This window comes from Eretmochelys imbricata, chromosome 14 (assembly GCF_965152235.1).
Source record: "Eretmochelys imbricata isolate rEreImb1 chromosome 14, rEreImb1.hap1, whole genome shotgun sequence".
NCBI lineage: Eukaryota > Metazoa > Chordata > Testudines > Cheloniidae > Eretmochelys > Eretmochelys imbricata.
The window spans coordinates 21,759,316-21,903,494 of record NC_135585.1 but is presented as its reverse complement, the minus strand read 5'-3'; the positions used below and the strand labels follow the sequence as shown (position 1 = coordinate 21,903,494).

Genomic DNA, 144,179 nt, shown 5'->3' with positions numbered 1-144,179 from the left:
TTGATGTCACAGCGCTTCTGTTGTACTTAAATAAACCCAGCCCTATTTAGAGCGTCACTCTCCATTTCCTGTTTCCTTAGGATTAGCATAGGAATGTTTCTCAACAGCTGGAGTAACCTGCAGAAAACCAACACCCACATTTGGTGCCCGCAGAAGACAAAGATTCGGCCACTGGCTTAAAATTAACATTTTCCTTGATGGCGAGCTGCCAGAACAAGGAACAAAGAAGACTCTCTCTTGGGGGAGAGACAGGTCACGTCAGTATTCCAGGGCTATTACTGGAATGCCGCATTACCCCTGCCTGCTTTTAGGCAAGCTAATTTTTTTAATTTAGTGCCTGGATATCACAATTATAGGTCCTTTATAAATAAATAAGGAAGGCAGACAGACAGACCACAGTAGAGTCCTGGAGCTTCAAATTCCTCTTACCTTCTAAGATAGTATATTTTTTTTATCCAGGAACTCAGTGTTACTCAATGGAATTCATCCTGAAGAATAGGTAGGATATTTTAAGCTAAGATTTCAAAACCACATAAAGGATTTGGATGTCCAAATCCCATTCCTTGGGGGTCACTTAGGTGGCTTTGGAAATTTCCACCTCAGTAGTCCAGGGTTGCAGATTTCCTGATCTCAGAGTCAAACACTTACTGGTGAGGATGGATGAATTTATCTGGATAAAACACAGGTCAGAGCAAATTTGGACCACATCTCGGAGTGCAGAAAAGTTCAAGTCACATTTGTGTCAAATGTTTATAGTTGATATCTTGTTGCCAGAAAGAAAGGTACACTTTTTCTTTGCAAAATGGCCTCTATTCTTTGTATCCTGGTGTCAAGCTGTCAGAAGTCTAAGTGCTCTCACAGTAAAAATAATAACCAGGTCTTATATAGCACTTTTCATCAGTAGATCTCAAAGGTCCATATCCTCAGAAGTATTTAGGTTCCTAACTCCCATTGATTTCCAAGTGCTTTACGGAGACCAGTATCATTATCCCCATTTTACAGATGGGAAACTGAGGCCTAGGGAGGGACAGTGACTTACCCACGGTCGCCCAGCAGGCCAGTGGTAGAGCTGGGAACAGATCCCAGGTTTTTTGCATCACTGCCTCCCCTCCAAGTAGACTGCCAGGCCACAAAAATGAAAACCAGGTGAGGCCCTTTTGAAAACAAGGCCCAAAGTAGATTCAAATTGTATTCCCAGGTTCTGTGTGCCTTGGTTCAGAAGCAGATGCACCATACTACCACCTAAGAATGCACAGATTCCAACGCCAGAAAGGGCTGTTAGGATCTTATACCAGGTCCTCCTGCCTAGCACAGGCCAGAGAATTTCACCCCGCATTTCCTGCGTTGAGCCTAATAACTTGACCTAGAGGATGTATTTTAGAAATACATCCAGTCATATCCCTGACCTAATGCACCCCTCTCTCAGCTAGGGAGCATGGGAAATCTCACTAGAGGCTAAGCTACAGTGGCAAAGACCCCAGCCCAGGTCCTGTACTGAAGGGGCTCAGGTGAGCATCTGACACTTTAGACACTTTTCAAGTTCACTCATCACTGCAAAACCAATTTTTTGAAACACCGTGCAGTCAAGTTAACTGCTTTGCTTCCATGATTTCCAGGCAGCAAGTCATAGACAGTTGCTGGCTTTTGATCAGTACCAGTTTCAGCCAGGTGCTATGTCTTGCCTGATGCTGAACATCAAAACACACCTAAACCAAAAGCCCAGATCCAAACAGCCACAACCGGTGGAAAAATTTGATCTGATCTGCACGGCTTGGCCACCTCTCTGCTAATAATCAATCAGTCATCTGAATTCTCTGACAAGAATGCTCTCTCCATAAATGTGTTGTCGCTGTCCTCTTGTTTTCTCCGGTCTTACTTTCCCCCTCTATTCCTCCACCCAGCTAGGGGCGTGAAGTCAAAGGGAGTTCTCTGTATCCTGTGGAGGGAGAAGAGGGCCCTATCTGTTGTAATCCCTTGTCATGTTCTTCATCCAGATTGCTCTGTAAGAAGCTTGCGGGGGAGTGAGGCAGTGTGGTCTAGTGGCTAGGCACTGCACCCCGGGGGGGGGGGGGGGTAACAGAGCTAGGTTCTAGTCCTGGCTCTGTTATTTGTCTATCTGCTGCCTGTTGGGTAAGTCACTTAGCACTGTTCATCAGTAGATCCCAAAGTGCTTTAGGAAGAAGATCATTATCCTCATTTTCCAGATGCGGAAATTGAGGCACAGAGAGATGATGAGACTTGCACAAGGTCACCAGAGGAGCTGGGAATAAAACCCTGTTTTCCTGAGTCCCACACCAGTGCTATAGCCCCTAAGCAACACCCCCTCCCGTTGCACCATTTGTCTGTCTTGTCTATTTAGACTGCCTCTTACGATGCCCTTGTGCAGCTTCCAGGCAATAATAATTGTCCTTCTTTCCTTTTGTAACACACTGGACACACCAGTGTGTTACGAAAATAAAATGGTGATCAATAATACCCAGGAGCAGGTGTGGCCCTTTCACTGAGTGCCGCCATGTGGTGCTTAAAACCAAAATATTATTTATAGATATGGTGGTTTATTTGTCTCTGGCCAACTTCTTACTTATCTCCATTGCCTGACTTCCTGTGCCCATGCTCGTCCCAGTAATGTCATTAGGAGCTCCTGTTGGCAATGATAAGCTGTAACGCCATGGTGACAGTGAACCCACCACACAACTGAATTCATTACCGTGCCATGGCCATTCCGCTCATTTGTATAACACCCTCCCTGACCGTGCTGCTTTTCTGTGCCTTAGTCAAACCTTCTGAGCTACCCAAATCCACAGAAGACCCTGCAAGAACCTGCATTCTCATAAGGCTCCCAACACTTTCTGCCTCTAGCTGGGCTGAAAATAGCACAAGAGCAGCATTCCCTTGCTGAATGGTGGGATGGGCACTTCTTTCTGGAACTGGTATGTGTAGGGTGACCATATTTCCCTATGCGGAATATGGGACACCGGGTAAAATTACTCATATTCAAGTGAGATCAACAGCAATCAATCAGAACTATGCAGTACAAATGTTCAAATTAACATCAAGTTGACTGAGCCTCTGTTAAAAAGAAACATTGTGTAGTTGGATTTTTTTTATTTATCTTCTTATCTTTAAGCCTTTAGGGTTCACACAGTGAGGGGTGACACACACCCCTCCCCTCCCCCCTCACACACACAGGGAGAGATGACACACACATGCCTGTATACCTCTCTCACACAGGGGTGGTGACCGACCAACTGACCTGACCCTCCCTGCCCGGCACTCTCTGCCCTCCATGTCTGGCTTGGCCTCCAGGACAGACCCACCTCTCCTGGTACCTGGTTCTGTGTCTTCCCGAGACAACACATTGTGGGGGCATACAAGGTCACATGTCATTCCCCCCAAGATTTCTGCCAGGGTTCACACCAGAATGTGGCCAGCAGCAGCCTTTCGGCACTGTGCGTGAGGGAAGGGACGGGAGCTGCTTCCAGCCGTGGGGATAAATGAGGATAATGATCTTCTTCCTAAAGCACTTTGGGATCTACTGATGAACAGTGTTATGTAGGTGTTATTAAGTGACTTACCCAACAAGCAGCAGATAGATAAATAACAGAGCCAGGACTAGAACCTAGCTCTGTTGCCCCCCCCCCCCTCCATGGGGGTGCAGTGCCTAGCCACTAGACCGACAGCTAGAGCTTAGAGCTGAAGTGAGATATTTGCCAGATGCCCAAATTCCAGTGAATAACTCCCCATGCCAAGGAAGCTAGAATTCTAGAGTCAGTGTCTGGTTTTGTCGCTAAAGGCTCAGATGCCCTACTCTAACCATCCCTCTCATCTCTGGGGCGTTTCTTGGCAAGCAAAGGAAAAACCTATGAACCTATAGCTACTAATCACTAGTTGCCTTAGGAACGAATGAAATGCACACAGCCATTCTGGATTCTTGTGAGTAATAAGTCCATAGTCTAGTCCCAATCATCAGTTCCCTTCCTCATTGTACATCAGTTCACATACACAGTATCACCCTCCTGATGCATTGAAGAGCCCAAATCCCTCACTAGTTATGAACTTTCTGCATTTGGTTTCTTCTTGGCTCCCAGCAGAACAGAGGCATGAAAATGACATAGTTCCCCATGTATACAGTAGCACATATGCAGGTTATTATAGAATCATAGAATCATAGAATATCAGGGTTGGAAGGGACCTCAGGAGGTCATCTAGTCCAACCCCCTGCTCAAAGCAGGACCAATCCCCAATTAAATTATCCCAGCCAGGGCTTTGTCGAGCCTGACCTTAAAAACTTCTAAGGAAGGAGATTCTACCACCTCCCTAGGTAACACATTCCAGTGTTTCACCACCCTCCTAGTGAAAAAGTTTTTCCTAATATCCAACCTAAACCTCCCCCACTGCAACTTGAGACCATTACTCCTTGTTCTGTCTTCTTCTACCACTGAGAATAGTCTAGAACCATCCTCTCTGGAACCACCTCTCAGGTAGTTGAAAGCAGCTATCAAATCCCCCCTCATTCTTCTCTTCTGCAGACTAAACAATCCCAGTTCCCTCAGCCTCTCCTCATAAGTCATGTGTTCCAGACCCCTAATCATTTTTGTTGCCCTTCGCTGGACTCTCTCCAATTTATCCACATCCTTCTTGTGGTGTGGGGCCCAAAACTGGACACAGTACTCCAGATGAGGCCTTACCTATTATTAGAGACCATCTCATCATTTCTATCTCATGCTCAGCAGGGAGCATAAGATGGGCCATTACAGATTTGCTGGCATAGGGGAGTCGAGCGTTCGCCCCTTAAACCTGCTGGAAGTTCGTTGTTTGATCTAGTGTAGTGGACTCACAACTGGATGAACAGTGGTATTCTTGCGGCATCTTTCATTTAAGGTTTACAAACATGATTTAATGAAGCCAGCAAACGCCCATGTGCTGTAGAGAAGCAGCGTGGGGCAGTGTCTGGGGGGCGCTGGGCTGGAAGGAAGCAAACACGAGTTCTATTGTGGACACTGTCACTGACCTGCTATTAGAGAGATGAGCTGGGTAAGGTTATATCTTTTGTTGGGCCAACTTCTGTTGGTGCAAGAGACAAGTTTGCAAGCTACATAGAGCTCTGCTTCAGGTGTGGGAAAGGCCCTCAGTGAGTCATGGCTAAATGCAAGGTGAAGACAAGCCCTAAGTAACTTTATTAAGGTCACAGAGGACATATGAAGTAAAGCAAGGAATTGAACCATAGTTTGACAGAATTTCAGACTTGCACCCTCACCACTGGACCGTCATTCTCTCCAGCTGCGGACATGGGTGTGGCTGCTTTGTCATCTGGACCTTTGCACACTTAGAGTTGCCAAGCCATCTCTGTTTGGCCTGTGACCAAAGTTCCTTCCTGGATTCTAGGATTTAAGATGCTGTTCATTAAAAATCAGCTGGAAAAATCAGCCAGATTCATTGTAAAGACTTCAGGAAGCCTGCCAGCCTCCCTTCCAGCACACATGTTTCAGAGGGGCAGCCGTGTTAGTCTAAATCAGCAAAAACAATGAGGAGTCCTTGTGGCACCTTAGAGACCAACAAATTTATTTGGGCTTAAGCACGTCAGCCTCCCTGGACACTCAATAACAGACTTAAAAGTGGCCATTCTTCAACAAAAAAAACTTCAAAAACAGACTCCAACGAGAAACTGCAGAACTGGAATTAATTTGCAAACTGGACACCATCAAATTAGGCCTGAATAAAGACTGGGAGTGGATGGGTCACTACAAGAACTAAAAACTAATTTCCCCCTACTGTTACTCACACCTTCTTGTCAACTGTTTGAAATGAGCCACCCTGATTACCAGTACAAAAGTGATTTTTCGTCCTGTTGTTAATAGCCCACTTTAATTGAATTGTCTCGACTCCCCACTTGGTAAGGCAACTCCCATCTTTTCATGTACTGTTATATGTATCTTCCTACTGTATTTTCCACTCCATGCACCTAATGAAGTGGGTTTTAGCCCACGAAAGCTTATGCCCAAATAAATTTGTTAGTTTCTAACGTGCAACACGTACTCCTCGATGTTTCGACACACAGTTCATCTTAATTTGATTACATGGAAGGGCTGGGGAGCAGAACTGTAATTATAATCCATGCACAAATCTGCAGGCTGAGATGTACCTGGGAATGTCCCAGACAAACTGTCTGTGTGCCAGGCGGAAAGAGGAGAGTTAACCCATGAGAAAATGGCCAGGTGCCAGGAGGAAGATACCCCAAAACTAGTGGTTTTGAGGGCTTTTGTGAGTGGTTCTGGTAGTCTAGGGAGTGGGGAGAACTTCCTGCACAGGGGAGGTGGGGTAAGTCACGACTCCAATCTGGATCAATTCCCCCCTCTTTCACTGCTATCTGAACCCCTCCCTCATACTAGGAAAGCACACCCCAAACAATACTCCTGCTGCGTGCCGGCTCCTAATCTGACCATTGGACACTTTCCACAGAGAGAGGAAGTGATGAGGCCTTGGGACAGGATGAAAGTCATTCTCTTTGTTCTGAGGCAGGGATAAAGGAGAGCTGTATTTCCATGTCCTGTGACATTGAGTCTTCCTAGATGAGTGAGTATACTGCCACAATGCCCTGCCACACACTGCATATAAACACACCCTTGCCAAGAAGAGATCCCCCTTCAACCTGGATCTCCCACAGAAATGTACTTCCCCTGGGATGCCCAAAATTTCCTCTTTGGCAACTTGCCACGATCCCTTAAACTGTAACTAATTAGCCTAACCTAGATCATATTTCAGATGTCCTGCCTTTGTTACAAAAGGCAATGCAAAGAGAATACAGACCCTGGTCTCAATCCAATTCTATAGGTGGTACAGCTGTTCCCTCCCCTGCATCTCCATCATGGGTCACGTTTTGGCCATCCCGCCCTAGCAGATGCAAACAGACTAGCCCAGGTCAGGAGTGTAACACTGGTTTGTCTAAGGTTCCCTTTGGATTGCAGCCAGAGGAAATGACAACGCCTTAGATGAAGGGCTGCAGTTTCTTGGATCTCAGGGTTAATATTGTGTGATTACCTCTTGGAACCGCAAATATTTACCTCAGCACATATGGTGAGTCATCCCTGTGCCCTTGTGGTTTATGGCTAGGATACTCAAGCTTCATTAGAGTAACCAGGTGGGTCAGTCGGAGATGAGGCCACATCAGACCCTGAGTCAGGGGAAGATAATTAAGAAAGTGCCGAAATTTAAGTCTGAGAGAAAAGGTGAGCGGGGTGAGGTAATATCGCTTAATGGACCAACTTCTGTTGGAGAGAGAGATGAGTCTGTGAGCCATCCCATTCACTTTGCCTTCTCGCGGGTTTATCATTAAGCATGTTACCAGAGCTAGTTAGAAATTTTTCACTGAAACAGTTTTTCGACAAAAATGTCATTTTCATCTATATCAAAATATTTTTCATTTTGGAAAAAAGAAATTAAGTGTTTTAATAATGTCAAAACATTGCATTCTGAAAGTATTGAAACCAGATGTTTCAACATTACCAAAATTGTGGTTTTTTTCTATAACATTTTTTGTCAGAATTGACATATATTTTTTTGAAAAATATTTGTGATGTTTTTGGAATGGGACGTTTCAATTTTCCATTTTGAAACAACTTTTTGAAATGCCATGCATTGTTTTTTATATAAATTATTTTAAAAAGTTTTAAAAGGTCTCAATTGGAGAAAACTGTTTTGTTTTTGTTGAAATGGAATGTTTTGATCAAGGACATTTTTTTTCCAGAATTTTGTTTTGCAGGAAATTTCAGAATTTTTTGTTTTCAGTTGATTTCAGAGTGGGGCAAAAAAAGCTGAAAACTGTGGAATTTTCTGTAAGACCGAAATTCTGGTTCCCACCCAGCAATTTTAACTATGTACCTGTATCTATCCTTAATTTGGTCTGTATCCCAGAGCTAAGGCATGAAAAAGGAAATATTTACTAGTCATCCAAAGCAGGCAGAAAAGTTTAAATACTATATACAGAAGAATCCACTGTCTACTTATCCCCTGTGCTAGTTACATCAGTGAAGTCTGGTTTAACTTTGTACATTAGACTAGAGTAAATGTAATTTTACATACTCAATTTTCTTCTTTTAGGAAGAGATGTTTGACTCAAAAATGTGTCCATTGCAATAACCATGAGATATTCTTATCCTTTTCTCTTACTGTATATGAATTGCATTCCTGGAGCACCCCAAATGCCTACTGAAGCCAGTGAGACAAGAGTGCAGATTCAACTCCTGTGCCCTTGAAAATATAGAGGGTTTTTATCATTTTCATCCAGAATTGGTCTGAGAGCACATCTTGTGTCAGAGCCAAGTGTTCCTGCTTCCACGGTAACTTCTGTCAACACAACTGGGGGGTGGCCAGGAGTCAGACACACGTTTTTACTGTTTAATGAGCCCTGCGTAAACCTAATCAGGTGCTTGAATCACAAGACTAAATTCACAGCGGTGCTCTTGAGCAAGAAGTATTCACTGCTGGGTGAAATCACTCCCCCCCGGAGCTGGGGTGGGGGTCACAGATCAGAGCTCCACAGCTGCAACCCCTTGTTACCCCTTGCATGGTGTGGGAGGGTCACTGTATCCTCATACATGGAGATCACAGGGCCATATCCCTAACCTGCCCCCATTGCTGCCCTCTGTGCTGGCTTATTAATGAATCTGGGATCCAAGATTACAATATGGCTATGCACAAGTGTTCAAAAATCGTGTGTCAGACCCCAGAATAGACTCATAGACTTTAAGGCCAGAAGGGACCATCTTGATCATCTAGTCTGACCTCCTGCACGTTCAGGCCACAGAACCTCACCCACCCACTCCTGTTATAGACCCCCAACCTCTGGCTGAATTACTGAAGTCCTCCAATCATGGTTTAAAGACTTCAAGTTACAGAGAATCCACCATTTACTCTAGTTTAAACCTGCAAGTGACCAGTGCCCCACGCTGCGGAGGAAGGCAAAAATCAAAAATGAAAAACTGACAAGAAAAACACGAAAAGAAAAGGAGTGCTTGTGGCACCTTAGAGACTAACAAATTTATGCTGTAGCTCACGAAAGCTTATGCTCAAATAAATTTGTTAGTCTCTAAGGTGCCTCCTTTTCTTTTTGCGAATACAGACTAACACGGCTGCTACTCTGAAACCTAACAAAAACACAGGGTCTCTGCCCCTCTGACTTGGGGAAATATTGCTTCCCAACCCCAAATATGGTGATCCGTTAGACCATGAACATATCAGCAAATCCCACCAGCCAGACACCTGGGAAAGAATTCACTATAGTAATTCAGAGCCCTCCCCATCTAGCATGAGATCAGTTTAAAAATCATGACTTTTTTTTAAATACTTTTTTGACCTTGTAATTTACTTTCCAGTACTTGAGGCTGTAGGGGGTAGGGTGTGTGTGTGTGTGTGTGTGTGTCACATTTTCAAGCTTTTCTTTATAACTGTGAGGGCTAGAAATGTACTTTTTAAGGAAAGCTGCGCTTCTCATGCCATCACAGGACTCCAGGAGCAGGGACTTTCAGAAAAACCTCAAATATTGTGATGCTTGCAATAAAACTGCAAGAGCTGGCGACACTGGCAAATTGATCTTTCTTTCAGTCCACTCTGATGAAACAACGGCAGCAAGAATTTCATTCTTACGAAGTAAGGAGCTCCCTCAACCCAGGTGCTCAGAGGCACTAGGCACCTTGCAGGATCCATCGCTATGTCATTATTAAACCCCTGCCCTGCATGGGTTAAAGCATAGGAAAAACATCCAAAAATACTTAATACATTTCAATTGGTATTCTATTGTTATAAGTGAGATTAATATCAATTAACTTTTTTAATCGCAGTTAATTTTTTTTAGTTAATCATGTCAGTTAACTGCGATTAATCGACAGCCCTGCTAGAAATGCACTCTTAACAAATGAAAGCTGAGATTCTAGCCAAATTGCATGAATCGAGAAGCTGGGGATTTAAAAAAAGCATCAAATAGCATGAGAGTCATGATAAAATCACGAGAGTTGGCACCAGTTCTGTTACCTAAGGGTATGTCTTCACATCCAAAAATGACCTGCAAGCAGCAAGTCTCAGAGCCCTGGTCAACTGACTTGGGTTCCCACTGCAGGGCGAAAAATAGCTGTGTAGACATTCGGGCTCGGGCTGGAGCCTGCGCTCTCAAACTTGGCAAGGAGGAAGGGTCTTGGAGCCTGGGTGCCATCCTGAGTCCAAATGGCTACACTGCTATTTTTAGCCCCACAGCATGAGCCCAAGTCAGTTGCACGGAGCTCTGAGACTCACAGCTGTGGGGTTTCGTTCGTTTGTTTTTCTGGGCTGTGTAAATGTATCCTTAGACTCCCAATGGGTATATGGGTGCACTCTTGCAGAACAGACTGCAGGACTGGGGGCCAAGAGTATGACTTCCTGTTCCTTAGAAAACTCTGCAGAGAGTTGCCAATTACTTAGCAGAGTGGTTCTATCTGCCCCGCTGCAACAGCAAATATTAAATGCTTGTTAGAAGAAAAACGAGTTTCCCGCTTTTATAGCACAACTTCACAACTGGGACAATTTCTGTGGACAGGTGCGTTTGCACGATTTTGGCCTACCACCAGGCAAAACTCACTGTTTTGGGCCAAGTTTCACTTTATATTTTGGGGCTTACTCTAGCAAAACTCAAGGTGCACGTAGCAAAGCCGCACAAACCAAAGAGTGAAAAACAATTTTTTTTGCATTCAGCTTTGCAAAACCCTCAGGAGCTGAACTTCACGCTCTGGAAAGCAGGATCGATCCATGGGGGAAACGTTAAGATCAATCAAGCTGAAAACTTCAAACCACTCAGAGGTTTGTTTTAAAAGTTGGGCCAGATCCTGAGCTGTTTCTACGGTTCCCTTGCACTGCGGGAGTGGCATGTGAGGTCAGATCTGGCCCGTTGTCTGCCCTGGTTGTTTGCATACAGGTGAAAAATAAACAGCTCTTAATGACAAGAGAGGAAATGACACTCTTGCCTATCTACAACTTCAAACACTCAAAAAAGCATTAATGACTTGTGTGTATCAGCAAATACAGTCCAGCCAGGTAGATAAGTTCCATGCGTTGCAGCTACTGTTTTCTCCCATATAGGAGCACAAAGGCCTAATTTTCAGATATACTGTATAAACGATCCTTCCACAGTTGGTCAGAGGGATATTGCCAGGATCAAGCCAGAAAATGCTCTGGCTGTTAACCAGCACAGGAAATTCTTAAGCCAGCAAGAGCCATAAAACGCTCGCTCCATTATTTTCACAGCTAGCTGTCAAAACGTGCATTGGAAAAGCAGCTCCATGAAAATACCATGGTTTTGACTTTCTGGAGTAATCCCCAGGAGATGGGGTAATTTCACCTGCTGTTGCTTGCATTCAGACCACCCTGAAGGTATAATAAAAATCCCAAATGCAGAGTGCACATGCACAGGAAACAGGAACCGAAATGGTATAGTGCAATAAGGAAGCTATTGGGGTTGCTGTTACAATGCCAGGTGGTACCTCAGTGAGCCTGACACAACAATGAATAAATCCCTCATGATTTTCTTCTCAGTCTGAATCCAGGTTTTTGGTCATTGACGCAATGATACTGGATCTTATCAGTAATTTACCTGCTCCAATAGGCTCCGGAAACATATTTTCCCTGATACAGTATAACATAGTCAGTTGTGGTCCAGATAGGTATGCTCCCTGTTATGTTTTCCATACACCAAGAGCAAACAACTTCTTCAGGGAGAACCTGATTGACCTTTAGTTTAGTTTAGTTTAGTTTAGTTTAAGAGAATAACAAAACAAGAAAGAACAAAAATAATGGCTCTTTGAGACGGCATAAAGTGTATCTCTGCTTACTGTCTTCACCGGACCAAACTCAAAATGGCTGCTTCTCTCTGCTGACAGAGGCAATGTAAAGACTTGGTGCCAAGAAAGCAGAAGGAATAACATGTACATTGTGGAAAGGTGCCAAAAGCAGCACTTTAGCAAAGCGTAGGGGTGTTTGGATTTGCGGTTCTGGTTCAGATCTATGTCTAGATTAGACAAGAGCTTTGTTCACTCTCGTTAAAGTCAACAGATGTGTTGTCTGAGTAAGGACTGCACAGATTGACCCAGCAGAGCTGTAAGAACATTATAAACTGAAGCATATTATTACTATTATTTACTAATTGCCACAGTGCCTCTCACAGTGGCATCCAGGCTCCTGAAAAGCAGACATGAAGAAACCAAGGACCCAGCACTAGGTTTGTCTCATGCCTGTAGAATTCTGTGGTGCGTTTTTATAGACACATCACTTTGAATCCACATTTACTTTGCGCCAGCCTGACAGTCTCTTTTTAAGGCATCGTTGCCGATTGTTTCGAATTGCTCTATCCTCCCAGATGTTCCCACTGAAAACACGTAAGTGAAAAACCTTCTCTGGAGCTTTCTTGGCTGCATGTCCCCACCATCCCTCCCCTGGGACCTACAGATAACTGAACTAGTGACTCTGCACCAGGCCTCTTCCTTTCAAGGGTACTTTCCTTGTGTGTTTAAACAAATCAGCCAAATAACACGGTGGGTGGGTGGGACTCCACACCTGAGATATATTCCTCTGTTTCTCTCCTCTCTGTAAGTGGTAGGTATAAAGAGCTACAGTACCCTTATTTATATGACACAGCTATATTGCTTTCTAGTGTAACAGCCAACAAGCACTGCCGTTAAAACCACACTAGCAGTCACGGTCAGTGCTGTGCAAGGCTGCAGTATTCTTTGCATGGGTGAATCATTTGTGTTTGATTTTGGATTTGATGCCGCAAACCCTGTTACTCACACAAGTAGCCCTTACTCACATGAGCAGTCACAGGCTGCACAAATGAGTAAGGGTTTGCAGGATGGCTCTCTACGGCCCTGATTATACAAGCTGGGTGTGCCCCAGTGGAGGGGACCTATGACCGTCAGTGGGTCTCCATAATGACGCAAGGGTCTGAATGCAAGCCTGGAAGTTCACAGTGATCCATGCGAGGCCAGGGGCAGTGGCACAAAATCCGCTCCGATCCCTGGTGGGTCCCCAAGCTCTCTGGTCGTGCAGTGCCATTGGATCCTTAGGAACTGCAAGACTAGAAGGATGACAGTGTGCACAATCTAGTGTCTGTCCCCATCCTGGCTCTCTCAGTCTCCAGCCCTCTCTGCTTGCCCAGTTTACCAAGGAGTGGACTGGCATTACACATTGAGCCGAGCCCCCACCCCTTTCACTTGGGAAGGTGAGATCTGTGCAGAGTCTCCTCCATGTGTGAACCTGCGGGGGCAAGATCTTAGCCACTGTCATTATTTATTATCTCATAGTGCCCAGGTGTGCTAGGCCTTTCCCAGAAAACTGGACTTTGCCCCAGAGAGCTTGCAGCCTTTCTGGAGGGCTCCATGAGTCAGAAGATAAATCAGGTGCTATAAAGGGCAGCATTGTCTAGTGAGTAGGGCACTGCAGACTGCGTTCTGTTCTTGGCTGCGCCACTAACCTCCTGCTTCCCCTGTTTCTGCCTCTGTTTCCCCTCCCACACCTTGTCTGTCTAGTCTGTAATCTCTCCAGAGCAGAGACTGTCTCTTGCCATGCGTTTGCCCAGCAATGGGGCCCTCCTATCCTGGCTGGGGCCTCTACATGCTGCTGCTATTTAAATAATAGAAAATACCAATCAATCAGTCCAACTCTATGGCCCCTTCAGTGTTTGGGCCCTCTCCTGTGCCTGTCAACAAAGGTACTAATTGTAATGTGGAGATTTGTGCACTAGGTCACTACACAGCCTTTGTTGCAACTTCCGGTCACTACTGGATTTAGATGAGTAGCATGGAGGTTTTAGGGTTCAATTCCCTGGGCTGGTACTCTGGTGTTTCCAATTTCTACTCCTCTTCTCTGGAGCTAGATCTATTAGTGACTAGGTACTGTCGCTCCTGGCACCTCATGAAATCGCATCTCTAAACAAATAATGGGAAAATGCAAATATTCTTGGGTGTACCTCTCAGCTCTTATAATTTACTGGGAGACCTGAGATCTCTGCTGGGTCACATATGCTTAGGCTGACCAAATAGCAAGTGTCAGGACAGGAGGTGGGGGGAGGGGGATAATAGGTGCCTATGTGAGAAAAAGACGCAAAAATCGGGACTGTCCCTGTAAAATTGGAACATCTGGTCACCCTACACATGCTCCACTCTTTTTACCTTTCATAGGCTGAAATCAAAGATTCCTGTTGTCCCTGCAGAGCCAACACAGCTGAGGAAGCAGGAGCTGGAGTGTATTCTGGCTCAAGCACCATCAGCCCAATTGCCAGTTATATTCCCATTGCGCGGCCAAATTCTGCACCCAGTTACCCCTGCGTGTAGGGATAGCTGAGAGCAGAATTTGGCTTGCAGAATCGTTATCCCTGTGTGCATGAGTCAGGAAGAACCACGATGCTCAGATCTCAGGGTGAGTTTGCAGGGCTGGCGGTTGGAAAACTGAGCACATTTGCTGGAGTCGCTCAGAGGCAATAAGCATAAAGCGCCACAATGCCGTTTGCGTAAGCCGTGTCCAGAGTGCGCTGGGCGTTAGGCCCTCTCGGCTAGTGGTATCAGACATTTGGTTTCACGGGCTCCAAACATTGGCAAAGAAGAACCCTAATGCCCGTTACATGAGAAACCAATTTCAGTGGCTCCTAGTCCTATATTTGCCTCTGATTGCACAGAACCCAGCCCTGCACTCAAGGCACGTACTGTAGAGTACAGTTAGTTAACTTCTGATTAGGGAACAAGTCCCAGCTTGTGAACCCTGGGCTCAGCAGCAGGATCAATGCAGGCCTTCTGTGTAATGCTGTGAACAGAGACAATTAGAGCGCCTTGGCGAACACTGAGCTCAGCGGTTAAGGATACATCAACAAAACGTCGGCTGTGACATTTAACCGGCAGCCTGCCCATGCTGCCTAGAGCCCACACCCTTTACCTGGGCAGTTTGCATGGGGAATAGGAGTTGCAATGCTGGGGGAGTTTAGGGAGTGTGCAAGTCTTTGTTGCTGCACCCACATGCATAGGCTGTGTGCAGGGGTGGGGGCTCCATGGGGCTTAAGGATGGGGAAAGGAATCCTGCCCCAGAAGCTGCAGAGCAACAGCAGCTCCCCCATGCCTGCCTGAGCTTCCTCAGAGCTGCACAGGGTAGAAGTGGCTAGTGAATACAGAGAGAGGTGCACTGCTCCTCCCCCACCCTGTCCCCCAAAACCTCCCCCTCCCATGCTAGGATCCAGGGAGTGCTGTGTGTCCTCTATAGTGCTCAGGGGATGCAGACTGCCTGCCTGTGCTCCTGGCCCCTGGGCACTGGAAGGACACCAGTTGTTCTGAGAATCAGGCCTTCCACATGAACCAGGGTGGGCAAGGGGAGCCCCTGGCTGCTGTAGACTAAAGTAACTACTTGATCCTTCAGCCAGTAGCTAGGCACAAGTGTGTAGTTAGCACAAGTTGATAATTGCACTCCGGAGGATGATTTCTCCTATCCCTGGAGGAACTTCGGTTATCTCCTGCTTTGGTGTCATTATACGGCTTGTTACAATGGTGTATCAAGAAACCCCGGTCAGCTGAGTCTGGCTGAGGCCTGTACACAGAGGTCTCAGCCTTCCATCGAAACAGTGAACGAATGTTATGGTGCTCCGCCTCCATGTGCGGCCACACCTGGAAAGAGACAGGGCAGAGAGCACAGGTCCCTGCTGAGTGGCCGCAGAAAAGAGCAGTGGGGACCAGTGAAAGAGTCAGGGGATGCTGGGCAGGTTCCAGCACCCTGTGGTCTCTGATAGAATCCGGCGTGTGGTATATTAACACTGTCAAAGTGTCATGGGCCTGGCCCTTAAGGGAGTCAGCTGCCCAGCCTACCTGTGAAAGGCTCCACCGAAGGGAATAAGCCAACCAGGCCCACCTGGGGATTATGTAACTGCCTTGGTAGCTGGAAGGCAGTTAAGTAAGGAGCACCTGGGCCTAGTAAAAAGCTGAGGAGAGCTCAGCTGAGAGGGAGCTCTGGAGGAGAAAGGAAGTACCCGGGGAGGGGAGCTCTTAGGGACACTGAACTGAGCAAAAGCTCTCTGTGTGGGAAGTACAGAGGGAAAGGATTGCTGAGCTCGCTGGGCAACATGGAAGCCTCAGGCCTTACCCCAGATGACGCTGCTGCTAGAACCTAGAGACTTTTGTTGTGAACCCAGAGTCTTTACACCCTGGCCCAAGTGCCCCTTTCAGAAGGGTTTATTAAAGGTGATACGGTGCTATAAAGTAGAGTGTGTTGGCTTCTTCTTGACAGGGCTACTTAAATGACCTCATTGGTACCTCCTTAAGGAGGGGAAACTGAGACAGGGCCCCAGCTGAGCCACACTCAACTGCAAGGGGGTGCTTGGTAGGCAATAGTGCCCCTTCTAGGCTAGGCCAGGTTAATTGTTCACCTGGGTCAGCTATGGTTTCCACCCTCCCCACTGAACGGATTATTCCTGGTGGTAGCCAGAGTCACTTGCAGGGGCGAAGGTCCATTGTGACATGGTGCGTGTGTGTAAAAACGTATAGTTCATGCTCCACTGCTAGGCATCTGCAGAGCAGCATGTCCTTGTGCCGGAACTGGACCCAGGGTGAGGCATTTATGCCTGGCACTCTGGTTGATGTGTCTCTGGTATACTGTAGGCTGGGATTTGCAAGGGAACCTAAGGGAGTTTGGCACCCTCGTGTCATTGAATTGAAATGGGAGCTGGGCACAAAGCTTCTGTGAAAATCCCAGTCATAGGTTCAAACTCCAGCCAGCAGTTGGCCCTGAAAGCTCTTTTTGGAGGAGAAACCTGTTTGGTGTGGAGTGCTCAGAGCCAAAAGATACTATGTTGCCAAGCTACATGCTCAAAACACCTTCCTAAATTACTTTGGTCATCTTGCCAGTTTTTGTAGAAACTTTCATCTCTCCACGGAATGCCAGGACTAACAGTTCTCTGGAGACAGTTCAGCAGCCAATCAGAACACACCTTCCAGCTAAACTGTTTGAAATCAAAGACTTGTCACTTGCAAGGGAATAAAGCTGCTGATCCAGTTCTGTTTTTCATTTTTCTTTAACAGACACCATGTATTCTAGGAGGTTAAGTGGACCGCAATGTACTGAGGATAACTATTTCATGTAATATGAGATTAAGTTCCACACAAAATATTTCTGTGATGAAATCTTGATGATAGTGCTGAAGAGATGTGTCAGGCAGGGCAATTCTGGAGAGAAATGTTACAATCTTTTGGCTGATCACAGCTTGGATGTATGTATATATGATGAAGGGAACTAACAGTGACAGAAGAGAAGGAAGGTATTTTTAATTAGGGGATTGGATCTACTGCATTTGAGATCCAGTATTTAGATTTGAAAAATAAAATCAATATGCTTTACCAAATCTAATAAGAATAGAAATATTTTAAGTATTTAATTTAACTTTAAATGAAAATACTTTGGGCTTTAAAAAAAATGTAAACATCTGCTTGTAATCTTTACAACCCAAACAACAGCTGAGCATTCTTGAGAACTCCAAGATGAAACTGACTAAAAATTAAAGATGAGCTGAGTAGATTGTCTCTACTCAGCCAAATTTTCCCAAAGTGTGTTTGTGTTTGTATGTGGGTTTCTGGTTTGGCCCATTACAACAAAAAAGGCCAGTGACAAAGTTTGGATGTGGATCCAAACTTTCCCAAAGGTCAGGACTTTTCAGAACTAGGGGTTGGGTCAGGCCCAGGTGTGCTAGAAAAAAGATGGGATTGGCCAGGCCATTTTTATCATCCAGTTTGAATGAAATCCAAAAAGTAAACAAGAGCATATAGAGGTTTTACTTAATAAATGGAGTTGTTACTAGCATCACATATTAGGGTGGTTTTCACGCAATTTGTGTGCAGATTACATCCCTTTACCAAAGGCAGTTACTAAATGTTGCAACACTTGGAGTTAAGACAATAACTTGCTCTTATCTATGTTATCTGAAAAATACATGGAATGACTGGCTCCTCTTTTCTATGAATAACTCTTTAGCTGGTAAGCTCCTTGGGGCAGAGTTCAGTGCCAAGCAGAGACTGGATGCTATTTGAAAATAAATAATAGTCATATGCTCTACACGTGTTTCAGGCATGTGTATTAGTGACAGGCCAGCATGGGCCATTTATCCAAGACCTTCAAAATTCTGGGAGGTTCAGATAAATAGAACCATATCTCAATTGTTCGTGGTCTTGGTTACACCCAGATATGAGGCCTCCGGGGGAGGGCCTCCATGGAGCAAATCAGCTAATGGTGGTGAAGACCTTCTTTGGGGGTGTCCTCATGGCCCCCCAGCCCATCCAGCAGTGCACTCATGAGTGAGTGGTTATCATGTACCCCCTAGTTTATAGAGAGGTATGTAAAAGATAGTTGGGTTCTGTTCCTGGTTCTGCCACTGAGCTGCTGTGTGACCTGGTGCAGATCAGTTTCCCTTTCCTTCCTTTCCTGCCCTTTGGCTGTCTTGTCTACTTAGATTGTAAGCTCTGTAGGGAAGGTGTCATTTCTCACTAAATGTCTGTACAGCACTCAGCACAATGGGGGTCCCGATCCCAGGTCAGGTCAGGTCTCTAAGTGCTACTGTAATACAAATAATAATGACACAAAATGCACAGAGACATTCTACTAAAAATATCAGTGCATTTATAACAATGTGCTCCCAAAATGTCCAACAAGCCACGTTCTTTCAGGGGACCAGTGAAGAGACAAGGGGGGTTCTGTGAACGTGTGTGGAGCGAGAAAGTCATCACTCTGCATTAATGTTTAATACCATTGAGAATGCTGTTTAAGTTCCTATAGAAAGATCACCTTGGCCCTGTGTATGCTACTCAGTGCAATGGAAGCTGACAAATGAGGAGGGATATTTTCTTTTATTTTTTAAAACAACTTCCACGGAGGGTTGTCTTTTATTATTTTGTTTTTTTCCAGACGTGCTTTGTGGGTACTTGCCATGACGGCACTCCACTCACCTCTGGGTGTTTGCAGAGGAGACAAAAGCTGAGATGTAGAAAGAACGATCCTTTGTTGTCCGGTAGCCTGAATGTGTTGGGGGCGGGGGGGAATACAACCCCTCCCCTCCCCCCGCAACCAAAACTTCTGCCAAGGTGAAAAAGATTTAACAATAACCAGTCATAACATAACAGTTCCTGGCTGCTCTGCCAAAATTCACTGCAATCAAGTAAACTCCAAAATAAACACTGACCTAGCAAAAGACTGGCAGACTTCAAGATGGTCTTCAGAGTATGCTAATTACTTCCACATGTGGCTCAGAACTGATGAGAAGTAGATGCAGCCTGATGAAGCCATCAAGGTCCCAGTCCACCCAAGCACTCAAGCGCATGTGTAACACAAATCCAGTGAGTAATCCCATGTCTCTGGAACAAAGCATTTAAGCATTTGCTTAACTTGAAGCTCATGGTCACAGGGTGGCTTGCCCTTGGAGAACCTAGGGCTAAGCCAGCCCTGCTTGCAAGGTGTGCCCACCTGAGAGGAATCAGGTAATTCAAATATAATAAAAGACAGCAGGATGCTGTAGGGAGGAGTGCCTGGGAAAAGACAAAACCAGGAAGCTCCTGGGGGTAGAAGGCCTGCTGGTAAGCCAGGGGATCCCAGGAAACAGGATGCTGTGTGGAGTTGGAACTGTCGAAAGACGCCATGTTTGGTTTGGAATTTTGTTTTTGACCCGCTTTGTTGTCAGCCTGATGAAGAGTGAAATAAAGAATTTGGGGCTGAGAAGGGGACTGGAAGCTGTGTGTTCCTAAAAGGGTGCTCCCTGGTGAAAGGGAACTAGAGGTGGGTGGTGGCGGCTATGGCACAACAATTGTGTGGAGTAAATGGGGCTGCTTGTGCTCTGAAGGTGAAGTATGTGCTTAAATGCTTTAAGGGGGAGACTTCCAAGAGAATATCAGGAAACTTCCCTTCCCCCAGCTGTTGCATTTCACCAGTGCGTTCTGTTGGAATCCTCCTTTGGCAGACCTCCACCCCAGGGCACAAGGGGTTGCAAGGGAAAGCTAGTTGCAGGCTCAATTGTGACTTCACTACAATAGCTTCGTAGGAAATATCTAATATGAAGAGGGTCCCTAAGGTGCAATCCAATGGCATTGTGCCATGCTCTGGAAAGTTGGGACCTTTAGCTCTCCATGCCCTTTGTGATTCTGATGACCGATCTCTAAGGGTCTGATCCAGCTGCCAATGAATTCAATTGGAGTCATTTTATGGACTTTATTGGGATTTAGATCAGGCCATAAATATGATATGGTTTAGCACATATATTTCTGATACTTATGGTCTGGAATCTAAGCCAAATGATACCTTCTGTCCCTGCTCATATGATTACAGTTCTTATAAAACCTAAATCTAGTTTATGCCATGGCTTTTTGCAGTGGTCTGGTTCCATATGAAGCCACATATGCAATATAATAATCTCATGCTTTAAATGACCTACTCTGTTAATATTCTCATTTCTTTCTATGCTGAAGTATAAACCTTTTATATGGCTATACACCCACAGATTTATGTGACTCCAAATGGTGACTTATTTTTATGTTTCTCTAGCTTTATGCCCTTGAAAACAGCATTACATTGTATTAACTTCTTGTGAACAGTCCATTTGCCAGTTTGATGCAGTTCGAGCACATCTTTCTTGCAACACTGGATACTTCAATCAGATAATCTAATTCCCAGAACAGGATCCAGACTTCATTGCTTTAAGCCTGTTGTAGTTTACAGAAGCTATAAGAAGACTTTGATTCAAATAATTTGTTTCTATTTTCTACTCCAACTAGAGTAGAGCTTATTGATGGTAAGATTTGACTTGTGGTCTCGAAATAGCATCAGACAGGGAAGAGTCTCTCATAGTAACAGATTGGTATTAAATATATCACAATGAGCAATAGTTTCTACTGAAATTATTTATTTAGTGGCTTTAAAAAAAAAAGTCCTCGGAGAATTTTGAAATGTGTCCAGAGGATTTAGGAGCACAAATCCCAGTGAAGGTCAATGGGGACATTTTTTTTTTTTTAAAGAAAAGTACAATTCTTGACACATGTTGTGATCACAAAGTTAACTGCATCTTAACTATGTGAAAATGCAATACACTTGCCTTTGAGAGAAATGAGAGGCTGTGGTTTCGTGACTCACGGGGAGAGGATGGATTTGAAATGATTTACTCATGTCACATTTGGGGTGTGTGTGTGGGGGGGGTGTTAAAACCTCAGTTGCATGCTACTAAGTTCCCAAGAGCAAACTATCTAATAATCTCCTCATTTTCAGAGGTGCTGAGCACCCACAACTCCATCTGAGTTCAATGGGACCTGCAGATGCTCAGCACCTTTTGAAGTTGATATCCTCGTGGGACCAGATTTCAAGAACTCGGCACCTTTAGAAGCATCTCCTTTGGGGCCATATTTTCCATGAGTGCTCAGCACCCAGCTCTGTTCACTTTATTCTGGTGTGTAAATGAGTGCTTGGCTTACGTGGATCCTGGACATAAACCAGGTGTCTCAGGGCAGGTCTACCCTAGATGCAGTACATCAGTGCAGCTGTGTCATAGAATCATAGAATATCAGGGTTGGAAGGGACCTCTGGAGGTCATCTAGTCCAACCCCCTGCTCAAAGCAGGACCAATCCCCAACTAAATCATCCCAGCCAGGGCTTTGTCAAGCCTGACCTTAAAAACCCCTAAGGAAGGAGATTCTACCACCTCCCTAGACAACACATTCCAGTGCTTCCCCACCCTCCTAATGAAAATGTTTTTCCTAATATCCAACCTAAACTTTCCCCACTGCAACTTGAGACCATTACTCCTTGTTCTGTCATCTGCCACCACAGAGAACAGTCTAGATCCATCCTCTTTGGAACCCCCTTTCAGGTAGTTGAAAGCAGCTATCAAATCCCCCCTCATTCTTCTCTTCTGCAGACTAAATAATCCCAGTTCCCTCAGCCTCTCCTCATAAGTCATGTGCTCCAGTCCCCTAATCATTTTTTGTTGCCCTTCGCTGGACTCTTTCCAATTTTTCCACATCCTTCTTGTAGTGTGGGGCCCAAAACTGGATACAGTACTCCAGATGAGGCCTCACCAAAGCCGAATAGAGGGGAATGATCCTGGCAATGCTCCTACTTATACAGCCCAAAATGCCATTAGCCTTCTTGGCAACAAGGGCACACTGTTGACTGTCATCCAGCTCCTCGTCTACTGTAACCCCTAGGTCCTTTTCTGCAGAACTGCTGCCTAGCAGCTCGGTTCCTAGTCTGTAGCAGTGCATGGGATTCTTCCATTCTAAGTGCAGGATTCTGCCCTTGTCCTTGTTGAACCTCATCAGATTTCTTTTGGCCCAATCCTCCAATTTGTCTAGGTCCCTCTGTATCCTATCCCTACCTTCCAGCGGATCTACCACTCCTCCCAGTTTAGTGTCATCTGCAAACCTTCTGAGGATGCAATCCAAGCCATCCTCCAGCTCGTTAATGAAGCTATTGAACAAAACTGGCCCCAGGACCGACCCTTGGGGAACTCCGCTTGATATCCGCTGCCAACTAGACATGGAGCCATTGATCCCTACCCGATGATCTAGCCAGCTTTCTATCCACCTTATAGTCCATTAATCTAGCCCATACTTCTTTAACTTGCTGGCAAGAATACTGTGGGAGACCGTATCAAAAGCTTTGCTAAAGTCAAGGAATAACACATCCACTGCTTTCCCCTCACCCACAGACCCAGTTATTTCATCATAGAAGGCAATTAGGTTAGTCAGACATGACTTGCCCTTGGTGAATCCATGCTGACTGTTCCTCATCACTTTCCTCTCCTCTAAGTGCTTCAGAATTGATTTCTTGAGGACCTGCTCCATGATTTTTCTAGGGTCTGAGGTGAGGCTGACTGGCCTGTAGTTCCCTGGATCCTCCTTTTTCCCCTTTTTTAAAGATGGGCACTACATTAGCCTTTTTCCAGTCATCCGGGACCTCCCCCTATCGCCATGAGTTTTCAAAGATAATGGCTAATGGCTCTGCAATCACATCAGCCAACTCCTTTAGCACCCTCGGATGCAGTGCATCCGGCCCCATGGACTTGTGCTCATCCAGCTTTTCTAAATAGTCCTGAACCACTTCTTTCTTCACAGGGGGCTGGTCAGCTCCTCCCCATGCTGTGCTGCCTAGTGCAGTAGTCTGGGAGCTGATCTTGTTCATGAAGACACAGGCAAAAAAAGCATTGAGTACATTAGTGACAGAGTATGTGGGGAAAAAGCTAGGTTGCCTCCCTCATTCAGTAAGGGGCCCACACTTACCTTGACCTTCTTCTTGTTGCTAACATACCTGAAGAAACCCTTCTTATTACTCTTAACATCCCTTGCTAGCTGCAACTCCAAGTATGATTTGGCCTTCCTGCATGCCTGAGCAATATTTTTATACACCTCCCTGGTCATTTGTCCAATCTTCCACTTCTTGTAAGCTTCTTTTTTGTGTTTAAAATCAGCAAGGATTTCACTGTTAAGCCAAGGTGATCACCTGCCATATTTACTATTATTTCTACACATCGGGATGGTTTGTTCCTGCAACTTCAATAAGGATTCTTTAAAATACAGCCAGCTCTCCTGGACTCCTTTCCCCTTCATGTTATTCTCCCAGGGGATCCTGCCCATCAGTTCCCTGAGGGAGTCAAAGTCAGCTTTTATCAGGGTGATTGAAGTCCCCCATGAGAACCAGGGCCTGCGATCTAGTAACTTCTTTTCATTGCCAGAAGAAAGCCTCATCCACTTCATCCCCCTGGTCCGGTGGTCTATAGCAGACTCCCACCATGACATCACCCTTGTTGCTTACACTTTTAAACTTAATTCAGAGACTCTAGGGTTTTTCTGCAGTTTCATACTGGAGCTCTGAGCAGTCATACTGCTCTCTTACATACAATGCAACTCCCCCACCTTTTCTGCCCTGCCTGTCCTTCCTGAACAGTAAATATCCATCCATGATAGTACTCCAGTCATGTGAGTTATCCCACCAAGTCTGTTATTCCAATCATGTCATAATTCCTTGACTGTGCTAGGACTTCCAGTTCTCCCTGCTTGTTTCCCAGGCTTCTTGCATTTGTGTATAGGAACTTAAGATAACTCACTGATCGTCCTGCTTTCTCAGTATGAGGCAGGAGTCCTCTCCTCTTGCGCTCTCCTGCTCGGGCTTCCTCCTGGAATCCCACTTCCCCACTTACCTCAGGGCTTTGGTCTCCTTCCCCCAGTGAACCTAGTTTAAAGCCATCCTCACGAGGTTAGCCAGCCTGCTTGCAAAGATGCTCTTTCCTCTCTTCGTTAGGTGGAGCCTGTCTATGCCTAGCAATCCTTCTTCTTGGAACACCATCCCATGGTCAAAGATATCACTACATCTGGTGAAGATGCTCTATGCTGACAGGACAGTAGTGAAGTTGCGCTGCTCAGAGGGATGTCCTCCTTCTCACGCCCTGGAGCAATGTAAGTTAGAATGACTTAAGTGGTAGTGTAGACCTGCCTTTGCTGTGTAGTTGCTGAAGATCTACTCTCCGGTGCTGGTTTGTGTGTGGGCAAGCTTTACCGACTGAAGCTAAATGCCCACACAATGGGTCACAGTGACGTAACTAAATCAGTTTCTAAACCCATCCAGTTAAACTGGTACAACCGTCTCATGTGGACGAGGCCTCAGCTATTAGACTGAGGCCTCAGTCATGGGCAGCATGGACCTGCTGCACCAGAAGCAGCTTTGGAGAGAAGGGGGGTTATGGCAGGAAGGGTGCAGCTTATGTCCCCCTTTGCGCCTGTCCCAGTGAGTGGGAGGAGAGAGCCGAGGCTCAGCCCATTCCTCTTCCCTCTGTCTACTCCCTACCCACTGGCTGTAAGCAGGGGGGCAACTGAAGAGCAGTGGCTGTCCTCCACACCATACCTGGATCCAAGAGCTGGGTAGGTTGAACATGGGGATATTTCCCTGCTTTGCCAAGTAAGACTGTGAAAAATTAAGGGTGGGCAGGGGTAGCTCTCCTTTATGGACACCCAGTTAGCTGTAAAATTCCTCTTGGTAAAGCAAGCAGAGAAGAGCTACCTGTAAGGGGTTAAAAAAGTCCCCCAGGTAAAGAAAAGGACACCTGACCAACAGAGCCAATGGGAAGGCTAGCTTTTTAAAATTGGGAGGGAAGCTTTCCCTTTGTGTCTGTGGTTGCTCTCTCTGGGCTGAAGAGACAGGACAGCAGGAATGCTATGTAAAGTTTGAACCAATTATGAAAATCATCAATCATATGTAGTTTCAGAGTAACAGCCATGTTAATCGGTATTCGCAAAAAGAAAAGGAGTACTTGTGGCACCTTCAGAGACTAATCAATTTATTTGAGCATAAGCTTTCATGAGCTACAGCTCACTCTAGAACTACTTCTAACAACCCAAATATGTAAGTAGATTAGGAATGTTTAGAAAGATGTGATTAGGTGGTTTTTTTTTTTTTTAAGGCTTGTGGGTTCCTCCGTGCTTTTGTTTACTTGTAACCTTTAAGTTGAATCCCCAAGAAAGTTATGTTGGGTGCTTAATTTTTGGAATTGCTCTTTTAAAATATACCAAAAGCCTAAAATCCAGGTGTATTTTCTTTTTGTTTTTAATAAAATTTACCTTTTTTTTTTTTTTTTTTTAAGAACAGGATTTAGATTGTTGTGTCCTCGGAGGTTTGTGCCTATGCTGTTTGATTAGCTGCTGGCAACAACTAATTTCCTTTTTCTTCTCAGCACTTCCCCGGGGGTGGGGGTGAAAGGGCTTGAGGGTACCCTACAGGGAGGAATTCCCAAGTGCTCCTTCCTGGGTCAAAGGGTGGTTTTTTGTCTGGGGGTTTTTTGCATTTGGGGGGGGGGTGGTAGCATTTACCAAGCTGAGGTCAGAGAAAAGCTGTGACCTTGGTAGTTTAATACAAGCCTGGAGTGGCAAGTATTAATTTTTAACATCCTTGCGGGCCCGCACCTTCTGTACTCAAAGTGCCAGAGTGGGGATTCAGCCTTGAGAAAGACTAAGGCACAATCTGGTTCTCAGGATTCACTCAGGCCTCTTTGAAACGAATGTAACTTTTGCCTGAGTAAGAACTGCAGCATTTGGCCCTCTGTGAACCACTCTTCTGTCTACAGTGAGAGCAAAGTCCTATTTCTCTAAATCTGAAAGTCACTCCTGTCGGTGCAGGAAAACAGATGGTTGGAGGGGGAGTAATATACATATAGTGAGATGATTACAATTCCAGAGCTGCAAAGACATCTGAGGCCATGAAGCAATCTACTTGAATGTGAACTTTGGCAAGGAACCCAGATTTCTGGAGAAACAATTACTCATGCAAAATAAAAACTCACATATACACACACCACTAGATAGGGAATGAGAGAGACAACAAGGCTGAGGTAATCTTTTATTGGACCAACTTCTGTTGGTGAAAGAAAAATGCTTTTGAGCTTACTCAGAACTCTTCTCAAGTCAAGGAAAAGTACTTGGAGGGTCACCGCTATATACAAGGTGGAACAGGTTGTTTTAGCATAAGTAGTTAATCTGTTCTACTATGTATCTAGCTGTGAGGCCGAGTACGTTTCTCAGACCAGAAGAGTTCTGTGTAAGCTCAAACTTCTGTCCCCAACGGAAGTGAGTCCTATAAAAGAGATTACCTCACCCACCTTGTCTCTCTCTCATCCCTACAATACTGCAAACACATAAGTAGCTACGAGACCTGAGCAAAATATTTGGCAGGGCTACTAGTGCCATTCAAGCAAGTGGAATATAGAAGATTTGATGTTCCCTCCTATTTAAGGAGATCGGGGGGTGAGGAGGAATAGTTCCATAACGTCTCACTAATAGAGCATTTCAGTTTATGGCTTTTTGTGTTTGGAATTTAAGGTCAGATGGGGACTGGATGTAGTGAAATTGCTGGGATCTAATGCTCTGCTGTCTTTCACCCCGTGTTGTCTTTGACACCTGTGAGAGGTGGGGGTCAGGTGCTAGCAGCCTGATTTGGTAGCATTTGTCACTATTTTGCAGGGCCATAGATAACAAGGCTCAGTCTTTTTCTATTCTAAAAAATGAATATGTAATAGTGGGACCTTCTCACTAGGTTTTTGTACATGTGCTGGGTGAGGTCTGCTTATGCCAGGGCAGAAATCAGTCTTTGGCTGCACTGGTAGAGTAACAAGTGGCAAACTTCTCAGCCATTAATTGTTAACTAAGTTCCAGTTGGAGGCTAGATACTGCTCTGTTATACCTCATGGATAGAATTGGTGTTGGAAAGATGTAACACAGGACATAATTGGAAGACAATGGCTTGTACAAGTGTAGCAGAGGGCAGAATTTGGCCTGCAGACGCTGGGAGATTCCAGGCTGAGTTTGCAAAGTTGGCAGTCAGACAAACCATCATTTTACTGAGCTGGTTACATCTGGTATCTATTGAGGGACAAGAAACACTGGGCCTTGGGCTAGTGTGTGTGTGTTTTGCTTTTTGTTTTTTTCTTTATATAAAGTCGGGGGAGGGCACATGGGTCCCATGGCTGAAATTTTTTAGCCACCATCACTTTTGTGGCATTTTGACGAGGAATTTCATGAAATTCCTCACTTTTTGCCACACAAAACAAAACAAAAAAACTTTCCATGGTTATCTTCTTACCCCATATCAGTTGGTATCCCAGATCTCACACCAAAGACGACATCTGTAGCCAGTTCTGTAATAAACTAAGTCCAGGTTTATTATCTAGGAAAAAGAAATGAGTTATTTATAGGTCCAAGCAAGCATGCAACACAAATGAGTTGTAAATTCTAAGAGTGACAGCGTTGTAGTGATCTGTCAATTCAAAACGTCACTCAGGGCAAACCCAGGGATAACCCTGGGGGAATCTCTCACTTCACTTCAGAGTTTCTGGCCCTGTGACTGTTCAAATAGCAAAGCGATGAAACATTTTCATGTGACCCTGCTTCCTTTTACATTTGGCCTTCCAGTCCACGGCTTGAGCTCCCTTGCATGTAGCATTTGCAAGGTGCGATAGGGCCACGCACCAATCCTTTGTATTGTGACTTTTTAAATGGCTCGTTTAATCTTTATAGCCTGCCTGAATGGGCGAGGGAGGCAATTCCCTTGCCTGGGTTCACAAGCTCAGAGCAAACATTTTTAAAGTTATCAAGCAAAACTTACACATCATCTTTTAGCATGGGATACAAAACTGATGTTTTGTTGGTAAAGATGGAAACTTTTCAAAGAAAATAGCAATCGTCATAGGGGCAGTGATTTTGTATTAGGCACACTGGGACTCAAGGACAAAGTAATTACCCTCACTGTTTTTATAATAAAAAGAAAAGGAGTACTTGTGGCACCTTAGAGACTAACATTTATTTGAGCATAAGCTTTCGTGAGCTACAGCTCACTTCATCGGATGCATGTCACCTTGTTGCCTTGAGTCTCTGCTAGGCCCACAGTCATACAGGGAGCTGTAAAATGGGGCACAAGCTGTCACCTGGAAGCAGAGAAGCGGTGGCAGAACCAAGCTTCCAGGGAGCTAATGGCTGCATCTCCTGGAGAAATGGCTACCAAACACTGAGTAACTAAGTAATGCAATAGAGACTAATATTTCTGGAGAGTTTTCTCTTTGCTGTGTAGGAATCAATGTCTCCTGAGCATGAGAAGACTCCAAGGAGGGGGAAAGCTGCCAAAACGACTCTGGGGTCCCAGAGCTCTGCTGATGCCACTGCAGGGAAACCCTACAGAGAGGCTTTCTGGAGAAAGGCTGAGTGAGGATTTGCCCTCTAGGTCCTCAGCCCCGTTCTGCATGCAACAAAGGCTTCAAGAGAGAAGCATGGTGCCAGACTACATGCATCTGGTATCTCATAGCTGGAAACAGCCAGACAGAGACTCAGCTGATATAGAATCATAGTCCTTAAGGTCAGAAGGGACCACTATGATCGTCTAGTCCAACCTCCTGTACAACGCAGGCCACAGAATATACACTAATAAAGCTCTAAGAAGTGGAATGGAGCTATGCTGGTTTACAAGAGTGGAATCCATTGGAGCTATGCTCTTCCAGATGGGGAGGAGACAAATTCCATTGTTCTCCCAGCAATCCCTGAGTCAGGGGGACATTGACTCATGGAGCTAGTTACACAAGAATGCCAGTGTTTGCAGTATCAAGGCCTTTTATAATGCTTGTAAAAAAAGCAGGTGAGATGCATGTTGAAGTGATTTTTAAGTTGACAGGGCCCCGTGATGGAAATGGAGCAAGACTGAAAATCTAGGCACAATCCTCTCTACCCCAAGCCAGGATCAGACTCCCCAGTACAGCAAGGTATTAAGAAAGTGCCTAACTCCAAGCATGTCAGCCCTAGGCTTATTCCTGTGCTCAAAGTCAGACAAGTGCATAAGTACTTGCTGAACTAGGGCTTAGAGCAGTGGTACTCAATACATGGCCCGTGGGCCATACGTGGCCCATCTATCACACAGCTAAGGCCCAGCTGTGTGCTAAAGGCTGCTGGGCCTGTGGGCTGCCCCACTATCTGGCGCAGGAGGGTCCAGGGCCCTGGCTGCCCTGCCCCACAAGGTGGGGTCCGGGCTTGGGGCTGCCCTGCCGTGCTGCCCAGCCCTGCGCTGCAGCGTCCAGACTCAGGGCTTTGCTGCCCTGCTGCTTGACCCCGCCCAGCAGGGTCCGAGGTGGGGGCTGCCTCGTGGTGGGATCAGGGGTGTAGGGGCTGCCCCACAGACCCACACCTGGAGTCTGCTCCTGGCCCCACTCTGTGGAGGGGTCTGTGGGTGGGCCAGAGCATTGGGCATAGGGGTCTGTAGGGTGATTTCAGTGGGGGGGGCACTGTGGTTGTCAACCTGCAGCCCACAATGATAAATAGGTTCAGAACCACTGCTCTAACTACACTGACATAAGCCCTATGCCTCTCATGGAGGTGGAGTTATAATGTTGGTGTAGTAGGACACTTACATTGGAGGGAGTAAGGCTGTAGTGTAGACGCTGACATAGTTTGACACAAGCTGCTTTATGTGGACCTAACTTTGTAGTGTGGAACAAGCCCTTGTCTACATGCAAAAATCACACTAGTTTAAATTAAATTGGTTTTTAATCTAGTTTAGTTACATGGGTGCAAACCTCTATGCAGACACTCTTACTTCAATTTAGCCTAAATTGATTCCTAATTCAGTTAAACTGAAATAAGCCTGATTTAAACTGAAGTAAGTGTCCACACAGCCTTTTGCACCTGCTTGAATAAACTGGTTTAATATCACACCTTAAGCGACACTTGTGTACATTTCTTGTGTAGGCAAGCTCCCTGCATGCACGAGGTGTGATAGATGTATGACTATATGAGTGTGGAGGTTTGAAAGATGTATGCACGTGCATCGGGTGTGTAGCTGTGATCAATATGTGCAAAATCAGAGAAAACTGGAAAACAGAAAAAAAGAAGAAATGAGCTGAATAAATCAACCATTTAAATGGGGAGACAAGGTGGGTGAAGTAAGATGTTTTACAGGCCCAACTTCTGTTGGTGAGAGAGAGAGGTTTTCAGGCTACACAGAGCTCTCCTTCAGGTCTGGGGAAAACACTCAGATGGTGTGTCACAACTAAATACAAGGTGGAACAGACTGTTTAGCATAAGTAGTCTAGTAAACACGTATTCTCAGAGCCAATTCAAGGTGAAGTGGCCCGTTAACACCTCTCCAAAACAAAAGAGGGGGGGTTAGTAGATTATTGTAATAATCCATATATCCAGTGTCTTTATTAAGACATCCGATGAAGTGAGCTGTAGCTCACGAAAGCTCATGCTCAAATAAATTGGTTAGTCTCTAAGGTGCCACAAGTACTCCTTTTCTTTTTGCGAATACAGACTAACACGGCTGTTACTCTGAAACCTTTATTAAGACCATGATTTTAGTTTTAGCAAAGTTAAGAATTTAAGCTCCCAGGCTTGTCTTTTGATGCTGTTGTGCAGGATGAAGACTGAGAGGACAGATATGGAGTGATTGTTTTGTGAAAAGTGTTCACCCACAGGTGATATGATGGTTTTTGTATTTTATCATTTTTCGGTGTGAATTAATTTGAGAGGACAGTGTTTGTCCTGTTTCACCCACATAGCTGTTATTGTTCCACTTTGCACTTAGTTGTGACAGCCTGAATATTTTTCCTAGACCTGCAGAAGAGCTCTGTGTAGCTCAAAAGCTTGTCACCAATAGAAGTTGGTCCAATAAAAGATATTACATCACCCTCCTTGTCTCTCTAATATCCTGGGACCAACATGGCTACAACAACACTGCAAACAATCATTTAATCTGACATTCATCCGCATTCCCCATCAGAGTGCAAATAGTTTACCTGAAGCAATAAAGTAAAATAAATCTAATTCCTCCTCTCTGCTGTAGCGTATAGACCAGAGGTGGGCAAACTATGGCTCGGGGGCCACATCCGGCCCGCGGGACCCTCCTGCCCCGGGAGGCTTGCTCCAGGCCCCTCCCCTGCTGTCCCCCCTCCCTGACAGCCTCACCTCGTTCTGCCGCCGGTGCACCGCTGACCCGGTCTCTGTGCTGTGCGGTGGTGGCGGTGGGGTGGCCCGGCTCCAGCCGGGCGGCACTGTTGTAGCACCACTAGCACTCCAGACAGCATGGTTAGGGGGCAGAGAGCGGGGTTGGGGGGGTGTCCGGGGGTGGTGGTCAGAGGGTGAGGGTGGGGATAGGGGTTGGGGCAGGAACAGATGGTTGAATGGGGGCAGGGGTCCCGGGGGGGCAGTCAGGAAGGAGGAGGGGTTGGATGGAGTGGCAGGGGGCAGTCAGGGGACAGGGAGAAGGGGTGGTTGGAGGGGGCAGTCAGGAATGAGAGGAAGGGTGGGATGGGGTGGCAGGGGGCAGTCAGGGGACAGGGAGAAGGGGTGGTTGGAGGGGGCAGTCAGGAATGAGAGGAAGGGTGGGATGGGGTGGCAGGGGGCAGTCAGGGGACAGGGAGAAGGGGTGGTTGGAGGGGGCAGTCAGGAATGAGAGGAAGGGTGGGATGGGGTGGCAGGGGGCAGTCAGGGGACAGGGAGAAGGGGTGGTTGGAGGGGGCAGTCAGGAATGAGAGGAAGGGTGGGATGGGGTGGTGGGGGTGGTCAAGGAGCAGGGGGTTGGATGGGGCAGGGGCCCCGGGTGGGGGGCAGTCAGGAATGAGAGGGGGGGTGGGATGGGGCAGTGGGGGGTGGTCAGGGAGCAGGGGGGGTGGATGGGGCAGGGGCCCCGGAGGGGCAGTCAGGAAGGACAGAAGGGGTTGGATGGGGGGGTGGTGGGAAGTTAGGGGCAGGTGTCAGTTAGGGGCGAGGGGTTCAGGGGCAGTCAGGGAGAAGGGGTGGTTGGCTGGGGCAGGGGTCCCGGGTGGGGCAGTCAGGAATGAGAGGAGGGGTTGGATGGGCGGAGGGGGGCAGTTACGGGTGGGGGTCAGGGAGCAAGGGTGGTTGGCTGGGGCAGGGGTCCCAGGGAGGCCATCAAGGAATGGGGGGGTTGGATGGGGCAGGAGTCCTGGAGGGGGGACGGATAGGAGGTGGGACTCGGGCCATGACCCCCTTCCCTAACCAGTCCTCCATATAATTTCCAAAACCTGATGCGGCCCTTAGTCCAAAAAGTTTGCCCGCCCCTGCTATAGACTATGTTAAATAGAAATTAAATTAGGCTTTGACCTGAAGTTAGCTTAAGTGTAGTGAAGTATGGGAAATTGAGCTTGCTGGTGTGAGCAGAAGTCAGAGGTAAGATGGGAAAATAGAAGTTAGCAAGGACCTGCCCCAAGGTTATGCTGTGGCTGTGTTTTGCTTGTAAGTGGTTTCAGCAGGATTTTTAATGAGTGCTTTTAAGAACTGTGACTGTTTTGTTCAAATGCTAGCTACACTGATAACAAGGAAGGACGAGGTGTCTTGCCAGGGCTGTACAGTGATGCTCCCTGGTGCTCCCACTAGCTCCCCAGCCCCAAGTTCAAGGAGATCCCCAGGCCAGCCAGGCCTCCTGAAGAGAATTCGGTTACTAAGCATCTTGTGAGTCCTTAGCAACGCTCCCCCCTCCTCGCTCCCTCCCCTTCCATCCCCTCTTGGCCAATGGGTGGGGCTGGGTTGGTGTGTGTCACAAGGAAGGGGGTGGGCATAGAAGCTGGGGGAGGGAGGGAGGGAGATGCTCTGAGCACTGAGTGAGCTGCAAGCAGCCTGTGGATGCAGAAGGCTCCCTCCCTCTTCAGCAGCAGCCAGGTGAGCGTCTGCACCTCCCACTGCCATCCAGGAGCCCCCCTAGCCAGTGGCTGCAAGGGGGCTTGGGAAGACAGTGAGGAGGGAGCACCTGGCAGGGGCTGCTGGGGATCTACAAACAGAAAGGGACCCACCAAGCACCAGGGCAGCACAGGGGGCAGGAACCCAACCCCCCCGTGTCACTGCCCAGCCTGCATGAGCTTCAAGGGGGATAGGGAAGGGGAGGCAATAATGTAGTGGGGAGGGAATCAGGGGAATTTAGATTGGCCACTCCCCCAAAATCTCCCTTCCCCAGAACGAAATCTGTGTGTGTGAAATGGGGGACAAGGAGATACTGTTATGGTCCTATAGACAAGCTAGTGGTGGGAGTGGAATCCAGGGAAACTTATCCCCCCAACCCAAGAAAGTACTCTGCACCCCATGTACGTGTTTGGAGGGCTGACAGGATGCAGCCATTTACCTTTGTGTGTGTGTGGGGAGGGCGGGTAGATGGGTTAGTAGTTTTAGGGAGTGGGTTGTACAGGGATGTGGGAAGGAATTTACTTTTAGTAGGGGAGCCAGGGCAACATAGCTCTCTTCATTCCCCAAACCATCTCTTTCCCCTCTCTCTAAATGTGTGTGTCAGCAGGGGAAGGACAAGCATTTATTAGGAGAGGAAAGCCATAGAAATTGTCCTCCAGACTCCAAAACTATTTGTTTCCAAGGTCTAAATATGTGCAGTGGGGACAGGGAGAATCCATATTAGGGGGACAACACAATGGCAATAATTGATTAGTGGGATTTGGCCATGGAATTTAATCCTAGCCCTGTCAAAACAGCCAGCTCAAAGGGCCACATTTTGAAAAGTTTTTGCTAATTTGGGGTTTCCAGGTTGAGACACTTTGGTCCTGAATCTTCAGAGATACTGAGCACCCACAGCTTCTGTTGATCTCAACTTAGCAGCATCTCCGGAGATCAGGTGCTAGAGGTCTTAGGTTGAGCATCCACACACCAAGGCAGCCGAAAGGGGTGGGCACTTAAGTTTAATAATTTCACAGATGCAGGGAACGTACTCATCTCATGTACCTCCTCTTACTCATCTCTCTCTTTTTCTGTGGTTTGTATTAGCATTTGCTAAGTTACCTGCTATTTATTATTGCTATTAATAACACTTCACACTTCTCAAGCACTGTTCACTGAGCACGTCAAAGCACTCTCATAGAAGCTAGAGATGGAAAAGACTTAGTAGGTCACCTAGTCGTTCTTTCCAGACATTTGAAAACATGTACAGCATTTCCTGGATCTATAGCAGTTTCCAGACCTGCATGTGGCTTCTTGCCTTCCTCTTCCAGCCCAAATGTTCTGTTCCCAACTCTGAAGTTTAATAGTTTCCTGGCCTCTGAGAATGTCCTTTTCTCCTTCCATGACCTCACTAGTTTTCGTTGGTTGGCATGATCATTTGCAGTATTATGTTCCATATCATTTATATTAGGAATCATTCATTAGTAATAATAATACTTTGCTCTGCTAAAGCAACATTTGTTTGAGCACCCCAAAGATGAGTTATAGATGTTTATTATTGGTTAGTATAGCAGCAGCCTAGACTTTCATGTGTCTTTCCTTCCATGTTGCCTGATTCTGATCTCACACTTTTTACATCTCCATAATTCCACTTGGCCAGATCCTCAGCTGGTTTAAAATCATCATAGCTCCATTGAAATCAAAGGGCTAGCAGAGGGTCTGGTCCAGTGAATTCAATGGTGGTACTCCTGATGTACAATAGTGTATGTTGGATCGGAATCAGGTCTGTAAGCTATCTATTTTGTGGCACTCAGTGGCCCCTATTTTGACCCCTTCACTCCTCTATATTTTTTTTTCTGATGTGCATTGTCATTTGCTAAATATATTAAGACATTATATTTTTCTTAGTCTGCTGCTTCAAGCATGTTGTGTGTCTCCTTTCTAGTCCCTTCTAGGAATGTCAGTTATAAATCATCAGGATTTATTGGTTTTGCTCCTGGGAAGGAACAGGTTTTCTTCCGTTGTTGCTGAGGTGACTAAAACTCAAGAAACCCTCCCTCCACAGAGGTTTAGAACTTTAAATATAAACCAGTCTCTCTCATGGGGAAATTGGCCAGCGTAGGTGTAGTGGAACAATTATACTGCTATAGCTATGCCAGTATAACTCCCTGTCTGGACACTCTATTCTGAAATAGAAGTGACATTATTCTGGTATGACTCCACTTTTTAAGGAATAAAGTCATTTCCCCATGTGGACAAACCCTCCATTGTGGTGCATTGTTAAATAGCTACTAATCTTCACTCCCTAGAGATGGCTCCACTTCATTGGTGGGTAGATCTGTGTAGTGTGTGTGTGTGTGTGTGTGTGGCTTGCACATAGGTCTATTCACTTTGTACAGTGGTTTAGGATCCATGTGGATAATAGGCATTGTATCAGTGCAGGATCATTAGAATGAAAATACAGCTACATCACGTCTCTTTTCCTCTTTGGTCCTGACTCAGAAAAACACCTCAGCAGGTGCTTATATCTATCCCTGTTCAGGAAAGCACTTAAGCACATGCTTAACATGAAGTAAGTGCTTAAGTCCCATTGACTTCAATAGGATTTCAGTGCATGCTTCAGGCTAAGCACCATTCCTGAGCAGGGACCCTTTCCTGAATCAGGACCTTTACTGTTTAGGCCTGGCATACTCCTAAAAATGAGATTGACTTAGCCATGTTGTTCAGGCCTGTGAAAAATGGCGCACGTTGAGCAGCATGGTTAGGTTGACCTACCCCCGTGTAGACACAGCTAGGTCAAAAGAAGGATTCTTCCATCAACCTAGCTGCCGCCTTCTGTTGCTGTAGGAAGTGTCTATGCTGCGGCACTGCAGTGGCGTAGCTGCAGCACTGCAGCTGTGCCTCTGTAGCAGCTATAGTGAAGATGTACCCTTAGATTATCAATCCCTTAGGACAGTGACTGTCTGTCTGTTCCGTGTTTGCACAGCACCTCCCACAAGGGGCCGTTACAGGGCTCCTAGGAGTTACCCAATACAAATACATCAAAAAATAAACGTATTGATGTTTGTACAATATGAATATTGGAACAGGTTTAATATGTGAAGGGTTTTTATTTAACTGTAAGGAACAAACTTTGGAGAACACATTTTCTATCTTGAATTTCTATGAATACTGTAGCTTTGTCGACGGTATTGTCCATCATCTGCCTGCAGACCGTTGCTCCAACTACAGGAGCTGCTACTATCTTTCTAGGGCAGCCAAAAATCCCTTTTATTTAAACCAGCAATCAACTCTTGTAACCATAAGGGAATTCCCTATCAGCACAACATACCCCTCAGTGTGTTTGTGAATGGATTATGGGTATTGTATACAAGTAAATATTTACCTTTTGAGTGCCATGAGTATTGTATTACTGACACACAATTAGCTAATGACCTCAAAGTGAAAAGAACAATAGCAAACACAGTACAGTATGCAGTTACTTGAAACAAAATTCCCCCTCTCCTGTCCCCCCGCCCCCGGAAAATCCTCTTGTGGGGTCATTCACTCCAGGGTGACAGTGAGGGAAAGTTTATTCAAATGACTTTTGAAGTGTAATAATGGTTAAGAGTGAAAAGGCTGACCTTCAGGTAATTATTCTTTTTTCTCTTTTCAAGAATATTTATTCTACGTTGGTGACTTTGACATCAAATTTTCTCTCCTTGCAAGTCAAAAAAAGATGTTTGCTTGCCTTGCTCCACCTTAGCAACACTGCATTTAGGTTCTGAAAGTGGAGCTTATGTTCTTTCCGCTTGGTATATTGTTGCTCATTATTGCAGATGTTGGAACTAGGAGTTACGTGCAGTTTCTGCCCTGTACACCCTGGGCAGATATGAGGAAAAGACTGCTTCTACTGAAAACCAAATGTGTGGGTTTGTCCCTGTGGCCCCAATCCTGCAAACACTTATGTGCATGCTTAATTTAAAGTATCTGAGTAGCCCTATTGATTTTAATGGGGTTACTCAGATAAGTAAAATAAAACACATTGTTTCCTTGGCTCCCCAATCTGTATCTGTATCCTCCAGTTGTCTCCTCTCTTATAATTAAATTGTAAGTTCTTTGGGGATGGGACTGTCCTTTTGTTCTGTGTTTTGTACAACTCCAAGCACAACGGGTCCTGGTCCCATGACTGCGGCTCCTAGATACCAGGGCAATAATAATATGTAAGGGTTTGCAGAATCAGGACCTATTGATGATAAATGAGGTAGAATGAAATACAGCTCTTGCTTCTGCACTTCCGTTAGCTCTGCATTATGGACAGTAGTAAAGATTTGGGAGTGTGTAATGCCATCAGTTTTTAAGCCGAACTTTCTATTCTCCTCAGTACGGTGTTCTGCTTAAAAAGTCATGGCACAATATGGCCTTTGCTTCAATTCAATAAGTGACACTGAGCAATAACTAAGTACTTGTCTACACTTCAGATGCTGTGTTGCTGTAGCGCTTCAGTGTAAACACTACCTACGCCAGTGGAAGCAGTTTTCTTATCAGTGTAGGTAATCCACTTCCTGAAGAGGTGATAGCTAGGCTGATGGAAGAATTCTTCTCCTGACCTAGCACTATCTACACTGGGGGTTAAGTTGGCTTAACTATATCACTCAGGGGGGTGGATTTTTCACACCCCTGAGTGGCGTAGCTGGTTCAAGCTAACTTTTTGCTGTAGACCAGGCCTAGGAAATTTCAATCCTCCTGTATCCAAATATATGGAGCACTGTGAGATAGGGCTTTGCTTTCGAGAGTTTTAGGCCTGTCTTTTTGATACTCAACTATTGTACACGTTAGTGTTTTTATTATGAGTTGCATGTGTTTATGGAAGAGGTGTTGTTACGTCTAAGTGGGACTTTGCTAAATGAGATGATTCTCTGTTGTCTTTTTGTGTTTGTTTTATGCAGGAAGTAAAAGCCAATAGCAGTTTTCCATCATGGAGCTTGTAGGCTCTACTTTAACGGCAACTTATGCCCACCCAAGACCAACACCAACTAACTTCCTACCAGCTATCAGCACCATGGCATCGAGCTATAAGAACCGTTTCCCTCACTACTCTTTGACCCATAGCTTGAGCCTTCCATGGCGACCCAGCACTTATTATAAAGTAGCAGCCATCACTCCTACTTTGGCTCCCTTCTCCAAAAGCTCGCAAGGGCTAACCCAAAGCAAGATGCTTCCCTTTGTTTCCAATAGAACAGCGCTTTTCACTAGGTATACCCCTGATGACTGGTACAGATCCAACCTGACCAATTACAAAGAGTCAGAGACATCCCGGCACAGCGCAGAGAGGCTAAGAGTGGACACATCCCGCATGATCCAGGACAAAGATCAGCAAACAAGGAAAACCCAAACAGACACTACCAAAAATCTGGGAGAACGGGTCAATGATATAGCATTTTGGAAATCAGAGCTCAATCACGAGATAGATGAGATGATTGGGGAGACCAATGCTCTTACAGACATGAAGAAACGATTGGAAAGGGCCTTGGCTGAAACAGAAGGTCCCCTCCAGGTAAGTATCAGTTTCATTGATAAATGCTGTGATGTATTATAGCCTATCAGTTCCCCATCTGCAGCCATTCAAATGTCTAATTAAGTTTCATTTGAGCTCCGTTATGGATGAATGTCTTTTATTAAGAGGCCCTTAGCCAAGCTGGAGATAAACAAAGCCCTTGACATCTGATACATTTCCTGTCCAATGCCTGTTGAGCACTTAGGAACAGTATTTACTTAACTAAATATTTTCTCATGCGCTACATCAAAAATCCTAATTAAGGTCACAATTTACCATGTTTTATTGCAAGGCTCAGATCAGGCTAAATTCATCTCTGAGTTCAACTGGTGCTACACTGTATTTTCCACTGAATGCATCCGATGAAGTGAGCTGTAGCTCACGAAAGCTTATGCTCAAATAAATTGGTTAGTCTCTAAGGTGCCACAAGTCCTCCTTTTCTTTTTGCGAATACAGACTAACACGGCTGCTACTCTGAAAAGGGATGTATGTGCTCCTTTATGTTTTGATCACTTGGATATTTTAGCTTGGCTGTTTATTATCAGTAACACACCAGCATATGGCAAATAGGTACTTTTGTATTGGCATGGCTTGCATGTCTTAAAAGATGACCCTTCTCCACATATGACATTTTCTCATGACACCCCAGAGAAGATATGTTCCAAAGGAAAAATTCCCATTCTAAGTGCAAAGATTTACTGCCACTACTGAATATTGCGGTGTGATAAATATCTAGCTTTGAACAGCATGAACGTTAAGCAATTGGAACTTTTCCAGAGCTCTCTGGTGTAACTTTATTGGTCATCTTATAGTTGACAGCTATATTTATTTACCAAACAGGTAGCCCAAGAGTGCTTACTTCATCGAGAGAAGAGGATGGGAATCGACCTAGTCCATGATGATGTGGAAAAACAGCTGTTGACAGTAAGTTTTTGTAACAGCCTAACTAGGGAATGGGGCATTTAACTGCAAAGACAGCTCTGTGCTGACCAACAGTACCCAGTGTTGTACTTTAACACATGACCTATGTCCTCATAATTTCTCCTTATACTTACTAGGTCCAGATCTTGTCCCCAAGATCCACTCATGGAGGGGACCCGCTCCATGCAGTCATCAGCCTTCCCATATGGAATGGTGGGGTTCAGCTGCCTCTGCAGCACCATCTACCCTTTCCTCCAACTCCACGGAGGAGATCCAGTCAGGGGCTGGGCTGGGAAACACATCAGCTCTGTGCAGAGCTGATGTAAGAAGGGGTGAAAGTAACTTAAGGGACTTACCGGTACACAGGGCCGGGGTCCTGAGTGGGGCGGGGCTCAACCAGAAGGGGTGGTGCCTCAACCGGAAGAGGCAGGGCCTTTAAATATCCGGGACCTTTATATCAATGCTGGAGCCCTGGGGTTCCCTCCTGCCGCCGCTACCCCAGGGCTCCGGCAGCAGGGCTCTGGCGGCAATTTCAGGGGCCAGGGCTCTTTTAAATCACCGGCCTGGGGAAGCTGCCCCCTGCAGGTATGGTCAGCTGTGTACTGGCTCTTGCTGGTATGCCATACCGTACGGTGCCAGCTTACTTTCACCTCTGGATGTAAGGAAAGAGGATTCAGCCTGAGGCCCATTCCTTGATGATGATCCTCCTTTAAGGGGCCGTGTGGGGCCAGCCACTTCCAGAGAGAATCTCTGGTAATGTGGCTGTACTAGCAAGGCAAGGGGCAACTGGCAGTGCAGTGCCAGCTTAGAGGAATGGAGCCTCTATGTGGATAGTCTGACCTCCCACAGAGTGCTGGGGATCTTCCCGGTTTCGGGGCAGGCATCAAGGCGCATTCCAGCACAAATGACCATAGGACAGCTCCTTTCCTGAAGGTTTTATCGTGGGAGGGGCTGATCCAGCAGCACTAACTACCTGTTAAGCAAAGCATAAAACATACTAACTAAAATCAATCAACTCACATTGGCTGCAACTGCAGTAGGCTTTAGATCAGGCTTGCTCTATCCTATCTCTCTTCTTACACACCCCTCTATCCGTCCATCCATCCTGTTGTACAATTTGTGAGCACCTTCAGCGCTAACACTGAGTCACCAAAACATTTAACCAACCATTTTAATTCAGATATCTGATGAGGTTGGATGACAAGGCTTCTTTATGTTGGGCTCCACCCACTCATAATATTACATTTAACATACCAAGTCAGTTATACAAGACATTTTCCTTCAGATAACAGAACAGAGACTAAATACATCATAAAGATGAAACTCTAACTATCAGTCTGATAAGGAGGGTAGAAGGTACTCCACTAAGAACTGCTGTAGTCAAGGTTGCAGATTAGTTCCTGTTGCAACCCACTTGCTCTAGTACTCAAAGACTTTCATCTTTGGGGTTGAAATCTTCCAGGGCTGGTCTCTACCTGCAAGTGGAACTTCTTTAGAAAGCTTGCGCATTTGTTCCCCACTGTCCATTAAATAAAGAAGCTCACAGGAGGCCAGGACCCAGTATGAAGAGAAGGTCGGTCTGTCTGTCACAGGAAAAGTGGGTAATCGGCTTCTGGAGAGACTCTTGAGGTAGCTGCACCATGACATACTGTAGGAGGTCCAATGTAGTGTAGTTGTAGCCATGTCAGTCCTAAGATATTAGAGATGTCTGTCTCTCTTGGCTTATACTTAGATTGTAAACCCCTTGGGGCAGGAACCATCTTGTTGTTCAGTGTTTGTACAGCACCTAGCACAAGGGGGTCCTGTACTAGGGCTCCTAGGTGCTACTGCAATACAAATAATGGAAATTCTTTCTAACTAATGCAATTGCCTTTAACTCGGTGAAAGGAGAAGAGGGGCCTTTGTTGCCAACTCTTGTGATTTTGCAGGAGGCTCACAATATTTGCTATGTTTCTGAAAGACCCAGCACCTAGAGGCAGGTGATTAGGTTTGAATCTAAAATTTCATCGTTTTTCAGAACAAGTTCTGAGCCCTCATGGTAATGGAGGAAAGCTGGAAAACATGAGCCAACTGTGCATCTCAAGCCTCAGAACCCAGAAGATAATAATAAAAAGAACTGAATCTCGATTTCTTTTAATACAAGCTCATGACTTTTGGGGACCTGACTCATGTAAAAAAAAATTCTCTCAATGAGCAGTTCACTCGCAGTACCTGAGGCTGCAGTTTCAGTTTCATGAGGCCTCTGCAATCGCTCCCTATTTCACTGAACTTTTGAATTAGGATTCCAACTTCATTGCAATTGTTGTCGTTTGATTTTTACACCACAAATATAATATAAAGGAACCCAGTGGGGTGCACATAATTATGTTTAATAAACATCCATCAACATACAAAGCCTAGCAGTACACATACACTGCTGCTCTGGCAGGGTGCTGGTGGCTTCTGAAACACAGAGAACACCACTAAAAGTGTCACAAACTATTTAAAGAGCTACTTCCCAATTCCAATGCACTATAAGGGGACACAGCTATTCAGTGGTTACATTTTCAGTGTGATTCTCTCTGTTAGGAATGTGTTGTTTCCTTATGATGAAGGCATTCCCCAGATACAGTATGTCCAGGGGCGACTCCAGGCACCAGCGAACCAAGCAGGTGCCTGGGGCAGCAAATGTAAAGGGGCGGCAGGACGTCAGGCTTTGGGGAGGCAATCTGCCCGCGGCGGCGGGAATTCGGTGGCCCCTCTGTCACAATGCGTTTCGCACTCGGCAGCAATTTGGTGGCAGGGACACAACTCTTCTTCGGTCGGCGGCCGCACCATCACTCTGCTTTCGTGTTCGGCGGGCAGGATTCCGCCTCCCTGTTCAGCGGCAAGTTTTTTTGGGTTTTTTTGCCCCTTGGGGCAGCAAAAATGCTGGAGCCAGCCCTGAGTATGTCTGTGTATTATTTGCCTATATAAGTTGACATTCACTGAGGAACAAGTGACCAAGTGGCTTGTTACTTCAAAGAAAATACCTTTCTGATTTCAGACTAAGAATAGCCATGTATCATTGTGGCATGTTCAGCTGGAAACATGGGAGCGTGCTTCTGTCATCGTAGAATTAGCCATCCCTGCCATGTGGTAGGGAGGTACATAATAAATGCCTTGCTCCCAAGTACAATGATGAAAATTAGATCAGTTGCCAAAGACAGCAAGTAGGGTACAATGGTTGGAAATCCATGGGACTAATGTGAAATTCAAACCCCAGTGTGTAGAGGGTGATCAGATGAATGGTCGGCCTGAGTAAACTCATGTAAATTAAAAGGGGAAGCATTGGGTGACATTCTGTCTAGGCCTTGCCTTCATTAGGGTATACTCCAGACTAGCGGGCAGGATGCTGAGTGTAGCTTGTCAACACTGACCGCAAAGCCGTGCTCAGCATCATATTAGCTAGTCTGACTCCTCATGGTCATGTTTTAACACAACTGTAATGAAGACAAGCCCACCAGGAGTCTGATACTGGTCAGAGCTCCTCAGTTATGCTGGTGGGGGTAACTGCAATACCCCATGAGGAGTGCAATATATTGGCCTGTACACAGTGGGGGATGGAGCCATGGTTCCATCTGTTCCCTGCCCCTCTCTGCACTTTTTCTACCCCCTTATCAGTGAATTGTCCCCTGACTGGGGGTAACTTAGTAGTAGCCCTTATGCAGGCCCCCCAAGAATGTGGGGGGGCACCTTATTCCTTCCCGCACCTTACCTATCATATAAAGACTAGCCACAATCCACATGCATAAGGAACATCTGCAAAGTCCTTTAAGATCCTCAGCTGAAAGGTGCTATATCCATGCAGAGTGTGTATTTCATTGTGTGTGAACAAAGACATTTCATGTCGGGCTTGACTGTGAACAACAACCTGACCTGGATCAGGGGAAGTGCATAGCTGCCCCATACCAGGAGCCGCCCAAGGATGCAATTGCTCCTCCCTGCACCCAGCTTGCTCCAGCGGGGCAGGAATTTCTTACTGGGCCCAAGCAGTGACTGCCTAAATTCACGCCGCAAGTCAGGGCAGAGCCAAGAACAGGACTAAAGTTACTTCCTCATCACTGCGCATCTATTGTGCTGGCTCAGCTGCACTGCACAGTGTGTGGGAGGGATGAAGCCAAGGCTTTGCTTACTCCTTCCACACTTCCTGCATGCTCACTTGGGAAGTAAGGAGTAGCAGGCACACAGCACGGGGTTACTGCTGCATGTCTAAACCTCGAGTTCAAAGAGGCCACATAGGAGCATGAGGGTTACCTGAATTCATAAGCAAGGACATTGACGGAATTTTGATTTTTGTCAATTGACCAGGAAGTTGACGTCATCAAGTCGTGTCAGGAGAGGATGAAACGCCACCTGGATAAGGCGATAGCCCAGCTTGCGTAAGGAAGAGTTTCACCTCAACTTTTCTTAGTAGTATTATATTCTAATTTCTAATGTAAATACCTCAGCAAATCCCCTCCCCCTCAAAAAATACAGGTTATGGGGGAGAAATGTCTCGCACACTTAACAATTGCTCAGCTCTTGTTTAAATTTGATCTAATTGTTGAACAAGTTGGTGTAGACCCAAAGGGTACGATGCAGTGTTGTTTTTTAATAAGAGTAGCTTCACTTAGAGAGATACTCCACCATGGGTAAGAAATATTTGCTGTGGACCTAGGGCAAGGTTTCCAAAAGAGCTCATTCACCCAAAGTGCTAAGCTCTCTTGGAAATCTGGCCATTTGTTTTGGTGCGTAAATGGAAGCTGTGATCTTTAGACCATCTGGCCTGAAATGCCCTTCTAAAGGGATACATGAAACAGGCCAGGGATATTTTGAAGCTACCAGATCATTCCTTCATTTATTACATACATACATTTATTACAGGAAGTATCATCATCTAACAATTACAGAACTTTACTAGTAGTCAAGAGACTTGGTTCTTACTCCTTGCTCTACCACTGAGGTGCTATGTGATCTTATGCCTCATTTTCCTCACCTGAAGATAGGGATAGCACTTATCTTGCTCACAGGGGTCTCTTGTGGCTTGAATTGATCCATGTTTGTATGGTGCTTAGAGATGAGCAGATGAAAGGTGCTACAAAAGTGGAAGGTGTCATTATATCCCCTTCTCACAGGCATGTTCTTCCTGTTCGGGTCATTCAGAAATAGTAAACTCTTCCCATTTCTTTTGAATTTATATTCCTATGCTAAGTAAATACTAGCAATCTTGTGCTTGACATCAGGTGGGATGATGGGATAAGTAAAGGTACCTCTGAACCGCTCTTCTGTTTCTCCCCAGTTCTCGGGCTATCTGGGAATTGAACTGGCCTCTGGTGTTAAGTACCTGCAGGGCTACTCCATGGATTTGTCCATTAGCGTCTGTTACATCAGCTCTGCCCCCTCATCATCTCTCGGACCCATTAGAGCAGCTTTAAGTCCCCTTTGCCTAGTTGGAGTAGTGCAGAAGGGGACTGCCCAGAGCTGGAGATGTGGCCTGTTATGCTCATTTTTATTTACTCTGCAATAATGGTTTTTCTGATGTTACAGATCCGACAGGGCAGCCCAGCACGAGCTGGAGAAAGACCTCAGTGATAAGGAAACAGCTCACCGTATCGATGACAAGTGTCACCATCTAAGAAACACTTCTGATGGCATCAGTTACTACAGAGGAGTGGAGCGGGTTGATGCAACGTAAGTACATCTTGAGAATTATGTTCAAGCTGTTTGGGACACGGGACTGGATAGAAAAAGTTCTACCTGCATGATCCAGACCTTTGGCCGAAACTGAGATGGTTCTCTCAGGAGAGGTCAGCTTTCCCTTTATTATGGGCTGCTCCGTGCCCTCCCCCAATACACACAGACCACAGCCATGTGTCATTTTAGCGCACATGTTTTAACAATCAGTGGAAACTGTACAGTCTGTTAAGTGTATAATGACTCTGTTGAGTGCACTGTAACCAAAAGATTACAGTGTGGGCAGGATATAAGTCTTCCTGTATGATAAAGGAGGGAGATTGCAAGTTTGAGCACGGGAGAGATAGAACGGAGGCAGCAGACAGAAGAAGAAAGGAAGAGTGAAGTTCATCTAAAGCCTAATTTGAGACACTCAGGCTGAGAATACCAAAGCTGCCTAAGTGATTTAGAAACTCAACTGAGTAAAATTAATGTGATTCTGCATCCAAATCCCTTGGGCGGCTTTGAAAAAATCTCAGCCTTAATTTAAAGTGACGTTGTTGGGTTTAACATGCATGTATTAGCTATTGGTCTGTGATGTAGTTGTTAAACTTCACATTTATTTTTCAGGTATTTTTATATATATTTTATATCTATATAAGTCAGCATTGATCTGTAGCACACTAAATCTGAATTGCAACCTTCACTTAGACAACGACTGTTGGTTTTGATTGCTGCTCAAAGAAGACCTGGTAATGGGCATAATATAAACAAAATGGGAACGAAGTGAAAGGAAGAGCATTGATCTTGAGATACAGTTCTGCTCTTCATTAGTCAGCCTTGGCCCTGCAGTGAATGAATGAGGATATAAATCAGTACGTGGGTGGTTGTACCATAGCTGGTGGAGGGCTAAAGGAGTACATTTAATGTTCACTTGCACACATGTACTTCGTGGGCTGGAATAGATTTTTTTAATCTTTAAATGTTTATTAATTACCTCCCTACTGGGGCCAGAGGAATTTGGATGTGCAACAGAATAACGACGAAAATGAATGAAGCCCAAAGCTGATCAAATTCACAGAAGGTGGATGAGATGTGCAGCAGGCTGGCATGTCTGAAATGGGGCTTACCTGGGATTAAGGGTTGCATCAGCCTTGTTCTGGCCCTTTGTACAGGGATGGATTTCACTCTGAATAAATAGATATGACTAAGACGAACTACATGTACTATTTATTCAGTGTGACGTTGCTATAAATCTTACCGGCTGGAGTGAGTTGATTATAACTTTTGTCCCCTGAAGCTTGAACATACTCAAACTGTTTAGAAAGACGTGGTTTTATTAAAATCTTTAACATGATCCAAAAGTCACCATTTAAGACTATGTACATGAAGCCTGCATAACATGTCAGAGCTGTTTTCATGAATATGGCAGACTATATTTTTCTGAATGATCAGCGTTATTGAATATACTGTATCTGGATAGTCTAATTTTTATGCGTCAGAGTCAGGATCACAGATTCCAGCAAGGATAATTTTTTAATCCAACTTCCTCCCTAATAGGATATGCAGTTGCCTGTAGTCAGCCTCAGCTACATTATGCTATTGCATGCCTCTGGTTTTGTTTTTCCAAGGATCTCTGTGCCAGAGTCCTGGGCCAAGTTTACAGACGATAATATTCTACGCTCCCAGAGTGAACGAGCTGCCTCCTCCAAACTGAGGGATGATATTGAAAACTTGCTGGTTGTGACTGCAAATGAGATGTGGAACCAGTTCAACAGAGGGAACGTCGCGTTCACTAATCGCATCTCTGAGACAGCGGATGCCAAAAATAAGATCCAGACACATCTGGCTAAGGTAATCGTAGAACAGTAGAGCTGGAAGAGACTTTAAGAAGTCATCTAAACCATTCCCTCTGTGTTGAGAGAGAATTAAGTAAACCTACACCATCCCTGACAGGTGTTAGTCTAACCTGTTCTTTAAAAAAACTGATGATAGGGATTCCACAACCTCCCTAGTAACCTGTTCCAGTGCTTAACTATCTATATAGTCAGTGCTGTTTTCCTAATATCTAACCTAAATCTGAACTTTCTAGGTTTTCCTCAAGGTTGTTGCTTATAAATTGGAGCCACAGATTAGATTTTTTAACTTCACAATAGAGCTGGTCAAAAAATGGGGGGAAACATTTCACAAAAATGTTGAATGTATTTATTTGTTGCCTTTTTTTTTTTTTTTTGGTTGAAATGCAAAATTTTGACAAAATATTTCATCGAAAACTTGAAATTTGGAAATTTTTGACCAGAACTACTGAAGAACATTCTATTTTGTCTGAAGTAGAATTTTCGTGTGTATTTGTTAAATTGTTTGTTAGTACTTGTCATTTCTTGAGAAGCTGAAAAAGCCACTGTGATTTTTTTAGCTAATAAAATTGCCTGTTTGTTTCTCCCAGTTAGCCAGCAATCCAACAGCTTCATAAACTTTCTAATTGTTGTACTTAGGTCCATCAACTGGATGCCTTTGTAACATTTCATAGAACCCCTTCTTCCCCTGAAAGGGTTGCCTTTAATATTGGTGCTTCACATTCACAGCAGAAATTTCTTCGAATACCAAGGATGTTTTTGGTGTTTTGAATCAAGTGGAGAATAAACTGAGAGTAGGGTAAAGGGACATCTTGTCTGATACAGGTAGATCATGTGGGAAAGTTATTTCCAGGGACATGCTCATGAAGGGCCTGATCCAATGGCTACTAAAGTCAATGGGAGTCTTCCACTGAACTTAATCAAAGCTGGATCAGGCTCTAAACTCTGATGGTTGATGGGACCGTATTTCAGCCTGGCTATTCCACTTCCATGGCAAAAGCTAATTTTAAATGTTAATTGTATAGAGGGCTCCTTATAAAACTTTAGTTGACAAGATGACAGCACCAAGAGATCTTAGTAATGCTTCATTTTAAGACCCAAGAGACAGCAGCATTATGTCCACTGAGCTAAATTCATCCTTGTGATGTGATGGACTTCAGTGGAGTTACAGCAGGGATGACTTTCTAAATAGTGGCCAAATACCCATGGCTCCATTCAGCTCAGGGTCTATGCCAGTGATCCCCTTTGAGGTGCAGCCCCCCCAGGGGGTTGCAGAAGAACGTTCATGGGGTGGCAGGACTCGGTTCAGCCCCTATGGGGTGTGGGGAAGGAATGCCCCAGCCCCGCCTCTAGCCTCGACCCAAGCCCCAGCCATGGCCCTGGCTCTCGCCCTGCTCCCAGCCCCCGACCGCGGCTCCAGGTGAACATGGACCAGGTGTGTTTGGGGGGGGTGGGGGCGCCACTGAAAACATTTGGGGACCACTCGTCTGTGCTGACTTCTGCCATCAAAGACCTGGCTGGGAGCCCCGAGGGGCATAAAGTTCCCTGAATGGGAGATTAAGGCAGCATCATGCCACCACAGTCTCTCTTCTTCCAGGAAGCCCGCAGAGGACAAGCACAGCCCCAAAAGTGATGGTGCTGGCAGGGGTGTGACCATGGCTAGGGCCTCTGGCATGGATTCAGTGCGCTGCCTTTGTACCCTTTCATGGCAGAACCCCTATGGCGTTCCCAGGGGAACCCAAAGCTGCCCCCCACTGACATCATCTGCTCTCGCTCGTGGTGAATGCTCACTGGGAAGCAGGGAGATTAGCTAGCAATGGGAGGTATAATTTTGCCATGCTCCATCTGAACGATCCTTGTCCCTGGAATGGTTCTTGAAATTAGGCCAGTGGAAGTCCAGCAGGCTCCAGTAGAACCATGGGCATAGTTTGGGGTAGGGATAGGGTGGGCATTGGCCCCGCAATTGCAAGCCTCAAGCAGGCACAGAATTTGCCCCCCTCGTGCGGCCCCATTAGTTTGACTGGATCTCTGCCCCTCCTCCCCCAAATATAGAAGCCAAACTACGCCTATGAGTAGAATCCTTTTATAGTCCTTCTTGGTTTCTGCTGGTGGACAAGAAACAAGTAGCCTTAGGCACCCAGAGTCCAGTAGACCTACTGCTATATTCCAAAACCTAGTTTCCGCTGGCATCTCCACTATGGAGGAGGGCTGGATTAACCATTAGGCTAATAAGGATGTAGCCGTAGGCCCTCCTATTCTTTAGGCCCTACTGGTCAGGCAGGGGGTGCGGCCAGGCCGGGTGAGGAGGAGCGAGCTTGCTCTTGTAGCCCTGATGGAGCACTCCTCTGCCAGCAGGAAAGGCAAAGCAGCCCCCTGTGGCTTGGAAGGAGCTCAGCCGGCAGCCTGCTGTGTCTCCCTGCGCTGCAGGAACACTGCCAGGTATCTGGTTAACACTGGTGACTGGACACTAAAAATCCAGTTACCACGGGAACCCGTGCCAGCCATGGGTGTAGTTTGAGCTAGCATTGTCCAGCCAGAATTATTGTTCCTCCCATGTATAAGGAATGAATTCCCACAAAACAAAACATCCCATTCTGGATATCAGCACTTTAACTTTTACAGTACCTTCCATCAAGGGGCTTCAGATGTATGATGCACTGTGTTCAATACTGTATTGAACTGTACTAAAAATCAAAGAAATCCAATTTTTTTCTTTGATGTATTTTTCTGTACTGGCAACCAAGTTCTTCCCTCATGCTCAGCCTAGTTCCACAGGCCAACGCATCTTTGTACTTTTAAGGGGTTGCAAAAGCACTGGAGGGAGCTCAGCACACAATGTTGTGGGTTTCTCCCTCCCTCTCCCTCAAGGATTTTAAATCCACTTCTTAGCAGGCTATGATAGAAAGACTGGCTGAATAGGGTAAAGGCAGGTTCTGTCCATTTGCTGATTCTCTAACAGCTCAATCCATCATAAAAGTACCTCACATCTGATTTCTTTTGAGTTTCATTCCAAAAACTTAAAGCTAAATAAACCTGAAGTTAGTCTTCATTTTTCTGCTCCAACTCAAACTAACTTCTTCCCAAGTGGAAAGTGTTGGGTATGGAATGTGATTTGAGACGGGAATGAGAACACAGGCCAATTCCTGCTGACAGTGACACCTGTGGAGTCTTATTGACTTCAGGGAGAACAGATTTTCTCACAAGAATAGATTTTGGTCCCTTCTGCTTTTTTACACCTGCTATAAGCAGAATCTCACTTTCCTCCCCTAAACTCTGAGCATTTTAAGGAAAAAAGATCCTTAACGGTTCTTTTAAGATGCTGATTTTCAGTGAAGTCTTTTTGTTCAGTGGGGCAGAGAACACAACAGGGAATAGCTCTGTTTTGTCAACTCCTAGTCATTCAAACTTTAGATTATGTTTGTTTAATGTTTGTACCGTGATTTTGAAGAGCCAACATAGTACAGAAGTGCTAAGTATTCTGACTGGGCTGGCAACCATCTAAAGATCTGTATCCCTTCTAGGTGTTACCTTTTACTTACAGAAAGCTTAAAACAAACAAATGCAAACTGTAGGGGGCTTCAGAGTAGCGGCCGTGTTAGTCTGTATCCGCAAAAAGAAAAGGAGTACTGGTGGCACTTTAGAGACTAACCAATTTATTTGAGCATAAGCTTTCATGAGCTACAGCTCTCTTCATCGGATGTAGGGGACTGGTGCACACAGAACTCTTGTTTAAAAAACCTCCTGTAAGAGCTGCTGATCACACATTCTAGAATAGATAATACTTAGTCCTGCCATGAGTGCAGGGGACTGGAGTAAATGACCTCTCGAGGTCCCTTCCAGTCCTATGATTCTATTCTATGATTCCAATTGTGGAAGAGCTTGGGGACAGAATGGCCTGATGTGGTGAATCACTGGCAATTAACTACACAAACTGGGTATCATCCCACAAATAATATTTGGGTTCAGTGTGAAAACAGTAATTCATTGTCCTCAGCCAGTGCAACACTGGGAGGCAGCTTTCAGAACAAGACAACCTAAAATGTAATTTTCCCACTACTGTTTCCTCTACTTCACTGGATTTCACACCTGAATGGTTTTCTTTTACATAATAAAAGCTGGCTGCCTCCCAGTCTGCAGTCAGAGTAAGATAGGATATGTGTAGAGTCCATAGCTTGGGGAAACACCTGTAGGGCTTGGCTTAGGAGAGCTTAGGGTAGAAGCACAAGGTTGGAAGAGGTGGGCAGGATGGGGATGTTGCAGTGCTCATCCTCATGCAGATGAGTACTCCACTACCTAGGAGGAAGGAGACCTAAGAGAAGGACAGCGTAGCGCCCTCACCCTCCATGCTACCTCTTACTCAGAAGTATCTGTTTGAAGAATTGGGTGTCGTGAGAGTAGAATAAACTTGTTAATTTTACATAAATAAATAATATGTAAATATGTATGTAAAGAAATGTTTGATGACTTCATAATTTTTTGCAATATGTAATTCATACTTAGGCCATTTCCTCCCATTAGCCTTAGGCCCCTCGTAACCTTAATCCAGCCCTGAGGACAGTCAGAACTAGAAGCTGCTTCCTTCTTTAAAGATAAGCCTTAAAAAGAAGATCCTCACCCTGTTGGCAGGAGTTCTGTAGTTTTGTGTGCATCTGATCTTGCTCCCATTCTGGCCATTAGCAGGGGAGCCAGTGACGTCAGTGGGAAATGGAGAGAGCCCAATATCAATGCCACCTTTGTAAATATTATTCTCCCAGCAAGTCATTTCCCTCTCTTTCTCCTTGCTTGTGAATATGGATCAAAACGTAAACCTGTCAGCCAGCTGTGGTGTAAAAGACAGAGGTTGTATTGGGTATAATGTTGGCTGCTTGTTAAATTTAAGATCTCCTGCTACATGATAGAATTTTGAGGGGAAAAGAGAAAACACAAAAATCTATTCTCTAAATAGCAACATTCATTTGTATATGTTGGTTTTGTTTAATCTTAGACGCTACAAGAAATCTTCCAAACAGAGATGACGATAGCAGCCATTCGAAAAGCTATCAGAGACAAAGGGCCACCATTAAGGGTGGCCCATACCCGCCTGGACGAGCGCACACGGCGGCCAAACATGGAGCTGTGCCGGGATTCCCCCCAGTTACGGTAAGGCAGGAGTTCAGGGTTACTGATTCGTTTAAGGCAACATGATTCCATGCAGTGGTTGTTACAAGCCACCAGCCATTCCACTGATGTTCAGGGCTGTTAGAGCACTGGAGCATTCACAGGTTTGCAAGATGACAAAGAGAAGTTAATATAGCTCAATTTTTATGTTCTTACCTGAAACCTGACGTTAGTAGTAAAGTCAATTGCACGTGAACTAATTTCCTAAGGTTTGTGTGGCATGGTGCTAACCTCATGCAAACCTTTGCACCTCCAAAGGAGAACATTAATGGTTTCCATCCTTACAAGAGAGACACTAAAGAAGATTCTTGAGCGGCCATGTTTCTATTTTTAAGATGCAGAACATCCTTAACTCCCATTGACTTCAGCACTAGCTGAAGACATTCAGTACTTGACAGGATAGGGCCTTCAATAGTATTTTACGCGTGGAAGTGTTTTGGCTGTTTCTTTTTGAAAACTAAACCTCCTCTTACAAAGGAGTCTAGTGCCCAGAGGAGAGCTGGGGAGGGCATCTAGGGTCTTCCTCCTTTTGGAGTCTGTCTCCAAAGGCGCTGCTGGGGCCTGATCTGTCCTTTCAGCAGGAGGTTTGGCTATCACTTCCTCCCTAGCCTGTCTCTTTTCACTGATATTCCAGCTAAAGCTTTTTGGCTTCCACAGCCCAGTTCCTAATAGCAACCTCAGATGAAGTCAGTGGGAGTTTTGCCATTTGACTTCACTAGGTCCGGAATTTCACCCCCAGTCTTGATTCAGTGGCTTTATCAGATATCTGATATGGGCAGGGCCGCACCACCCCTGCAGCGAGGGCTCCCCGCACTGCATTGTATTCCATATAACTGTACTGCAGTGAGTGTCTGCTCTGGTCAGTTACCACAGGAGAGCTGAGTCCATCCTGAGTTCTGTGCACAAAGACACCCTTAGTCGGTCCATCTGTGCAAGGACCATGCTCAGTCTGGTCCTTCATGTAATAATGCTGCTTAGACTTAACCAAAGAGCCTCCCAAATGCCTGACAATGTGAGTTAGAGAAATGCTGTTATCTCTATTGTACAGATGTAGAAAAGAGTCCCAGAGAAACTAAGTAACTTGCTCAAGATCACATAGTAAGCCTGTGACAGAGCAGGGAATAGAATGTGATGTCTCCCAAATCCCAGACTAACACCCTAAACGCTAGACCATCCCAACCCGCCACCCAGTACATTACAATACAGCCGGTGTGCTGAGATAACTAACAATAGTGCATCTTTGCAGTGAGTCAATGTAAAGATCTGCCAGACAACTGTAAACTCTATTTAGTCATTGTATCTAAAATTATTTCGCCTGACTGTTCTCTTGGCATCCTGAATGTCTTTATTCATCCATCATTCATATTCTTTTCTTTAATTTTTAAATTCTGCTGTTTTTCACCCTTTACACTATGTGTGTGTGTGTGTGTGCGCGTACGTGCACACACATTTGCATCTGGTGTGTGCGTAAGCAAGGAAAAACCCAGAAAAAGAAAATGAGAACAGGAAACCACAGCTTTCCATCACTTTTCTAAATGGCGCTGTTTGTCATGTGAGTTGTTTCCATGTGTCACTAGAGTTTGAGAGCAGTTTGTTTGTTAAAGGACCCCCACTGAAGGCAAAAGGAATTCTGCCATTGTCTTCAATGGGATCCAGGATCAGCCTTAAGTCAGAAACATGTGCATGCAATACATTCAGAATGTAACCAAGATGGTATTTAACGGCACCAAAAGCTAAGTTATAGCACTATTTCCCTCCTAGAACCTACTAACTCTGTTTTTTTGTTGTTGACTTCTAGCCTGGTTAATGAAGTCCATGAAATTGATGACACTATTCAGAGCCTTCAGCAGAGGCTGAGGGATGCAGAGGACACCTTGCAGATGTTGGTCCACACCAAATCTAATCTGGAGCATGACCTGGCTGTCAAAGCCAACTCCCTGTTCATTGATCAGGAGAAGTGCATGGGGATGCGTAAGACCTTCCCCAACACTCTTAGGTTGGTGGGGTATGCATAGGCCAATATAGCCCTGAAGCTTCCCCTGCTCTGATTAATGAAAGCACATATATAGGGGGTTTCCTTGGTGGCACTATGGTGTTTTAATAATATAGGGTTATATTTTTCATGTATTAAAGGATGCACTAATAAGAATTAAATTATCACTTTCTGTGTTAGACTGTGTCTTGGGGGACTCTCCCCTCCTCTCCCCACCTTGGTGGCTATACTTATTCATAGAATGTGCAGAGACTATCTGAAAGGGTGCTGTTTGACACTCAGAGAGATTCCACTCCATAGTGGGAATTATTCCTGTCGTCTCAACCTGTAATTTTAGAAATCTAAAATTGCAGGGTCTCTCTCCTTTGTTTCTCTCTGGTGGGGCAAAAAAAGGCAGAAGTAAAACTAAAAATACTCTGCAATTAGAGTAATTAGGTGTTGATATCGATGATGTATTTTTAGGCATGCAGCAGGATAAACACAAATTATTGTGACAGGTTTCAGAGCGGTAGCTGTGTTAGTCTGTATCAGTAAAAACAACGAGGAGTCTTTGTGGCACCTTAGAGACTAACAAATGTATCCCACCAAAGCTTATGCCCAAATAAATGTGTTAGTCTATAAGGTGCCACAAGGACTCCTTGTTGTTTTTACAAATTATTGTGAATCCTAGGAACCTTCCTAATGTGTACCATTCATCCACTCGAGTAACTGGACTTTACAAAACTATCTTCCCTGTTTAGAATTCTATATAATCCTGCTTAAATAGGTGAGATACCCTAATTATAGCTGCTTGAGGATACCTAGGCTTTGCAGCTCTAAAAAGTGCTATCATATGCACAATAGTAGACACTTCACGAGTGTAGGGGTAACATTTTCAAAAGGTCCTAAGTGACTTAGGAGCCAATTTCCATTGACTTTCAATGAGACTTGGGATCCCAAGGACCAGATTTTCAAAGGCATTTATGCATCTAAAGATGCTGATAGGTGCCTAGTGAGATTTTCAAAAGCACCTAAGAACATTAGGCACCAAACTGTCATTGAAATCAATTATTTAAGTAGGTATTAAGCACCTATGTTCTTTTGACAATCCCAGTAGGCACCTGTCTACCTCTTGTGAGGCCTAAATACCTTTAAAAATCTAACCCTATGTGCCTAAATCACTTTGAAAATTGTACTGAGGCTCCTAAATCACTTAGATGCTTTTGAAAATGTTTCCCAAGGTTCTATCTGAAATAATGACATTATATTTGCTTTTAAGTCACCTGATGATGCATCAAGTTTTCCTTTAAACTGCCAAAAATAAAATAAAATAAAAATAACAGCATTTACCTTAAAATCAGGAATCCGATAAAAAGTATGGTCCAATGCAGGTACAACTCCCATTGAAATCAACAGCCCGGATACACTTCCCATAGTGATGTAAATCAGGAGTGATTCCATAAACATCAACAGTTACACAGGTGTAAGCGAGTGGGGAGTCAGGTGAAAGTGAGCAATGGATGTGGGGCTTGGAGGGCTGGACTTGGCCCTGTGATATTTTATTGAATTTCTTATACTTTATTTTTTAAAGATAAATGTGAATTCATTGGGCCTGATCCTGATCTTACTCACTCCAACTTTATATTTGGTGCAACTCTTTTCACTCCTGATTTACGCCAGCGTATGAAGTAAATCCACTCACATCTTTAGAACACAATCTTGTTCTGACTGAAGTCTCTGGAAAATTTCTCAAGGACACATCTGGGCCCATTGTTCCAGTTTGCAACTGAGTATCTCACCCTTATATGCTAGAGAAGAGTAGAAGAATTGGCAGAGTCTGAAATAAGGCACAGAAGGAAATATTCAAATTTTAAACCTCAGAAGATCTCGTAACCTTCCTCCGCTGTCAAGAACAAAACAATGAAGTGCATAGTTTCATAAAGGTCTTAGCCAGATGAAGGTTTCATCTGCAGATGCAATGAAATACAAAGACAGTAGAGTCTTGCTAACCAGCACACACTAAAACTTGTACAGAAAAGGCAGTACTCTCACGCTTCTCTGCAAAGCTTTAATAGTGAGTGCTGTAGTGAGGTCTCCCAGTACTTATCCTTCAGCCTAGTACTTTTACAAAGTGTACTGCGGAACACTTGCTGGTGTACTTTCGAGCTTTATCACACATGATTAAAATTCAACATGTCAAATAAATGAGCAAAATGCTTTAGGTGATGCATTTATTGCTTGCATACCTGCTAATTTACAAGATTCACTAACTTGCAGTGAGCATCCTGGTTATTAGTGAGGGTCAGCATGTATGGATGGCTTTCTTTCCAGCATCTTATCATTAAACATGGAGTATTTATCAGTTCCTTGTTACCATATTATCTGGCACCTCACGATCTTTTATGTTTCTATCCTCACAACTCCCTGGTGTGGCAGGGAAGTGCTCTTATCCCTACGTTACAGATGGGAAACTTAGGCACAGATCCTCAACTGTATTTGAGCACCTAACCTTGAAAGTAATGGGAGCCTCAAAACCTTTGGGAATCTGGGCCTAAATGACTAGCCCAAGGCCATACAGGGAGTCTGGAGCAGAGCAGGGAATTAAACTCAGATCTCTGAAGTCCTAGGCTAGTGCCTGATCCACAGGATGCAGTGCTATGTGTGTTAACTCACTTAATGGTAGCTTCAAAAAGTATTTTATTCACTTTAACTGCGTGATCCTGATGAAATATCAGAACAGAGCTAAGTGCTATTGAAGCATTTTTATGCTTATTATTAAGACTATAACGAGAAACTGAGCGTGAACAGAAAATCACCCCATCTCGTTCTATTTATTCAACCTGTTCAAGTTACCGTGGACATGTCTTCCCACACGGTGGCTTGTGGATGCCTCCTTATGGCTCATTGCTTCAGTTGTCATTGCCTACCTCTGTAATGCAATTCATTCTTGAAAGCTCAGGGTTATTAATTTAGGTGGGGATTTTCAAAGAAGATGAAAGCAGTTAGACACCCAAATCTCACTGAAATCCAGTGGGAGTTGTGTGTCTAAGTTACTTGGATTGCTTTGAAAATTCTGACTTCAAAGTCTATCACCAGTAAGGGTGATCTCCACATCAGAGCTTCTGGCTCTGCATGAGGGCATCTTTGGAGGGGGACATTCTGTGCTAACGTCCTCTAGTGGTTTCCTTCTCAATGGCAACAACACAGATAAAGGCAGACAGTGTCACCAATGTTTTTTGTTCTCTAGACCCGTGTTTCTCAATGACCATCCATGAGATCTCCTTGACACAGTTTAGGAAGGCAGCAAGTCGGTCCCTGGTATCAAAAAGTTGAGAAACACTGCTTGCTCTAGACTATGGAGATCGTTTGTAACTTGTGAGCCGCGCACTGTTCCCCATGCAGGGTCCCAGAGCTCTAACCTGTGGCAGAATCCCATCCCATAACCTCTGCATCTTGGCAGGTTCTCCTTTCACAACAGAAAACAGAAAGTAAATGTCCTTGGTGACCTTTTGCACCATGACTTTGGTCTCATGCAAACTAGAAATAGGCTTCTTCCCCTTTATTTGTATCTTGGAGCTTCAGGGCTGAGTCTGTTGGAGACAGCACCTTCCTTTTAAGAACATGGCATCTTAGGACCCAGAAAAGGCTGTCTAGCCTAACATGCCTGCCCTTTCTCAGTTTATTGTACTCCCATCTTCTTGCTGTGTCACCAGACGCCAGACTCCACTCCTGATCCAGAAATAAATCTATGGACATGCTGACCTCTTTTAGACTTTTAGCTGCTGTGAACTCCCCTGGTAACCAGTTTTATGCTGTGTCCATATGTTCCTTTGTAGTAAGTTGTTCTGCCAGCATTGTCTTGCTTCAGACTTTCAAAAGTGTCAAGTGATTTTTGCTATCCTGATCTGTAGGTGCCAACTCAAGACATTATAATGGAGCCTGATACTCAGAAAGTACTGAGTGTCTTCTCCTGAGAATCAGGTCCCTCCCTCTAAGGTATCTTAAGTTGGGCACCTAAAAATAGAATCATAGAATATCAGGGTTGGAAGGGACCTCAGGAGGTCATCTAGTCCAACCCCCTGCTCAAAGCAGGACCGATCCCCAATTAAATCATCCCAGCCAGGGCTTTGTCAAGTCTGACCTTAAAAACTTCTGAGGAAGGAGATTCCACCACCTCCCTAGGTAACGCATTCCAGTGTTTCACCACTCTCCTAATGAAAAAGTTTTTCCTAATATCCAACCTAAATCTCCCCCACTGCAACTTGAGACCATTACTCCTTGTTCTGTCATCTACTACCACTGAGAACAGTCTAGAGCCATCCTCTTTGGAACCCCCTTTCAGGTAGTTGAAAGCAGCTATCAAATCCCCCCTCATTCTTCTCTTCTATAGACTAAACATCCCCAGTTCCCTCAGCCTCTCCTCATAACTCATGTGTTCCAGTCCCCTAATCATTTTTGTTGCCCTCCGCTGGTCTCTTTCCAATTTTTCCACATCCTTCTTGTAGTGTGGGGCCCAAAACTGGATACAGTACTCCAGATGAGGCCTCACCAATGTCGAATAGAGGGGAACGATCACGTCCCTCGATCTGCTGGCAATGCCCCTACTTATACAGCCCAAAATGCCATTGGCCTTCTTGGCAACAAGGGCACACTGCTGACTCATATCCAGCTTCTCGTCCACTGTAACCCCTACGTCCTTTTCTGCAGAACTGCTGCCGAGCCATTTGGTCCCTAGTCTGTAGCAGTGCATTGGATTCTTCCATCCTAAGTGCAGGATTCTGCACTTGTCCTCGTTGAATCTCATCAGATTTCTTTTGGCCCAATCCTCCAATTTGTCTAGGTCCCTCTGTATCCTATCCCTACCCTCCAGCGTATCTGCCTCTCCTCCCAGTTTAGTGTCATCTGCAAACTTGCTGAGGGTGCAATCCACACCATCCTCCAGATCATTTATAAAGATATTGAACAAAACCGGCCCCAGGACCGACCCTTGGGGCACTCCACTTGATACCGGTTGCCAACTAGACATGGAGCCATTGATCACTACCCGTTGAGCCCGACAATCTAGCCAGCTTTATGTCTACCTTATAGTCCATTCGTCCAGCCCATACTTCTTTAACTTACTGGCAAGAATACTGTGGGAAACAGTGTCAAAAGCTTTGCTAAAGTCAAGGAACAACATGTCCACTGCTTTCCCTTCATCCACAGAACCAGTCGTCTCGTCATAGAAGGCAATTAGATTAGTCAAGCATGACTTGCCCTTGGTGAATCCATGCTGACTGTTCCTAATCACTTTCCTCTCCTCTAAGTGCTTCAGAATTGATTCCTTGAGGACTTGCTCCATGATTTTTCCAGGGACTGAGGTGAGGCTGACTGGCCTGTAGTTCCCAGGATCCTCCTCCTTCCCTTTTTTAAAGATGGGCACTACGTTAGCCTTTTTCCAGTCGTCCGGGACCTCCCCCGATGGCCACGAGTTTTCAAAGATAATGGCCAATGGCTCTGCAATCACATCCGCCAACTCCTTTAGCACTCTCGGATGCAAGAGAGGCAACCATAGCCACATTTGAAAATTTTAGCACTTATTCCTAAATTCCTTGGGCAAAATCCTGACCCCCGTGAGGTCAGTGGGAGTTTTCACACACATACCCCGCTCATCAGCTTTATCAGTCTTTCAGATTTTTGAAACGTTCTGCTAGATCATCTCAAAGACTGGTCTTTTTCCAATTAGTCGAATGCTTTTATGAGATTTTAAATGGCAGTGTCGCAATTATCTGGCTGTAAATGTCTTCTCTCTGTCCTACCCTTTCAATACACATTGGACTCTGTGGTTCTTTGTTTTAGTCTTAACTGAAGGAATTTCAGTTGCAGCATCTCTAATTTGTTTCTCAAATATTTTCCAATTTTCTAAAGCAGATTTCCCAGACATTGTAGAATTCCCTGTTTCCTTAGGGTATTTCACATTCTCTCCAAGCCAACTTTCTGCAAGTCAGAAACACTCATGTTGCTTCCTCTGGCACTTTCCATCTTCTAAAAATCCCATAATACTGTGGTCACCGTATCCCAAATGCTCCTCAACTTCAGTCTTGTTTCTTTTACATGATATGGCCTATGAAGATCCCCAGTGCAGGCAAGACATACCCTGCCACAAGACTCATGCTTTGTGGCTCTTGAGAGGAATATACTTGGGGTGAAATTCAACTGTTTGGAGGGTTTATGTAGACTTCAGTAGTGCATTTGTCTCACCATGGCGGCTGTGCACAGATATGACCTTCACCTTTGGAGAACAATCTAGCTGTAATGTAGCTAGGTGAGTAAGCTTTGTTTCTTAGATTTATCTCATTTCTTAAGATTAAGTTCCCAATAGCAACTGTCTGTGGTGAACACAGCAAGCTACATAAAGTAACTGTCCTGTCTGGTCTCTTCTGACACCAGGGTGCCTTTTCTTTTGTGATACCTTCTGAATTCTTCAAGTTTCTCCCAACCAAAGTTCTGTCCTTCTTACTTGCCTCCACTACCTTTATAACCATCTTCCAATCAGAGTCCTTTCCTTTGCCCTGGGTTCAAGGATTACCTGTCTGCCTTTATTGCTGTTTTGCTGCAACAAAATTCCTGTATCTGCCAAATTGTTGCTGAAATTAGTGTGTGGATTCGTAACATGCCAGGGGACTCGTGAGTTTCATTCAGCTATATATCTATTTGCAGCGTACAACAAACAGTCCTAAGTAAGAATAGGCCTGAGCTAAAACTCCCGCTTCTGTACACCTCCATAAATAACAATGCCACTGAAACATTTGCGTCCACACATAGAACCATGCTACAACTAACATGCTTTTCTATGTAGAGATATCAGGTGAAATTCTGTCCCTACTGAACTCAAGGGAGAGTTTTGTCATTGACTTCAGTGGAATCTGAACAATGTTACACTGATTGCTTGTGTTCCGAGATGCATATAGTGATACTTTACTAAAAGAAACAGTAGCTCTGCTAACGCAGGCATTCACAACCTTTTACATACCTCTTCACTCTCCCTCCCAACCCCCATGAGTCCCCTCCCATCTAGCTAGGACCTTGCTCCTGTTTCGTAACATGGGGAGGGCAGGGAAGATGGTCATGAGCTTCTGACACCTAAGAACCACCATACTGGGTCAGAACAAAGGTCCATCTAGCCCAGTATCCTGTCTTCCAACAGTGGCCAGGTGCCCCAGAGGGAATAAACAGAACAGGTAATTATCAAGTGAGCCATCCCCTGCTGCCCACTCCCAGCTTCTGGCAAACTGAGGCTAGGGACCTGTTCTCAACTTCAGCTGGTGTCATGACCCAAGGCTGAGAACCCACATAACTAATTGAAAACACTTACCTGTATAGTTAACTCTATGTATATATGTGAAGATTGTTCTGTGCAGGTAATTATGAGTGTACCTGTGACCCACCTATAGGTATCTTATACAAATAAACAATTATATATATAGTTATTTTAGAAGAGATAAAGGTTAGCTCCACAACCTACCTCCGTCTCTCTGCTCCATCTATATCCCATTCTCCTATGCTGTATGAATTCCACGCTTGCTGATCTCAGTCTAGATTTCTGCCCCTTCCCCTCCACAAGCACATTCCAAACCTGGTGTGTATGGCTTTAATTAGCAGGGTATAAATGGGAAACAACTCCCAAAGGTTCTGCTGACAAGGCAAGGCTATGGAGTTAAAGAAACTCATCTGTGGAAAGACATACAGTGAAAGTCCTGTCTTCTCAAATATACTGGAATAGCTTGTAAATAGAGTGGTCAAATTCATCACTGGTATAGGAGGCACACCAGGAATATTCTGGCATGTACACACATTAGATGATGATGAGGCACTGGTCATGACTTCATAGGTACGATTGCATTGAAAAATGTGGTTATAGTGCATATGTATATTTACATATACATCACCCCTACACACCCTCTATCTCGCTCACAAACATCCATGTGTATATGCACCCACAGACACACACACACAGCCTGCAGTTCACTCTTTTACATGCATGTTATTTTGATTCCATTAGAACAGACTGGCCTGGAGTCTAGACCCTATTCTGCTTTCATGTAAATGTTCAGGACTGCATGTTCATTTACTGCAGAAGCTAAATGACTGTATGTAGAGACGGCAAGTAGCTGCTTTTACACATTGCAACAAGGTGGCTTGCTCCTAGAAGGGCTACAGCCCTGGGGCCAGCCATCACAACTTATTAAATAGGCACACCTGAACAAGTGTGTTGCAGAGAGCTAGAAGGTTCCTGCAGGTTGCAGGGAACAGAAGGCTGTAGAGACTTTGAGACACCAGAGAAACAAGACTGCAGACAGGTAGGGCAGGGAGCAGCCTGCTAAAAGCAGGGACTTGAGGGACTCTATTTTGGGGACTTTGAGTTTTGTTCTGATCTTTTACATTAATGAACCCAGACCTCTAGGAGGGGTGTGTGTACACAGAGAAGCCTATGTGGAGGGGAAATGGAGGCAGAGTTCTGTAGAGCCACCCCTGGCCATGAGGGGGTACTTGAGAGGCAGTTGACCCTGTTACACATATCTTGGTACGTGATCCCAATCCTCATGGCAAACAGAACTGTCTAATTGGTACCTATGGAGCAAACATATGCCATATGCCCTTTGGGTGCCACCATTTTAGAAGCATTCGTCTTTCTGTTTAGTTTCCATGTTATCGTAACAGACATTTATCAAGCATGTTCTGTTTGCTGAAGGCATAAAGAATAGCCCTCCTAGAAGCTTATTCACATGACTGAAATATTTGGAAGCAGCTTGGTATCAAATCCCTAGAGCTATAAGGGAAATCACATGCTCAATAAATATTTCCAAAGCCCCGGTCTGTTTGGCTAAAGTGCATTTCCAAAAAGAGACAGAACTCCACTGGAGGAATGTCTGAGGAATGGGCTCTTTGCTGTGCACATCCTCTTGATTTTGTTCTCCCTGGCTCTTCGGCAGCGAAAGCTTCCTCACCCTTGAGCTATTCTTCTCTCCTGTTGGAGTTTCACATATTTCTCTCTTGCTTAAAAAGCTAGGTTTGGCCCCATTTTCAGAATCCCTGGAAAACAAGAGTTTATTCTCTCCCATTTACATGGACGGGCGTTCTGCTCACACAGTCAACCCATCTGGGTGCTTTTAGGGCCCTTATCACAGAATGAATTGAGCCCCTCTCTTATCTTAGATGGATTTTATCCGTACAGAACCCTTGCGAGATAAGGAGGCAGCTCTATTTTACAGACAGAGAACCGAGGCACAGTGTAGATTTAAGCGATGTGCCCAAGGTGAGACAGGAGCTCATTCAGATCTCCTGAGGCCTAGACCCATACTCTACCCACTAGACCAGCCTAGAGGTTAGAATAGACTGTAAACTATTTAGGGCAGAGGCTATCTGTTTGTGCTGTGCCTCACACAATGGGGCCCTGGTCCATCGCTGGGGCTCCTAGGTGCTATGATAACATTTGATAATGATTCCTTCTGGCTTTAAAGCTCATTCATCTTCCTGCCCCTACTGGAGAGTAGGCCCCCAGTAGGAATCTGTTTTAAGGCATCCGCTGATGAGAATCCAAATGCCTTCGCTCGCTAGAGGATTTTAATCACAGATCCCCCCTCTGGTGCTTAGTGTCACGCACAGAGGCAAACTGATGGGGTGTTGTATTTACTAGGAGGCGTGGCTAAAAGGAAACAGGAACAATTAAGAATCAGGAAAAAAATGCCCTGTTCTGTCTGACTGAGGACTTAGTTGCTGGGGGAAGGATGGACTGAATCCTTTCAGGTGGGACTGGACCAACATCCTGGATAATATAGGGCCTCATTCTGCCACCATCATCCCTGCTTAAGTGGTACTTATGCCTGAAGGCCAGTTGGATTCAATGGGAACCTTTGTGGGTGCTGCTTAACGTGAGTGGGGGCAGATTAGGCCCAAACTGTAGGCAACATCCTGTTATAGCGAGGGGGGAGGGGGGAGAACCAGGCATGTCCTCTATCCCTAACTCCTATGGGCTATGGTTAAAGATGGGCAGCATTTGTAATTCCAGGTGAGTTCAGCTCTCTCACAAGAATGAGATTGTGGCTGACCCCGCACAGATGCACAAGTGGGTGACAGGTCTTGGGGAGCCTTCCCTCTGGCCTGGCATCCCTGCACAGAGATGGGGTCACGATCCCAGGGCTTGCGTCTGGGATATTTGAGGGTGCAAGTAGTCCTTAGGTCTGCTGTGAGAGCCCGCACAGGGAGGGAAACAGGCAACTGCAACCAGAACAGCGCCCCCCACAGCCACGGCACAGAATTCTGCTGGTGCTTGAAGATTGGGATTCTCAAAATGCCTAAGGGAGTTGGATGCTCGGCTCTCTTTGAAAATCAAGGGGAGTTGGGCACCAAATCCTTCTGGCACTTGAAACATCTCGACCTGAGTTTTGTGGAAACTCGCTGCATTTCACAGGCCTTTTGCACTTGAAGCCCGATGCCGAAATTGAAGAAATTTCACTTCCACTGCACAAAAAAAAAAAAAAATTAAAAATAATAAAAAAAATTGTGCAGGCAAAACCTTGCTGGATGCATACACACTACCATTTAAACATACTATCTGAACCATGAGCAGCAGCTGGGTGGTGAAATCCTAACACCATTTGAGTCAATAACAAACCACCCACTGACTTCATGGCCACACATCAGCCCCATTCTGAGTACCTGATGCTGCCTATTCCTCTTACAATTCACACTTCCAAAATCTGACGAGGTGATCGGGCTGATGTAAGAGGAGCTCCCAGTTCTCTGTGCTCTAATAATTGTCACCCAGGACGCATCCCCTAAGACTCCCCGCAACATGTATTGAAAAGACTCCCTGAAAACTGCTTGTAGGAGTTGCTTATTTATTGCTTTCGAGAGGGAATTTTTGAATTGCCATTACTGCAGAAGAATTGTAACCAGAGCAGCTATATCACTACCTCTCAGGGTACATCTACACTGCAATAAAAAAACAGTGGCACTGAGTCTCAGAGCCTGGCTCAGTTGACTTGGGCTTCCAGGGCTAAAAATCCCAGTGTAGTCGTTTGGGCTCAGGCTGGAGTCTGGGCTCTGAGACCCATTTTTAGCCCCACAGCCCGAGCCCCCTGAGACTGAGTCAGCTGACCCAAGCTGGCCACACTTATGCCACAGCTCTTTCATTGCAGTGTACCCTCAGTGACCAAGGCACCCTTGAATGCTGCCCCCTCTGGTGCCCTCCTGGACTATAGAAAAACTCTATGCTCTCTGCTGTTTTCTCTAAGTCAATTATTTTGCATGTCACTGACTCCAAGAAGGTAGGAGTTTGTGTTACCAAGCAACTGCGCAGCCTTTGAAATAGACAAGCTGTCTTTGCCTATCAGGAGTGAGCAATGTTTGAGTCCTACCCCTAGATTGCAGATGCCTGTAATTCAGTTTGATGAAGCGGTTGAACTGAAGGGAGTGGGTTGAGAGAATATTGTTCCCTCTTGTTAAAAGCACATCTGCAATAGACAGAGAGGTATGGATGGATAGATAGCAAGCATAATATTCCTTCCCTGCTGAGGGCCACTGTGTGTTCTCTATTATCGCATGAGATTCTGCACCAACTCCATTGACTTTGGTGGGTTTCGTCCACTTTACAGCGGTGTAACTGAGATGGGAATCTGTCACTTGGGACCAGCTTCTGACATCCTTAGTCACTTCACAGAGGTCCTTATGCCTCAAGTAACCCTGAGGAAAGGAACTGGGTGACTCAAGGACTATCCGGTTCCATTGAGAAGGGTGTGTGTAAAAGAGGTGTGGAATCTGGATGTAAGTGATCATCACCCTACCTGGAGGACTCCGCCAGATCCTGTGACTTACCCAAACATTTTGTGTGATCACACATGCCGCAGACCCAGCAACAGGTGATTTTGAACCACATTGTTTTAATTTTTTTTAGTGAAAATAGTCAACTGGGTATTTAAAAAATATACATAACAGCAAAACAACATCACCTTCTGAAAGAGGTTAGAAAAGGCCCCTTGTTAAGCAAACAATACCCAATAGGCCAGTCCTCAGAATTAATAGAGCTGCACCAATTTCCACCAGCTGAAGATCTGACCCTAACCCCCGAGCAGCGCTGTCTGGCCTCTTCCCTCTCCCTTCAGGCCTGGAAACATTTAGCTGTTTTGCCAACTCCTTGAATGACAGCTTCCAGAAGGAGATCGCTATTTATTGTTCTAGCATCCAGGGCTTTGAATAAGCCTTTTAACTGGGATGGAGGTCTCTCAGCCACTCCTTTCCATTTAATCTCCAGCGCCCCCTAAATAGCCCCTGCGTGCCGGCTGTGTTCTGGGGAGGAGATAAGGATAGGAGCTGTCTCTTTAAATACTAGAGGCTGTGCTCTCTCAGGCCACCGTGACATATCTGGGCGTTGGACTGGGGGATGAATAAACAGTGAATGCACCAGATCTGTGGTTTCAGAGAAGGACTCCGATCCGTCAGGGATCCCCCTTTCAACTCGACCCACGCCACGAGTGGCTTTTAGCATCCTCTGGGATCCTGCCCCTGCTGGAGGAACTTTAATGCACGCTGGGCTGGCTTTCTAGGAGCTACCATTGCCAGGAAGAGCTGCACGCTTTGAAGCTTGGTAAGTCTTTGGTGGTGAAATCCCAGCTCTGTCAGCAAAGCCCCCCCCCCACCAGACAAGCAAAGAGGGGGCGCTTTCTACTGGCCTTTCTCTTCCCTGCACTGTGACTCCTCTCCAAAGCGCCATGCAATTTGGAGACACGCGTTTACAAGAAAATAAGCGAGTGGCAAACATGCGCGATTGTATTTGGATGAGCCTAACACAGCAAGACCATTAGAAAGCCAGGCGGGTGAGCGCGGGAGAAAGCAAAAAGGCAAGAGACCGAAGCAGCAGCGGCAGCAAAAGCAAAGTCTGGTGCATTTAAATTAGGCTGACGCCTCTCTTCAGGACTTTGTGAAGCGCTTGGGGATCCCGCGGGTGGAGGAGTGTTTTAGGAGCAGGGTGAATGGTTTGGTTTCCCAGAGGATTAAGGAGAACAGGGGGGCGTGTATCCCCCCCCAACCGCTGAGGGGTGAGGAGCGGGAATCTGAGGGGTGAGGAGCTGGGCTCACCCCATGCGCCCCCCCTCCCCAGCCACGCTGCGCCCTTCGCGTTCCCGGGGCGCGGGGCGGCCACTTGCACGGTGCCCGCCGGGGCTGGCGGAGCGGGCCTTTCCCCGGCTGCAGCCGCCTGCCCCTCGCCGGAGAGCAAGGGGGAGTCTCCCCCCCGGCCGCCGCCCTGCCAGGAGCCCGCAGGCTCGGGTGGGGGCTCGGTTGGAGGCTAGCGGAGCGCCAGGCCAGTGGCACGGATGCCCCTGCAGCCCCCAGGCAGGGCTGCAGCCGCCTCGCCGCCCTCCGCGCACGAATCGAAGGGGGCCGGGAGCAGCCCGCCGAGCGGATCCTCTGGGGATGGGGTGTCCTGCACTGGGGGGGTCCCCGACCCCACCCTGCCAGCGCCGCCGTGTAGGGTGCGGCCGCTCTGGGGTGCTGCCGGGACATGCGGCTCCCCCAAGCCGTGGGCTCGCCTCTTCCCCACGTGGGCCGATGAGACATGCGCGGGGGGGGGGGGGGGGAGTGCCGAGTCCGGCGTGATCCAAACGGGCGTGAGTAAAAGTTCCCTGCGGCGACCGAGCGGCTTTTTTTTTTCCTGGGGGATTATTTATAGCCGGCTCCGCTGCCTGGCCGGGCTCCCTCTGCCGGACCCAGGGACACACCCTGCGGCACAGACGCAATCCGGGGCGTTGTTCCTCGTTAAAGGAGAAACTTTATAACTTCGCGCTTTGCCCTCCTCGCCTCCCTCTCTCCAGCCCCCTGGCTCCGTTTGCCGTGGGCAAAGGGACGGGCGCATACCCGCACCCACCAGCTGGATTTGCTCCTTTGCTTCGGTTTGAGCTTCTGGGGCCAGTCGAGCCTCTGGGACGCCGCTTGGTGGGTGACTATTGCAGGGAAGTAAGTAGCAGCCGCACCGCCCAGGAGCGGGTTATTTTCGATCGTGGAAGCGAGGGGAGGATTTGGGGGAAGATGAGGCGATCCCAGTAGTGTGGCAGCGTATGACCCCCACCCAGTAGCTGTCTTGCCTCTGTCTGCAAATAAATCCCCTTCATCAGCCGCGATTCTGCCTGTCAGTGGGTCCCCTATTGCTTGGTTACGCTGCGGTTTCACCCTCTTGTTCTGTAGTAATCTCTGTGCCAGACCCACTAGCTTGTTCTGTTGTGTTGCCTTTTTTTTTTTTTTTAAAGCAGATTCACTCCCCTATACGGATTCCATGAACCTGCTTCAGACCTGACCTCACTTTGTTATAATTAGAAACAGTTTGACCATTGAAGAACGTTAGCTGGGTTTTTTGTCCTCCCCGAGACCCGTTTTGTATTTTTGTAACCTGGTTGATTTCCATGGGCTGTGTGCACGGACTGTTGCTTGCAGTGGGGGTGTAGCTGTGTTGGTTTCTCTATGGAAAGACTCCGAACGTGTACACACACACACACAATGCTCTGCGTGGTCATTTCACCAGCTCTGTTGGCCTTGCTCAGCTATTTGAGAAGCGCAGTGGCTGGAGTTGGGGCATGGATCTCGTCGAGGGGGTCCTGACTTTAACGGAGTCTAAATGTTGGCTGTGAAGTGGAGAATAGTGGCTTTGTGAAATAACGGTTTCCAGCCCCCTCCCCCTACCTGAGTCTCTGAGCTAAAAATATTTGATCAAGGGACTAGTCGTGGCTGGTTTTTATATAAAAAATCTTTGGCTGGAAACCTGGGCTTTCGTATTGTTGTGATGCTGCTTCAGGAAAAAGAAACCCTTATTTTATCTTTGGCTAATGACACTTCTAAGACAGGCTGAGCCAAGTGGAAATTTTGAGGAATGTAATGGAATTTGCATTTCTCCCTGTATCCTGAGCCATCAAACTCTAGACCATAAAACACTTTAAGCGTGAAAGGAAAATAATGTAGAAGTTGAAGGTTCCTTGGTGTTTTCACTGGATTTTTTAGAACATTTCCAGCCCTTCTCTGGGCACTGCAAAGAAAACCCCTCTTAGATAGGTTTGCTGCCCTTTTCCAAGCCGGACGATGTCTGGCATTTCTCAAAGCTGGCTCTGTCCTTTTCAGGCTTGCAACATTTGTCTCTAGTACTGTAGAGCCACACCAGGGATTTCTGTCCAACCCTGGGAGCCTGTCCCTTTCGCATTGTAAACCCCAGTTAGCGCTTTAAAAATCTCCCCGACCCCTCCAAATAGCTGCATTTCTTTGCTAAAAGAGATGTTGCACTGGCGAAGAAATGCATTTAATAAAAGTTGTTGAGCCTCATTAAACTTGAGCCCCTGTGCTTAGTCTCTGTTGCTGCAGCGACCCCTGCTGCCCTTTCAGATCTAGTTATCCCTAAATGCTGGACACACCCCACATAGACACAAATGCAAGGGCTGACTGCAAGGGGTTTTGCTATCACTTAAAAGCGTGTCTCTTTTTTTCCCCTTCAGATCTTTCCAAAACTTCAGCCAAAATGCTCCTTTTGTTGCTGGGGATCATCGTGCTGCATGTTGCGGTTCTGGTGCTGCTCTTTGTCTCAACAATCGTTAGTGTAAGTACAAACTTTATCTCCCCGCCCCCCCCCCCCGCCGTGCCCCCGTGATTGATCTTCATATGGGAACATGGGGATGTGAGTAGATCAGAATCCATTGCACAGTTCCATGTGTAAGATTTGTCTATGTAGATAAAACTAAGGGACAGATTTTTTGAAATTAAAGGGTGCTCCTCATTCCTCCAATACCAGACCTTAATTAATACAGGGCCTCTGAAAGAATTAACATGGCCAATCTAGACAGACATGTTTGTGGGTTTTGTTTTTGTTTTTTTAATGCAGAGCTAGTCACTTCCAGACTAGCTTTCAAAGAGCTTTGTTTTTTTTTACGACCTTTAAAAATCTACTTCTGTAATAATCTCTAAACTGGTTGGGATTCATATGAAACAGTTACTGTAGCTTTCCATGCTGCCAAGAAAATGCGAGAGAGAAGTGAAGCGTTTGAGAGCTTTGGTACATGTTTAAAGAGAATCACAAAAGTCTTCTCTTTTACGCAGCTGAGTCTAAATCAGGTAAAGAACAACGCAGAGTGTTTTTTTTTTTTCAAAACTCAATTGAAGTGTGTGTGTGTGTGTGTGTGTGTGTGTGTGTGTAATGCATGTGCACACATTGAAATAAAGACATGAAACAGAAATGACCAAAGCAACTGTAAGAATGCAAAAGATGACAAGAATGAATATGCGCTATTATGTCAGATCCTTTGCAAGCGCACTTAATTGAGCACAAGCTTATCTTTTACTTTGGTAACCCTGCTCTGCCTCCCCCCCGGCATTTGCTGCCCCCTCACACAGATTTGTGCATCTCTTTCAGCAATGGCTCATTGTTAACGGGCGTACGGCAGACCTTTGGCAGAACTGCAGCACTTTAGGGGTCCAGAGTTCCTTTCAGTGTGTAACGTCCTCCACGAACGGTGAGTGCTCTGACATCTCGTCTGTTTCTTCAGCAATGGAGATTTTCATCCCTTTAACTTCTCCCCCACACCTTTAGAAATAGGCCTGTATTGCAGAACAATCTCTGCAGGCTCTGTCTGGTACAAGTCAAGCATGATTAATCGAGGGGCTTGGTTCTGTCCCTCATGTCAGAGGTTCTTTAAGCATTGTTACTCAGGCAGTTTTCTCAGTACTGCTTCGGGAGTACAGTACCTGAATAGAGGTGGAAGAATTAGGCCCTAAATAAAGCTACAGAGCAGGGTGGAACTGAGGGAGAGGAATTTAACTAATTTCATATAAAGGCTGCCATTCTATTAATGGTTCTTCTGGATTGCTCCTTACTTGTACCTGAAGTGGGCACATCTCACCTGTTTTGCAGGGCCTCTTGTCTGTACAGCAGCTCATCACACACTAGAACACCAGGGCTTAATTCACTGATGCACAGAGCTTTGTACACCGTGCTGACTAGGTGGGGCAGGATACCCACTTCGCACTGGCGTGCATGGCTGCATGAGATGCTGTGCAATGAAGGATCAGGCCCACGTGGCCGGATTCTGGGCTCAGATGTGCACATGTGAGTCATGGTGAAGTCAGTAGATCAGATTCCTGCTCTCTGTGATGTCAGCGTGAGCCCAGAGTAACGTCATTGAGATCTGCAGAATCATTCCAGATTTATGTCTGTGTAACTGAGAGCAGAATTTGGCCCATTGAATTACTAGTTGGGGAGAAGCCATGGGTCAGGTCCTGTCCCCAGGCCTTGCTACATTCTGTAGTTGTGGTATGTTGACAGTGCCCTCAGCTGCAGTGGGGGATGACCCCATGTGACCTCTTTGCAATATGCTCCTCACCATTACTCTTACTAGGTAATACCTAGATAAACAAACATGGGCAGTCCTTGGAGTGGGGCTTTCTACTGCTGGGCCAAGTGTGTGCTAGTTATTCTAGGCATGCCTCTTGTTTGCTGAAGGGGATGAAGTGTTAAAGGGCCAGAGCAGAGCAGTTTTGCTCTATGAAAAACACCCGCTGGGTCCTTGGGGTAGTCAGTCACTTCTTTTTATACCACCTGCCTCTGTGCATATTGCTAAGCAACCAGGACAGAACTCCAACATTCCCCTCTGCCAGTGGTTAGCTGCTGCTCCCAGGATGGGTCCCAACTCCCCGCAGTTATGGTGCAAGTTAGTGCTCCAGATGGTCACTTATCCCAGGGGGGTGGAAGGAGTTTGAGGACAGTTGACCATTGCAGACGTTCCCTGCTCCATCTCCGTTACACCAATGCTTGCTCTCTACCTATGCTCCCATCTCTGCAGTTTCCTGAGCACAGTGGATTTGCGAAAGCTAAGCATTTAAGAGCTTCCCATTCCTTGGCTGGGGTGGGCTAGTCCAGCACTCTCTACATCAGCCTGTGTGAATGGAGCCTGGGTCACACTCCCAAAGTTTCTATTAAAACTTGAGCCACAGTAACCCATGCTGTTGTAGTTATCCTTATATGCGTGGTTATTTCTGTAGCATGTATATTGGGTAGAGAGCAAAATAGGGTTTTTGTATCTATCACATTTTACTTACATTCATGTATGTCTGGAGTCATTCAGCGGAGTTGCTCTAGATTTATACTGAGCACAGAGAGCCATATCTTGCCATCAACTTTTCAGACTAGCCTGCCATTGAAATCAGTGGGAGCAGAGCTCTTCTTTAAGAATTAATGGCTCAGAATTATGACCTACGAGTTTCAGAGCACAAAAAGTCTGCATAGAAGGTAGGGACCCGGTTCTGCTCTGCCTTACATGAGTGTAAATCATCATTGACCCCATTTGATTTCAGCCAGGGTGACAGTGGTGTCAATGAGATCAGATTCAGGTGTGTAGAAGTCCCATGGAAAGCACACTGATCCAAAGCTAGCTTTGGTAGCGGAGTGCCTCACGCTTTGATCAGCTGGCTTGTCCGCGTTGTGTGAGGCCAAGGAGTTGCCTCTGTACATTTTGGGTACAGAATTACCAAGTGATGTAGGGGAGGCAGAGTGGTATAGTGGATAGCACACTGGACTGGGGCTCAGGGGACTTGCATTCTAGTATTGGCGTGCTGAATGACCTTGTACCCAGCCACGTCACCTCTCTGCCTCAGTTTCTCCCTCCTATATATATTATATGGTTCCCTGGGCTCAGTATAAATCTAGAGCAACTCTGCTGAATTACTCCAGACATATATATGGGATCATGATCCAGGCATCCTTTAGAAGTCACTTTGAGATCTACTAATGAAAAGTGCTACATAAGAACTAAGTACAATTATCTGGACAGTTTTTTAGTTGAGTGATTGGTATGGGGTTTTATTACTATCATTGCTAGCTTTACGAATTTGTACCTTGACTTTCCTCTCGGAACAGTTTGATCCCAGCATATCCTCAGTGAGTTCAGTGGAATCACTCCTGATTTACACTAGTGTAATTGAGAGTAGAACCGCATCTCTGGTCTGTGACAGTGTGACCTGCTGCCCCTGAGATGCCAAGAAGGGGGAAGGATCTTAAGATTGAGCCACTAGATTGAACATAACACTGATGCCAGGGCTGGTGGGGAACATTTGCTATGTGGAAAAGGAGAGCATTGCGGGTGGTATGTGCAGGGAGTGAAGCCTTCGTGTAACTTAGCAAGTTCTTATCGCTCTCTACCCTGCAGGAAAGTGAGTCTCTGATGTAATTTTCTAGTAGGAGTTTTCTGGAGATCAGGTTTAAAACACTCCAAACTAGCCAGTCTGCTGGTAATGAAATACTCGTGGAGACCCCATGTTGGGAGGTACAAGCAGGCGCTCGCCCTACCTCTAATTTTAACTGTACTTAAAGCAGTAGCATGTTTCTCATCTCGGGAAGAGGCTCAAATTTCCAAGGTGTTGGTGGAGTGGCTTAGGCCTTCTTCACAGCCTTCCAGCAACACCTAGTGGCCACAAGTCAGACCAGCTGTGGAAACCAGCTGGAATCTTCTGTTGCATCACTGTAAATTATCATAGTTATGTCCTGAATCAGCATTTGGCAATATTGGCCTTATACTGCTATCTGCAACGTAGGTAGGCTGGTTCAGATTCACTCATGCATGCTCAAAAACAGCTGTACATGTGCTTAAAATAAGGGCTGCAGTAATTGCACCCTGAACATGGGCACCCTTTTTTTTGCAGAGAGGGAGAAAAACTGTCATCCATAAAAATGTGCCTGTTACTTTAGATAGCTAAATAGCTTGACCCCAGTATTTACAGTATCCTCGACATTTTCTATAGGGCAGTGTAGGGAATATAGTAAATAACAAGATAATCTTACCTTGGGAAAGAGTATTTTTTTAAAGGGGGAACTCTTTAGCTACTTGTGATCAGACCTGAATGCTGATGGTGATAGCAGAATAAATTACACACCTGTAACCAGTGAGGGTGGAACCCTTTTAGATCCTTTCAAGTGATTTATTTTTACTATTTGAGGCACACAGTTGAGCAGCCGGTAAAAAATTTGACCTGCCACTGCTAGTTGGATATTTGGATTGCAGGATGCATGCGTGTACAGTAGTGCTTTTCCTGCTTATGCCTAGCTCCTCCATTCTTGCGAGCCGGCAGAATAATGAAATCTGAACTACTTCGAGGAGTTGTAACCCAAATCCAACACAAGCCAGGAAGATTCACATAAATTCAACCTTCCATCCTTATTTGAATGCTCCTCTCCTGCCGTTTGCCTACATGAAGACTCTGGTCCTGCCATGAACTACAGGCTGCTGGAGCCATGCAAAACCCTTGGGACGCCAGCGGGGTTTTGCATGGGCAAAGGGGGTCTGACTACATCCATCTCTTTGCAGGATAAGGGCTTTATGCATTAGCTAAATTACTATTTAGAATGGTAGCCCCAAGGATCCCCTGTCATGGGCCAGGGGCCCATGGTGCCATTTTCTGGTCAAACACAGAACAAAAAGACAGTCCCTGCCCCAGAGAGCTCACAGTCTCTCTCTTGCAGTTGTTTTCCATTTTGCTTGAGGCTGATCTGTTTTGTTGTGTTTTTTCAATAGAGAAAATATTGTGTGATATTTTTATTTTCTAGGTAAGGTAAGCTAATCTTGCCCCCATTCCCATTGTCTCTGAGCACCTCACCAGCTTTACTGTGTTCATCCTCCCAATCCCGCTTTTGAGGTAGGGCAGTGGTATTATTTCCACCGTACAGATGGGAAGCTAAGCACAGAGACACTAAGCGATTTGCCCAGGGTCATACAAGGAGTCTGTGGTGGAGCATGGAAGTGAGCCTGGGTCTCAGGTCAGGAACCTAGGTGCTGGACAACTCCCCCCTTCCCCCACCCCAAGAGAATCAGAGACTTTAAATGCTCTTTCTCTTGGGGGGATAAATCACATTAACCCCTCCCCCCAATATATTTTCAGTTTTTTCAGCATATTGTTTCCATCTTCTATGCTATTAGCTAAAAGTATACTTATTCCCCCCTCCCCCACCACCAATACAAAGTATGTTCCACAAGAGTCCAGGGGAGACTCATGGAAATGTGTTTTCAATACATACACCATGCCTGTTGCACAGTATCCTAAAAAGCTTTAGGAAAACTTTTTTCTGTGCCTCTGTCAAAGACACTGCTCAACATTTAATAATGTGGCACTAAATTCCGCCCTTGGGGGTGGATATGAAATTCCTACTGAAGAATTTGGCAGAACTTAGTCCTTTAGTAGAGATGATTTCTCCTCCTCCTCCTCCTCCTCCTCCTCCCCCCCCCCCCCGTGCAACCCACCATAAGAGTTAAGTCTGTATTGTGGAGTAATCACTTGCCGGATTTCCCCCCTCTCTTTTGCTAAACTCATGTACCACCTCCTGCAACATTATCATAATTGTTAGCAATAAAATAGGGTCTGATCTTGCACTTTGGAAGTCCAATGGGAGTTTTGCCATTGACTTCATTGGGCTCCACATCAATTGCATAGTGCTCATACTTAGACTGGAAACTCTGCAGAGCGGAGTCTGTGTTTGTACCTCACCTAGCACAGTGGGTCCTGGTCCAGGTGCTACAAATACATCATAATAATTGTTTGTTCATAGATCCCAGAGCTTCATAAATTTTAGAGGTGGGGAAAATGGAGGCAAAGAGAGGCTAAGGAACTTGCTCAAAATCAAACAAGCTGAATTCGTCCAACTTCCACCGAGTGGTGGTTGAGGCTGGAATTTTCAGAAGAGCTTAGAATGTTGGGTGCTGAAAGCCAAGCTATGTGTCTCCCAGCAGGAGATGGTGGGTGCTTTGGAGAACATAGTCTTTGTTTAGGTGCTTTCATGGGAGCTGAGCTCACCGGAAGATCCGGTCCCAGTGGCGGGTGCTGAGCCTTTGACATTTCAGCCCATCCTCCCGTGCCATGCAAGTCATGCCTTTGAAATCAGTGGGTGGCACAACCAGCCCCGAAGTTAAATATCTGGGAACAGAACCTAGTTCTCCTGATTCCTAGTGTTTAGGTGCAAGCCACTAGCCCACAGTTCCCTCATTTGGAACTTGTAAACTTTCAGCAGCTGGTGGGTTGGCTCCCGGTTGAAGCTGAATGATGACTTCAGGAATTTTTTCCGGAGCATACGAGTCTGGCAGGCATGTTGCAATACTATGGAAGGACGTTCGGAGACGAGTAAGCATCACAGTCAGTGTGGGATGCCCCGTTCCTTTGGCTTTCATGTCTGTGGGCTCATTGCTTTGTTTGCAGCATTTGCTTGCTAGATAATGTCATTTGTCAAGAGGCTGAGAATTATGCCAAAAATGTTGCAATCGCTGCTTAATTTAAGCTGCTTGGCATTCCTGGAGCAGATTTATCTGAGGAATTCAGCACTGAATCCCAGAATTGTATATTTAACAGGTTATGGGTCAGATTCTCAACTGGCAGGGGCTCTGGAACAATTTGTAAAGTGTGGGGGCTGAGAGCCATTGAACAAAATTGTAAACCCTGTATATAATGGAAAACACTTCAAGCCAGGCAGGCAGAACCCCTAGTTCCAGTACCTACGTACTAGTGTAAATCTAGTAAAGTCTAGAGTTATGCCAGCAGAGGTTTTTGACCCTATGAGTTTTAAAGCTCTTAAGTAGAGCTGGACAGAATTTTTCAAACTTTTTTTTGTCAAAAATTCCTTCCCCCCCCCCCCGCAAAAAACAGAATTTTTCACAAGAATGTGCAGATTTTTTCCACCTTCCAATTTTTATGTTTTTCAAACATTTTTTGGTGGAATCTTTAAATGGACAACCCTGCCCCTCCCATCCCTACTGGCTTCAGGATTGTTTGATAACATGTTTTTCCTGTTTCCTCTTTCTGTTCCTCAAATTGCCACTTTGTGACTTTGTTGGCTGGCTTGGTCACTGCTTGGGTTTGTGGGTATCCTTTGGTAATTGAAGGGATTGGTTTTTGAAAATAATCCTATGGGAACTTTGCAGACTGCAAAGCAGATGGTTACTAAGCACCACGGGAGGAAAGGGACTTTCCAGTTTGCTGATATGATGACCACCATACATCAGGGACTGGAAGAGGGACCTGCACAGCTAAAAGCATAAGCTGCTAAGATTGAACTAAAAGAGCCAAGGCTCACTTGCTGCAGGCCCGTAAGAAACTCCTACCCTTCTATGGATTGGGCACAGAGCAGGACCTGTGACACGCCCACCCGTGGGTTCCACTGACCGTTCTGAAGACGGCTCTTATGACACTTGGATACCTCACAGCAATACAGTCTCTGATCCTGGACTGACTGCTCTGCATTGGTCCACTGGCACACCAGGCCCTCAACCTTGCATTGAGCCTTGGAAGGCTTCCTCCTTGTAGAGCGATCCTTGAGTGGCATAGACTAGAGCCATAATAGTGGCTCCCTGCTGCTGCTGGCGTGAGGAAGGGGAAAGGTGGTATGTCCAGTGCTCCCCTGGGCCCCAGCAGTCCCTAGCTGCTGGGACTGGCCTAGCTCAGAGTACCCTAAATTCCCAGGAAAGCAGAGAAACTCTTAGGCCCCCTCCTGCTGCTGTGGTGAGTGTTCCACATCCACTGATGAGTGTCCAGTCTATAATCTGCATAGATGGGAGCCAGGCCAACGCAAGTCACCATTTCCTCAGGGAGATGGCTCGTGATGGTGCAGCTACAGCAATGTACCTACATTGGTGGCTAAAAACCCCAGTGCAGCCAAGCCTTGAGAGAGACAGAGCCATGCAGCAGAGCCAGGATTAGAAATCTGGAGTTCCTAGGTCCCCTGCCCTGACCACTAGACAGTGCTTCTGAGTTGCTGGAGAGGTCGTCTTTTGGAGGAAAATTCTCTCCATGAATTTGCAGTGATTAATCACACTGCTGTGACACAAACCCCACATGAAAAGCAGGGAGGTCAGTGGAAGCCGTGCATGTGGAATAGGTGCACAATACTTGACAGCAAGCCACGCTAGACTGGCAAAGAAAATTTTGCCCTTGCCTAAGACTGAGGCTTCAGATGGATTTTCTTTGGATCGGGAGAAGCAGGAAAGAAACATAGCATTTGAGTTATGGTTCCCTAATACAGTGAGCCCTGCAATTTGACCTATCTGCTATTCTTAATAAGAGTTCCACTATTCATATCTACTTTGAAACACATGATGCAGAAATACACACTGCTTCATAGCCTTCTCATTGAATGGATTTGCCATTTCTGTGATTCAGAACTACTTTTTATCTTTTTCGTTTCGTTTTTATCTAAGTGTGTTTAAAAGGTAACAGGTATTCTCAATGTCATCTTGTGAAATATAGTCCCAGTGCAGATTAATACAGGTTTTCTTTTCAATTAGCTACTTAAGGGTGACGGAGCAAAAGAGACAAAGTAGCAGGGAAAGGTAAATACCCAGAAGGAGAATTGTCCACCTAGCTGCAAATGCCTAAGCTCCTTATTTTGATTTGTTCACACTACTCTAAATTAGGAGTAACTCCAGTGTAGGATATGAATGGAGGCAGAGAGCTGGCATTGAGTCTCCTATCCTGTTAGTTCATTAATTTGCACGAGGGAGCAGATCCTCAGCTGGTGTAAATTGGCCCACGTCCCTGGAAATCCATGTAAGTGCTGCCTTCTAATGCCAGCTGAAAATTCAGTTCAAGATTAATCTGCTAGAGTTCTCCAGGTTCTCCTGATGCTCTTGTTAATGGGTGCAAGTGACCTGAGCTGAGGCCGGTTATATGGATGCAATGGAGAGCAGAATTTGACCCAGAGTGTAGTAGCTTAACCAGAGCAGACCCTTGACCAAGTTTCCCAGTGAAGTATTGTGTAGTGTAGTCTGTGAACTGACATTTCAGGAAAGTACCACAGACTGTCTTTAAAAAGTCCTATTTGCTCTGTGTGGGGATCTTCCTTGCAGACTTGTCTTTGGTGTTGCTCTTGACCCATGACTGAAAACTGCATTAAACCGGTTTGCCCCAAAGAGAAGTGTCACACAGTGTCTCATTCTGTTATTGGCAGCAAGTATAAATCAAACATATGGGCAAAAAGAGCTGCATCATGGAAACGGGGATACAGGAAAATTCTACTCGGCTACCCTGGTGTAAATCTGGATTGGAAAAGCTGGACCAAGTCTTAAAATATCTGTCTCATTGGAGAGGTGGATGCTTTCCATGGCAGGGTGGGGCCTACGCCATTAATTTCTGCAAAATGTGTCCATTTAAAACATTTGAAAGGTTTGTAGTGTTTCAGGTTGCAAAGATAGCCTTCCAAATGTGACTTAATGCAGTGTCACCTTTCTGAGCCTGCAGGGAGACAGCCAACCCCGCCGCTGCTCATAGCTTTGCCAGACAGCAGCAGAATGACATTAACAAGGCTGTAGTCAGTTTTGCCAGTGCAACGCCTAGCACTCTTACAATAGAATCCAGGAATGGTATTGTCTTTAGACTAGATGTACTAATGATCACATGCAAAGGCTGGTCCCATGCAGTTTGCAGGCTACGTTTAAAGATGTCTCAGTTTACAGTAATTCAAGCTCATCAGAATTTTCACTATGAAAAAGAGACAGATTCTGATGGCGGTAACACCATTGTAATCGTGGAGTAATCCCACGGAAGTCAATGGAGTGCCTCCAGGATAATACCAGCCTAACGGAGGTTAGAATCCACCCAGTGTCTACTAGCATCTAGGCAACCATAGCTCTGGAATTGCTTCCCACCGGGCAAAGTCAAGAATGTAGAGCTATTAAATGGTTTCAGAGTAACAGCCGTGTTAGTCTGTATTTGCAAAAAGAAAAGGAGTACTTGTGGCACCTTAGAGACTAACCAATTTATTTGAGCATAAGCTTTCGTGAGCTACAGCTCACTTCATCGATGAAGTGAGCAGTAGCTCATGAAAGCTTGAGCTATTAAATCTTACTCTTGTTACGTGGTCTATAGGAACATCTTACTTTTCTGTCCAATTTTTACAATGTTCTATACTGAAAATATCAAAAGGATGTTGTCAGCTTAAAAGCTACACTTGTCTGACATTTTTCTACCTACTTTTGTTACGAGCACCTGCCGTTCCTGTAACTATATGAGATTAGAAGTCCGTGGTATCTTTCTCCCTCTTCTTTCAATTTAACTGAATAATTAGTCTTTGAGCATTCCCCTGTATCGCAAGTTAGTCAGTTTCCCCTGTTGGAGTTTCTTTTACCCAGCAACAGGGGAAAGGAAAAAAAAAAAGTATCTGGGGAAAAATGTGATTGTAAAACCACGAACATTCCTGGGGGGGGACTGTGGGTTTGTCTACACTGCAATCATCGGGTGCATCTGTGACTTGTGCAGCTATACCTGACCTAGCTCTAGTCTGGCAAGCTTGGGTACTGGAGCAGTGAAGCCACAGCAGAGCAGACTAGCTGCCTGAGTAATTACCCAGGGTTCTAGGCGGGTTCATGGAAGCCTGGGCTGCTGCAGCCATGTTGCCCCCAAACCTGTGCTAGCTATATTCAAGCTAGCTCCCGTATGTCTAGATGAGCGGCAGTCATGCCCCACAACTGCAGTGTAGACATAATCTCAGGGGAAGGGTGTAGTGCTAGAAACTCCTTTTTATATATATATATAATATATATATATATATATTTTTAATTGGTTAGGCATGAAGCTAATCCCATGCCTAAATCTTTGCCGGATCCAGGCAATAGATTTCAGCTGGATGATGTTCCTTACGATACTGGTGACATGCTAAAAATAAAACATAAATTTGTAGTGTCAAGGGTGTCTCTTAGTCATCCCTGTCTTTGACATCAGTGGGAGTTTCCTGGGGTGAAGTCAGGGGTGAATGTTTTCTGTGGCGGAAGATTCCTTGCGTTAGTCGTTAATGCAGATTGCAGTGTGCTGCAGTTCATGTATAATCTCTTCAGACAAGTTCCAGTGACTCCTGGGATTGAAGTGACTAATGTCACCTTCTGTGTGTCCTTCTTTGTGCTGCAGAACAAATGTAATTCATTGTCCTGTTGTAATACTACTTTCCTGCAGATGAGGGATGTCTGGGACAGATTCACCAGTAGCCTGAAGTGGCTTTGCACCACTTTGTTGAAGTGGATTTTGGCTGCTTTGTATTGGAGCATTGTAGTGAATCTGGCTCAGTGACTGTATTTGATACTGGCTTCAAGTTAGGAAGAAGTATCTGGTGGTGCTAGCATATCTCTCATAATCTCTTTTGAGGGCCGAATCCTGTCTGACCATGAATAGACGTGCTTAGCAGGGGGAAGGGCAATGAAAGACCTTAACTTCTATTTGTAAGCATTTCTGCGGTGTTCATCACTGTAATGTTCAGGCACCTTGCAAATAGCGATGAATTTATCCTTGCTCCATTCCAGTGGTTGAGGGAAGCATCATTATACCCATGTTACAGATGACAAAAAACAATGCACAGAGAGATTAAGTGACTTGCTCATGGTCATCCAGCAGGTCCTAGGCAGAGCTGGGAATAGAACCCAAGGACTTGTTTCTCTCCACTCTTACACTGGAGTAAAGCACAAATAACTCCACTGAAGTCAAAGGGACATATCAGCTAGCTTCTCTGCAAATCACCAGAGTAACTGAGAGCAGAATCAGGTCCCAGATCTCCTGATTCTCAGTCAAGTGTCTTAACTATAGATCACCCTTCTGCAAGGCTTTCCCCTGCCCCATCATTGTGCACAGAGGGCGCAGACAACCTGGCCTCCCATAAGACCCTACACCAGATTTTTCCCATCTCTGTACAGCAGCAGGATTTCCCCTGACTACTGTTGCTGAGATGATGTGAGTGATAGAGAGGAAATGATACAAATACCTCCCTCATACCTTGACACTGTGCACTAAGGATTCAGTTGTTCTGCCTGGCAGGGGGCTCCCCAAGGCGCACTGCATTTCCATCCTGGCTGCTCTCAGGAGATACCACATGTGCCAAAACCCAGCCACAGGTTCACGAGCCTGAACCCCAGGGATTTGCCGAGAAGCTAGTTGAGACATCATGAAGCTGGCAATGAGAAGATGCTTAGCTTTTTCCTTGATGCCTCTAGTTTTCCAGTGCCAGCAGGGCACTTTAAAATCTAGATGTCAACCTTCAGGGTCCAAATGGATTGAGTTAGTGTGGATCCAAACCACAGAGGTCTGGCAACTGTGTATCGTGAATTGGGAGGATTCCTCAAGAGTAGCAGGGAAATGCCGTTTTTTTCCCCCTGGGGGGGGAGGTGCAATCTAGCTAGCCATGGTAGCAATGATCTGCTGCTTTCGGAAGCCCAGAATGGCATCTTCTTGCAGAGTGGGAAGGCACGCTGTGTCTTTCACAGCCCTGTTTATGCAGTGCATTTGTATATGAGTCTATGGAGCTTTCTAGAGCTTTAGCCTTCTGGACAAGGGCCTTTTTCAGTGTGGACTGGAGGGAAAGGCAAGGAGGAGGGAAGAATGAGGCAAAGAAAAGAGGACAAGGTGGGAGAATGATCCACAGCTAGAAGGAAGGAAATGGAGCAAAAGAGGAAGCCCTGGGAGGGAACTAAGAGGTCCATAGTTAGGTACCCAATTCCCACTAGGTGCTTATCTGCATCTTTAGGCACCTAAATGCCTTTAAATATCTGGCTGTGGGTGACTATCTTTTGGTGCCCAAAATACTGGCTGGAATTTTCCAAGCCAATTTGGCATTTAGATACATGACTCTTATTAGTTTTGATGGAAGTTGTGAGACTACGTTTTGCTGTGTTTCTACAGCACCTAGGACAGTGAGAGCCTGGTCTGTGACTGGGGTGGAGTGGGGTGGGGTGCAACATAAATAGTCTCTCACTTGCTCTGAAAATCCTGACCATTAGCCTTAGCTGCCTCGGTTTCCCCAGATGGAAAATGGTGATGAAATCTTGCCTTACAGAGGGGTTGTGAAGCTCCGTTCATTCATCTTCTGCATCCTTGGATGGCAAAGTACAAGATATTGTCATGGGAACATACTTGAGTCCATGAGATTGATTTCCTTAGGTTTCCGTTCCGTTTTCCATAAGCTAAGCTAATGCCTATTGAACAGAAGCCTAGGCTAGTCTGATGGAACAGTAAATGCAACAATAGGCAAAAACATTTCTTGCAAGAAACGTGACAACACTGAGAGCAGGGATCATTGTTAAACAGCATTGTGGATAGTGAGTTTAAGAGATCAAATGTCCTGGGGAGAACACTGCTACGTATGCATACCAATCTCCCCAGCAGAGTGGTGGTGGTGGTGGTATCTGCAGTAGAGTAACACCTAGAACTTCATCCAAGATCCATGCCCCCATTGTGCTAGGTGCTGTACACACACCTATAAACTGATAGTTATACCAGTATACCGCCCCCCACGCACACACCCTGTGGACACTCCGATTCTAGTATAAGAGAGACTCTTTTCAGTTTAGCTTATGTTGCTTGGGAAGGGGCATAATAATAATACCTGGCTCTTAACATCAGATCTCAGAATTATTATTTTCATTTACAATGGGGGAAACTGAGTCACAGAGAAGGAATTTAACTCTGATCTGCAGTTCTGTACTTTGGTTTAAGCCACCCCTATGCTGGAATAAGAGGGTCACTCTGGTGCAACTTCCTCTCTAAACAAGGCAGACAAAGACTGGGGAGTGGAAACCTTAGCCCAGAAAGGGGTGGGTTGTTGCAGAGCTGGGAACAGAATCCAGGTCTCCTGACTTCTAGGGCAGCATGCTCCTTGCAGGACCACCTGACCTCTCCTGGTACGAGGTGCTACAAAGCGAGTGTTCTTGGATGGCCATGGTTAGTGTTGCTCTTCTGCACAGGGAAATGGGTGAGTAGTGCTCAGGAATGTCCGTGATCTCAAATGGCACTCCCTGGGATGTTTGCCTCCCTAATACACAAAGGGATTGGGCATAGAAGCCAGGGCAGCAGTAAGGCATCTGCATAGGCTGATACAGCCTCACTGGAAAGCTCCTCCATGTAATGCTTAGCACCCTTATCGGTCAGGAATCTTGCAAAGTGCCTCTGGGCTCCTTTATATTTACCAGTCCATAAAGGAGAGGAGGCAGACATGAAAGGGGGCCTGGCTGCATTTTCTTCATTCTTTCATTTAAAGAGAACAATTCCCTCTTCTCCTCTCTCCAGAAGGAGTCATGTCCTGCCTGCAAAGTGGAGTTTTAGAATTGTTTAATTCCAGACTCCTGTTGCTCTCCAGTGTCCTCTTTACTTGTTATTGCTGGGAGTCTGTCCAGCCACAGTGTGAGTCAGAGATCTGTCGGGAACACTTGTACCATGCTATACCTGACCGCCTCATTGGAATGGCACGAACCAAAACAGTGTGGTGCTTGCCATCCTGAGGATCAGCACTGAAACATCCATCTGAGATTCCTTACACAGGCTGCTCAGAGAGGCATCAGTGGGAGGCTAACACAAACCTCTCTGATTGCTGCAGGGATTGTGGGGGGTTGGGAACAAAGCAGAGGGAAAGTTACCATATTTATGGTGCCAGCCTTTACATAGGAAAATATGCAGGCGGATTAGCAACCCCACTAAATCTCTGGCTGCTTTACAGGTTTAGGGTACGTCTGCACTGCAATCGTGGGGTGTGATTGCAGTTTATGTAGACAATCCCTGGCTGGGTTTAATCGCGTTAGCTCGGGTACCAATAGCCGCGAAGCCGCACCAATGTGGGCTTCTGCAGGGGTTGTGGCGGTCTTCCTGGAACCCTGGGTAATCACTCAGGCAGCTAAGACATACTGAAGCCCATACTGCGACTTCATTGCTCGAAGCTAGCAAGATTAAAGCTAGCTTGGGTACATCGACAGACTGCAGTCACACCCCGTGACTGGTGTAGATGTTGCCTGCTACGCTTGGCTAGAGGGTGTTTGGTATCGAACAAACCAGCCATGCATGAATGAACTGTATCTGGATTGAGCTAGGGGACGTGTGTAGGAGTCCTAGATTACAACAACTGCAAGAAGATTCTTTCATTCAGATGGCCACCCTCATGTGTATTTTCTAGCTATTACTAAGGCTATGTCTACGCTACGGACCTTACAGCGGCTACAGCTGCTGTAAGGTTGACAGTGTTGTGGTTTTCATCCTCTTTAAGCAGACACTGCTTGAAAAGTAAGATCCTGCCTCTGCAACCCACTTGTAGAGTATGTGGGGTGGGGGGTGTCTCTCCCACTAACCGGCTTAGCCCGTTCGCTCAAAAAGTAGAGGCTTGTTTTTAATGAACCCTGCTGACCTTTTCCAGACCATGGCCCTGAAACCGTAGAGTTTTGCCCTAACATTCTTGGTCAGGAATTTCCCTTCCCCTTAGCTTTGTGTATGCATGTTGTGTGCTATGGCTGTGTGCTTGGCTGATGCCTTCTTCCCAATAGGTGGCTGCATTTTGGGGGTGCCACTTGTATACAGGTTGGGCTTTGAGATCTTTTTAGGAGGAAGGATGCCCCATGCATACAAAATACAGTATCATTATAAGCTGCAGACTACAGCACATGGGTATGTTCTGTGCCTGTCACCATTTCACATGATGTGCTGAACTTAATACTTCGCAGATTAAGCAGGCAGGTTGCTCGAATCTACCTCGAGATTCTTTTCACTTGTAATTTACTGTGGAATTAAAATTAAGGTCAGGAAAATGGCACTACGATGACCATTTTTCACAGCATATCCGCTTCCTGGGTGGTGGCTTCTCCCTTGTCCTGCACCTTGCGTCGTCATTCACAAACCTGAGTGGTCGCCTTTCCCACTTGTTCTGTGATCATTCTGCCAAACTGTAAATGATGATTAAGTGAATGGCACAGAGCTGTGTTCTCATTATACCTGCTCATATTAAGCTTTCATTGCTGTTACCCCAGCAGGGCTCATAGCTCTCTGTGGTGACCATCACTGAACTATCTGACACTTCTACAGTGTTTCATGTAGGGAAGAGTTATTACCCTCATGTTATATGTGGGGAAACTGAGGCACAGAACATGGCTTACCTAAAGTCTCACAGGTGGCAGAGCAGGGAATCAAACCCAGCTCTCCCAAGTCCAAGACTAGTGTCCTAACCACAGGACAACCCTTCCTTTCTCTGACAGAATGAACTGGAGTCTACACTACAGCACGAGTCGTCAGCAAAACTGCACATTTCTGAATGCAGACTCTTCATTGCTGGTGAGGGTGTGAGAAGCAGGATGAATGTGGATGGGCTTGCAGATCCTAAGTAGAATTTCAGTGGCAGCCCTTCAAATAATTCCAGCCTTTCCCAAAAGCCATTTGCTTAATTAGTGTTAGAAAGGGGGCTCTAAAAAACCCCTGGCACAAGGTGCACTGTCTTCTCCTCTGCTGCCCCTCCCCTCCCACCTCCAGTGTATTTCCTTCCATCTGCTCCTGGAAATAAGGATGCAAACACTTGGCTGGATAGATGCTTACCTAAATTCAGATTAAGCCCCTCAATCCTCTGTGGAAGCCACAAACAACCGTTTGAGATGACGTGATTCTGAGGAGCCGATAGTAGATTCCATTAGCCCCAAATCTTTCCACTGGAAGTTATTTTATATATATATATATATATATATATAAAAAGTGAAAAATAGACCCATCTGTAGGTTATAATACTAAACCAGGAGAGTTAATGTAATTCGGGGGCAGTGATTGGACAGTAGCATTCTGCACTTGGAGGTTGGGATATTCAAAAGAGATTAAGGCAGTTGAAACTCATTGAGACTTGGGCACCTGCCTCCATTAACAATACTAGCCTTCATCTGTTGATTTCAAAGCAGTTCACTAACTTGGGCAAGTGTCCTTGTGCCCATTTTATAGAGGAGGCCAAGAACCGCATCAAACGGCAGGTTCTGAGTACAGACGCAGACTAGAACCCAGGCTTCCTGAGTCTCAGTCAAGAGCACTGTCTGCTAGACCCCATGGCTGTTACTTACCAGTGGCTATTCTTGCTGCTTTCAGTGGCTGCCTGTGTATCCCTATGACGTGGATTGCTATTAGCATGGGAATGTGCACATTTGGTATAAAGCCTTCAGGTGGCAGAACCAAGAAGAGGGATGCAGTTCAAGGGGTCCTCACCCTCTAACTCAGCAGAACTTTTTGCTCTCTGGAAGGCCCTCTCGTAAACTAATCGCCGCCAAAGGAAAAGGATTTAGGGGCCTGATCCAGAGCTCACTGAAATCAGGAAAGGCTCCAGTTGGCATCATCATCATTGGACTTTGACTCAGATCCTATATTAAGAGCGAAATGCAGCAGGCTTTTAATCAGCCAGCTGGTGTATTGAACCATCTCTCCTTATTTGATAGTTTAAGGCTCACATGGCAGCGAGAAAACAACAAGAAAGGTTGTTACTGTTCTTATCACTGTGATTTCCCCGCCCCTTCTCCGTTGACGTTCCCCTGAGAACAGACAAACCATACTGCTTTTTCCTAACAGCACTGGCTGTTAGCTGATGTGCTGAAGATGCAGTCGCTATATTGCTCCTCCCGATAGCCAGTCGTCTATGGCTGAGTTCAATGATTTGAGCCGATCTGTGCTGAAAACTTCTGTCACCATGGCTGTCTCCCTCAGGGATGTGAAAAATCCCCTCCCGGAGGAAGGCAGTTAAGATGTCCTAACCCCTGGCATAGACAGCACTAGATCAAAGGAAAAATTCTTCTGTTGACCTAGCACCGCCTCTCTGGAGATGTGGATTAACTATAGTGAGGGGAAAATGCCTCCTGTAGCTGTAGCTAGTGTCTACCCTGCAGCCGTGCCACCATAGTGTTTTAAGCGTAGACATAGCCTGATTTATTATTTGATTACATTAGCGGTACTTCAACAGCTCTTATCTCACTGATAACACGGCTATGTTCAAGGAGCTGTCGAGTGGCAAAAGATCTGAAGGAAAGTGCAGAGTTTGTGGTTTTGTTGACCTAAGGCAGGACTTGAGATTGACTAGATGTTGAGAGCGTTTCATGTGCATGGCATTTAAAACATAAAGTGATCATTGATACTCTACTTGCTTACAGTGGTGATAACCCTTGCATCCTAAGTGATGGCAAATATTGTTAGAAACAGGTATATAATGGGATGCCTGCTCACCACTGAGATGCAGCCACCTCTGGAATAAAATACAGCAGCTTTTTATTTATTTATTTATGTATTTATTTATTTTTAATAGCTCAGAGCAACTCTGCACAGCGCTTTGAGATAGGAAGCACAATAGAATAATGAGGCAAACTGTGCTTTGACATGCACAGGAGCAGCTCTCGTTGACTTCATTTCACTTGTGTGATCAAGACCTGAATTTGGCCGACTGTATGGAACTTTACGGGGGCAGGATAATCTTAAAGGAAATTGGAATTGGGTGTGGACCGTGGGGCTAACCCAACTGCTCTTATGACATATGTAAGCTTTAAAAGAGCCCTGTGGGGCAAAAATCCAAAAGGAGTGAAACTACCAGGACTACAGAAATGCAATACAGCTCCATGAAAATTCCTCTAAAAATGTATGGAATTAAACCAAGTCAGATTAGTATGCATTGTCCTTTAGTATTTTCTTTTATTCCATAGGATGTTTCAAAAAAGTCTAGAGTGAAGTGATCATTTTCTGTTAAATTCTGTAGGACTCTTCCACAGCTGTCTCCAATAGCACGATGCAGGCCTGTATTACAATTCGAGTTCTGGTTGAAGTCTGTGTTTAAATTTTTGGGGGAAGTTCTGCTCTCAGTTCCACAGGTGCAGCTCCCATGGACTTCAGTGGGAGTAACATCCATGTCACTGAGTGCAGCAGTTGACCTTTGTGTTCTAAAATAGCTTCTTTCCATTGCATAATGTTTTACTAGAGCAGCGTGGAGGCAGCTGGACACAGAAGACGAGTCATTGGTTGTCATGTGGCTAAACAAATAGGCAGGCAGGGTGCAGATTTAATAATGGCTGGCTGGCTGGCTGTCTTACTGAAGCTGGGACACGGCTTAAAACCTAGGGTGGGAGCAATATTATATAGTGCAAGGGAAGAGCACAAGTTTGGGATTTGAGACTTTGGCTAGATCTTCAGCTGGTGTGAATTAAAGTCAGTGGTGCTACATCTGTTCACACCAGCTGGCTCCGTAGGTTATGTTCCTGGGTCTGCCACGTATTTTCTGTACATGGCTTTGGGCAACTCACGTCCCTGCTCTGTGCTTCAATTTCCGCCTCAATAAAATGAGGAGGATGATCCTTGCTTCCTGTACGTGATTGATTAACTTGAAATGCTTTGAGATCTCAGGATAATAAAGAATTTTGATGTCAAGTTTTATTTAAAAAGCCACTACTGCAGTGTTTATTACAATGATATTGTAATGGTCCCTAGTTGCAGTATTTTGGGTCATTGCTGTAGCATTTGTTTTGCTTTCCAAGGGGAGTTACACACCCACGAACAATGGAAATAGCTGGGCAGTGACTCATGGAGGGGCTGGTCTGACTAATCTCCTCTTTACCAGTCTTCAAACTTAGCTACGATAAAGTGTCTTTCCTAAGGGCTTAGTTCCATAAGGGTGTAAGTGGGAGTGTTTATACCAGCTGTCTATTTATATCACCTAGGAGCTGGCCAGCTTATTGTCTGTCTTGTTTAAGAATGGCTTTCGTGTTTCTCTTCAGGGCCTGGTCCAAAGCTTACTGAAGTCAATGAAAATATTTCAGTTGACTCTTGTGGGCTTTGGATCAGGCTCTGAGTCCCTGTGGACCCACTAATATGAATGTTCCTCAAGTTACAAATGAACAGCCTTGCCCACTGATTTGGTGGCGTGTTCCAGGATCCCAGTGTTACCCGTTACACCTTGTTTTATCCTCAAATGGGAAGGACCACTGGGTGTTGCTGACTGTGTCGCACAAGATGCTCCAAACAGAATGAAATGAGATAAGTGATTGCAACCAAGAAAATAATCCATTTAAAGTGAGACTTTCAGGGCTGCCTAATGGACTGATGCCCAATTCCTGTTCACTTTAGGGAAATAGGAATTGGGTATCCAGATATTTTAGGCAGCTTTGAAAAATCTCATTCTTAATGCTGAGCAAATATGGACAAGAGGAATCGCTAAAGAGTGAGCTCCTGGTTGCCTTGCATGTCAGCACTTAGGTAGGACTGTACCCAGGGCTAGCCCTGAGACCAGATTGTACCCCCCATGCCAGCCCTTGGGTAGGTACCCAGGAGCAGTACTGAGATCATACTGTGCTTTGTGTGACTACACTGGGACCACACCATGATTTGTCCAAACCGGCTTGCCCTTAGAAATCCTGGAGCCATTCTTCCTTGTGTAACTGGGGTTGGCTTCTGCAGGGGTTTCTTGTGATGACCTGGGGTCTGATAAGGGAAGGACGTATGTTCTCCCATGAATGGCAAATGGTGGAGATGAAAAAAGATCTCGCCAGTCCAATCCTGCAAGGCCGCAGAGAAGGGCTGTTCCCTGCTATGCAAGAACGGAGGCAAGTAGTGTCATTCCCATGGATCCTCAAGAGGTTACATGTGCTCAGCAAGAGCCTATGAGCCAGATCCAGAGCACAATGAAGTCCATGGGAAGGTGTTTGTGGACTTTAATGGCGTCAGAATCAGGCTTTTTAGTAGGAGCAGCAGCTGATCCATGCAGAGAAATCACAGCTGTAACTAATGTTGCCCTGACTGTGTTTCTCTGTTTTCTCCAGAGTGGCTGCAGTCTGTCCAAGCTATGATGATCCTCTCCATTATCTTCAGCGTGTTGTCCTTGTTCCTATTCTTTTGCCAGCTGTTTACGCTCACCAAGGGTGGACGGTTTTACATTACTGGAATCTTCCAGATCCTTGCCGGTAAGTGGGGAGTGATAAATGGGCGATGGCTCGGAGGACATAAAGGGGAAAACGCTCTCGGGCGGAGGCATGAGGGCTAATGACAGACGAGAAGCAAGCTCTTGAATAACAAAGAGGGCTCTGTTTGGCTATTAGTTAGTTTTAGTTGACAAGGGATTAGGATTGGGGCAGTGGGAATTGGCTTTTCTAGAAGCTGCAATGCGAAGGCCTCTGAGTTGGCACCTACACTACGTGACTGAAGAGAACAGAGCATGAATGGGAGGGCACAATTCTGCCTTCAGACATATAGGTCTGTAGTCCACTGATACGTGTGTGTTACGTGGTCCCCGCTCTGTGCCAGATCCACGGAGGTTAGAAGTCTGGTATAGTCCCTGCTAGAGGGCTTTAGCTCAAGCTGCAGCAGCTTCTGCTTTTAGCCCCAGAGGTTCCTGGTTCTACCCAAGTGCACCAGCCCTCATAGGTGCTAACTCCCAATTAATTCACTGGGAATTACACGTGCTCAGCCCCTCTGAAAATCAGCCCCTGTGCCTTTCAGGCTGGGCACACAATTAATGCCCTCTTCTTCACCTTTTAGGGTCTGCAGAGACACTGGGGCAACTCCATAGACTTCTGTGCTGTTACAGCAGGGATGAGTTTGGCCCAGTAGCTACATCTTCCTTTTGTTTAGCTGAGAGACTGGATGCTGACAGCCTGCAGTGAGTTAGGCTGCCCCAGGGACTTTGCATCTCCTAGATTTCATACTGAACAGAGTCAGGCTTCCTAAACTGACAGCGTGAGACATGTGACTTCTTCCCCAGAAGACGTTCTTTATAGGTGTGCTGTAAGGCGGGGCACAGTGCTTTCCGTCTCAGCCAGGGCCACTACAGCTCACGAAATTAGACCGCCGCTTTTCATATCCAGCTGCATCATCTAAGTCTTAGCTATAGTTCAGCTTTGAAAACCTGTTTCTTTTAAATGTAGTTAGGTACAGCTCTTGTTTAGACGTAGATGCCGTAAACACAGAGGGGTCTGTTAGGGTGCCTAGTATAGAATTATGCAGATGATTTCTAAGAGTTAAATCAAAAAGAACCAAATTATGCAAATAGGCTCTTGTGAAATTTATATTCCCAAAGGAGAACAATCTGAGCATGAGACTCAAGGGCAGAAGCCACCTTGCTGGCCAGAGCTTTATTTGACACACTGATCCAAAAGCACCTTGGGAGGTGATCCAGAGGTCACTGAGGTTAATGGAAAGGCTCCCAATCAGTTTTAGAATTCTCTCCTTAGTGGCTGGCAAGTGAGCAGGCTGCGAGGAAGGGACTTGGAAAAGTTTAGCACAAAGCTACGTAGCAAGAATGGTATGAAACCTATTACACATCCTGTGTAGAAAGACTTCATGCAGGTGGTGAGCTTATATTGGGCAATGATCTCTGGAAGAGGCTGTGTCTAATAACTCATTACAGCTCTGGATTCAAGTAAAGAAAATGGATATTGATAGTTAACCACGCACTCTACATTAGTAATGAAGTTCTCCAATTGAGAATCGATCTAATAGTTCTGACCGCAGTGGGCATCCCTCTCCTTATTGAGTGGTATGCCCTGTGCTATGTTTGCTCCAAAAAGTTGTTTTCTCCTGCTTGTAACTTCTGCAGGCAGGGTTTTTCTGGATGTGGTTCTCTTGTTGGTATCTGACGTTCAAATTCTGCACATGGGTGAAAAAGGGTTTGATGATTCCAGGGACACACACGGGGATATGGCCTGTTGTTAATGATGGTGGTGAGCAGATGATGTGCTCAACACAGTTCAAAATGCAGAAGGAAAAGGGTACCTTTCCACTGGAGGTTAGAACCAGATCCTGGGGTCCAGCCAAACTACACAGCTCACCTTCACACCCCCAGCCAGAGGGCTTCCTGCTGTGCTAGCCCCCTTCCCTGTAAGAGGACTGATCAGGGCAGTAAGCCCTGCATGCAGCGGTAAGTGCAGGCAAGGATCTGACCCTAACCCTGGAGCCTGTAATCCAAATTATCCATGTCCTCTCTGAGTCACAGGCCTGGCCTCAGCCCAGATCAAAAACTTTTCCAGTCCCTTCTTCACAGCATGCAAACATACCAGCAGCTAGGGAGGAGGGAGGAGGCGAAGGGCCTGGTCTGATGCCCTTTGAAGAGAATGGGAGCCTTGACTTCAAGGGATGGTTGGTTGTGTGTGTGTCGGTTAACTGGCCGAGCCCACTGCCTAGTGGACACAAGTCCACATCCAGCCAGATGGGCTCCTTGTTGAGGTCCCAGAAGAAGGCAAAGAGTGAATGGGCCACAGCGACTGAACTCCCCTCTCGCCCAAGCCAGGGTTGAGGCAGCTTGTGGGCAGGCAGTGGGGTGGGGGTGTTTGTACCCCTGTTGCCTGCACCTACCTGTTTTGTGGATAAACACAGGATGTCCTTCCCCAGCACTACAGGTACCGCTGTCCTCGTACCCTCGCTGTTGGCTAGGCTGGAACTAAATGCTGGCAGCAGCATCCTAAATCAACTCCGTCAGCATCTCTGCCTCTGTTGAAGCAACAAGCTGAAAAGAAATGGATACAATAAGAGCTTGAGTGCGTGCCCCTACTTCTGTATGGAGAAGCTCAGGGCAGTTGTTAGGCCTCATTATCCTGAATTTCAGGATAGCTGTTTGTAAACAGCAGCTAGAATCCATGTCCTCCGCTCCTTCAGAGCGGTCTGGTCCAGAGCTGAGCAGTCGTGCTCAGAGGAGCCGGCTGGTCTCCCCTTGCCCTCCTCTCAGATTTTCTCATGCACCGAAAAAGGTGGGCTGGGGTTTAAAGCCAAAAGAGCAAATTCCTGTGGCATCCAGTCTTTGTGGATATTGGTCTTCTCCCTCTCTATAGCCTTGGAAAGGCCTGGCTTGACTCCTGAGGAGCCGTGATTCAGGATCCCTTCAGGAACGGGCCATCGCCTGCCTGTGTCTTTCCTGCTAGAGGTCTCTGTCAAGGCTAGTTTGAGCAATGGAAATTCCATTGCAGCTGGGTGGAGCTGCTGCAAAGTGCCTCTGTGGGAGGTGAGGAGACGTCTCTTCCCAGACACATCGTTCAGCCCTGGCACTGTGTGTTCAGATGATCCTGCTTCCAGGGCAACCCACTGACTGGGTGAGTCACCCTGGCAGGGCCAGGATCCACAGTGTAAACTCCTCTGTTTGTGGAGCCTGACTCATCAGCCGCGCTGAGGCTGAAGCCAATGGGCTGTCAAGTGCAGGAGCTCTGATGTTCCCAAACGGCTGTGCTGGTTCCAATCCATGCAGGGCCTTTCAGCTGGGGGGAGACACTCGTCTCTCACCATTGCTGCTGCTTTCTGGTGAGGTGACCCAGCCCATAGTCCCTCCCTGTATCTCTGCCTCGTGGAACACACAGAATTGTAGGCATTGGGGATAGACAAGACTTATGAGTTCATATCTAGTCCTTCCGCCTGGGCCAGTGCTGGGTACACCTAAAGCATGTTCCCTAGGACCCATGCAGTGAGCCTCCCTTTAGGAGATTATTCCAGCATCTAGATCTCACTGTTAGGAAGCTTTTCCTGACTGTCTGCCTAAAGATTCTTAGATGTGAGTTCAGCCCTGTTATTCCTAATTTGGACCCCCTTCCGCCACCCTTAAAAACTCCTCCCTATCTATCATGGGTCTCTACACGCTGCAAATATTTCTAGATGGATTCCACATGCAGTGTAAGTGTAAGAAGAATCAGGCTGTCGGCAGACTGAAAGAACGCTTGCAAGTCCATCTTTCCAGCCCCTGTATCATTTTTGTTCTTCTTCGGACTTCATTTGTCTTTTTTTTGTTCCCTAGTGCCCAGGACTGCAGTCAGCACACTTGGCTAATTTGTGGCTTAGGCTCTGTCAGATCCAGACTGGTTTTACTGACTGACTTTTGCATTCCATGCATCTCAAGGCATTTTGCAAAGCCCTGAGAGGCAAAGGTGGCTGCGCACGCAAACACCGCAGCTATTGCACCCAGCAACAGCTTGCACGCCGCTTTGCATGCTGGAACACCTTGTGTGCAACAGGGGGATGGTAGACAGGGTACCAGGGTTATCTTGCTACTCAAAGACCAGTGAGAACAGACAAGGAACTCGAGCTAAACTTTCTTCTGAAGGACAGTTCCTCTGACCATACAAGGGGAATGTTGGTGTTGAAGCTCCCAAAAGAGAACGTTGGCTAGAGCCCAGCATACAAGTTTTCCCCACGCTGCTCTATCCCAAATGGGAGGCTAGACTTAAAGTTCTTCCTAGTTCATGGCTGTTCTAGCCTAGTAGTTGCCACATCAGGCTACCATGAGCTACAGAAGATAGGGTATCAAGGGCAAGGTATGGTCAGGATAACCTTACAGTACTTTGCACTTCTACGTGCTCTTCTGTCTTAGGATCTCAAAGTGCTTTTCAGACATCAGGTAATTAAGACATCACAGTGCCCCTTGGAAGATCGGTATTCACACAAATGCACATGCCTTTGTGCACTGAACGGCACCATCAGGTGGCTGAAAATCAAACCCCAAAGGAGTTGCACAAGGTACGCATCAGAACGGGAAAGATACCCCAGCTCTCTTGATACCCTACCCTGAAATTTACTCACCGGAGTATATTCCCAGGGTAAGAATCACTAATTCTGTATCTCCAAGAGAAACGCAGTCATTGTCATCTCTTCACTTCTACCAGATTCCTTCAATGGACAATTGACTGCAGTATTTCTAACCATCCGTAGGTGGCTCTGGAATGGTCGCTTGCTGGTTTTCTATCCCACCAGAGTCAAGAGACAATCATTTTGCTTTCTTTGCATGGGCCAGTGCAGTAGGAGTTCTCTTCTGTGCCTGGAAAATGGAAACAGCATTCAGCAGCTTATTAATTAAACATATTCCCACTTCTGCACTTTCTGTGAACAAAGGAGCAGTGTGAAGTGAAATAACAGCTCAAATAGCACTGCGGTTAGCTGTAGGTGGTCCTGATGCCCGGTGGAGAGATTTGGAACAGAGTTGGCTTCGATAACACCATGAATGGATAATGGAATTGCGGGGATCAACTAAAAGCCCTTGTATTTGGCGGGGGATAGTGGTGGCTTTGTGTGAGCACTTTGCAGCCCCCAATGTGGATAGTTTTTGCGACCCCGATGGAGTATTGGTCGATGCTGTGATTGAGGGGTCATGCCTGGCCCACCATAAACACAGGACTCACAGGCTTGATCCTTGGCAGCCCTGAGCTTGGGGAAGCTGGGAAATAGAGACAGTGTACTCATCCCATGACAGTTAGAAACTCTTCCCAGGGTGGCAGTGATGTACTTTGGACACTGTGTTCCTCTCTCCTGCCCCCATCTGTGAGCTGATCACAGAGCATGGGGAGGAGACTAGAAGGGGGGACCGAGAGCACACCTCTACCAAATAAGCTTGGATAGGGGCCCATTTTAAAGAACGCTTAGATTTCAAATGCAGAACGGCTCTCTGCATCACTGCATCAGCAGGTGTGGAGTGACCTTGGGAAATTCTGTGCCTCTCCCTCCTAACACAAGGCACAAGAATTTGGAAATGAATCTGGGCTCCTGCCATATTGCTCAGAGAAAAGACCTGAGCATTGAATGCCCCATGTATCAAATCTGAGGCCCATTGAAATCTTTTGAGGTATCTAACCCTCCTATGAGCTTTAATTCCTCAAGACACAAAATGTGTCCTCCTGGCCTGGTTCTGTAGCTGGAACGTTGGTTCATGCACCCTGCAGACCCTAGGTTTGAATCATGGCTTGGATCACATGAAACAGGAGTTGGCTGGAGGAAATCCCAAAAGTGGGCATGATGGGTGATCTCTCCTCTAGAGAGGCTCAGGAATTGTAAAATAGGCAAGTGGTGCAGACCGGGATTGAGGCGCATTGGCAGAGCTGCCAATGAGGAACACGCACAGTATGCTGTGGTGGGGTCATTAGCTAGATTATGCAGCCCTTACTCACCCTGGTAAGCACTTCGTCCCGTGAACTTCAGTGGGAGTACCCCTCGGAGTGAAAGTTCACCCCCAAGAGTATAGGTTACACAAACGATATTGCCTTTTAATAGATCAGATTCCATGAGCAGGTCTCACGAGTGTGATTGCCGAGCTTGATTATGTCAGTCCAAAAATCCTAAATAAATGCAGAGCTCTGATCAACTCCTACATTCTTAAACCACAGCAGGTTTTCGGTTCTTTTTTTTTCAGCTGCATCCCCATACACCCAGATTTTTGATCAGGCTTCTCTGTTTGTGGCACATGGTTATAGGTGGGATGGGTGGGTTTAATCAGTCTTGTTCAGCATTGTCCCTGCCAGCATCACCGGCCAGGAAAGCAAGGGCAGCTCTTGCATTACACAGAGCATCCTCAGTGCAGCTTGTTCCATATTTACTTCTTCTCCCTAGGCCTGTGCGTGATGAGTGGTGCAGCCATCTTCACTGTGAGACACACGGACTGGCAGCCTGACACAAGTGATACCTCCTTCGGCTTTGCGTACATCCTGGCTTGGGTTGCCTTCCCACTGGCTGTCGTCAGCGGGGTGATCTACGTCATCTTGAGGAAGCGCGAATAATGAAGCATGAGGCTGGGGGGTGGCAAGACAAGGGCACTCATGATGTCCATGGAGGGGATTGAGGCAGGGGAAGAAAAGACGACAAAACTTGGGGGGGGGGGAAGTTAACCAAACCCCCACCCCCCAAATAAAAACCCAACCAAAAAAAACCCAAAAGGAAACACACCAAGGGTTACTGTGTTAATTGAAGATGTATATAGTATCTATGGTTTAAAAAACCTATTTATAACACTTTTTACATATATGTACATAGTATTGTTTGCTTTTGTTGATCATCTGCTATGTGTTAAAGCCTAAAGAAAGTGCCTAAAGAACTATTACTCCTAACAGTGTAACAAGAGTGCAGTATTTTTTGGGTCCTTGTTTTTGTTTTACCCTGAATGCGAATGGAATCCTCTTTGAAAGCTCCCACCGCGAGGCAACCCACCAAAGAAACCCCAAGTCAGACCAGATCCCCAGATGGCGTAAATCAGGGTTGCTCCAGTGGCTTGAATGGAGCGATGTCCATTTACATCAGCTGAGGATCTGCCTCCTCCTAAAAGTGCCACGATCCTATTACCTGAAGCGCATGTATAAATACCATGCCTCAGGAATTTAGGAGCACAGAGCCAAATTTTCAAACCACCTAAGTGATGTAGGAGCCCACGTCCCATTAACTTGCCAACCACACCCAGTTGGGAACTTGGGCTTCTAAGTCACGTAGGCACGTTTAAAATTTTTACCTACCAGGTCCATTGAAATTTTACTGAAACAAGTGTACCTTAACCCCTTTTTCTTTTGGAAGTTTCCCCTTAGAACACCAATACTTTCCTGTGTTAGGCCTTGTGTATAACAAACTCTCACATACCCATCCCCACACACCCAAACCACCCAAGAACTGTAGCCTATGACCTTGAAATGTATTTTTTCCTTGCCGTGTAGATAAAGATGGGAAAGAATAAAAAACAATATATATCTATGAAATAAAATACCAAATATGTGAAATGGTGCTATCTATTTGCCATTCCTTATATCACTAGCCATTTAACCTTACTCACTGGAAATTCAGTTAACAATTTTATGAGATAAACAAAGAAGATAGAAATGATAAATAATTCTATGTAATATAAGTGGTCTATAACTGCTTTTGTACTTAGACAAGTTGCTCTTAGTATTATTGTTTAATAAAAGCATTTATAACCAGTTTTTTTCCCCTCATGGTCAGGAGTAGCAGAAACAAATCTCTGGATGGAACCCGTAGGTCTTCATCCTCCGGAGTCCGGCTTCTGTAATCCTCTTTCTGTGCTTCAGAGGTGTGTCTGGCAATGAATTGTATGGGCATTTTACTGTAGATTCATATACGGTGCCTTCTGATGCTAAGACTCCAGACGTTCTGTTTGTTTTTTATTGGTTTTTTTGCTTTGCTTTTCTGATTTTATACCGACTGTGTGGACTAAGCAGCAATGAAATAAAAGTCAGAATAACTCAACTGGTTCAGCTTTATTTATTTATTCAGGGCTACAGTGTGAATGCACCAAATTGATCTACTTATGTGCCTTTGCCGTAGCATCTGAGTACCTCATGATTGTTACTGGGTTTGAGCCTCGCACCACCCTACCGTTTAAGGAAGTATCATCCCTGTAAAGTGGGCATTGCTCAGGGGCCAGCAGGCATAGTGGTCAGGCTGCAGCCAAACAGTCTCCGGGTCTTGGGATGGGCTTTTCTGGATAGCCTCGGGAGCCCAATGGCCAAGTTAGTTTCTTTTCCCCTTTCCGCCCAAGCCCTCCAGGGTGTCTCAGTAGGCTGTGGGAGGAAGGAAGGATAGGGGTACCCGGACCCACCCTCTCCACCAGGTCTGGGCCTGGCCCAAGGTGAGGAGAGGCCACAGAGGCTGAGTCCCTTCTGGCTGCTACTCATGGAAGCAGCCCAGGGAAGGCTGATTCCCCTTCCCTGTTTTCCCTTCAGTTTTCTTTCAGTCTCAGCCATTTCTAAACCTGAGGGGGGTGCTTCCTATCCCACTCTGAGTCTAGTTGTTCCTCCTGGTCAGGCCCTGGCCTCTGGGCCAGGCCTTATAGTCCTGATCGTTGCCCCATGGATCGCGCTCTGCCTCTGTGGCTGCAGCCTCTCTGCCATCTTGCTGTCCCTACAGAGCTCCGTGGTCCTCCATAGGCAGCTGCTGAGGAACATGACCTTGGCCTAGTACTGCACCGCCACTTGTTTAACCTTCATGTGGGGGCTGGACACCCCATCACAACCTGTTTTACAGATGGAAACTGAAGCACAGAAGAGGTGAAGTGACTCGGTCACGCAAGCAGCCTGCAGCCAAGTTTGGCATTGAACCCGGGTCTCCTGAGTCCCAGTCCAGTGCCTTAACTATTAGGTGTTCCTCCTACGCTAGACAGCTTCAGGAAGAATCCAAGGTCCAGGCACCCAGGTGCAGGTGGGTGCTGCTGCTTCTTAGCATATGTGCCACATGCCTCAGGTGGCACGTGACCAGGATTCATCACCGAATTTGGTCCGCCGGTTGGATCATTAGCTTCCCTGGGCCAGGCTGGGTACTGACTGGGAGTGGAACTGCACTTAAAGCCTACTTCCCATCAGAGCCAATGGGTGGAGCCAGTGCCCACTGGCTGGCCACCATGCTAGTCCTCACAGCTGAAGTGGTATGAGAGGGAACACTGTAAGGTCGTGCTTTCATGGTCTCCTGAGCATGGGGACTGCTCTCTCACCAAAGGAAATGGCGAGAAGTGAGGGCTGCTGAGTGGGGTGGATGCAAAGGAGCGTGCTGCATTCTGTAAAGGTGTGTGGTGGGAGATCTGGGAATGATTTTGCTTCTTTGAGATGTAACTCTGTTTGGAGCCTAACTTCAGCTGGCTGCTGAATAGGCCCAGCCTGGTTGACGTGCTGTGTGAGCAATGGCAGATCTGTTTTAGGAAAGAGAGGCACAGGCACCAGCCAACCTGCGTCCTGAAATTATGGGTGACACCCCTTTGCACCTGCATTGCTGGTTAATGTTGGGCCTGTCTTTGTTTCCGTCACATGGCAAAGCCTCCATCTGCCATGGTTAAGATTTTCCCAACCTCACTCACTTCCTTTTCCAAAATGGTGGGTAGGGCTATACAAATCGATAAGTGTCACATCACTAGCAAGCTTTGACGGGCCTCTGCAGTTCCTCCATGGACAAGCGTTTCTGCTAATGTGCTGGTAACATGAGCCAAAGTGCCAAGCCCTGAGGATGCAGTTAGGAAGGTGACTTGGGGGATTAGCAGGTTGTGAACAGTATGTACTGTCTTAGTGGCTAGTGGTGAAACATTCATGTTTCCATTCACTCGTTGCTTTTGGCTGCTGAGAATCTGAGCTCATCTAGCAAGGGGATTGGCAGAGATACAATGGTTCACCGTGGGCCAAGTCCTGAGGCTAGTTATAACTACTGGGCCAAATCCTGAGGCCTTTACTTTGCACTTACTCAGTCCCTACTAGGGTTGCCAGCCCTCCAGGATTGTCCCGGAGTCTCCAGGAATTAAAGATTAATCTTTAATTAAAGACTATGTCGTGATAAAACCTCCAGGTATGTGTCCAACCCAAATTGGCAACCCTATTCAGAGTTTACTAAGCCCTTGCTCATTGAAGTCCATGGGAATTCTGAATGAGTAAAGACTGAATTACAGCTGAGTAAGGAACTCAGGATTTGGACCAGGGTGAATGAAGGAGCATTCCAAAATGGTCACAATTTATTATTATCAGTAGTAGTAATAGCGTTACAGTAGTCGAGGAGTCCCAATCATGGACCAGATGCTGTGCATTATTGCTATTTATTAGGTGTTTTATGGTAGCGCCTAGAAATATCAGCCACGGACCAGGCCACAACTGTGCGAGACACTGTACATTATTATTGTAATTTATTAGATTTATTATTTATTATGGTAGGTTCTAGGGGTCCCAGGCATAGACGAGGGCTCTGTTGTACCTTATTATTGCTATTTCTTAAGTGTATTACGGTAGCCTTTAGGAGCCCAGTCATGGATCAAGACCCTGTCGTGCTAGGCATCGTCCAAACACAGAACCAAAAGATGGTTCTTGCCCTTAAGAGCTTATAACAGTCACACAATTAGAGGGATGAGCCCAATAAGCTTATCTGCCACACAAACGTGTGCAGTGCCCAGGACCGCAACCACTGGTGGGGTTGTCCGGTGACAGGACACATCCTGAGGGGCAGTGGCCACACACAAGGCACTGAGATGGGAGGTGCCTTGTCTGACAGCCTGATCACCTAGGCTTGACCCAGATCCTTAACAGTCTCAGTGTGGGGTTTGCACCTAAATACCTTTGAGGGTCTGGGCCTGAGGTCCAAGGTCACACAGGAAATCTGTGGCAGGGCAGAGATTCAAGCCCTGGTCTCTCAAGGCCTCGGTTAGGACAATCCTTTTGCTCTATTGAAAGTCTTCTGCCTCATCTAGAACGGGTCAGAAAACTGATATTTTATCCCCCATTGGTAACGCTGGGAAAAAATATTTGGATTGACCTTTTGAAAGGAAACAAAAACATTCATTTTGCTTTGACTTAAAATAGCATTTTGTTTTAGTTTACAAAAATACCTAAATGGGACAATAGTTTAAGTCGAAACACATTTTGTTGCTTCCAATCAACGCTTTGACATAAAATGTCGTTTTATTTCGGCAGGGAGTAGGCTAAAACCGAAAGAAAATAGCATGCTGCCGACACTAAAGGAACGTTCTTTCTGCCTTTCGAAAGGTTGATTCAGAACGAGAATTTCCCCTTCGACGTTTCCCGCAGGAAACTGCACAATTTTTGTTAGAATTGACATTTTCCAGTGAAAACAGGTTTTGAGGAAACCACATTGTTTTGGCGGGAAAATGTTCTGCATGAAGGATTTCCACCAGCTGTATTAATACATTGACCACTGACAGGATACTGGGCTAGATGGGCCTTTGGTCTGACCCAATATGGCCATTCTTATGTACGTCTCCCTGTCTGTATCCTTAATATGCCCATCACCATTATGGCACGGTGCGGGACTCCATGCTCTGGCAGTTGGCCTGGGTGTGGTGCAGTTTGCTTGGTCCCCACTGGCTAGCCTGGCCACTCTCACACAGCTCCGGCAGCTTTTGGAACTTCGCGGCCCGTGTTAGGGCTGGCTGAAGGAACCTTGTTTTTCCTGGCACTGCTGTTAGGGCCTCTGTGCTCCCCAGCACTTAGCTAAGAGCTGGGCTCTGATTAGGCAGAGGGGCAGGGTCATTTGGGTACAATGCATGTCATTGCTGCCGCAGGAATAACAGGCCCTTGTAAGAGCAAGAGAAACAGTTGGTCATTCTGTATGACAGGTTTTTACCAGGAACTTTGTGCAGGCTCCAGGTTTTCCTCTGGCGTGACATAGCCTTCTTTCATCCTGACCAAGAACAAATCACACCCCCACTGAAATGCATCCTCTGGGGTGGATCCTGGCAGCCAGGAGGACAACATAGTGTGTAATGCCCAGGGTGTGGGGAGGAGTAATTTGGGGCAAGACAAATCCCTGCTGATATTAGTCTCATGAGATCTCTAGTGAGATTGTTTTATTGTTATGGTAGCATTTATGAGACCCAGGCATGGATAAGGACTCTGCAGTGCTAGATGCTGTTTGAACATACAAAGTGATGGGATGGCCCCTGCCCCAAAGAGCTTTACAATCCACATACCAGACCAGTGAAGAAGGGTGGATAGAGGGAACCAAGCCAGGTAAACCAGGGACTACGTATTGCAGTTCGAAATCCAGATGTTTAACGCCCCCTCCAGCTACATATGATAGTTTCTATAAGGGCTAGTAGAAAAATCCTAATTAATTTCTGCTACATTTTAAAAACAAAATGAACAGTTTTCATTTCATTTTGAAATTTTTTACAGAGATTTTTTATTTTTTGATGGAAAAATGCAAAACATAATGAAAAGTTCCATTTCTTTGTCGAGTTTTTTATTTTTGCCCCCACCCATGCCCCTCCTTTCTATATTTTTTTATCATCCTTTTATTCTGGGTTTATACAGTGCCTGGCACAAGAGAGCCTGGGCTATGATTAGGATTCCTAGGCACTAGTCTAATGCAAATAATAATAATAAGGTAATTTTTCCTCAAAAAACCCTTTTCAACAAGCTATAGGGTCATGAGAGCTCCAGTTATGGTTGCAATTCAGTTTTAAAAGTAACCCTGTTTTCACTTTCAAGTCCTTCAAAATTCTCTTCTGAGTCTGAAACTTTCCATGATGTTTGAACAAAAACTGACTTCCTTTTTTGAGTTAAACAAGAATGTAGCTGTTTACATTAACAAATCTTCAGGCTTCATGGTCATCTAGTCTGACCTCCTGCCTGGCACAGGCCAGAGGATTTCACCAGTGATTCCTGCATCCCACTACTGCCACCTGAGATGATAAAAGGACAGTGTGCCAAGCTAGGTGAAATCTCTTTGGTTTGGGTATGACTAGAGTAGGCAGGCCCTTGGTCCAGTTTTAAGCCGGACAGTCCTCTTTTCAGGTGGTTTGTCCCCTGTCCGATACTGAGACAAAATCAAAACTGCTTTTGTCCGGGATCAAGGATGGGGGATGCCACTCCATCGTCACTGGTGTGACCTCGCACGCATCATGTGAGTGAGTTCGCACTGGTCGGGGCGGAGAGGCGCACTCTTCAAAATGGCATCTGTGGGTGACCTTGCATGGTCCATGTGTGCGAGGTCACGCTGGCGGGGGTGGGCCTATGCCATTCCCGGAAGTACCAGAATGTCCGGCACCTGGAAATACCTGAGTGGCCACTCTGGCTTATGGTCCCCAGCCCTGTGGTATCTAGGTGCAGAGCTGGGGTGTGGCACTATGGGGATGAACCCAGTTACCATGGTAAAGCAGAGAAACGAGCAATTTATTGAAATAAATGGGCTCAAATAAGACCAGAGGAGATGAAGGCTCCTGCAGCCCTGCCCAGCCCAAGTCATCAGCTGACATGTCATCTCATTATCTTAAAGGCAGTGGCCCTGTCCGCATGGGGTGGCCAGTGGATGCTGATCTCACAGGAATGTTTGCAGATGAGGTTTTTGCAGCAGACTTGGAGAGCAGTGCCCCGGAGAAGCACGGTTTGGCTGGAGGTTCTGCACACAGCCCTGTGTCTTGCTCGGGCCCTGATGAGGGAGGTTGCATGTGTGGCCCTGTGCACAGCGCAGACAGCCACGCTTGCCTAGGCAGAATCTATTCTCTCTCATGCCTGCACAGGCCAGTCCTCCAGCTGCATGGCCGTGTGAAATGTGGTGTAACTCTGCCCCCTTGTGGTGAAACCTACCAAGAAGAACTCTGGGTAGCTCAAAAGCTTCTCTCTCTTTCTCCAACAGAAGTTGGTCTAATAAAAGATATTACCTGACCCACTTTCTCTCAGCACAGGCAGAAGCAGACTTTCCCCTTATGGTTGCTAAAATAATTTCCAGCTAGGAATAAAATGCCCCCTTTTCAGTATGAGAAGCAGATCTTAAAACACAGCCAGATCTACTTAGCAGGCCTGAAGAGTTGGTGTGCATAGAGCAGAATAAAACACTGGATATGCTGCATTCTGTATGAATAACCTGTACGTTGACTGAAGGCCTCTGGTTTTTAAAGGGGATTTGCAAGTAGTGTTTTTTTAATGCACTCCTGAGAGGGTTATACAGTGAATTCTCCAAACAGTGCAGGTAATGGGCATTCTCCTCTGTTTGCCCCACTGTCCCATGGGGCAGAGCGTGAAGAGAAAGCACTGACTGCTTCCATTGTGAGCCACAGCATAATAGGTAGCAGGCCCTAAAACTCCCCAGACCCTACACACAGTATGAAATCTGAAACCACCTCTTAGACAGCAATACGAGAATTTCCCCTGCCACCACTATCACCTTCCCAAAGACTGGAGCTTCTCTATTCAGCCCACCCCTGCAGGGGAAGCAGGGGCCAATAAGTATGCCATGGAGTGTGTCCTGAGGATCAATACATTTGGGCTTTGTTGGGCCAAAGTTCTGAAGCTGAGGGCCTTCTGGTGAACACACCCAGCCCCTGTAGACACATCGACCTACAGGGGGTGCTGTCTGCTTGAGCATCTTAGCGGTTGCATTAGGACCTGATCCACAAAGGTATTTAGGTGCCTAACTTCCATTGGAATCAGTGGATGTTAGAGGCCTAATCCCTTTGTGGATCTGGGTCTTAGAGCGCAAAGAGTGAGGTGGTCTCTGAGATACCCACATCCCAAACCAAGTGCCTAGCTTCGTTTTGGGTTCACATATCACCGGTGCCCACTCTGAGCAGCCCCCAGCAAGTGTTACAACCTAACTGCAGATGCAGGGCCACCAAGTCATCTGTGGGGCTTGAACCCTGGCTCTGCAGTTCAAGAAGCACAAGCCTCAGCCTCTTAACCCTGTACAGCCCCTGCCTGCTGTAACAGCAGGTTGTTGTAGCTACTGGGACCAACCACTAGAGAGAGATGAATATTGCATGTCAGTGATGTATGAACAGCTTCTAGATGAGGGACCATCTTAGGACGGCTGCAGCTGGCTTGGCCTGGGAGAGTGTCCCTTGGCTCATCTGCGAGAGATGCTACCTGGGCACAGCCAGGCTCTGTTTCTGAATCTCTGGGTTAGGGACTGCCATTACTGGGTAAAATCATTCTAAAGTCTGGCCCTCTTTCAGGGAAGTCGCTTGAACCCCTTCAGATGTAGCCTTTCTGCTTTCTGGTGGCATTAAAGCTAGTCAGAAAGGTGTCGATGTAACATTTCTTTTAGTCAAATTGGAAAGGTTTGGCAGAGACAATTCAGTTTTGATGAATCTGAGGGAACCCTGACGGGGTTCTGACAGAAACACCACCTTGTTTCCTGCCAGTGCACCCCCCTGGGCCATTGGCAGCCCGTTTGGGGGGCTGATGAGGCACCCACTCTTTGCCATTTCACAGAGAATTTCAAAATATTTGGGCTTTGTTCTAAATAGGAATGAAACTGCATTTTGAAACAGCTAAAACCCCCGCAAAAGTGAATCACCTTTCTTCATCCAGCTCTAGTTAAAATTTTCAGCTTGAGTTTCTCTTGGAGCATTTTGGTTTCTCCTAAGCGCTTGCCTACTTCTTCCTCTTATCTCAGCTACTGGGGTTGAGTCATCATGCAAGCGTTGGCCCTCTTCATATGTGTGATGTGGCACTAACTGCTACCGGCTTGCCATCACTTCCTTGGCTTTCCTCATGGTCTCTTTCCGACCTCCCTTTCCTGCCATACTATCTTCACCAGCTCTCCTTCATTCATCCTCTGCATGTGTCCAAACTAGTGAAGAAGTCACACTTCCTGAATTTTGTCAGCCACATCATGGACCTTGACTTCCAGCCTAATACTTTCATTTTTAAATCTGTCCCTTAATGTAGCTCCTCTTATGGGGTGAAGACATCTCATCTCAAACACCAGTAGGCATTGAACCTGCCAGCTCTTTATCACCCATGCTGCTCCAGCATATAGCATTGCGTGCGGCATCATTGTTCTACAGTCGAGTTTTTAGTCTCAGTGGCATACACTTGCCATACACAACCCCTGAGATGTTATTCCATGCTCTTCCAGCACTCCCAAATCTAGACTGTACCTCACATTCATGCTCACCATCTTCCATGACCAGCCATCAAGGTACTTGAACTGGTCACCCCAGGCCAGCTTAGCTGGTCATAACATTAGTTTATGATGTCCTCCAGATCTTCTTCTGAGGATGCCCTTATTGTTATCCGCACGTGACAGCATCTCACCTTTTCCTATTGGGATCTTCCTGCTGATGCAGTCCATCAATCTGATAAGTAGTAGCGGCCTGAGGGCCTGTAAGGAACTGAGGCCTGCAGCAAAGCCAGTCTCCGGGCAACCTAATGAGCACAGCTGGCCTGCAGCAGGCTGCCTGACTGGCTACATTGTCTGGCTGGTGGGAAGGGTCAGCAGACCAGCTTTTAAGCCCAGAAAAAGTTCAATGACTGATCAGAGCATTCACCTATGGCTGTTATAGCGCTGCTCCTGCTTGTTCCCTGCCTTGGCCCCAACCCTTCTCCTGCCTCCCCTCACCCCAGGTAACCGGGTCCCTGACCTTGGCTCCGATTCCTGGCTTCCGACTCCAGCTCTGACTGGGCTCTGATTCCTGCCTACCAACTCCTGCTTTAACCACTAGACCTGGTTCCTGCGCTAACCACTAGGCATGACCACCTGTTATGGGCTTTCCCATTGACCTTCCCCTGGTTCTTGCCATGCAGCCAGAAAACAGAAGACCAGAAGTCCAAAGTGCAGGCAAGGCGATGTTTATTGGGGGTTAATCAAGCAAACTTATCCATAGCTCTACATGCCGGTCGAGCCTTTTCCCCAGTGTCCCGGTTTCCCCTTTCTTAGAAGGCATAATTATACCTGTAGTGCACGCCCCTAGTCCCATCCCTTACAATGTATGGTCATGTTCCATTTTGGAGGGTCTGGGGGCTTCGGTATCACCTCTTATGTATCCCATGGGAGGGGTAGGGAGTGAGGATGTGCTTCGGTCAGGGGCAGGCATTTCTTTGGCTTTTAGTGTTTCTTATACCTTACCCTCCATCCCCCTCGCCCATCCCAAGTGGTTGCTTGACCTTCTCTCGGTAGAGGAGTTGAGGCAGGACTGTCCTTCAAGTATATGCTCGTATATTACACTCCCACTATACCCAGCAATACTTTAGCTCTATTCCTTACCTTTTCTCATTGTGCTAAACCTGGTTGTGGGAAAGGCAATACACAGTATCTTTGTTCTTTGTTCACACATATTAGTAAGGATATAAAAGTATCAGAAATCAAACCCAAAATTCTATCTCAGGCTAACAAACAAGGCTATATACTACCACCACCCACCTCCTGGTCACTGACCCCTGGTGCAGTCTGATTTTCCCTCGACTTGTTTCAAAACCTGTCTGGCTCCCTGTTTTAGGTGCTCTGCTCTACAGGGCATTCACCCTAGTTATTAACTGCTCAGACATTCCATATTTCGTCAGCAATGGTGTGAGCATTCTTCTGTCCACTTTATCTTATGCCTTTTCTAGGTCTATAAAAGCCCAGACGCTGCCCTGTTGGTATTCTAGCTGCTTGTCTACCCCTTGCCGAATTACAGACCTGGTGTTTGGGGTTCCTTGTCCCTTCCTAAAGCGGAACTGTTCTTGTTCACGGAGGGGTTCCAGCATTCTCCTAATCCTAGCAGTCAGGACCGGTTCCAGTATCTTCATTCCATGCGACAATAGCTTTATCCCTCAATAGTTTCCACATTGATGGATGCTTCCATCTTATGTATTGGGACCAGGATAGACTTCCACTGGTCTTTGGGAATTCTCTTGTTTCTCCATATGACTTTAACCACTCTGCTCATCCATTTTATGCCTCTCTTGCCCAAGACTTTTGCCATGTCCGCTGTCACTTCCTCAGGTCCTGCTGCCTAACCGTTTTTCATTTCCTGGATTGCATTTCTCCCCTCCGTTTTGTCAGGCTCAGGTGCCACATTAGGCTCGTATGTTGGCAACTCCGCTTTATAGAGGGTTGCTTCATTTAAGAGAGTCTCAAATATTGTTCCCACCTCTCTTTCACTTGATCTGGTGTTACTAGCAGTCCCCTCCTATCGTCATTTACAAATCGTGTTACAATGCCAGCCTCCTTCCCTTTGCATCTCCTTTTTGTAATGTTATAGATCTTTTTGCCAGCCAACTACGGGTCATTTACAAACTCGGCACTCTCCCTGACCTTCTGCACTGCCCGCTTGGCAGCTTGCTTTGCCTTTTTGTATTTGTTTTCATTTCCACTCTATTAATTCCTGCCATTTCTCTTGGTTTGGATTGCTACCTGCACTTTGCTGATCCACCACCACTCCTCTCTGGCCCTCTGTCTTCCCCATCAGTATCATCCGCATACTTCTTCCGCTGCCACAAGCCACATTCTTTTGAGGAGGTTCCACTCCTTGTCAGCGGAAGCCAAATCTGTTTCCACTCATGTATCCTTTACTGCTTGCACAAACGTATCTCTCACACTTCCCTGTCACTTCCTGTACTTTAATTTTGCTGCCTTTGAGCTTAGTCCCCTCCTTGTCCAACACGCTACTGCAATCTTTGCCACATGGGGTTTGACATTTATGCTGCAGCTCTACCATCTCGCTGGGTATCACTTTGCAGTCTGTAATTTGACTCCACTAGGATTTCCTCACCAACATTCTATCAATTTCCGCCCCCACCCCATGCCCTTCTCCCCCCACCCCCACCCCGCCACTGCTGTATGTAAGCAAATGACTCACCCGCTTTTGGAGCTCTGTATTGGCTTTCATCCATTGGATGGCTGTGCTCGTTTACCAACCCCCTCCTTTCCTCTTTCATAGTGGCTAGGCTGCATTTTCCTAAATGTTTTTCACAGCCCCTTCTGTTTTTGCCTGTGTGCGCATTCAGATTGCTCAGCACCAACAGAAGCAAGTCGGGGCAGCTGTGGCGGCTAGTGCCCGCGCAATGCATTCTCCTTTAAAGTCAGTGCATCGGCCTTGTGGATACAATTCTGAAATCCCTTCTGCTCCTGTCAGAGGGAGTTCAGCTCTCTCTCTAATCTCACCTAGGATGGTTTATAGCTCCCACCATTGCAATATCTAAGCCTATAGCCACTTGTCAAACAATTGTAAGCCCCATATCTGAGGCCAGGTTCAGAGGCATGTTGTTGCTATGATGCGCCTTGCGCTGAGTTCTCATAGGTCTCCTTCCAGACTTCTCTGTTGCGTCCCTTCCCATCCGCCTCCTCCCATCTCATGAGAAGAGGCGCAACATTTAATCAGGACTCAGCACTTGCAACCGGATCAGCTGTAAAGGACACTTTCAAATCAAATTGGCTTCGGGAATTTCAGCATGGCCTGCAGCTGCCGGCCTATTAAAACTGAACAATCCCATAAAACAGGCAGTTGAACAGGAGAACAACAACAATATGGTGAGGAGCTGCAAAGAGGGATGGGGAAAAAACGCTATTTGGAAAGTTTCTTTAATGGGTGTCATATCGTAAAAGTAATTATTTTAATGACTTTCCACTGCGCTCAGCAGTAAATATTCTTGCCATATGTGCCGAGAAAACCGTATCTTCCTCTTCCAATAACTACCTCGTAAATTCCAAAATTATAGTGGGAATAAAAAAAATACTTAATGTTTAGAAAGCACTATTTAGCTTTTTGATTTTGATCAACTTCTAGCCCAGCCAGTTGTAGTCCCTTCCAGGACCACATGGTGGTGCTTGTGAGCTGTGTTTATCCAGAGTAGGCTGTTTCTCCTGTGAAAAGAAAAGGAGGACTTGTGGCACCTTAGCAACTAACCAATTTATTTGAGCGTAAGCTTTCGTGAGCTACAGCTCACTTCATCGGATGCATACTGTGGAAAAGTGTAGAAGATCTTTTTATATACACACAAAGCATGAAAAAATACCTCTCCCCACCCCACTCTCCTGCTGGTAATAGCTTATCTAAAGTGATCACTGTCCTTACAATGTGTATGATAATCAAGTTGGGCCATTTCCAGCACAAATCCAGGTTTTCTCACCCCCTCTCCTCCCCCCCCCCCACAAACCCACTCTCCTGCTGGTAATAGCTTATCTAGAGCTCACTGGGGTGCATTGGCCATTTAGGGCTTGCTCCTGTGAGAGGCAGAGCACCTGCTGCAAGGTGCTGAGTACCAGTTGCTCCTGTAGAAGCCAATGGTAGTGGCAGATGCTCAGCACTTTGCAGGATCAGGCCCTTAAAAAACTCCAGCCAGTAGCACACCCGGGACCAGGGAGACAAAGGATATTTTTACCACGGTAGGGAGAGGAGAATGGGGTTTGCAGAGCAGCTGGGGTCATATAAAGTTCCCCCTTGAGGCAGCAAGAGATGAGACATTTAAAGCGCCGCAAGGATGTTTGTTTCAGGCATTAACGTTCATGTCAGATTCAGCTTAGCTCAGAGGCTCTAAACTTTATTGTTGGGTTGAGCATGTAGTTCTGCTTGTATTACGCAGCACTAAAACACGGGCGGGAGCTGGGGGTGTGACAGAAAGGGTTAATGTGTTTCAAAGGCAGCTGTGCAAGAGGTGATGAATGCACATTAAATGCATTGGAGACTGGGGTCTAAATCTTCATCTCAACCTATTGTTCCCATCACAAATCCATAATCTAGTTCAGCAGGAATGGCAGCCTCGACGCCTGGAACTCCCGGGCTGGGACAACAGGGCTGAGGACCGCGATGTGCTGAGCAATGTGTATGTATTTCTTGCACAGCACCTGCATGTACTAGATTGCAGTCAAACCCAGGGCTCTTAGCTCATCACGTTCAGAAGCACTATATTGAATCAGGGCCAGATCCTCAGCTGCTGTAAACCAAAGTCACTCCACTGAAACCAGGTCAAGATCTGGCTCCCAGTTTTTTTAAAAACACATATTTTAAATGAAATTTCAGGTAGAAAAGTGTGTTGACAGACCAGATCTAAGGTCACTACGACCTCTTGGGAAAAAGCCCTCTGGACAGCTCAATGGAAATCTCTGCTCCATGAGTAGGGATGCTTTTAAAAGCACGTTGGACTGCATAAGGAATGGAATGGGCTGGAAAACAATACTGAGACTATTCTAATGCCATTGTATAAATGAATGGGATGCTCTTGTCTGCAGTACTAGATGACCACAACACAGAAAGGGGGGCATTCAGAAAAGAACAAAGGAAGTGATTCAAGGCTTCCATAGGAGGAAAGCCTGGGATTCTACAGGTTAGGGAGGAGACAAATTTGGGGGGACGGCGAGGCATAACAGAGTGGGATACAAAATAACAAATGGAATGAAAAGGTCCTGTGGCTGCTCTTATTTCCCAGCTTTCATAATACAAAAGCAGGGGGACGTGCGCCATTAGCTTGGACAGTTATGTGAATAACGAGAACCAACCCCGTTCCATTAGCTGTAATGAAAAACATATAAGGGATTTCAACCAGCATGTTTCAGGGCATAAGCCAGCCACAGGGGCTGGGATGAAACTCCCCCCATAGGTGCAACTGTCCATTATGTAGGCTTACACTTTCCTCTACAGCCACTGCTACAGGTCCTTGCTGGAGACAGGATACGGACCTAGATGAAAAGAAAAGGAGTACTTGTGGCACCTTAGAGACTAACCAATTTATTTGAGCATAAAGCTTTTGTGAGCTACAGCTCACTTCATCGGATGTTTTCTTTTTGTGCATACAGACTAACACGGCTGCTACTCTGAAACCTGATCTAGATGAGACAGTGTTCTGACCTAGAGGGATGCTAAATTAGGTGGGTCATTGGTTTGCCCAGTGTGGTGGGGAGGAGGGATATTAGCTTAGCTGTATCATTGGTCTGAACTGGTATGGCGATTCCTATGTTCCTGTTTCTGGAGGGTTATTGGCGGCCATTTCATTAGCTTGGTTCCGTTGCAGGATTCTATACGAAGTCACCCTTTGTGATTTTGTAACACCCTTTCTTTGTCTGACTCAGCACTTCTGTACATTAGTGCTTGTGCGAAGAATGGACATTCCATTTCATGGCGGATTTTGTACTTTGTTTTCATTCCAATTAGGAATGAGACCTGAAAATTCTCTGCAAAAGAAAATTCTGGGAAAAAAATGGTTTCAGGTTGATAGGGGCATTTGATTTTGACTATTTAAATGTTCTATTCTATTCTAATATAGAAAATGAGACAAAATGTAAAGAATTTCAAAGTGCACAATCAGTTTGAAAGGACAAATCAAAGCTTCAGATGAAGTGAGCTGTAGCTCACGAAAGCTTATGCTCAAATAAATTGGTTAGTCTCTAAGGTGCCACAAGTACTCCTTTTCTTTTTGAGAATAGGGCTGTGCATCTGATTTCTGCAAGGATTCAAAACGTCTCAAAGACCTCAGAGTTTCAGTTATTGCTTATATGTTTATTAGGCATTTCTGGGAGGTGGCGTGGCTGAAATAAAGTCCGATCTGGCCTCTTCAGGGTATTTCTACCACCCAGGAAGTCAGACATCACAAGGAGATCAGATCTGCCTTTATTTGGGTCTTTAGATGGTTTCCAAGGCTCTACAAATCCAGTGGAAATCCAAATATAAATGCTGGAACCTAAGAACGCTCCTAATGGAAACTCCTTGGTCACTGGACTCAGAGGATCCGTGTTTGCATTACAGTCAATCCTGACTTGCAGAGTCTGGAGTCCAGTCTGAATTTGCACTTTTCCTAGGTGGAGAGAGGGATCGGGGCATGAGTGAAATTTAGCTACTAAAATTATCGTTGCATTCAGAACTGCACAGTGGAAAACTGACACAGGGCATTCTTGCAGTTTTCACCATTTCTGCCTCATTGACTCATTTGCCTTTCTGCTTGTGCGTTAATAGTACTTATACACATAACTGTGTGTGCATTTGCATGTACAACTGCCTGCTTAAGCTTCTAGCAAACCTAGCTCTTAAAGTGTTGCCAGTAAGTTCTAGAGTTAACACAATAATGAGGCAACTTTGTTCCCTTTACCTGTTACCTGTGTGTCATATACAACATTGCATCAATTGGTATTAGGGAAAGTTTCTTTCCTTGCCATAAGGGCTAGTACAAATATCCTTTTTGTAAAGAAATGAGAGGTTTTTAGGCTGCAGATTCTGGGGCCAAGATTTTCCAAGGTGACTAGTGATTTGGGGTCCCTTAGTTTTGGGGTGTCAGTTCAAGACTCCTTCAAGAGGTCTAATTTTCAGAGCACAGCAATTTTCCAAAAAAAATTAGGCCTCTTTAAGGCATCTCCAACTGAGCACCCAAAAATCACTAGTTAGCATCTTGGCCTGAAACTATCATTGGCCAGATAAATACATCAAGCAACCCAGGCCTGGGATACCTCCGGCCTAAACCATTTCCAAACACCTTGCAGCGATTTGGGAGCAATGTATTGAAGTCAATTAGCAAAGCGGCAAAGTTTGTTCGCGATACATAATTAATAATCCTGACCAAGCTGCATGGAGAAAACTGTGTGATCAAGTGATCCTTTGGTTTGTGCACGAGGCACAAATCAAGCAGCCCTGGTACAGATCATCCTTTTCGTTTTCTTTCCTGCTTTGGTTAAAGTAGCCGCTTACTCTGTTTTTATGAGCTAAACAAAAAGAAGCCCATCCACAGTCATTTTTTATTACTCTCTTTTTGCAAGAATGGAGGGTAAGGGGCACAGATTTTGTTGTTGCCGTTGTTTTATGTGACATAAAATGTTATGGGGGAGCTGACCCTGGACAGGGCCTCCCCACTGAAAACAACCCCAGCCTGTGATCTGCGTTTGGACAGTGGTGTGTGCGGTGGGGGATGGGGAGAAGAGGAGACTCAGGTTCTGCAGAGATCACTCATGTCTTGGACATTTTTGCACCTACTTTGCAACCAGATGTTGTTAAAGTGTGTGTAGTTCTCACGAGCGCCCCCAGCTAGGCCAGAAGCAAGCCCCTCTTCTCCTGAATTCCCAGGGGATCGGAATTTTGCAAATGACCCGGACTTTATAATGGGCTCACCCGAAACTGGAGCTCTCGGTTTAGCCACCACGTCTGTCACTCGCGCTGTTCCCCACCATACCCAATCCAGTGCCCTGCCCAGCCAGCTGCTCAGCCCCTCAGCTCCCACCGAATTCAGGGCAAGGAAAGAGTGCTCAGCACCTTTCACTTGTGGGGCTCGCTAATTCATGCTACATCTGATTATATTTGTTAATTGTTAAAGAGACGCTGCCCCACTTGACCCAGTTCCCTGGTTTGTTTCAAATAGGCCCCACGCAAGTGATGAAAGCATTAAAGTGGCCTGGAAAGCCCATTAACCCACTGGGCTGCACCTGGAGGGGTGTCAGGCATAGCTGGTGATCAGTCCCATCTAGTGAGGGGCTGGGAGTTCATAGAGGACGGAGCAAAGGGCTGTTGCAGGAGGGCCAAGGAGGAGATCCAGACAGCTGAGAGAGAGTGGTAGCTTTGTCTCTTGGGCTGAGGGCTGAGTGAGAGAAGCCTGGGAGGCTGAGTCTGGAGATGGAACCCTGACTGGTGACAGGGGTCAATCAGGGATTGCAGCCTGCTTCAATCCCTGGCTAGAGGGAGAGCGTGACCACCCTTGGGAGGTGGGAGGGAAACCCGGGAACATGGGTTGCTGTTGGGACCGTTTGAAGCTGGGGCTGGCCTGCAAAGGAGGAGGCTGCCAGCTGATTCCAGCTGGGCTGAAGATGCAGTTGTTGTGCTGTCTACTGGTGAAATCTGTTGAGGCCCTGCAAAGGGCCAGGTCAAGCCCATGGCTGAAACAGGCATGGGAGAAACGGAGGCACAGCTGTCACAGCACCTCATATGGCCCCTCTACCGTCCCCTCACGGGCATGCTGCTGCCACAACTTTGCCACAAGGCCACAAAACACTGCCCAGTTGCAACAGCTGGTATGTTCATGGGGGCTGCTGGTTCTGATCAAATTAGAAATGGGCTCAAGGTGTAAAAATGAGAAATAGAATTTGATTTGCCCAAGTTCAGGAGGAGGGATTGGTTTGCCCCATTGTAAAGAGCAGGGACACTTCCAAGGTTTGAATCCAGATGGGGATTTGTATTGTGACCCTCCCAAGTATTCCGAAGGGTTTGGATCCAAAGTTTTGCTTTAGGCAATTGGCCCTAGATTTTACCCAAACCTGGAATCAAATCAAAACCTAACCTGAGGTTCAAACAACTTTAACAACAATTGTTTTGTCTGACATTTTCTTTCCACCCCAAGCAAAAGCCAGATGCACAGGATAGGATTTCCAGGCCAATGGTGCCTGGCATCGGAGTGGGTGGCTGGAGCCTCTTGCATCTCTCTAATGACCTAGGCAGGCTTTGAACTGGTGAGGGGAGGTGAAAGGCTTTGTAGTCAGTTTCTAGACCCCAGAACTCTCCAATCCTCCCACTTCTCCAATACTCAAACCTGCCCTCAAACCTCTCCCTCTTGTCTCTGCGCCTTGACTTTGACCCCAGAGTCCTTCTATTTTCACATGGTCAACTTTCATCCCCTGTAATTATTTAATGTGATTATTACCGCTTCCCTGAGCGCTGACTCTTTATGCCTATAATTTATGGAGCTTGTCCGCTTGCACCAAGTCTGGCTGCTGCTGAGTGTTTTTGGCTCTCTTTGCATGAAGGAAGCTCTGGAACGTGGTAGGGCCTTGAATGAGGTGGGGGATGTTCCAATACGGGGAGATGCTCCGCAGTGATGGCGATGGGCCTCAGGGTAAAACCCTAACGCAGACAGATTCACAGAAGCATGGTGTGCTGCCTCCAGAGCAGAAACACTTAGTGGAATTCGGAATGGGATAATTGCAGGTTCTGATGGCTGCTCCTTTGCCCAGAACAAAAACCCAAACTTTTCTGCTGTGTCCCCGGGCAGATCCTGCTCCCCTAAACTCCTTCCGCGCCTGTCCTTGTCATAGATATAAAGGGAAGGGTGAACACCTTTAAAATCCCTCCTGGCCAGAGGGAAAACCCTCTCACCTGTAAGGGGTTAAGAAGCTAAAATAACCTCGCTGGCACCTGACCAAAATGACCAATGAGGAGACAAGATACTTTCAAAAAGCTGGAGGGGGGGAGAAACAAAGGTTCTCTCGGTCTGTGTGGTGTTTTTTGCCAGGAACAGAACAGGAATGGAGTCTTAGAACTTAGTAAGTAATTTAGTTAGAGATGCGTTAGATTCTGTTTTGTTTAAATGGCTGATAACATAAGTTGTGCTGAATGGGATGTATATTCCTGTTTTTGTGTCCTTTTGTAACTTAAGGTTTTGCCTAGAGGGATTCTCTATGTTTTGAATCTGATTACCCTGTAAGGTATTTACCATCCTGATTTTACAGAGGTGATTCTTTTACTTTTTCTTCTATTAAAATTCTTCTTTTAAGAACCTGATTGCTTTTTTCCTTGTTCTTAAGATCCAAGGGTTTGGGTCTGTGTTCACCTATGCAAATTGGTGAGGATTTTTATCAAGCCTTCCTTAGGAAAGGGGGTGTAGGGTTTGGGGAGGATTTTGGGGGGATAGACGTTTCCAAGAGGGCTCTTTCCCTGTTATATATTTGTTAGACGCTTGGTGGTGGCAGCAATAAAGTCCAAGGGCAAAAGGTAAAATAGTTTGTACCTTGGGGAAGTTTTAACCTAAGCTGGTAAAAATAAGCTTGGGGGGGTTTCATGCAGGTCCCCACATCTGTACTCTAGAGTTCAGAATGGGGAAGGAACTTTGACAGTCGTGCACCTAGCAAAGGCCCATCATGCTGGGCACTATGCACACACAGAGACTAGGAAACAGCCTTTGCCCTGGAGACCTTGCCAGGCAGTCAGGGAAAGAGGCACACACTCAGAGGACACACCTTCCCCAGAGTCACAGAGCAAGTCAGTAGTAAAGCTAGGAACAGTAGTCAGGTCTCCTGTGTGCTAGCTTGGTGCTCTACCCACTCAACCACACTGCCTCTCAAATGCTCTTCATTACTTAAAATGGCTGAGTATGTTCTGCAGAGACTGCTGAGACACTGCTGCTGCTTCTGTGATTTGGAGGGCCACCCCAAGCCCTCGGCTTTAGATTCTGCATTCGTCAATGTCACTTTTTATCTAGGGCTATTTTTCCCTTTTCTATTATTTGTTATCTAAAAAATGAGACATACACACACACACCCACTTTCATTGCAGGGATAAGAGGCAGGAAGAACAAAAAGGAAACACTGCAAACAAACCAAAAATCAGTCAGATTCCAATGGGGGCAAGGTGTGGAATCCAAACAGTACCCGATTCCAGCACCTCCCGGCCGCCCCTCCCCTGGCACCTCGGTTTGAAATTCACTCTCATAATCATGAGCCTCCATCCGTCAAAGGGCACTTTTCATTTCTAGAAAAATGGATTAAAAAAAAAAGATCTCTGGGAGACAGCCCATTTCATCGGATTTCCAGCCCACCATGAGATAGGTCACCCTGCAATCACTGTGTGTCGGGCAGCTATTTTAAGGAGCCCATTTCAACAGATCTTACACAGCCTCTTCCTGGGCAGCTTTAAGTCAACTCAAGCCTCGTCGCAAGGTTGGGAGTTTTTGGTTTGGGGTGTTGCAGGAGTGCTCTATAAAAGAGATGTGGCTATAGCCAGTTAATAGAAATACCATCATCTGCTGGCCCATAAAAATAGGGAGATGTTGCAGGGGGGCAGGCCCCTTTAAGAGGAGATGGGGCCAGCCCCACCTGCGCCATGATTAACTGGATTGTGGCCTGAGGGGGTGGGACTAATGGGTTAGGGTGTGAAGATGGTGAACACCTGGGCGTCCTAATAAAAAGGCTTAAGAGCACATACTCTTAGGAGTGACTCAGGCTTCTGGGGGAAGCCCTGAGACAGGTCTGTAAGAAACAAGGAGGTCACTGGGAGAAACTGCTGGACTCCCTGCCATGGAGTGGCTCTGGGAATCTGCCTGGAGGAAAGGAGTCTCTGGAGAGACAGCGCTCCACTAAAAGGAGGAAAGAGCTCTGTGGGAGCAGGGGCCAAGTGCAGGGAACTTCAGTGAATTGCAGGCTGTGAGAGGGACTCCAGCCAAGGCAGCGTGGGAGTCAGCTGTCTATAACAGAGTTGGAAGGACTTTCAGGGAGCCTAGAAGGGGTGAGAGCTGAGCCTAGGAGGGCCCAAGATGGGCAGACATGTAGTTTGTTTAGATGTTGGCTTGCCCCTTGGTTGGACTTTCGTTACCCTGGAAGGGGACTGAACTTAAATCTGACCTGACTGGAGGGCTGCTTCATGGAAGGTGTAAACAGAGAGGCTATCATGGGGCCAAAGAAGTGGTCACCAGGGGGTGCCAAAATGGGGGCCCCTGCAAGCCTGCCAGGGTGCGCAATCGTGGTGAGTGGCATTGTCTGGAAATTAGTGGATTCAGTAAAGTTGTTACCTGCTACAATTGACTTCCCATGCACAGCTCCTAACACAGAGCCCTGGAGAACAGCCTGTAGGGCAAAAACTGCTGGTCTAGATTACGTCCCCCACAGAACAAGGAGACACCTGGGAGACAGACCAGCAAAGCCCTGGACCTAGCCCTAAATATTGTAAGTGTTTTACAGTAATGTTTCCAAATGCTGTACTGCAGTACTGTGAACAGTAGCTGATTTTAGTGCATGTAGGCCAATTCATAGGATCTGACCCTAGTGTTTTGCCATTGATTAGTCCACACTAGAATCTTTCATCAGATCCTTTTAAAATTTTATGTTGTGTATAAAATGTGACCTTAGATACGAACCATCCTGGGTCTGGGTTTCCAGAGCCAAAAACGAATCACACCATCCTCAGCAAACCTCCCCTCTCCCCACCATTAACTGTATTGCCGGTGTTCACAATTTCATTGCAAACCTTGTGCTGTCTGGTGTTTTTCTTAAGGCCCTGACTGCTGGAGTTATGTGAATACATGAGTATCTTAGCTTCCATAGGTGGGGGGAGTTTGTAGTATCATGACTGTGGAGAGACGTTTTCAAACTTGACCTGAGTAGAGCCCCCAAAGGCTCCCAAACCAGAAGCTAAATAAAAACAACTGCAACTGCTTTTTTTTAAACCATCTCATGATTTTTAAGCCAATCTCAGGAATTTTGGGGGACCTGACTCATGATTTTTGAGCACTTGTGGTTGGCAAAACTGAACTGACCGTTCTAATGTGTGTAGACGAATGCATTCATGAGGAACTTTGTCATTATTTGCAGAAAGTTTGGGAAGAGACAAGCGCTCTGGAAAGTGCTAAGGATTCATCATTCTCAATGCCCCATAGGTCCGTCTGCCTCTGGATCTGTCTTCATTGTTTACTCTGTGAAAACATTCACAGTCCAGTTTAGAGTTCACAAGCCATTTCCCCAGCTAGACTGGTTAAAGGTTAAAAGCACCGAGTTTCTGCTCTCCTCTCTCATTTATTTGCCTCTTGGGGTAATTAAACATCTTTAAACTTTCGCTCAGGGATGCACTTTCTGAGGGAGTCTTTGTTTAGCCATTTGCATGGTGGTTTTATTGCTGGGTTGCTGGTTCTGTGTTGAGACAGGCTTTATTTTAAACCGCTGTGGTGCTTTAATTTCCTTCTTGTTCTTTTTTCTCCTGCTTCCCACCGCTTCTCTTATCTGCCTTGTAAAACCCCTCTGATGCTTTCAGGAAAAAAGGAGTATTCTCCCTACCCCTTTCCCCAGGAAAAATAGATCTGACCCCTGCATATGTCCCAGTGTACAGGAAAGTCTTTGAAGTAAATTAAACTAAATTAGTGTCTATGATACAGACTGAGGAGCCCCCTGCTGTTTCTCTGGCCCAGCCCTTTACATAACCTTTAACCCCCCTCCCTTGCTTTGCCATTGCCTCTAATTCACCGTGAAGCACCTGGGGGTGATTTGGAAGTGTTCCCATCTGCCCTAGCACATGGCAGCAACTCCCAGCACCTATTCCCCAGCCAAGAAGATGGGACTATTTAATAGGCCTGAGAGTAAGCTGAGATAATGAATTACTTTTCCCTTATTATTCAGTGTCTAATCTTTTTTTCCTTTCTTCCCCTTAATGAGAGACCCCCTGAGTGCTGGTGTCTCCAACTACATGGCTGTAGGTGGACCTGCACCTGACCCCTTTGCCACAGAGGAGCAGGTATGGTGGCTGGGATATTTCAGAAGTGACAGGCTCAGCAGTTCATTGTTAAAGCTCCATGGGTTACCTTTTCCCAATGCACAAGCCAGCCCTGTTGTGTGAGACCCCGTTGCTCAGGAGCAGAGCTTGGCTGTGGGAGATGGGAGGGAGGTATACTGCAGCTTTGGCCACAAAATGAAACTAGGGAGCTTAACTTTGGATTTTAACCAGGTTAGCAAAAATGCTTGGGCAGGGACTGGATTGTCAGCACCAATAGGCACCTACATTGTGCATGGAAAATAGGTACACAGGGTTTGCAGGCAGTTAGTTGCACACACAAGTTATATACCTGTAGGTACAAGGAGGTAATTGTATATGCAAATTATATACACGCAGGTGCAAGGAGGTAATTGCTTACTAGTTATTCACACATTTGTGAAAGCAGGGAATTGTACGTGCAAACTATGCCTTTGTGGGCGTAAGCAAGCAATTGCATGCAAAAATAAACATGCATGGTATTGAGCAGACACTTGTCTGGATCCCCTATGCATGCAAAAGCATAAGCCTTGTGCACATGCCAGCTATGCATGCATGACTCCTCTTTTCTTTGGAGGCAAATTCACTGCTCCCAAAGGTGCTATTTTCAGAGCCCTGGAGACAGGAGTTGTCTCACCACAGAACAGAGGTGACTTAGGCTGTGGCAATGTGTGCTTCCTCCATAGCGCCTCCCTGCCACCATAACTCAGCCCTGAGCAGCTCTAGGACTGAATCTCCATGGCATGTTTAACTCTCTATCCTTCTGCTCCTCCGCAGGCCTATTGCGGGGTGGGAAAACTACCTATGATGCTCTATTTTTCAGGCAATATATATTGTGATTATTGTAATTCCTAAAAGCATTCATGTGGACAGAGCTTTGTGCAATGGAAGCATGTTTTATAAATATAGCTAAAATGAATCGTGGCCAAATTAAATCGAGGCAAAACACTCCATGATCACTAGATGTGTTTGGCTGAGGGAGAACATAAGAACGGCCATAGTGGGTCAGACCATTGGTCCATCTAGTCCAGTATCCTGTCTTCCAATAGTAGCTTGTGCCAGGTGCTTTCAGAGGGAATGAACAGAACAGGGCAATTATCAAATGATCCATCCCCTGTTGTCCAGTCCCAGCTTCTGGCAGTCAGAGGTTTAGGGACACCCAGAACATGGAGTTGCATCCCTGACCATCTTGGCTAATAGCCATTGATGGACTGATCATCCATGAACTTATCTAGTTATTTTTGGAATCCAGTTATAGTTTTGGCCTCCACAATATCCCCTGGGAATGAATTTCACAGGTTGACTGTGTGTTGTGTGAAGTAGTACATGATTTCTGTAAAGGGTGATCATGTCTTACTAATCTATTAGAGTTCTTTGAGGGGGTCAACAAACATGTGGACAAGGGGGATTCAGTGGACATAGTATACTTAAATTTCCAGAAAGCCTTTGACAAGGTCCCTCACCAAAGGCTCTTACATAAATTAAGTTGTCATGGGGTAAGTTTTCATGGACTGAGAACTGATTAAAAGACAGGGAACAAAGAGTAGGAATAAATGGTAAATTTTCAGAATGGAGAGGGGTAACTAGTGGTGTTCCCCAAGGGTTAGTTCTAGGACCAATCCTATTCAACTTATTCATAAATGATCTGGAAAAAAGGGTAAACAGCGAGGCAGAAAAGTTTGCAGACGATACTAAACTACTCAAGATAGTTAAGTCTAAAGCAGACTGTGAAGAACTTCAGAAAGATCTCACAAAACTAAGTGATTGGGCAACAAAATGGCAAATGAAATTTAATGTGGATAAAAGTAAAGTAATGCACACTGGAAAAAATAACCCCAACTATACATATAATATGATAGGGGCTAATTTAGCTACAACTAATCAAGAGAAAGATCTTGGAGTCATTGTGGATAGTTCTCTGAAGACATCCACGCAGTGTGCGGGGGCAGCCAAAAAAGCAAACGGGATGTTAGGAATCATTTAAAAAAGGGATAGAGAATAAGATGGAGAATATCTTATTGCCTTTATATAAATCAATGGTATGCCCACATCTTGAATACTGTGTACAGATGTGGTCCCCTCATATCAAAAAAGATATATTGGCATTAGAAAAGGTTCAGAAAAGGGCAACTAAAATGATTAGGGGTTTGGAATGGGTCCCATATGAGGAGAGATTAAAGAGGCTAGGACTTTTCAGCTTGGAAAAGAGGAGACTAAGGGGGGAGATGATAGAGATATATAAAATTATGAGTGGTGTGGAGAAAGTGAATAAGGAAAAGTTATTTACTTGTTCCCATAATATAAGAACTAGGGGCCACCAAATGAAATTAACGGGTAGCAGGTTTAAAACAAATAAAAGGAAGTTCTTCTTTCTTCAGCGTGCAGTCAACCTGTGGAACTCCTAGTCTTCACAACCTCCTCAGGCAAGGACTAGAATAGTTTAAAAGAGAACTGGATAAATTCATGGAGGTTAAGTCAATTAGTGGCTATTAGCCAGGATGGGTAAGGAATGGTGTCCCTAGCCTTTGTTTGTCAGAGGGTGGAGATGGATGGCAGGAGAGAGAGCACTAGATCATTACCTGTTAAGTTCACTCCCTCTGGCGCACCTGGCATTGGCCACTGTCGGCAGAGAGGATACTGGGCTGGATGGACCTTTGGTCTGACCCAGTATGGCCGTTCTTATGTTCAAGTGATACATTCTGTGACATGCGGCAACTCATTTGGGCTTTGATCAACACTCCCATTTACACTGGTTTCATTAAATTCATTTTGTGTTATAGGTTTAATTAAAGTGGGCAAAACCCCAGTGTGGACACTACTCTTAAACCAAAATCAGTGTGGTGTGATTTTTTTTGTTTTTGTTTAGCTTAAACCTGTTCTTAAGTGACTTAAGCCAAACAAAAGTCAACCTAAAGGAAATAGGAGTGTCTACACAGCCTTTTGTGCCAGTTTGTCTACATCTGTTTAAAATTACACTGTAATTTACACTGGTGCAGTTCAGTGCATAGACTATCTCTTAACTGCTCTGTGCCTGAGTTTCCCCAGCTGTAAACTGGTGACACTTAGCTACCTGGCTGGAGGTGTTTGACCTGAGGCTTAGTTAATTCATATCTGTGGAGTGCTTTGGGATGCAGGCAGAAATTGTGCCATGAATATGAAGTAATAGTTGATTTAGCCTGTGCCTCCAGAGAGACAGATGCACCCATCACCGAGTGCAAATGAAGGGCAAAGTTTTCTTCTGGGCCATGCTGCCTCTCTCTTTCCAGCTCCAGGGATTGTCTCTGCACCTCCTTCCTACACAGAATTCCCACTGACCTCACACTGGAATACTAGGCAACATTCTGCCGGATGCTGCCTGTTTGCATCTGCACAGGCTCAGACGCAGTCAACAGCGCAGAGATGTGCATAACCTGACCGCCCACTAGGCACTACTGTTGACACCTAAACATGACCAGCGGAGCCATGATACCGGCCCTCTGCACAATGGCAAAAGAAGCCAAACTGCAGCTTGGACTCCATTAGCCCCCCCCCCCCCCCCCCCCAAACTGATCCACGTGAAGGACTGTTTGCTTTTAAAAGCTTCTTTGGCTAGAGACAGCAAACTTACTTTTGTTATCTGCAGACTGACTGAGAGTAATACTCCCTGTTGCTGGCAGGTCTGTAGTACAGTTCTTGGACTGAGAATAAAGTTTCTCTTGAGAGTCTGATTTCCCGCTGATAAATTTCACCATGTCAACCAATCATGGCATTCTAGATGACTGAAATCTCAAGAGTGGCCAAAGCCTTGATTACTGAGGTCCTTAAGCATGGTTGAGATACATCTCTGCTGAATTCTGCGATGCTGTTTGCACAGGTAGAATCCCAGCATCTTGCAGCCCCACGTTGCTCTGTGGTTGGTCCATGAAAAGCCAAATGGTCACAAAGACCGAGGAAAAGGGAGGCTGATGCAGGGCAAAAAAAGGAGGAACCAATAAATCTCTATTAATGTAAACGATGTGGTCTTTAAACAGAGCTGTGCAGAGGGGGGATCTATTAGCCGCAGTGCTGGTGGGGCTGCAGCAGACGGTTTAGTGCTGTAAGGTCAGACTAGGTCAGCTCATGCCCTCTAGAGCTAAAGAGCAGACTGTCTGAGCAGGTTTCTGTGGCTTGCCATTGCTCACCGCCCTAGGAACATTAGAAATGGAGCTAGAGCTCTTCCCTGCAGGCTGACTCAGGTCCCCATCAGGGGAAATTTAAGGAAGCCCTTTTTAGGAATGGGGCAGTGGAATAAGTGAAGGAAACTAGTGCTCATTGTATGTGATGGAAGGTGGTGCTATTCATCAGGCCTATTACAAATCTAGCCTCACTTTTGGCTGTTCACTGGCTGATCTTGACTTCATCTGAATTTGTTATTCTGAAGGGTTTTCTTTTTGCAGCATTTTTTATAAGAGGACACAACATGCAAGTGTAACCTACTGGGAATTGTGTAAAAAGAAAAGGAGTACTTGTGGCACCTTAGAGACTAACCAATTTAATTGTGTGTTACTGTCCTGGTCTGCAGAGGATATTATTATTTATTTATCTAGATTTCTGCAGCACTTAGGCGCCCCAGTCATGGGCAGGGACCCGATTGTGCTAGGTGCTGTACCATGAATCTGACACACACACACACACCTCTCTGCCCTGCCTGGAGCGCCCTCCTGTGGCAGGCCATGCCATGACAAGTGCAACTGCCATGGTTTCCCCTCTCAGGTAACCTGAGGACGCTCTGACTTCAGCAGTACCCTTCTTTGAGGTCAGCTTATTATCAAAACTATAATGCAAATATGTCCCTAACGAAAGACCCCAAAATAGTCCATTTATCACCCAAGTGTACAGAGTCCTTAAAATCCCAGGACAGGATGCCCTGTGTCCCACATGCTGGCACCTTGTGTCACACCTTGGCTCCTCGTCCATCCTCTTCTGGGCCAGTACTGGGACAGCTACCCCAGCCCTTCAACCTGCTCTCCCCAGCAGGACCCGCCACAGCCTCTCTGCTGGGGGATCATCCTTACCAGGGAAGCGGCCCTCATTCCCCCAGACCCTCTCGCTGTTCCCCAGCTCTCCTGCCTCTGGCCCTGTAATGGGGAGGTCAGCTGGCAAACCCCTCTAGCTGCTCTCCTGCTGTCAGCCTTAGAAAACTCCTGCTTCCTTCCGGGACCTTCTACTGGCCCTCTGTCCGGATGGAGTGATTGCCAGGCCAAATGATGTTGCAGCCTGGCACAAGGAGAGTCTGTTTCTGTGCAGTGGAGCACAGGGGAGTCTCCCGAGAACTGGACTCCTGGTGGTACCAGCTCATACACTGTGTGGGTGAGAGAGAGGGGAGGGTCCCTAGCAGAAGGATCCCCAGGGTCCCGGAGGCGTGGGGTGGGGGAATGAGCAAGGACTAAAGTGGCATCCCTGCTGGGGCTGGGCCTGGAATTTTCTCCTCCCTCACCAAGAGATGTCTGAATCAACACCACTGCCTTGAAACCTAGCAGCCAGGCTCAGACCCGCTGGCAGGCACCAGGCGACATCTTTAATGCAAAGCCAGAGAGAAGGCTGGAGATAAAGATCTGCCCTAGGTTTACAGAACTGCTGCAGTGAGTGTAAAGTGACCGAGGAAAGGAAATTACCCCTGGCCAGCCCCCAGAGGGAATATAGGTAACACGGCGCAGTCAGTGGTCTTCTGGGCTGTGTCCTGCTTATGAGCAGCAGGTACAGCTGCTCTTTCCTATTACATGAGTAGCCTCCATTGATTTCAATGGGACCAGGCACCGAGAATGACAGAATGTACCCCTGGAAGAATGGTGCTGGGACATTCATTTCAAGAGCAGCCATCAGAGCGTCCTGTCCCTGCAAAGCCCAGGCTCAAGGTCTCTACCCTCACCCCAAAATGTAGGTTGTGTGACCATTGTTTCTACTTTTCTACAAATAACGATTGCCTCAAGAGTCCCGTATCCTGGAACCTGTAGATCAGGGAGCTAGCAAGGAGGGTATAAGGGTTTGTAGTGACTTCTAGGCCACTGGTTTGCAAGCAGGCCTAGCCAGTAGCAATGGAAAGTTGTTATCTTTCTGACTGTTTGGTGGCCACAGTGAAACAAGGTTGGTGGCCTCCATGCAGTTTCTGGAGAACATAACCTTCTATCAAATCTTGCCTTTATTGCCATCCCTGCTGCCTGGCTAGCGAGGGACTGGGCCAAAGAGACCGAGGCTTTGTCTACACTACCACTTTTGTCGGTAAAACTTTTGTCGGTCAGGGGTGTGAAAAAACACCCCCCTGGCAGATATAAGTTTCACCGACAAAAGAGCTGGTGTGGACAGGAGAGGCTCTCCGGCAGACTCTGCTAACGCCGCTCGTTGGGAATGGTTTAATTATGTCAGCAGGAGATCTCTCTCCTGCCGGCAAAGAGAAGCTACCCAGGAGATCTCACGGCGGCGCAGCTGTGCCGCTGTAAGGTTCCGTAGTGTAGACATAGCCTGAGCTACCCTTTAACACCGAACATGGCAGTGAGGGATGGGGGGTTATTAACAGGAATGGATGTGAACATATAACAGAAGGCTGAGCATAAAGCTTTCTCCCCGGCTTTGACTGTTCCTAGAGTTCCTGCATCAGGACTGTTCAGTCCAACCCCTAGCTCTTCTCTTTCTAGAGGGCTACTTCCACCTCCTTTGTACCTGGCTGTGGTAAAGAGCCTGCTTCTCCATTGATTAGTGCTCATTAAGTCTTGAAGAACATGGCTTCCCATTTCTCTCCCCCCCCCCCCCAGCCCCCTTCTCAATAATTATCTTAGCTCATGTAATTGGGGCTATTCGCAAAGGGGACATTTTTGACAAGTCTTGTTTTCAAAGGATATTCTTCCCACCCCAAAGTCCTCCCAGTCCCGTGGTTGTGGGGATCTGGTCGTGGCTGGACCCAGCTAATGTGTAATAAGTAGAACTGGGTGGAGAAAGACCATTCCATTAGGGTTTTGATATGTTAAAGTTTTGGTTTTTGTTCTGATTTGGAACAAAAATCAAAAAATTTGAAATTCTCTGCAAAAGAGGATGGAGCCCTGGCTCCGGGCACTCTGTCTGGGGGGCTGCTCTGGAGCTGGGAGTCTGGGAGCCAGCACTCTCAGTACTTTGACTCCTGGTTCCCTGACGGCCTGCCTGGTGGACTGAAGGGGACCCTGGAAGCCTTGGCAGCTCCCCTCTGTAGCAGCCCGCCTGGTGAGCTGTGGAGAAGCCAAAGAGCTTGACTACTTAGGAGCCAGGGTCATTGGCTCCACAGAAACCTGCCTCGGTTCTAGGGAAACTTAGTCAAAAATGACATATCCCCATAGGACATTTTGCTGTTGAAACTGGCATTTCCCATTGGAAAGATCTTCCATGAAGACTTTCCAGCCAGCTCTAAGGAAACTTGCTTCCCATCAGAAGTGACTATTGCTGGTCTACGGGCAACTGGCTTGCATCTCCCCCTTTCGTCCACTGCTTTCTCTCCCCCAAATTAGGGGAAATAAGTCCTGAATTAGCCCCTTCCCAGGGGCTGAAGGCTGCAATTAGCCTCTTTCTGTAAGGCTGCATTAGGAACAACCCAGCAGACTACCCTGTCCTGAGGGCAGCTCTGTAGTGCTCCCAGCTTCTGCTAATGCTGATGCCCTAGAATCCAAAGTTAACTAGCATTGCTCCTGTCTTGGGCCCTCCATATAGCCAGGCAATGCACCCACTGAATCAGCACCCTACCTTTCCCTTTACAGTGGACCAGCCTCGGTTGTGAGTTCAACAGATATAATAAACTAATCACCATACCTCATGGCCAGAATTCTCTCAAGGACCTCAGCAGGTGGGGTGCGTGTGGGATGCTGAGCTCTCTTAGGAATCTAAGGATCTCACAGACATTATTAAACTGAAACTGAAAGAGGTTTGTGAGATAGGGCAGTATCCTTGCCCCTTGTTTTACAGATGGAGAAACTGAAGCACGCAGGCAGTGGATAGGGCATGGTCAGGAGCCATGAAACCAGGAGTCTAATTCAGGTTCTGCCACCTCCCTGATGTGTGACCTTTGGTGAGGCACTGCCCCCCCCCCGCCTCAGTTTCTCCATCTATACCACATTTATTTATATTACAAATTCGGCAGAGCAGGGACTATCTCTGACTCTGTACAGTACCGAGCTCAACAGGCCCCTGATACTGGTCAGGTACTTCTAGGCCCCAATCACATAGTATCTGAGCACCTAATCATCTTTAATGCACGCCTCCCCAGGACACTCCTGTGAGGCCAGGCAGTGTTCTCATCCTCTCCTGGACAGATGGGTTGCTGAGATAAAATAAAGCCAAGATGCTCAAGTGTAGTTAGGTGGCTAATTCCCATTGATTGATTTCAACGTTATTGATTTCAAGGGGAGTAAGGCACCTAAATCCCTTTGCACATCTGGGCCTAAGTGACTTGCCCAAGGTCAGAGAGGAGGCTTGTGGCAGAAGACCAAATTGAACGTGGATCTCTTGAGGCTTGACCCACAGGCTTACCCTCTAGGCAACCCTTCCCTTCTAGGCATTATGCTATTATGAACAGAGGGGATAAGTGACTTGCCCAAGGCCTCACAATCTACCAGTGGAAGAGAATCCAGGTCTCCTCAATCCTAGTCCTGTGCTTTTACCAGAAGACCCTTCCATGCTGCATCTTGCTCAGTTCCACGTTCAGCCATTGTCCATCCTGGAGGCTGAAAAGGGGTGATGCTCGCCAGTGGCAAAGCGAAAGATAGAAGGCTGGAAGGAAAAAGGTGGGAAGGGAGAGAGGAAACCGGAGTATTTATTTTAATCACTCTATCTCTGGGAGATAATTCTTTTAATTTTCGTCACACAAAGAACATGTCCTGAACCAGAAGGGGTTTGCCTAATTCATCATGCTTCTTTGCCACACAATACCAGGGGTGACAACCAGAACAGTTTAAAATGAGGGAAGCGGACATAATTAATGCTCATGAATAACAAACGCTTCTTTATTAAAGGGCTTTTGCTTGCCCCTGGACCATCTGCTTGATATCACTGGGCCAGGATCCTGAGGCTATAATAATTTGCAGCTTTAATAATTTTACCTCTTAATTAAAGCTCAGCTCAGAGTGCGGCAAAAGCAGGCATGGCCCCAGTCCAGATTTGATTTGAACTGAGTCCACCTTGAAGGATGGAGAATAGAATTTGCCCCTATTTGGAACTATCCCTCTGACCCAGGCAATGGGGCCTGGGAACACGATGCCTTCTGTGTTTGAAGCTAGCCCTGGGAGTTTGGCTGGAGCCATTACGGGGGTCTTTGCACCCACAGCCAGTGTCAGAGGCGGCTGTGCGTGTGGTCGGAGTTCAGCTTAATGCTGACCCTTTTGTGATGGCTGGAGAGAGGGGAGCCTGACACATCCCCGGCCCTGCTTCCTCCCCTATGTCCCCACATCCCCGAATCTCTAACCTAGCAGCATGAGCAAGGCCAGGAGAGGAGGCAGGGATGGAGTATGGGGCAGGAGCCGTGTGTGGGTTCAGGGGCTGTGCAACCCCAGGCTCAAAGAAGGGGCAGAAGAGGGCCCTTGAAACAGGAAACTCCAAGGACAGGGACATAGGCAGGTGGGGGACTCACCAGGTTCCCCCTCCCTCCCTGCGTTGCCCTCCAGAATAGAACTCCTTACCCCAGTCCCTTTTCATTAGAAACCTGTGGTTTTAGTTATTTATTTGTATTGTGGTAGTGCCTAGGAGCCCCAATTATGGCCCAGGGCCCCATTGTGCTAGGCACTGTACAACCACAGAACAAAAAGGCCGTCCTTACCCCCAGGGGCTTGCCATGTAAATCTTGCTGTTGTTTCCCACCCCCCCGAGTGATGGGGCAGCCCCTGTCGGCATGGGTATAGCCTGCCACGGCCTATGATCACATCCGTTCACACGAGCTGAGCAATACCAAGCTCTGTCCGCGCTTTGGGGGAGACCGCTGAGGAGTGCGGCAGGAAGTAGTGTGGACGAGGGAGATGTTAGCACTAAACTCGTCCTGTTAGTGGGCCCGAGAGGCTACCTTTCAAATGGACAGTCTGAGGTGCAGGCTGGGACTCTTGGTAAACGGCTAGAAAGGTTGGGATTTTCACACTGGCGGAGCGCGGTGGTCAGTAGAGCGTAGGACTCTGTCGGTGTTAGCAGGCAGTGCCAGATGTGTCACAGGAAGGTACAGAAGGCTGCATAATGGAATGACCTGCCATTGCTGGTCCCTTCCAGCGCTCTCTTTTCCCCAAAGGGTTGGGCCATCTCGGCGACCTTTCAGGAGAAGGGGGCTTTGCTGTGTTTAAATGTGATGAATTGACAATGCGTGAAATATGGTGAATTAATTCACACCTCACTGTTGCTAGACATGAGGCCGAAGGTCGAGGTCCATTAAGAAAACTATGTATGAATTAATACCCCGTAATTCACACATCAGAGAGCCTCTCATGGATAGAACGTTTTATTAAAAAATGTTGTTTTAATTATTTACATGTTAATTGATTGATATAGGTCTGGAGTTGCCAACGGGTCATTAACAAAGAGATGTTTGCTGTTTGCATCTTGAATGACATGCTATTTGAAATGTAAAGGTCAATAAATTACATAAGATGCTGTGAGACATCATGCTATGCTAGGAGACATTATGGGCTTTCTCACTGTCACAAATGTTCTGAGTCATCTGTATATGCCTGTGATTCATTTATTTATTTGTATTGTGGGAGCACCTAGCAGCCCCAACCATGGATCATTGTGCTCGGCACTGTACAAACACAGAACAAAATGACACTCCCTTCCTCCTTCCCAAAAAAGCTTGCAGCTCAGTATCAGAAAAGAAACAACAGATGGAGACAGCCAGTGCAAGGGAATAGTGGGTCAGCCCCACAAAATACTGATTTACAAAGGGGATGGGTGTGATATAAAAACCAAAACTGATAGCTCAGGTCATTAAAACTCTCTAGAACAGGGAACCACTGTATATCCCAATGACTGGTCTGCATCTAAAACTGCGCCCTTGCCAGGCCACTTTCATGCAGAGTGTTTGGGTGCAGGAGAAAGCAGTTAGTTGATAGCACAGTTAAAATGAGGGAGGTTATTTTATATACAGAGAAATGTTGAAATTTTGGATTTGGCTGATCACCGCCACTGTTTTCAGTGTATTATTAATTATGACCTAGCACCCCGAAGCCCTAGTCAGGGACCGGGGCCCCAGTGTGCTAGGTGCTGCACACATGCACAACCAAAAGTCAGTCCCTGACCACAAGGAGCAGCTGGCAAGGCCCACTGTGCTTGGGAGTACAAGGGAATTGTGCTCTGCTACCGCTGTCTGTAATGCCTGGTGGTACAACTTGCACCACTTTTCAACAGCCTACTATGGCTGGTGGTATAGTGGGGCATGCTGACATCTCTGACAACTGCTCTTCGTGGCATAAACCATACGATCTGCCAGTCATACTCATTATGCCTGGAGATGCATGCCACAATGCCTGTGCATAATGCATGTTGTCTTTGTGAGCATGACCTGCCAGCCATGCCCACTCAGGCTGGTGGGTCAGCAGAGGAAACTTTTGTATCTAACAGCAGCACAAACGCTTTCAAGACACACTCCTAAAAGTGCAGGGTGGCTGCTATGTATGATTTCATGGCCAGTACCTGGAATATAAGATTTTTAGTATTATGTCGATTCTGTTCTTGAGTGATCTTGTAAAATTGAGTGCACGGCCTAACTGCAGTAGCTGATCTGACAGAATACAGTGGTTGCCACTAAAATGTCCATATGTGCCAATGGTTACAGCACACTAGTATTTGAGATCACAACAGATTTGAATGGGACAAAATTGGGGTGGTATGTGGTAATGGCTGGCAAATATATACTGTACACAGCAATGCCAAATAAATGGGATACCAAGTAAAACTAGTCAAATAATGCCAAAATAGAAAAAAAGAGGGATTCTTAATAATTATCAACAATTTCCATGAAAAGTTTTTGGTTTACTGACTAAAACTCAAAAAAAGTTGGACTTTGAAAGCTCTTTTCAGTAAAAATGTTCAGGTTTTGGCTTTAAAAAAAAAGTTTTCTATTACTCAAAATTTTTCTGTGCCCAAACTCTCTGTTTTGATGAAAAACCAGAAAATGTAATCAAAAGATTTTTTTCTTTGAACCTTTTCATTTTCAAAGAACCCACTTTTTCGTTGAATTTACATTTTGATGAGAAAAAAAAAAACCCCGCATCCAGCTGTAATACATAGATCAGGAGGAATCCCTGTATGTCTAGTCAGACCCAGGAAATTAACTCATGTATGAGTCTAATCGGTGAACCTGCAGATTACTGAACACGGTGGGGTGCACACAATTACATGAGGAATATCCCAGGCCTGCTCCAATTAAAACTATCTGGCCGTACGGCTTGGTGTTATCAAACTGCGAGCATGGGAGAGATGCATGATGGGAAAAGTGCACGCAGATGGACGTGAATGATCTGCTCTCATGGATTTGTCATTGAACTTGTTTGTGGTTCAGAACTCATCCTTTTTCCTCAAAGGAAAAGAGCCTTGAAAAAGAAATGGACAAAAGAACCTTTCCCCTTCCTGTGCGGGGTCAGTTTCCCGTGGCCACGGGCAGTTCAGCTGCAGGAGTGGAGATTTGCAGCAGCTGGCTTTAGTTCAGAATATCCCTCTGTGGCTGTCGAAGCCTCATGCATTATAGATTGAGCTGTCATGGGAGGGCCCGCCCCGCCTTGGGTGAGTTGTAAAGAAACCCGACGTGTGTCAATGTCTGCCTCTGCCTCTGCGCAGCTTCAATCAAGTTTCAAGGGAAACCTTCCCGCTGCATATATTTATTGTTTTAATCTGCCTTGACTGGCTGGACACCTTTGGTTCATTGTCAGGAGGAAGCCAGAGTGAACTGCTGGGGTAATATTCTCTCCGTGTTTTGTGGATGGAAACTAAATGGAGACAGATCAGCAGAGAGAAGAACATGGTGTATCCCGCTAAGCTTAAAGGTGCAGCAATGGAGGGATGAACAAGGAACCTCTCCCTCCCCTTGCTCAGTGGGCTGGGGTCCCACACCAGCACAGTCTCCATGTTCATTCCACTCTGGGGACTACAGGGGTTACTGTCTCCTGCTTCCCACCATTCCCAGTGAACAGGAAGCTGAGAAAGGAGCAGAGACAGGGAGCAGGTCGGGCCGTGGCTCCATCCTCCATCTGTAGGCTGGCACACTAGGAGGGATAATCTACTGACATCGTTCCCCCCAGCGCTGTCTCATGCCTGTCTATGGTGCACTGCACACAGCCTCCTGCTCATGGCTTGTGGCTTAAAAGACACTCTCTAGACCTTAAAGCTTTGTCCCGAGTTTGAGATGTCTCCGGGATGAAACCCTCAGGGAAGTGGCGGGAGCATCAGTTGAGAGACTGTTAGCTCAGACTGTGAGCGTGTTTTTTTTCTCCATCTTCAGCCTTCATTCACCTTTTCCTTGATTTCCCCCCCTCCCTTTCCTCTTGGTACCGCTCATACGGAATAAATATGCCTGTTAACATCTTCTCCTTTTAACGCACCCCAGTGCAACACAATGCACTTATAGTTTGCGTGACACTATCCAAAATGAATCCCCCAACTCTTTGCAGCCGCTTTACAGAGGATAGGAAAGAAAGGTGGGCAAGGGTGGGGCGAGGTACCTTTTCAGGCTACCTTTCAGGATTGCCTTGCAGTTAAGCCACTAAGCTAGGCCTCGAGGAATCAATGTGCAAATTCTTGCCTCTGCCACACAGATGCCAGGTCCCGTGGCCCTGGGCAGATTATCTAATCTCTATGCCTTAATTCTAGAGTTAGTTAGAAAGTTTTCAACAGAATGTTTTTGTTTTGTCTCAAAATGCTGATTTGTCCAAACAAACCTTTTGTGGAAATGGATCAGTTTGGATGGAACTTTAATCAGAAAGCTTTCTCAGATCCAGGGTGGAATTTCTGATCCAAACTAGAGAGGGAGGGCATAGCTCACAGATGCTATCACCTCAGGGTGAGGCTATTCAGCTGGGCTCAGATCCCAAGTCAGCCGGAGCAGAGAGAAAACAATTGGTTCTGGGGTCATCCTGATGTGGAATGAAAACAAATCCCGAAACCTCACAGTATTTTGCGAACCGGAATTCTTGTTTTGCTGCTGGCCCTTCCTAATTCCTCATGCATAAAATGCTGATAGGACAACCGCCTTCCTGTGTTGTCTGCTTAGGCTGTGAGCTCTCTGGGACAGGGACTGTATGTCACCAGGTGTATGCGTAGCACCAAGCGTAATGGAGCCTTGACCTCCCTTGGGGGCCTCTAGGTGCTGCTGCAATACACAGTAGGGCCGACCCCGAATGTTCAAAACTCCTGAGACTTTTGAAAAAGATAAATGTGGGGTTCTCTTTGTTGGCCTTCTGGCTTTGAAGACTTTAGGGTTCCCTGTTTCCAGCTTTTTGTCCACAACCACAAGGGCTAGAACTATGTTGTTGTTTTTTTAAAGAAACTGACATGCTAACATAGGACTGGAAAGGACCTCCTTGGTCAGCGAGTCCAGTCCCTTGGTATCATGGGCCATGCTGGCATATAATCGCATTTTTAAATTGATAACGCTCCAATTTATAGCTAGGTTGGGTGTTTGCCCCCTCTCCTGCTCTTAGGTGACTGGTCCAGAACCTCTCTCCTCTGGTGATGATGCCAGGGGCTGAAACTTGAAGAAAAACCACCCCAAATCCCAAGACTTGCAACAAAATCATGAGACTTGGCAGGCAGCCCTGGGTATAAAGAAGAAGACCAGAAAAGGGGTGAAGACTCAATGAGGAGGCAAGTCAGAATGTTATTGATGGGAATGGGATTGTGACGTACGCCTCCCGAAAAGGATATTTCCAAAATTATGCTGATAACTGATCCCAAATGGAATGAAAACACAGATTTTGCAACAGCAGAAAGCCAAGACAAACACCTTTCCAGTTTCAATCTTAAATCTCCCCCCTCCCCAAATTTCAGATATTTGATCCCCATCAAAAATGTCCTAAATTGACTATTCAATTGAGGTAAAATATTCCCATAAAATGCAGGCAGCTTTTCTCCAAAGGTTGTCAGTGCGGCCCAATGAGGAAATAGGAACAGAGAAAACATAGATGTAATATATAGAAAATACAGCAGACAGTGGTATCTGCTTCTTGCCTCTGTATTGGTGAATCTTCAAATCCTTTATCAGGCCAATTTGTCTGGACAATTTGGAGATTAAATCTTTCACCACAAGAGGGCGTAGTTGACCTTTGTAGGCTGGTTGAGTTTAAAACTGTGGGGCCTTTCATGTTAAGAATAATCAATGGAGTTAGGACCTGATCCTGTAAAACACTGATCAGCTCATGAGAGCAGCCTCATCTCCCATGGAAGGCAATAGATGCTTGAGGACGCTGAGCAGCTCAAGTGGCACTTGGCCCCTTGCAGGATCAGGGCCTTAATGTCTGTGTTCTCCGTCCCAAACTCACACACACGGGCAAAAATCTGTGGTGGGCTACAGCCCACATAACCCCAACGAAGTCAAGAGAGAATTTGGCCCTATTGCCTCGATCCTGGTGTGATCAGAGCCACTGCTAGGCATAAGCATGCCAAGCAATTGCTTAGGGCCCCAAGCAGCTCAAGGGAGCCCCCTATTTCTTATAAGTATGTGTTGGGGGGGGGAATGTTCCTGCGTAGGGCCCCCAATGGGCTGGCACCGATGATGATGAGTGGTGTGCTGAGCTGAGTGCATTGCAGCGTGGAGGCCCATGAATATATATAATATATTCCAAAAGAAAAACCGTGCTTTATCCTGGTGTTTAGGTTACTGGGCACTGACTTCTAAATGATGCAAACACTAAATTGACAAGAAATCTGGCACAAAGAGCTCTTCCACCACACTGGAATCGTTTCCTCTTAAGAAATATTCCAATCAATGCACTCACATATAAGCATGCATAAGAAATGCAAACTCACGCACAGCCTTCAGTCTCTGACTACACATATGAATTCTGCTTTTCAGTGCACCCCATTCATTTGCCTTGTAAAGGGATTTGTAAAATATGAGGAACTGGGGGCTTGGGCTCACAGAGAAGAGGCCAAGCATGAAGTCTAGATCCAGACCCCAAACTTCCTGGGAATTTGGGCTGTATTCATATCCTGCATTTTGGTTCAGGCTGGTGGCTGGTTTTTCTAGAGTACAGGGCATCATAAAATAACAACAGTTAGCTCCCATCTAACGCTTTTCATCAGCTCTCAAAATGCCTTACAAAGGACGTTAGGATCATTAGCCCTATTTTATAGATAGGGAAAATGAGGCACAGGGAGGTGACATGAATTGTCCAAGGTCACTCAGCAGGCGAGCTTGAGAGCCAACACCTGAATCTCAGTCTAATCCTTTATCCACTAGGCCAGAGTGTGAAAAGCACAAGACCGACTGCCTGCTATGTGCAATGATCCTAACCCCTTGGCTTTCAATAATTCCATTTTACAGGCAGAGTACTATGGCTTGCCCCATTCCTCGTGGCTCTGCCTCTACAGGTCACAACATGAGCTGCCCCAGTGCCTTCAGCTTTCCATGCCTTTGAGGTAATCTGCAGTTCCAACAATATCTTATGGGTTTCAGAGTAACAGCCGTGTTAGTCTGTATTCGCAAAAAAAAAAGGAGTACTTGTGGCACCTTAGAGACTAACCAATTTATTTGAGCATGAGCTTTCGTGAGCTACAGCTCACTTCATCGGATGCATCCGATGAAGTGAGCTGTAGCTCACGAAAGCTCATGCTCAAATAAATTGGTTAGTCTCTAAGGTGCCACAAGTACTCCTTTTCTTTTAACAATATCTTAATCATTCTGGGGAAACATGGCTGAACAATTACCTCTTCCAAACAGTGCTGCTTAAATGGGGAAGGGGAAAGGTTTAGGGAACTCGTCTGCAACAGGCTTGGTCAGAGCAGTCTAAAACTGAGCATAGAATTAGAGCTGGTCAGGAATTTGCTGACAAAACCTTTTTTTTTTCAAAAATGCCAGTTCCAGAGAGACAGACAGACACCCACCCACGAATTGTCAATAAGACAGTGGTTAGGGCTAGGGCTACCAGCTTTGAAATGCAAAACATCCGGCACTAATCCTGTCCCTCAACCCAAGGCAAGCCCGCCCCAACCCCAACCACAAGGCAACCCCGCAACCCCCCTTCAACAGCCACGTATAGGATCTAGAGAGAGAACGCATCTAGAGAAGATTGATAACATCACACGTCTCCTCACTCGCGCATGAGTCAAACCCTTTCTCATGCACACGGACGGTGTGCTTGCGTGGTGGCGGGCAGACAGCGGCTGTCATGGGCTGCGGGTATAATAGGCCAGGGAAGGCTCTGGCTGCAGCTGCTCCCATGGGACACTGGGCTGGGGCTGCTCTAGCTGGGGCTTGGGTTGGTCAGCTGACTGGGGCTGGCCCAGGGCTCCTCTGGTGGTGGGAGGGGCAGGCGGTGGGCGCAGGGCTCCAGCTGCGGGGCCTTGTGCAGAAGGGGCGGGGCCATGGGGCTAGCCTCTCTAAAGCGCGGGGTCCACCCACTGCCCATGGCAGCTGTATTTTTGATCTGTTACAGCTTAAACTCTGGCAGTGGGAACACTGCAGCATCTTTAGCTGGACACAGAAACTGTGAACATTAACTATCCCAGTGTCTTATGATAATCCTGCAGCTCTTAGACCCACGTTAAAAAAAAACAAAAAAACAGCAGATTAAATTATTTTTCTGGCAACTGGCAAATCCATAAAAAACCTGGCCAGGCCAGTCAAATACTAGCCAGATGATTACCCTAGTTAGGACACTCCCCTGGGATATGGGAGACCCAGGTTTGTAGCTCCTGTTCCCTGAGCTCTGCATTAGCTTCACCTCTGCATTGCAATGTAGGAAGGAGGAGTAAAGGGAGATAGGAACCAAGGGCAACCCCCTCCCTTGCAGAGTGGAAACAGCAGGCAGATGCTGCAGACTACCAAGGGTCTGGGGGGGATTGCAGGACTGTGGGGCTGGAGGAGCTGGGGGGTGGAACAGGTCTCACACACCAACATGCAGGGATCAAGTGTGTTCAGGAAGGTAGTCTGGTTTTTTTACATAATAGCTTTATCATTAAGCACTAGGCTGAATAAAATAGAAAAGATCAATCTCGGGCTCACGCTAGACCTACTTGGGAAACTTTTCCTATAAAAAGTTTCTATGGAAATAGGAAAAAAAATTGTTTTCTTCCAACATTTTCCAGTTAAAACAATCAAACCTACTGAAATTGTGTCAAAAATGGACATTTCACATGGAAACCTCCCTTCAAAAAGCCAGCATTTTTCCTTGAAATAACTTTCAGTGGAACGCTGTCTGTCAGTCCCAGCTCACAGTTTTCGGCTTTTCTCTTCTGAACCATTTGCTGTGGCTTTAGTATTTATTTATCCATTGCAGAGGGGGCTGGGTCCTAAAGGTTAATTTGTAGCTAAAATGTTGTTCTTACAGTTCATTGTTCTGAAGGAATCGGATTCCACAATGATTCCCCAAATTTCATCAAAATGGGACAAAAGGACTTCATCTGGAGGAGAACAAGTGCAGAGAAATTACAAGAAGGTAAAATGAATCATCCTGTTTCTTTCTCCAAATGAGTTATTAATCACACCTCATTTACATATTCATTAATGATAATGTGCAGGGTTTTTTTATTAATGGGGCAAAGAAACAATTACAAGTGAAAAATGGGGGGGGTCTGTTTATATTGTACAGTAATCACATGCTTAATTTCCATGGTTTTTAAAACTGATGGTTTTTTATTGTCTTTTTAAAAGGAAATTCAATGTGGGTGAAAGAGGCCAGATTCCTAACTGCAGAAAGTGGCGTTCTGTTTATCCACAGAGCAGGGGCTGTAGTGGTAGTGCAAATTTCTCCCCCAGCAGCCCTTCATTTCTGGGCCTCTCTGCTCAGACTGCCAGGAAGGGGGACAATTAGGACAAGGGTTCTGTGCTATGCACACTTGTCCCCCTGGTAGGGCTTGCCAGAAAACAAGAATTCCAGTTTGCAGTTTGGGAATTTGTTTTCATTCCACATTGGAACTGTGCACCAGTGGGGTTTGGAGGAGTCTGTTCAGCATGTTTGTTCTTTATTAATGATATTTTCTATAGACTTCTGTTTCTGCATCTCAAAACTCCCACTCAGCCCTGTAGGTGTCTCAACTTTCTTGGTGCCTAAATTTTTGCACTAGAAGTTCCGTAGGAGCCTATGTTTCTGCCTCTGAGCATGCGCACTGCAGCCCCATGCCAGACATCTGGATGTCTAAGGCCCAGGGGATTCATGAAGTGGGGGAAGATAGACGTTCCTCTGCCTAACTCATCTGTGGGGCCTGATCCTGTTGGTGAGGTTGGAGAATGCCTACCGAATCAGGCCCTGTAAACCAGCTTACACAAAATGGCACTGGGGGAGAAGGAGGGAGGTGGACGACGCTGACAACACCAACAATCTGCCTCATAACATTTTGCCCATTGGTTAGGGCACTCCGGTGGGATGTGGGAGACCCCTGGCTCAAGTCCACCCTCGGAGTGTGGGGCAAGGGAGGGTGTCAGAATATTCCATAGCTCAGAGGATAGAGCTTATGGGTGACCACCCTGTTCAAATCCCTTATCCCCCTGGGGGGGAGGGGGCACTTGAATCTGGGACTCCCACATCCTGGGTGAGTGCCCTAGCTCTGGGCTAAAAGCTCTGAGGGGACATCCTGCTGTTTGCCTCTGGGAATCATAAGCAGAGGGAGGCACTTTGCAGCAGCCCGGCCTGAGGTGCTGTCACCATGCCTCTGTGGGTCACAACTGAGAATACCAAATTCAGGACAAACTGCTGAAAATAGGGTTGACATACCACAAAACTGGTGGTTATTCTCCCACAAGATACATCAAACCCACAACAAAAGTAAACTTCTGTTTCACCACACTGGCTAACAAGACGTCAGAAAAGCCGTTCCTCAGGTATTCCAGTCCTTGTGTCACCAACAAAAACACTAGACTTAAAGATGAGTGGTTCTTTTAAACCAATTTAATCAAATAAAAGGTTCTTCTGATCCCAAAGGACCAGCCACACACCCAGGTCAATATATAACTCAGATCTTACCCACTAATCATGCTGTTGCCAATCCTTTAGTATCTCTAAAATCTAAAGGTTTATTTATAAAAAGAAAGGTGAGAGTTAAAATTGATTAAAGGAATCAAATACGTACAATAATTGCAAAGTTATTGGTTCAGGCTTGTAGCAGATGGATTAAACTGCTGGCTTAAGTCAAATCTCTGGTTGCTTCTAAATCAGCGGTTCCCAAACTTGTTCCACAGCTTGTGCAGGGAAAGCCCCCGGTGGGCCGCCCCAGTTTGTTTACCTGCCTCTTCCGCAGGTTCTGCGGCCAGGGGCTTTCCCTGCACAAGCGGTGGAACGAGTTTGGGAACCACTGTTCTAAGTCGCTGGAAGGACCTCAGTCCCTTGGTTAGAATGCTCCCATTAGTATAAATTCATAGTCCAGAGGCCTGAGCAGGAAAGAGGCAAAATGGAGGGGTTTCCAGGGCCTTTTATACCTTCTGCCATGTGGAGGGAAACCCATTATTTCAAACAAAAGCCCTCAGCACGGCTAGTGGAAAATCACAGGTGACAAGATGGTGTTTGGAATCACATGGGTGAGTCACATGTCCATGCATAATTGCTTAGTCACAGCAGCGGCCATTACCTATACTTCAGATGGAAAGTTCACAGGGAAGTCCATTCAGTGTAGATGGGCGTCTTCCATTGTGTGCTAAGTGTTCTTTTGATGGGCCACTTAGTTTGAATAGTCCCTTCAAGATGTTCAGCTATATACCTTGTGGGCGTTACCCCAGGAGCAAACATTTGAAATACAGGTATAGAGCCAATACTCATAACTTCAAATACAAAAATGATACATGCATACAAATAGCATAATCGTATTCAGCAAATCATAACCTTTTTATAGACACCTTACTTGGCAACCTTTGTACAAGATTTGTTGCAATTATATAACAGTGGTAACAACCATGATCTGCGTGGTCATATTTTATCAGATAACGTCACAGGTGTCTATCTCTAAGAGGGGTGATGCTTAGCACACGCCCAATGGCTAACTTAGGTCAGGAGCCGCAGGGTGTTCTGGTGGTTGTGAATCCCGTTCTGAGGTGCTGCCCTTGTCCCATTCAGTGTAGAGGGAGCCTGGGTTTGTAAATCCTGGTGAATTTTTTTTCTACGTGTCTGAACATTTGCACATCCTTTGTGAATCTCACCCTTAGTCTCTCTGTGTCTCAGTTCCCCATCTCTAAAAGGAAGATAACAACATTGCCCAGCCTCGCAGTGGGGTTGTGCAGATAAATATCTTAAAGATTGTGAGAGGCTCAAGCGATAGGGTGACAGAAATGGGGGATAGGAAATCTGAGTCTAAAATGAATTAACTTTTGAAGATCTCAGGTGTTCTAAGTGACACAGGTAAGGATGCTCGCATGTGATATTTATGCTAACAGCAAGAGAAAAAAACTTTAAATGGATCTGAGTGATTTAGGAGCTTATATTCCATTCACTTTCAGTAGGACTGTAGGCATTCAAGTTACTTAGGTGCTTCTAAAAATTTTATCCAGCATCTGGCCAATCTTCTGCACAAAAGGTATATTCAAAGGAGCCTATGGGAGTTAGGCATCTCGATGTCTATCATGATTTGTGCCAGGCTGCCCAAAGGCTTTGTGGGCCTTGTGGCAGCCAGAAACAGCTAGTGTGGGACCACCTTGACCCCCCACCTTCAGAATGCCCCCTGTGAATTATGAAAATCCCCAGAATGCCCTCTGAAATGGCCGGACAGAAAGATCACAGCACCTAGGGTGTGGAGGTGGAGGAAGCCCTCTGTGCCAGGGAATTCCTGGGGGATGCAGGAGTGCACTTGAAAAGAGATGTGTCCATATATCCTTAGAGGCCCAATAGATGGTGCTCTGTTGACTCCTAGGTAAATGGCGCAGTGTCTGTAAATTAGCCGGTTCAATACAGTTGTCTGGATAGCAAGAGGGATTCAGCTAGTTGCACAGGTGTGCCTGTTTTTGTTTTCCCCTCCCTCACTCCCTCTGCCCTGCCACAATCCGTTTTCTGGCTTGTCTGTTTAGATTGCAAACTCTTTGGGGCAGGGACGCTCTCAACTATACGCAATGGGGCCCTGGTCTTGGGGCTCCAATACAAAACACACACACACACACACACACACACACACACATACAGCATACAAAGGAAATATAAGCAATCTGACTTTAGTGCCCACAGTACCTTAGGAAAAACATGTTTATACTACTTTTTATTCCCATTAGCTCTCACAGATAGGAGAGAGGGAGTTACTTTCTTCCCTCTTATGCTTCAGGGGTAGATCCTCCGTTGGTGTGAATTCTCAGATCTGCCCCTAAATTTCTCTCAAAATTTACAACTTCAGGCCCTGATTCAGCAAACTCTCACCTGTTTGGCTCCAATGGTGGTATTAACATGTTTCAACACACGTGAACATTTAGCAGGATTAGGGCCTAACTCTAGACATGCGTTTGGTGTGCAGTTTGTATGAATGATGCCGGCAAAGTAAAGAACTGCTAAAGATTTGATTGCTGACTTGTGCCATTCATACTTAGCTGCCGTGACAAGTTGGGAAAACTCATTTATAACACCTTTTTATAATTGTGCTGACTATGCAATAATTTACCGTTAAAAGCAAGACATCTTTACTAAGGTGGCAAGTTGCATTCGTGCACTTATTTCCCCCCTCGTTTTCATCGCTCTTTTCTTTCTCGGTTGAAGCGTTAAACTGCCTTGACTGCAACTAGCTGGCGATCTGCAGAAAGCGCCATCCAGTGAAAATATGGATGCCTTCCCCTCATTTCATAACACATCTGTGGTCCCTTGTGTTTACATATCACCACTGCCCAGCAGGTCTGGCCAAGAAA

General features: G+C 46.1%; 2 protein-coding genes across 3 annotated transcripts; both read left to right on the top strand.

Moving 5' to 3' along the window:
• Window positions 1-38,169: 38,169 nt before the first annotated feature.
• Window positions 38,170-54,370, top strand: TEKT3 (tektin 3). Its single transcript, XM_077833970.1, has 7 exons — window positions 38,170-38,748; window positions 39,589-39,672; window positions 43,999-44,069; window positions 45,217-45,360; window positions 46,974-47,196; window positions 52,183-52,337; window positions 54,154-54,370. The coding sequence occupies exons 1-7, from the start codon at window positions 38,170-38,172 to the stop codon at window positions 54,368-54,370; spliced, it is 1,473 nt and encodes a 490-aa protein (XP_077690096.1).
• A 12,350-nt stretch (window positions 54,371-66,720) lies between these two features.
• Window positions 66,721-99,078, top strand: PMP22 (peripheral myelin protein 22). Of its 2 annotated transcripts, none has more exons than XM_077834046.1 (5): window positions 66,721-66,952; window positions 69,840-69,940; window positions 70,751-70,850; window positions 90,915-91,055; window positions 97,444-99,078. In XM_077834046.1, exons 2-5 carry the CDS (start codon window positions 69,863-69,865, stop codon window positions 97,608-97,610), a joined length of 486 nt encoding a protein of 161 aa, XP_077690172.1. In that variant the 5' UTR covers window positions 66,721-66,952; window positions 69,840-69,862; the 3' UTR covers window positions 97,611-99,078. The 2 variants fall into 2 exon arrangements, with proteins under 2 accessions (XP_077690172.1, XP_077690173.1); XM_077834047.1 differs by lacking the exon at window positions 66,721-66,952 and adding an exon at window positions 68,072-68,319.
• Window positions 99,079-144,179: the final 45,101 nt, after the last annotated feature.

Bases quoted from the DNA above. Each gene is read 5' to 3' on its own strand.
- TEKT3 (XM_077833970.1), top strand. From the start codon at position 38,170: ATGGAGCTTGTAGGCTCTACTTTAACGGCAACTTATGCCCACCCAAGA. The intron at 39,673-43,998 runs GTAAGTTTTTGT...TCAATTGACCAG, and splicing joins TGGAAAAACAGCTGTTGACA to GAAGTTGACGTCATCAAGTC. The intron at 45,361-46,973 runs GTAAGTACATCT...TGTTTTTCCAAG, and splicing joins GTGGAGCGGGTTGATGCAAC to GATCTCTGTGCCAGAGTCCT.
- PMP22 (XM_077834046.1), top strand. From the start codon at position 69,863: ATGCTCCTTTTGTTGCTGGGGATCATCGTGCTGCATGTTGCGGTTCTG. The intron at 69,941-70,750 runs GTAAGTACAAAC...CATCTCTTTCAG, and splicing joins TTGTCTCAACAATCGTTAGT to CAATGGCTCATTGTTAACGG. The intron at 91,056-97,443 runs GTAAGTGGGGAG...TCTTCTCCCTAG, and splicing joins AATCTTCCAGATCCTTGCCG to GCCTGTGCGTGATGAGTGGT.